The sequence below is a fragment of the Ricinus communis genome, chromosome 8, assembly GCF_019578655.1.
Source record: "Ricinus communis isolate WT05 ecotype wild-type chromosome 8, ASM1957865v1, whole genome shotgun sequence".
NCBI lineage: Eukaryota > Viridiplantae > Streptophyta > Magnoliopsida > Malpighiales > Euphorbiaceae > Ricinus > Ricinus communis.
The window spans coordinates 8,643,405-8,780,957 of record NC_063263.1 but is presented as its reverse complement, the minus strand read 5'-3'; the positions used below and the strand labels follow the sequence as shown (position 1 = coordinate 8,780,957).

At 31.1% G+C, this 137,553-nt stretch overlaps 12 protein-coding genes across 15 annotated transcripts; 8 read left to right on the top strand and 4 right to left on the bottom strand.

The window, feature by feature from the left end:
- The first annotated feature begins 1,464 nt into the window (after positions 1–1,464).
- Positions 1,465–2,910, top strand: LOC8273793. Its single transcript, XM_015717355.3, has one exon. It carries the CDS (start codon positions 1,617–1,619, stop codon positions 2,178–2,180), a length of 564 nt encoding a protein of 187 aa, XP_015572841.1. The 5' UTR covers positions 1,465–1,616; the 3' UTR covers positions 2,181–2,910.
- A 2,509-nt stretch (positions 2,911–5,419) lies between these two features.
- LOC8273792 (homeobox-leucine zipper protein ATHB-15) lies at positions 5,420–13,026 on the bottom strand. The gene is made up of 18 exons (XM_002515931.4): positions 11,611–13,026; positions 11,125–11,284; positions 10,768–10,868; positions 10,571–10,661; positions 10,072–10,167; positions 9,873–9,986; positions 9,710–9,793; positions 9,460–9,615; positions 9,278–9,352; positions 9,009–9,115; positions 8,727–8,919; positions 8,361–8,546; positions 8,150–8,230; positions 7,528–7,662; positions 7,123–7,448; positions 6,617–6,722; positions 5,996–6,145; positions 5,420–5,824 (listed from the first exon to the last, which is right to left on the bottom strand). Exons 1-18 carry the CDS (start codon positions 11,820–11,822, stop codon positions 5,678–5,680), a joined length of 2,520 nt encoding a protein of 839 aa, XP_002515977.1. The 5' UTR covers positions 11,823–13,026; the 3' UTR covers positions 5,420–5,677.
- Positions 13,027–26,431: 13,405 nt separating this feature from the next.
- Positions 26,432–27,449, top strand: LOC8273791. The gene has a single exon (XM_002515930.4). It carries the CDS (start codon positions 26,492–26,494, stop codon positions 27,194–27,196), a length of 705 nt encoding a protein of 234 aa, XP_002515976.1. The 5' UTR covers positions 26,432–26,491; the 3' UTR covers positions 27,197–27,449.
- Positions 27,450–40,812: 13,363 nt separating this feature from the next.
- LOC8273790 (casein kinase 1-like protein HD16) lies at positions 40,813–46,247 on the top strand. The gene is made up of 16 exons (XM_048377772.1): positions 40,813–41,508; positions 42,556–42,687; positions 42,788–42,861; positions 42,951–43,020; positions 43,132–43,187; positions 43,286–43,357; positions 43,551–43,645; positions 43,757–43,823; positions 43,943–44,072; positions 44,169–44,387; positions 44,476–44,621; positions 44,904–45,078; positions 45,224–45,314; positions 45,397–45,554; positions 45,637–45,825; positions 45,924–46,247. Exons 1-16 carry the CDS (start codon positions 41,083–41,085, stop codon positions 45,981–45,983), a joined length of 2,160 nt encoding a protein of 719 aa, XP_048233729.1. The 5' UTR covers positions 40,813–41,082; the 3' UTR covers positions 45,984–46,247.
- An 840-nt stretch (positions 46,248–47,087) lies between these two features.
- On the bottom strand, positions 47,088–51,729 carry LOC8273789 (protein SAWADEE HOMEODOMAIN HOMOLOG 1). 4 transcript variants are annotated; one of them, XM_002515928.4, is made up of 9 exons: positions 51,584–51,729; positions 51,082–51,167; positions 50,944–50,989; positions 50,715–50,853; positions 49,317–49,377; positions 48,579–48,630; positions 48,242–48,385; positions 47,585–47,704; positions 47,088–47,442 (listed from the first exon to the last, which is right to left on the bottom strand). In XM_002515928.4, exons 1-9 carry the CDS (start codon positions 51,614–51,616, stop codon positions 47,398–47,400), a joined length of 726 nt encoding a protein of 241 aa, XP_002515974.2. In that variant the 5' UTR covers positions 51,617–51,729; the 3' UTR covers positions 47,088–47,397. The 4 variants fall into 4 exon arrangements, with proteins under 4 accessions (XP_002515974.2, XP_025012571.1, XP_048233732.1 ...); XM_025156803.2 differs by having other exon boundaries at positions 47,585–47,685; XM_048377775.1 differs by lacking the exon at positions 51,584–51,729 and adding an exon at positions 51,370–51,566.
- A 319-nt stretch (positions 51,730–52,048) lies between these two features.
- LOC107261001 (uncharacterized mitochondrial protein AtMg00810-like) lies at positions 52,049–53,093 on the bottom strand. Its single transcript, XM_015717316.2, has 3 exons — positions 53,012–53,093; positions 52,714–52,848; positions 52,049–52,524 (listed from the first exon to the last, which is right to left on the bottom strand). Exons 1-3 carry the CDS (start codon positions 53,091–53,093, stop codon positions 52,049–52,051), a joined length of 693 nt encoding a protein of 230 aa, XP_015572802.2.
- Positions 53,094–58,173: 5,080 nt separating this feature from the next.
- Positions 58,174–62,788, bottom strand: LOC8273788 (1-aminocyclopropane-1-carboxylate oxidase 5). Its single transcript, XM_015717342.3, has 3 exons — positions 62,173–62,788; positions 61,501–61,867; positions 58,174–58,514 (listed from the first exon to the last, which is right to left on the bottom strand). Exons 1-3 carry the CDS (start codon positions 62,709–62,711, stop codon positions 58,284–58,286), a joined length of 1,137 nt encoding a protein of 378 aa, XP_015572828.1. The 5' UTR covers positions 62,712–62,788; the 3' UTR covers positions 58,174–58,283.
- Positions 62,789–70,118: 7,330 nt separating this feature from the next.
- Positions 70,119–73,435, top strand: LOC8273787 (pentatricopeptide repeat-containing protein At5g08305). Its single transcript, XM_025156796.2, has one exon. The coding sequence runs from the start codon at positions 70,258–70,260 to the stop codon at positions 71,887–71,889; it is 1,632 nt and encodes a 543-aa protein (XP_025012564.2). The 5' UTR covers positions 70,119–70,257; the 3' UTR covers positions 71,890–73,435.
- An 11,833-nt stretch (positions 73,436–85,268) lies between these two features.
- LOC8273786 (ABC transporter G family member 29-like) lies at positions 85,269–94,254 on the top strand. The gene is made up of 21 exons (XM_048378049.1): positions 85,269–85,485; positions 85,733–86,132; positions 86,763–86,972; positions 87,143–87,227; positions 87,333–87,492; positions 87,588–87,664; positions 87,782–87,835; positions 88,317–88,407; positions 89,292–89,593; positions 89,856–90,454; positions 90,543–90,813; positions 90,906–91,059; positions 91,157–91,309; positions 91,396–91,571; positions 91,655–91,987; positions 92,095–92,469; positions 92,559–92,692; positions 92,779–93,006; positions 93,106–93,277; positions 93,367–93,621; positions 93,727–94,254. The coding sequence occupies exons 2-21, from the start codon at positions 85,744–85,746 to the stop codon at positions 93,997–93,999; spliced, it is 4,491 nt and encodes a 1,496-aa protein (XP_048234006.1). The 5' UTR covers positions 85,269–85,485; positions 85,733–85,743; the 3' UTR covers positions 94,000–94,254.
- Positions 94,255–99,521: 5,267 nt separating this feature from the next.
- On the top strand, positions 99,522–107,871 carry LOC8273785 (ABC transporter G family member 36). Its single transcript, XM_002515924.4, has 22 exons — positions 99,522–99,681; positions 99,852–100,258; positions 100,492–100,701; positions 100,913–100,997; positions 101,131–101,290; positions 101,392–101,468; positions 101,575–101,628; positions 101,834–101,924; positions 102,754–103,055; positions 103,331–103,929; positions 104,026–104,186; positions 104,290–104,399; positions 104,511–104,664; positions 104,776–104,928; positions 105,019–105,194; positions 105,325–105,657; positions 105,748–106,122; positions 106,212–106,345; positions 106,449–106,676; positions 106,763–106,934; positions 107,147–107,401; positions 107,502–107,871. The coding sequence occupies exons 2-22, from the start codon at positions 99,867–99,869 to the stop codon at positions 107,772–107,774; spliced, it is 4,494 nt and encodes a 1,497-aa protein (XP_002515970.1). The 5' UTR covers positions 99,522–99,681; positions 99,852–99,866; the 3' UTR covers positions 107,775–107,871.
- Positions 107,872–110,071: 2,200 nt separating this feature from the next.
- On the top strand, positions 110,072–120,240 carry LOC8273784 (ABC transporter G family member 29). The gene is made up of 21 exons (XM_002515923.4): positions 110,072–110,744; positions 110,821–111,030; positions 111,232–111,316; positions 111,400–111,559; positions 112,117–112,193; positions 112,300–112,353; positions 112,463–112,553; positions 114,094–114,395; positions 115,649–116,247; positions 116,381–116,541; positions 116,715–116,824; positions 116,951–117,104; positions 117,193–117,348; positions 117,435–117,598; positions 117,689–118,021; positions 118,110–118,484; positions 118,570–118,703; positions 118,802–119,029; positions 119,130–119,301; positions 119,399–119,653; positions 119,752–120,240. Exons 1-21 carry the CDS (start codon positions 110,422–110,424, stop codon positions 120,022–120,024), a joined length of 4,416 nt encoding a protein of 1,471 aa, XP_002515969.2. The 5' UTR covers positions 110,072–110,421; the 3' UTR covers positions 120,025–120,240.
- An 8,797-nt stretch (positions 120,241–129,037) lies between these two features.
- On the top strand, positions 129,038–136,197 carry LOC8273783 (ABC transporter G family member 29). The gene is made up of 21 exons (XM_015717372.2): positions 129,038–129,523; positions 129,605–129,814; positions 129,888–129,972; positions 130,057–130,216; positions 130,308–130,384; positions 130,475–130,528; positions 130,651–130,741; positions 130,836–131,137; positions 131,268–131,863; positions 131,968–132,128; positions 132,340–132,449; positions 132,656–132,809; positions 132,916–133,041; positions 133,161–133,300; positions 133,393–133,725; positions 133,821–134,195; positions 134,289–134,422; positions 134,506–134,733; positions 134,930–135,101; positions 135,208–135,462; positions 135,540–136,197. Exons 1-21 carry the CDS (start codon positions 129,255–129,257, stop codon positions 135,810–135,812), a joined length of 4,305 nt encoding a protein of 1,434 aa, XP_015572858.1. The 5' UTR covers positions 129,038–129,254; the 3' UTR covers positions 135,813–136,197.
- The last annotated feature ends 1,356 nt before the right edge of the window (positions 136,198–137,553 follow it).

The window sequence follows — 137,553 nt, the reverse complement described above, 5'->3', positions numbered from 1 at the left end:
TTCTCTTTTCTTTTTCTTTTTTATTTTGGGTTCTAAGATTAATTACTGTGAATTTACAAAGTGTTTCTGTAATAAATGGTTTAAATCTTTCCGTGATACCTAACTTCAACTACCTGTTTCCCTCTCTCAGAGTTAGTGGCATGATTTAGATCCTCGTGAAGATAGCTAGCTATGTTATGGTTGTGCACAATTTGTAAAAGTCATTTTCCCTCATGTCATTATCATCTTAATCAGAAAAAGTGTGTATGGTTAGCATAGCTTTACATGTGAATACTTCTCAATTTGTATAATTACTTTCCAAGGAGCTAATAATTGCTGAAAGGGAAATCAAAAGAAGATTCTGAGATACCTAACTTTGTTAACTAGCTTCTAATATATATATTGACAACTAAAAGTACTTATTTTACGCTTATTTAGAACATATGCACACGTCCAAGAAGATCAATGGAGAAATCTAATTATTCAGTTCAACCTATGATCAAAATTAAACACTTATTTCTAAAAACAAATTTGTAACACTATCAAGTGCCATGATTTGACTCTAACGTATAAGAAATTTATACTTTGTTAAAGAATTTTTAAGGTGTCATCTAATAATTTAGTGTATTGATTTGAATTTAACATTATTGATGTGCTAGATGTGAATTTTAGTTTTTCTCTTTTTTTTACAGTTAGAAATATAGAATTATTTTTCGGGTCTCATTTAATAATTTAAATTTATAAGTGAAATAATTCTTTAATATAGTGTGAGAATATATTTGATTAAAAGTTTTAGCATTTTTTATCATTAATCACTAGTAAAATAAGAAAGCCTGACTATTAAATTGTAGAAAATATGTGTTACAGATTTAAAATTATAATAAATGCTAATACTTCAAAGCAAAAAAAATGAAGTCAACTGAAAAGTGTGTAGATGAAATAATAAGATTTCTTTTAACTTAATTAAAGTTTTGAATTTGAGCATTGGATATACAGTTATCTTAAAATTATTGAGGTTGAGTTTTGTCACCTATGTATATCAAAAAATAAATGAAATTAGAAAAAAGAAATTTAAGTATATTAGAGCTTCAATATTAACCCATTAAATACCAGAGCCATCTCCAATACCTGAAATAGAAGTTATATTCTTAGACCAACTACGGAAAGGAATGGTGGAGGAAAATCCACACTGATATATGTATCCAAAAGGGGAAAAGAAACAGTTGCATGAAAAATATCCTCAATTTTAACACGAGATGAAAATGATCGATGTTTCTCAGATATGTGGTTCACGGTTAACACGAACTTGAAAAAAGAATCAGTTTTCTTTTTTTCCAAATCTTTACTGAAAAATCTGGCAAGTTCACGATTGTTCACGCTTGCATTAATTATTAACAGGTGAGTGTCCGAGATCCATACATGCTTTACTATTAAGTATCTCAAGAAAGAGAAGTGAACTATTATATATATGGTACTTCTTCTTACTCTCTAGCTACCAATAGTTTAGATCTTCCCAAGTTATCTCTTGAAACCCTAATTGATCGAGTATCCCTGTATTCAGTTTCTTTCTTTCTTTCTTTCTTTCCTTCCTTCTTGTTTAGAGGACTTCTTGCAGGAAATCAACTCCTTTTGTGTGTATGATAATGGCACCACCACATGGAGAGGCAATTGTTAGCCCTTACACTAAGAGTACTAACAACTGCTCCAAGCCACCAAGAATGTCGAACGAGAATCTTCAACGAACAATATCTGATATCTCATTTGAAATGAGCAAAGAAGCAATAGTTGACATAAAACTCCCACCCATATCGGAGGTTGAAGATGCAAAATGCGAGTGTTGTGGCATGTGTGAAGAGTGCACGCCTGAATACATTGATCGAATCCGGAACAAGTTTTTAGGGAAGTGGATCTGTGGGTTGTGTGCTGAGGCAGTGAAAGAAGAGATGGAGAAAGATGGAGGCAAGAAAATAGAGGACGCACTGAATGCGCATATGAGCGCTTGTGCTAGGTTTAACAAGTTTGGAAGGGCTTATCCAGTGTTGTTCCAAGCTGAAGCAATGAGGGAGATGTTGAAGAAAAACACAAGGAGGACTAAGTCTTTCAGTCCTAAAGGTGCTCAAAAGAACGGAGGGATTGCCAGGAGTTCAAGTTGTATTGCTGCTATTACAAGGGATATGTTTAATTTCACAATGCCAAATTGATGGGTACCTGCCAAAAATTAACCTATGCCCTTATCTATTATTTTCTTTTGAATGTTTTCAAAATCCTGCTACACCTAGGATTTTGTTTAGCAATGAACAAATCTAGCTAGTACCCGATTCAGGCCACATTGCCTATCTTTTTCCTAGGACCCATTTTTATGGAATCTACCTCTATAATTACCTTAAAAAGTACTCTTTTGGGGGTTGAGATACAATCATCCTTTATCCCCTCTTCAACTAATCCTCCTTTTTTATCCCAACTTCAACTAAGGGACATTTTAATTTCTTCCCCTGGTTGATTCTTCTTTTCACTCTTTAGACCATTTTATTACATGATCAAAGTGAATTATTTCTAGGCTATAAGTTTTGAGTAAGACCCTAAAAATCAAAAAACCGAAATATTAACAACGTTGATATTGTTTTTCTTCCCCTCCTCCCTCTTTTGGTGGTGGGATTGGTTCAAAATTTTCTACTCTCTTGTTATTCCTTCCAGTTTGTTAACTATCAAAGTTATGTGCCTAGCAGTTATTTTCTTTGCCAAAATGTAGCAAACGTCGAACTGATGATCATCAGTCTATGTAATGTAATAATTATCAAGGCTTTCAGCAGTTGGATGTTGCAGAGAGCTGCAAAAGTTCTCACCTTTGCTCTTTCCATTTTCTATGTACTCAATTTATGTAACTAGATGTATGAATTATGAACTAAATAAATTAATATGTTGCTTGGGATATATATATATATTAGCCTGTCGTTTATTTGTCTTTGTTCTTTATACTTGTGAAATAACAAAGAGACCATCGAAGCTTTGGATGCCCGTCTGACCTTTATCTTTTCACAAAAATTATCAAAAATGAACTCAAGCTTAGGCTTAGTAGAGATTGCATGCATATCCATGCAATAATTTCATGTTGTACCCTTTTTTGGTTCCTTCATTGACATCATTGTGCCAAGGATTCCAGTCCAGAAGCAGCAGGGGGCAAAGGCTAAAAGCAAGCAAAAGAAATTGGGGTTAGAAATCCATCCAAGTCTCCTCTTGAATATTGAACACCAATTCAACTAGTAAGTAATAGGGTGAATGATAATGATGTTCCTCTTGTACTTTCTTATTTGCTATATGAAATATTATTCTGAAGGAGAAATACCAAGGTCATAATTTTTTTTTTTATCTACTGAATTAAATAAACTCAAAAGACTTGTAAAGGAGACTTAAATACAATAAAAGGCTACCTTCCTACTACTATCACTAGGGCCAAAAAGCCCAAATACAAATAAAAGGGTTGGGCTTCCACCCCAAAAATTCGCTCCATAGACTATATTAACTGAAAAATCCTAATCAGTTCCTGAACAGTTCACATACCGTCAAAACCATCCATCTCTTACCAGAGAATCAAAACCGACATGGAGGATCAGTAATTGCAATCGATGACCTTCTGTTGTATATAATCTCCATTGGACATCCATGATTTAGATCTAAATAGCAAAAAAAGCAAGATTAAGACATGAACGTACAATCACCAGAAGCGTAAAAGACCAGCAAAGGAACACCGATGCGTCATCGCTAGTCGAACCACCATCCTGCTTCTGAATAAGGAGTAATAGAGAGCATAAGACTATCGATCTGATAAGAATTGACTTCCTTCAAAGCTCCATTGCACCTCCAGCAGCTTCCATTCATTCCGACCCATAACCGTTTGACGACAAACTCCCATAGAAAACCAGCAAGCTCGAGAGGAAGAAAGCAAATTCTTATGCATTTACTTTGATGGATAATTCTTTTTAATGCATTTATTATCAATGTATGACATTTTATTGAAAGGAAGAAAGTATATTTTCATTTTTTTAATATCTTGCTCTATATTTTTTTAAAAGAATATATATTCTTAAAGTGCAACGCTGTTCGTATTTTTTATAAATATTTTCCATAAGTAATGTAGCTCCATGTGAAGCTCCAATGGTTTATTGCTAGAGAGCAGAAATTGTAATGGTTCTGATAGGTTAGGCCTGATACTAACTGAGTGCACACATCGAAACAAATTTTGTATTTACCTTTTTTTTTCCTTCTTCTCTCTATACGGATGTGCTTGGAATTTTAAATTTTATTGGATTATGTTGGTTATTTGAACTCAAATCTCATATCCACTTGAAACACAAAAAAAAAAAAAAAGATTATTGCTTGTATGTATTTGGAAGATAATAATAGACATGTAATGGTTATTGAAATTATTATTATTATTATTATTATTATTATCATATTAATGATATTATAAGAAAGAGGTTAAATGAAAATGATATTTTCTATTAAAAGCAATTATAGTTATTATATAGTTACTTTAAAGCACAAATATTTTTATGTCGATCGCTTGTTGGATTGAAAATTAAATATTTGGTTTGTATTGTTATAGTTTTTTTTTTTTTATGTTACATAGTAGTTTATTAATTTTTAATTTTATAATTTTCATGAAATTAATAGACTAATACTTCTACTATTTAATAATTTTCTAATCCACTAGTTGAACTAATTTGCGTAACAAATATATGTGGCCAAGTAAACAAGGAATTTCTTGAATACTTAATGTTATTATTCTGGCGACGACCTACATTTTAAGATCCTTGTTGTCCTCGTTTGTCAATCAACCAAGAAATGGCGATCTTGTTGGTTTTAAGCAGAGAAGAGTGCCCTTAGCATATTCATAATATTGAATAGGTACGACAATTATCAGCGACAGGGGCGCAACAGACCACGACTAGAACATGAATAAAACGCTACAGAATTAACTTATAACCTTAGCCACAAAATGATTGACCTTCAGCAATAATAACACTTTTGTACCCTTATTCAAGAACAGCCCATTCTTACCAGGTGATACAGGAATTCTCGTATCGCATGATTTCTTTCAACTGATATTGTTGAAACAGTAGAACCTTACTGCTATAGATTTTAATAAGCTAATAAATGTCAATGGTTTGGTGATAATTATCACCTCCAGCACAGGATTTGATGGTTAAACCACCAACCATCAAATCTTTCAACACTTGATAGTGAAAATGAATGCATCGGCTTAAATTTATTGAGGAGATTGATCACTACCTTTCCCACCCTAAAACATGTTCCTCCATAAATTCTACAGTCCAGAACCCAAATTAACTTAAGTTTTAAGAAAAACAGGCAATAGTTCTGCAAATTGCAAACCACCGCCCTGTCAGCTCATTCTCGCTATGGACACATTTCTACAGTCGAATAACAAAATCAGCTAAAAGCAAAGTGAATTTGCAGTCCTAGAAATTATAGTGTCAAATACAATGATCCCAAGTAATTTCTAGGAGAATAATTCCCACACTCAAAACGAAGTTCAGGGCACATGACAAACGAACACCTTATAGGTTCTACCAAGTATTCGAAGTTCGTCATAGATAATAGATAAACAAGCCAACAAAATAGCATACTTCTAGAGTTACGTTTCTCTTTTAACCTTCCACTTGCATTCTGGCCTAATATCTCACACAAAAGACCAGTTTATAAACATAAAGCAGATGCAGTGTGCATTTTCTTCTTCATTTAACACCTTCCATGCCACTGCTCTTTCGTAAGACACTGGTCTGCCCATGCTTGACAAACAGATACCACCCTGAAGACAAGCAAAACCCTAACAGGAAAACAAAAAGAAATACACATTAGACAGAAGCATATAAAACCTGTTATATTTAGCAGTTATTTATTCCAGTATTTTGTCATCACATTAAGAAGGAGATACTGCTTCTATTCCTGAGCATAAATACTTTGTCTATAGGAATTTTTTTTCTTTATTTGTGCAAACCTGTTGCATTATTTGTGGGAACTCAGAGCAGAGAGTCTTCCGTCCATGATCATCAAATATCTTTTCCAGAGTAATGTCTTGCAATGCAACCAAAGTTGTCTCTAACATGTCAAGCCCTGCTTGGTTTGCAAAAGTGAAGACTGGCAATGCCTGCAGAAGTATATTTTTAGATCAGAGAATTTCGATTTGGGAAATAATTTAGAAGAACTACATGAATTTACAATTCACTTCTAACTACATAAATGTAAAAACAACTAAATAAAGAAAAGCTAATAATATTTATACAACTTGCACTAATCAACAAGAAAATTATAAATTATAGGTTTTAGAGCTGATGATGACAAATAATAATCTTCCACTGGTTTCAATACACTCATCATATACGAAGGCAGGGAGTTATATCACAAATTAACCGCAAAGGTCTGTGGCACAGAGAACAATGCTACTAGAAGATGCAGACAAAAAATTTCCTCAATGTTATCTTAAGAGCTATATATCTCCATTCTGACAGATATTAAGAAATATTCAAAACAGGGTAATATCAAACAGTAAAGATTCCCAATTCAGGGAGTCATGTTGTCAGAGGAAAAAAAGTACAACATTTAATAGTCATATGCACACCTTCAGAGAGCAGCACATGATAGCATCAGAGTGATGCCAGAGGGTTTTCAGGATAGATTCACCTCCTTCACTGCTAGATTTGAGTAGTTCAACACCCAAGTAGCACCTGCAAAGTAATGACCATGCCATCAATTAAAACAAGCAATCTTCATTCAATGCAACACTTAGGCCAATACTCCGAACTACTAATTAGCGGGGACCTCATATTAATGTCTCACAATAGATATCAGAGGGGCAATAAGGTCAAAGTCTCATTTTCTTCTGTACCACAATTGCATTAATAAATTGCATCTGAGATACAATCACAATTGTTTTATTACTTAATTTCACTTCATCTTACATGTCCATTTTTTTCTATTTGACATGTAACCGCCCGAATAGACTGAAGGAAAATTAATTGAATTCTTAAACAGAATTATCCCATCATCTTAGATTCTTAAGAGAAAATTGTATAATAATATTATTTATGGTACACATAACTTTACGGGAAGTGCAACCAAACACACCTATAGCTCTGGCAGATCCAACGAGCAAGGGTCTGTGCTTCAGGAGTACCAAGAGGTGTCCGAAGTCCAGCATGTGACCCCGAATGAGAAGGAGAGAGTGCTAATGCAACTCTCTGAACAGATGATATAATACTCCGAACATATTGCCGAGCCATTGATGCTACATGTTCTTGCATATGGCTCTCAAATGCAAATTCAAATGCAATGGTCATCACAGATCTCATACATCCAGAATTGGAAGAGTAATCGGTGGATGACTTGTTTCCAGCAGGTCCAATTTCAAGAGCAGATGCAAGATCTAGCGTGCGATTTGGACTGGATGCTTCCTGCAACAGTTTATAATGCATCAGCAAAGAATAAAGAGAAATTTACAGAAAAGAACATGATTTAACAAATTTATCTAACCTTTGCAGAATCAAGGGGAATAATGCGAAAACCAGAAGGTAGAAGTGGTGCATCATCAGCAAAGGATGCATCAATGGGAGCAAATATAAGCTCGGCACAGGTCCCAACAGCATTCTCATCCATCCCACTACAGAGCTGTCAAAACAGTAGCAACAGGAAAACTGAGCTATAGAAGCAAGAACAAAAATGATATATAAAAAGCAACAGATGACATGCTAGGCAAAATATAATGATAAGCAAGGAGTAATTACCCAGCCAAAACAACTTAATTTCACATTCATAATGCATGATATTCACCAGAAAAATTAGCTAATCTAAATTAATCAAGGATACACAGTAATGTACCATTTTCCAAAGCATCTAAAAGTTTACCCATAGCGTCCCATCTACCATCTTGACCTCTTATTTATCTTGCAAGAGAGATCAAAAATGCTGCTCATGCCATTCTACAACCTAGCCTGCTAAAGCCAAAATTGCCAACCTAACTTCACCCCCACCCCCAACCCCATGAGGAAAAAAAAAAAGGCTACAAGGGTATGGTTGCCGACAACATGTCAAGCCCAGAAAGGATTTCAAGCTGCAAGCAGCACTACTAAAGGAAACAGTGTATAACAATACTTACTTGCAAGAGAAACATGTCTCTAGGCATTATTGGATCCTCGGGAGAATGGCCAGCACCTTCCAATTTAATGACCTCCAAGAACTAATAAACACAGAATTTTATCAAACAAACAGAAAAAGAAAAAGAAAGAAAGAAAAGAAAAAGAATAAAGGAAACAGCATGCTTAATTACATGACACAATAAAGCTACAGAATATTATTAACACACTTACCTCTTCATGTTCAATAGTATGAGCCAGTGGAAGTATGACTTGGCCTCCAAAACTACCAATTCGAGTCCCAGGTAAGGTACAAGGGCCAACTTTAATAGCAGCAGCTGAGTACGCATCAATATTGTTGTCTGCCCATTCCGACCTATGCTCCCGCAAAAATCTAAGAAGTATTGCAGGAGGAACATTCTGAAGTAGGAAAAGCCCAAGGCACAAGAGAGAAAAATTATAAAATGTTGTCTACTGTGAGGTAAACAGCAACAATATTTGCAAGTATGATTCCATCAGGCATAGTTTCAAATTAAGACACCAAGTCTTCCACCGTATTTAATGCTAAATAGCCTTGTAATGAAATTTTGGCATCCTAACCTGTAAAAGCATTGATGCCTTGGCACATAATACTGCATTGCTGACAGCTGGAAATCCATTACTAAAGGAGAGATTTAAACCCATTAACTTCTCCGGAGATGAATTTACAAGGATAGTCACATCATCCATGCCATCGTTTCCCATCATTGACCACCCCTCATCAGTAAACCCATTAAGAGCCTCATTAAAACCCCTGCCATAAGCACGTAATAAGATATTCTTTTCAATGAAAGGTAACAATTATCAGACTGAATTAGAGACTAAAATAGCAGGAGATACAACCTGCTTAACCTCTGGCTCAATGCTCGCAAGGCTGCAGGTCGTCTGCCCCAGTTTGTTACGTTAGACTGAGAAGCCTCTTGTGCTATCTGCCTTAGCTGGCGCAGAGCCTATATGAAGATGCAAAAGACATCATTACAAATTAGATTATGTAATGCTTGATAATTTACAGCAGCTATAAAGCATATAGGCCCCTCCGATTGTTTCAGATCTCAGGATACAATGAATTTGCGTTGTCAAAATGATGAAAACAAATGGACTGGTAATCTTACCGCCATCGTTGTTTTTTGAGCAAGTACTGTTGATGATTCATACAGTGGCCGCAAAACCTCAGGCACACTCCATGGCTAGTTTACAAAATGAATACTCAAATTAATATTTATTCTGGTCAATTACAAACTTCAAATTTCACAGCAAACAAAGTGAAATAAGAAGGATGCAAATGACAGCCAACCTCTAAATCCATATGATCAACTATGTGTATAATTGAACCGCCCCCTTCACAAGGTCTTATCAGGTACCCGCTTGGTAGCATTTCCGCTCTGACAAAATGCTGTACTGGTGGCATGCTCGGGCCATTTTGAGTATTTTTAAGTGATCTTTCACAGATCTAAATTATGCATCAGAGCAAAAAATGGACAAAACATTATTTATATAAATGGTAAAAGTGAATAATTACATATTCAAACAATTGGGGAACATACCACAAGGCTGCCATCTTCTAAAACAGAAGTGTAGCGCAGCAACCAAAAGTCACGAGCAGGTGCCAATGTGGTTGGAGCATAGAGCTACAATATAAAAAAAAATAGTATTAAACAATTCCATCACAGAATCTCAAACAGACAGCAGTATAAAATGTGCACTTACCTGCATGTATAGCAGCTCAATGGTTCCACCGTTGGCAGTAGGCAGCACATTCAGCACATCCACAGCTCGGCAATCACGGAACCATGATGGCCGATCCTTGAGAATTTCTGCGACCTGAAAAGATCATATTATAAGGTTATTAGCTCAAAGCCTGAAACTAGGAGAATGATAGAGAAGGAAACAAACAAATTGCACTTACTCTTGTAGGTTCTAGACCCACTAGGCCGCAGGCTCGTGCTGCCACGCCAGTGCAACCATGAGAAATAGCAATGATTCCAATGGAATCCGGACCAGGCTGCACGAAACAAAATATGCTTCGTAATGAGAAAATAAATTAGTAAAAAAGATGCTTTCAATTAAACTACGGTAGTGTATTCAAAATTTACAAAGTTAAGAACAAGGACAAATTATTTAATTGTGCCAGCATATTCAAAACTTCATATTAAAAGGACAATAACTCAAAATAAACGTTGTGGTGTTCAGGAGTCTAAAAGCATCAATTCCTATACTATTAGCATTCAAGATAATAAGTTCAGTTCAGCCTTTTGTATTTCATTAGTTTCTCCCTTGGATAAAGTTATGTTAACATTAATTTAAAAGAAGAAATGGGAGTACAAAAGTTTGAAACTTTTTTTGAAGGACAAGATTTGTTTATTAATAAAATATTTCTAAAAGAAAAAGAAAAGTATAAAAGGTACCTTCATTCCAGGCATTTGGACCCACTCCACAGCAGTTCCAGTGGCCTTTGAAAGAAACTCTGTTAAAGTCTCTTCTGCAATGGACAAAAGTCTGGAAAAAAATACAAAGCATGAAATTCAATATTCCTTACACACACACCAAAGTGGTCACAAAGCTCGATAACAGAAAAGGACCCAACAACCGTATCCCCACTAACCCTGCAGGACTCGCATCCCTTGGTTGATGCTGAGGTGTCAAGTGGTGTTGACCGCTTGTTACTACTGAATCACAACTTGTATCTTTGGTTGCAAGCGTTGTCTATAAGAGAAAACAACCACTCTATCTCAATTCATATACTTTAACAATAATTTAATATATTAAAAAAAAGAATGCATGTACAACCTCTTGATTCCTGACAAAATTAAGAAAGAAGAGAAATTAAGTACTTGAGTCTCAGTAGGAATGAGGAGAAATAAGCAATCTTTGCAAAGTTGCTTTATGTTTTATTTTTCTTTAAACAACAAAATTTCCCACAACCAGTTAGCAGATGTAAAAATAAAGACTTAATTCTTACATTCTGTGTATGTTGGCGAAAGTAGCCATTTTCATACACCAGCTGTGACACTTGCTTCTGCAACCTATCATTTTCCTCCATGAGAAGCTTATTCATTGCAGTCAGCTTCCTGTTCACCGCTTGGAGGCGTGATGCCTCTTTCCTCTGCTTCTCTCTACATCTGAAAAATCATATGAAACAAAACACATTATATTAACTAATTTGCAAGAGATTGTAATGAGAAAATGATTGGAAAGATCACACTGCTCAAGAAAGACCAAGTATTGAAAGAATCTTATCTTTCTAATTTATATTCCTCTAGGAATTAAGTTTTCACACAAACCAAAAACAAATGTAAGTAGTAATTAACAAAGTGTCAAATCCAAAGTCTTGAGTTATATGATTTCTCTGAAACAGTTTTTAAACTATTTAATTGAAGGAACAGCCTAAGCCTAATAAACAAAACGAAAATGATATTCCATTTTTTGAGAAACTAAAAGTATTTACCTTCTATTTTGGAACCAAACTTTAATTTGTTTTGGTTCAATGTTAGAGAGAATTGGGCACTCCCTGATGAACTGTTGACGGCGAATAGAGCTGGGTTTAGGGCACTCATGATAGAGCCTCTCAAGGGCTTCGACCTGCTCAGGTGTGTAACGGACATATTTTCCATTGTCCAAGTTTGCGGGTTGCTTACCATCCTTGCAGGACATTGCCATCTTTTCAAATTCAATATCACCAAGAAAACAGAATCTTCACAAACACCCAGCAACAAATGCAACCCAAAAAAACCCAAAATGCGGCTCTTTAGTTCTTTTCCTTCCTCAAATCTAACTTGAGACCTAACACATATTCTTGGCCACAAAGAACCAAACAAGAACCAAGTAGCTTCCTTTCCTTAATCGCACTTGAACACTTTAAAAAGCTTTAGAACCCAGATAGAAAAGAGACTTTAATTTGCTAAACTGAACCCCAAATCTACAAATATTACAAGATGCTAGAAACCTAAAACAAAACCAAAGTGGCTTCCTTCAATCACACAGATTAGAACACTTTCCTGGAACTTAAGTTAAAATTGCCCATAATGGACATCTAAAGCAAACCCATGTAATTTACCCGCTTTAAAAATCACAACCTCAAGAAATACAAACCTTGTAGCACTTGAAAGGACTTTAAAAATGGACACAACTTGTTAATTGAATTTCTCTCTTAACTTTTATATTTCTTTAATGTAAAGAGCCAAGATAGAGATAAAGGCAAAAGAGACAGCGATATCCAGATTGGAGACATCGTTATCCTCGTTTTGTCTATTATTAGACAACTCCCCCAAACACAAGAAAAGCATAAAAATTAAACCTTTCGAGATCAGAGCTCAGCACCCACCAAACTATATCTAATTTCACCCAATACTAAGAAGATAAAATAAAACAATATCCAGAAAGACGTTTCACTTGATTTAGCAAAATTGAATCTTTAAGCAATCAAGAGATCCAGAGAACAAGCCAGAAAAACGGTACCGTATTGCTGATCCAAGCCCCAAAAACAATCGTTCCCAGCCGCTGAAACATTTTACTAAAGACTATTCATATCAACAAGAACAAGAAAAGAGAACAAGGGAAATCAAAATAGAAAGGAAAGCGTTTCTGTTTTTGAGTAAAGTTTGAGGCTTTAGTTGGCTACATGTGAAGGATTAGAAACCCAAAAAAGACCCCCTTCCCCCCACAAAAGAAGAACCAAAAAAAAAAAAGAAAAAAGAAAAAGAAAAAGGCAAAGTGGGTTTTTTGAAAATTTTGAGAGAAGAGCAAACAGCAATAAAAAGAAGAAGAAGCAGAATTAGAAATTTTTAAGTGGTTGAAGATTAGAGAAGGAAAAAAAGTAAAGGTAAAAAATTAAGAATAGTTGAAGTAAAGTAGTTTTGGTTTAGCTTTAGTTGGTTACTTCTTTTTGGTTTTGGTTGTTTTTGAGGTTTTTGCTGTGTTGTGTGTTTTTGTGTGTAGTTTTTTCATTGGCTCGTCGCTTTCGGCTACAGACATAGAGAGAGAATGTGTTTCTCTCTCTCTCTCTCTCTCTCCCCACTGTGTAGGGAAATGGAAGCAGTTGTTTTTTTCTTTTTCTTTAAACTTTTCAATGGTTTTTCGAATTGTAATGACAGAAATGCCATTTTTGTGGATAAAATGTCATGTTAGAGTGGTTAAGCCTTTTTACCATGACTGTGACTTCTACTGGTTACTTGCTATTCAACAGTGTCAAATGTTTTTATTGCTCGTCCTTGCCACCTTTTAATCCCCCTCCAATTGTTTGAATTTGGTTTTAATTAGTTTTACCCTAATGTTATTTTCACAGAGAAAAATAAAATAAGAAGGAAAATAAGTTGTAAACATTTGAATTCTTTCGTCACTAAATAGATATTTTTATGAGAAATTTATTTAATATTTAGACTTTTATTAGTTATTATTTTAAAAATGAAAACCTTAATATCATTTTTATTTAAAAAGTATTTTATATTGATTTTAATTTAGAGATTAATAAAAAATCAATGTCAAATTCAAAAAATAATATGAATAAAATGATAATAATTTTATGTATTTTAAAATAATAAAGAAAAAGATGAATGGAGAAATCATGAAAATTTAATTTCTCTTTAAAATATTTTAAAAGAGGCAAATGAGATAATAAGGAGAGATTAAAACGTGTAGTATTTATTTAATTACATAGTTATTTTATCAAATTGTGTATTAATTAGTATTAGAAATGAAAAAAATCATAAATTCATAATATGATAGTCTGATAAAATATTTATTTATTTATTTATTTATTAACTATTTTATCAATCTAACTGTCAAGTCCGTTGAAATGTTATCTATCTGGAATCGGCCAGACCGTTAATTTTTTATTTTTCTTGAAAACACGGGTAAGAAACACAGGGCAAACTTTTTTGTTAAGAGTAAATAAGATTTTGAGTGAGGGACAAGATGGTAAATGAGGAGCGAGTAAGAATAGGGCGTGTAGAAGAAAGAGAAGAAAAAGCGGGAACAGGGAACTTATAAAAATACCAAAGGCATGGAGAGAGAGAGAGGATTGCGTGGGACACAGAGGACACCATGATGAGTTTTATTGCATGCGTCTCGATTTTAAAGCTGAATCCAAAAATATAAATTATTAATTAAAAAACCAATCCATATCCTTTTTTATTATAACGACCCAATAAATAAATTGCAACGTCATTATCATGGGCAGACAGACAGAGGTTCCTGCCAGAAAATACGTATAATTGTAAAGATCTCTACTGTACATTACAACATCCCCATTCACATACTCACCAAACTTTACATCGCAAATCTGCATGCTAGGATGTTTTTTATTTCATCATAAATTTATTTTTAACTCTTTGAATTTTCTTTTTCTATTTTTATTTAAATAAAAATCCTAATTAAAATAAAAATTTATAATATATATATATATATATATATATATTTCTTAATAAAATTAAGAATGTAAAAATAAAATAAATTAAAACTCTAAAGATAATATATATAAATGAAATGAAATGACATGACTTTGACATGTGGAAATAATTGCAATATATTATATAGTTTATAGTGGTATACTATATATTATTCTTCTGAGAATTGGTTATTTTAATATAGTAGGAAAAAAGGCTGAGATGTTAGCTGAACCTTGTTGTTTGATGCGTGTTTCTCTCTCACTCGTTTTCATTTTTATTTTAGAGAAGAAGATAATAAAGTTATTGATTTCGTTCTCTTCTCTTCTCTCTTCAGTCAATAACGGCTGATATGTTTTATTTTATTAATAAAAATAAAATAATATATTTTTTATTTTATATTGGTTAAAATTTTAATCATTTCAAATTCAATTGAAATTGTCATTTCAACTGAGATTAATAAAATAAATTAAAATAAAATAATTTTATAAAAAAAATATATCATTAAATTGAATTAAATAGTTGAATAACACTTAATCCTAACACAATAAAATCTATTTTATCTCTACTAATAAAAATAAATTGAAATCTAAATCTTCAAATAAACATCTCTCTCGTTATCTTTATCTATCAATTTATATTGCACTCTACAATTTAACTTTTTTTTTATTAATATATTTTTTTGTTATCTAATTTATATTATTTAATAATAACAACTTAAACCTTATTTAATTTGATTTTTATAATTTTGTCCCATAAAATAATAATTTATTATTTAGTCGGTGATGTTATAAAAATATATTTTATTTTTATAATTTTACAATAATAAAAACTTATATATATTTATACTTTGTGCTTTTCAATATATTATTTAATTAAATTATAAATAATAATTTTATAATGTTGTATTTTAATAATTTAAATTAAAATATATATATAATCCAAATTTAAAATAGAACGCCAAAATATTTCGGTATCGAAATATTTCGTTATAAGGACAAATATTGAATGGCGACTGTAATGAAATTCATAATTTTAATAGAGGATATGTCCAACATAAATAATAATAATAATTTACTATTTCTCTTCTTCTTTTTCTATTTTATTTTCTTATATTTGGAATTTCGTATTAGATGAAGAGGCATTGAAGCCTGCTGGCACCCGTACGGACAAACAAATTGTGCTGCAATTGTATTCAGGTTGAGTGAATAAATACATATAGCATATTTATTTCAAAACTATATACATACTCTAATAAGTTGCCCGTATTAGTAATAGTTAGTATGAACAATATTTTCCAGTCGAATCGAATAGAAATATTGTTAGAATATATAGTAGTGTAATTCAACTCAACTTTATTACTTATTAAGTAAGCTTTTTACAGTTTGAAACTCATTCAACTCAAATTATTTATAAATATAATACTATATAAAGACTGCAATAAAAAATAAATTAGACTTTGTAAGTTCTATCCTTATAGAGTCTATTGAGTCGCTTTGAGTATTTTAATAAAACGAAAATAAATATAAAAGATTAATTGAAAAAAAGGTTAAAATATTGTTAGATACTATTTTTATCAAATAATGATTGTTATTATTATTCTGATTATTTTATTTATTTAATGTAATATTTGATTAAATTTTTTATATCAATTTTTAAGAATAGAAAATTCAATTCAAATTTTGTGAATTTAAAGTATTTATAATTAAACAACAACAATCTCATGACACATGAGCAACCACTAATTTCTCTAAAAATGAACAACTTTCTCTGTGCAATATTTTATGTGGGTCTGCAGTAGGCTATAATCCTACAAAGCTCTACCTATACAGAGAATTATGTATTAACATTTTGAGAGATTTGATGCATTAGATTGTTTAGTTCAATCTTTCCTTTCATCATATTAAATTTACTTTCAGTTTTAGCGTAGTGAAAAACTATATTCATAAAAAAGATACAAATTTAATTGTTAAATTTATTATTAAAAATTAACACCTTTATGCGATAATTTAAAATAGTTTTTACTATAAATATCTATTTTAAATAAAAGCTTAAATATTTTAGAAAAACCCCAATTTATATTAATAATTAATATTTTTTGAAAATACTTTTTTATATGAAAATATATATTGTATAGATCTATTTATAAACAAAGCTATTTACAGTAGCTATGTTAATTTCTAATTTTCAAAGTATATTATCTTAATAATGTAAAATGAACAATTATAGCAAATTGATATTCATATTATATTGCTCTTAAAATATTTGAGGTTTGTTAGGATTATATAGTGATAAAAAAAAATTTAAAAAGTAGAACAAGTAAAATATAATTCATTACTTTTATTGGATATTTAAGGTGTGCTAAAAATTTATTAATAAATTGTACTCGACAATACTGATATTTGATAATATTTTGAAAGATCATATAGTTATTATATTTATTAATTTAATTTTTTTTTAATTTTATTGATATTAAATGGGATATTTGTTAGTAAAACTAAAATTAAGGAGAAATTTATTGTCATAAGAGAAAAAATTACATGTTTCTACTCCCGTAATAGCTGACCTAGTATAATTGTTAAATAGAAGAAATTAGTGAGGTAAAGAATAATTGATCCTTATAAAACTAATAATTAAACTTTCAATAATATTTTTGAATAAAAAGATCCAAAATTTAAATGTCAAATAAAATAAAATAAAATGTTGTAAATAATTTTCCATCTAATATGTCATATGATATCCATCCCAAAACAAATGCTAATTAAAGTTTGACATTTCATCCTCCAATCCTCCCCATTGCATCAACTAAAGGCAAGGTAGGCATTCATATCAGTACCCATCCCAACTAAAATGTTGTCAAAGACACACTTCTGCCCATTTCCTCTTTAAAATAAAATAAATATATCAAATTTTAGTATATATATATATATATCACAATAAATAAAAAAGCGTTTCTATTTTGATATCAAACGAGTGTTGCAGACTCTATTATTTAAAAATAATAAATATATATTAATTATTTAGTATATAAATATATACATAGACCAAATTTTGACAAAAATTTCCCACCAAACAGGCTTATAAAATTAAAACCTTTTAATTTGCAGCATTTAGTGGGAGCAAATGCTATTTTGGTATGACTGACTGATGAATAATAATTATCTTTTTTTATTGACTTTGGAGCTTCTCACTTCTCTGTGGATCACTGAGAGGATAGGATACTGCTATTATGGGATTGTTAGCAAGTAGGGTATCTTTTCCATCTCTGTCTTTACCTTCAGTTTCTATTTTGGGGTTTTTTGCTGATTTTTTATTTTATTTTTACCCACCTTCCATCTCAATTATTTATTATTCCAAAAGAAGCTCTTATTTTCTTTATTATTATCATTTTCTTTTTAAGTTTTCATTTCTGTCTTAATTCTAAGTGTGGTTTTCATTTATAGATTCTAAAATTCAATTCTATAATAAAGGAGTTTTATATTTTAGTTTTAGTGACATGGTTTTTTTTCTTCTTTCTTTTAACATTAAATTAAGAAAAATTTACAATATCATATTAACAAATCAAAACACATAAAGACTTGTGTAAATTAATGTATTTATTTTCCTCATTGCCCATCTTCAAGTTTGTGAAATTATATTCATTTTCAGGGAGAAAGAATTTTTGAAGTATAAAATTGAAAAAAGAAAAATTGTTAGGGTGGATGACATGTTGAGTATAAAACTGTGTTTGGGGAAATGATTATTAGAGTCGTCTGATCATCATTACTTGTGAAGAAGACTGTCATCCAATGTACTCAAATCTTTTTTTATTTTTATTTTTTTTTCAAATCTAGGCCTACAAATCTCCTCACTGTTAGGGGAGACGCAATCATATCCACCGTTCATTATCACTATCAATCTATAGATCATGCTCTCACCACCCATTGCAAGCTACTGCCATTAAATATAAAACACTGTATGTATGTCAGTACATAATATCTTATTTCTTTAATAGAAATAAAATATTACCATAAACCTGCTCTGGCATATTTTGTGCAATATAGATTATTCATGTTAAGTTTAGAGGAGATCGATTAAATTATTAAATATTATATGATTGGCTTGAGAATTGAAATTGAACAAACTTGTTAGATAGAGACATTAGAGGAACAAATTCTGCTGTATGCTGAGATTTACTATTGGGTTAAAAGTAAAAAAGCTTCAATTCAGTTTCATATATAAGAGAGTGCATGATGTGTTTGATTATGAGGGTTTTTTGTTTTTTTGTTTTTTTCCAATACCAAAGTAGCCAAGTAGGAGATATTCAAAGAAAAGACACAAGTTTTGCAGGCATAGACTGAATATATTGGCCAATAAGCTATAATTTTAGCATATTACTCAATAATGTTGAGCAAAACTGTTGGGGCTCTTATTTGGTGTTAATTATATGACATTGGTTCTCGGGGCACTTTGAATCATCAAATTGAGTAAGTTCAATGTAACCCATTTGATGAGAAACCTACCAATTGAATAATAATAAGTTATCATCTTGGTCGGTTACAAATGTAATGGATTGGATATTCTTTTTCCTACTTTATTTTATTTTTTTCAGTAATTTACAATACTACGATTTAGCCTGTTATAAATAGAGATAAATAGATATTCTAGCGGGTATCATAGTAGTCATTAATAATGATTTTCGACTTTAGAAAATTAAATGATAGAAATCGTCATTTATCGAGTATTTAAACATTAATTATCACATTATATTTTTTTATTGTAATGAGGGTACTTTCACTAGTAAATCCAATATATTTTATTCACATGCATCATATATTCAGTAATTGAGTTACTAATAGATTAATACAATTTCATCAATGCATCTCCTATAGCTAGTTATCTCATCAAAATTGATTACCAATAAATATTCATTTATTTGTTTTAGTTATGCAATTGTTTATGTGTTTTCAGGTGAATGTGCAAATGGAATTTTCTTAGAAGATTAGGGAATTTGCAGTGATCGTATGTAAAAGACTAATGTTGACAGGGCATTTTTAGACTTATAGAAGAAATTTATGCTGGGATTTCTAACAAGTCATTGGAGTGCAGTGAGAATAAGTAAGAACGGGTGCATAACCATTTATGTTGAAAGGGTCTAAGATTAATATTATTTGAGCTCTAATTTACAAATTAATGAGAGAATAAATTTGTTCGCTTGCTTTTATTGATTACCTATTTATGTTTAATTGTGGTCTATGAGCTTATCTTTGCATTTATAAGTCAGTTTTTGGTATATATATGGCTCATAAAATAAAGCTTTAAATTTAAAGATCAATAAAGAAACTCCTTTAGACTTGAAACTCAGTCTAAGTTAGAGAAATATCTTAGGTTTTCCTCTTTATGGTCCTATTTATTTGTAAAAGTCGTTTCGTTAACCCATCAAATAACATGAGTTTTATATGTAAATATTGTGATCAAGTATCCACATAGGATGATCAAACACAATACACAATAATTAAAACAAATTATATAGTCCCATGTACTTTTTAAAATAATTATGACATGGCACTAAATATATCTTTGGTCAAATTTATAATTTATTAAAATTATTACTTCAACTTTTAAATTTGTGAAAAGTTAGACTTATTAACTCCTGATTAATTTTTATAAATGACTAACTATGTTGAATTATTATTTTTTAAATTATTTTATCCATATATATTATTAAAAATAAGATAAATTTAATATATGTGAATGATATTAATTCTTTTATTTATTTAATAACTTATGTATATATATATATATATATATATATAATATTTATGCATTTTAATTAAAGTGTCGCAAAATATACATATCATTCAGAAAAAATAAAATAAAAGAAAAGTTGTCATGCTATACCTTGAATTTTTGTAAATAGGTGCATCAGCATGTCATAATAAAGATGTCCGTCTTCCTGGTAGAAGAAAATGGGATAGAACAAGCATGATCTGACAAAGGCCTTGGTGGGGTCCATAATGGGCTCTCGCTGACCTGGATGCTGACATGGCAAATGATATGATGATGGGATGCCACCATTTTAGTCGGCGGCAGCAAAACAATAGCAGTAGCTCCTCTATTCGATACTCTGTACTCTAAATAAATGGCTCTTCAAGCTAGACTAGCCGTAGGCTTCGGCTAAACTGTCAATTTCCTTCAAATAATTAGAGATCACAATTTACCCGCACTCTTTTTAATTTCACAACCCAATCTAAACCAGCTGCGTAGTACCGACCTACCACTAGTGGCTGCTGGGGACGATATTAAGCCATTTCGTTTTTTCCCACGTCGTAATTCATTTCAATATAAATTTTTATAAAATAGTATATCAAATATTATTTAAATTTAGATTTTATCCTTTCAATTATATTTAATAATAGTTAAGATATTAAATAAATAATAAATAAAAGTATATTTTTAGTATAAAAATATATAAAATAAATATAGTAGGCAATTCGATCTAATTTTAATTTTTTTTTTTTTCACTCTATACCTACCTCGGCCCTTAACACGGCAAGAATGAAGAAGTTTAAATCCGCCTCATTGTCACTCCTACAAGTTAGCCCCTCTACATTTAGATTTAATCAATTCAACTTAATTTTAATTTTTTGGTTGTTATGCCTCGCTACTTACTAGAATGATCATTCAGAAATTTAATCTATAAAAAATTGTATTTAATTTTTAAATTTCACATTAAATGTCAAATTATAAAAATAAACTTTTAGATGAAATTATTTAGTTTTAATATTATATAATACTAATATTTAATATAAATTATTAAATAATATTACTAAGATTGTATTATACTACTTTTATAAAATTAAATTAAAATATTATATTTTAATATTATTTAATCTAAACTTGATTCAAATCTTTAAAACTTGATTTGGTGAGAACATTGTACGATAACTTAATATTTCTAAAATTAACTAATTTGGTATGAATAAGCTTATTTCAAATATCTTTATTATAATTAATTATAAATTTTTTACAAATCCATTTGATTGTTATAGATATAATAAATTATCACAATTTACAATTATTAATTATCTTAATTGGTAACTAACTCAGTTAAATAATATCTTTTAGAGTTTGATACTTATTATAGTTGAAGGACTAAATTGAATTCTTATTATATATAAATGAAAAACTTGAATTGGTGTAAATTAGATAAGTTTGACAAGTTACTAGATAAATTAGTGATATTTTATTGTTCTTTGCTTCCAAGTTTAGGGGCCAAGTTAGATCCTTTATCCAGTAGACTTATATAGCAAAATTTCTGTCAGCTCGTTGGACCTAGAGCTCATTTATCGAAAGCCCACACTTACTCAAGAGCCTAATGGTAGAAAGGGGCCCAAAACCCAACTTACATTAGGCTAAATCAGAATATAGCTAGAAGCCCATCATAGAATTTTAGGCCCATATACAACCAACCTATCAAAGAAAGAAGAGACCTCAAGTTCTGACAAGTGATACCGTATTTACGGACAGATCTCTGTTTACTTTTGGAATTCAGACTAGAAAAACTAGAAAGTGCAGTATAAGTTGGCTCCCAAAGGGTGTTAATAAAATCTTGAAACCTCCAACCCTTGTTTGTGAAGGCGGTAAAATCTTTAGAGATATTTAAATTTTTTTCAAAATCTTTCAAATTTAATTCATCAAATTAGCGAGTTGAGGGGATTTTAGTTTTAAAAACTGCATTTTAATTCCTAAAACCTTCATTTATTATGTATTATTTCCAAATAAAATAAAATTCAAAATATTATTTTACCTTCTAAAATTATCACTCAATTCATTTTATAAAATCTTACCTTACACTAGGCTCATTTTGACCGAATATAGCGTGAGAAGTTGCGGCAGTGCATAATGAGCAAACAATAAAAGAATACTCTAGCAAATCTACGGAAGGCAATCTTAGGTTCCTGATGTGTACGGTCAATGGCTGCTCAGAAAATGGCCTGCAAGACAAGAAATTGAACGAAAGGATGTTAAAGTTAGAATAATGCCTGTGGTATGTGTTATGAAGTTGTGGGAAATGGACAACTTCTCTTGAGATTGTTCCTTCATTCTATTACATATAGTGCCAAAATGAGGGACACTTCTATTATGCTAAGGTAACTGCCCTCACATCATTATATGCTACCCTTTAGTATAAAAAGTTGCCATTATTGCCAAGTAACCGCTAATCTGTTTTTTCTTAATTTATTATTTAAAATTACTTTAATAATTTTAATACATATATCTGAATTTTAAATTTGAAATATTATTTGAATGAAAAAGGACTCATGTCATATTATGAATACATTCTTAAATGGTAACCATTAATCATTGATTCGTAAAAATTTTATCTTTTTACATTTAAATCCAACTTTGCTCCAGATTCAAATTTGATCACCCGATTCAATAGCTCGGAAGCAAATTTAAATTATTCTTATCTCTAGGTTTTTTCTTAATATATGAAGTTCCTCCATAAAATTCAGTCCTTTTTCTTTACAGCATCAACGGCTATCTTACTTAATTTTTCTTTGTCCCATTTTATTATTTCCAATAGCAATTTAGGTAAGTTTGATTGATCTGTTAAAGTAAAATCAAAACTGCAGAATTATTTAAATCCCTTCAGAAATTGCAAAATAATCTAATTAAGAAGTGTAATAGTGTATTGACATTGAAGTTTTACGTGCTGCCGCAATGTTTTTATTCTTCTTCTTTTGCAGAAGGGCCAGCAGCAAATCTATAAAGCAAAAACATAGTTATTCAGAGAATTTTCCATTTCTAATATTTTTCTGCAATAAGTTGTGGTTTTACTGGTTGGAGTCTGGAGCACAATTATGCAACAAGTGTAGAGAGAAACATCAATCATGAGTAAAAGCTCCATCAGCAGTTGGAGAGCACGTGACTTCTCCCTATTTATGTACTTGGGGCAATGCAGCCAGTTAGTTGTATCTTAGCGGATGTCAATGTCTCCAAGTCCTTACTACTTAGTATTGTGTTTGTGACCACTTTCATTGAATCTTTTTATGTCTACTAATTTGTACATGACACTATTTTCTTTGTCCTTTTTAATCTTTACAGTTAATTAGTATAACTTTATAACATCCTTAATTAGATATGTTGATGGATTTAAATATCCTTTTACATGAGCTTGAATTTGGAAATATTCTATTATTTTCTAAATGAATTTAACGAAATTATCTTTTAAAGTCTATCTAATATATAAATTTTTTTAGTTAGAGTCGGATTTATATGAATTTTTAATTTCAATAATCGAATTAGCCAAACTCGAATCAAAATTTTGAAAAATCCAAACCCGGCTAAAAAACTCTGCATGGGTTTTTAACAAATCTAGCCTATCTTGTGTATGAAGACCATTTCTAGCCAATAAGCACCTCTGGAGATTGAGCCAGCTTGCTTCCATAATTGTTGTATATAAGTTTTGCTGGTATTATGATTTTTTTTTTTTTTTTTTGGGGGGGGGGGGGGTGTGTTGGTTACTAGCACCAACGCAGCATGGGACAAAAGGGTAAATTTACAGCTTGAACTTATATCTTATATTCTATTTTAAACTTTTTTAGTAAATAGTTTTATAAACTTATATCTAAGTACAATCTAAATTTTTTCAAAACAGTGAAAGACCATTAAATTTTTAGATTTAATTGAATTATAAAAATTAAAAATAACATTCATTTTGTTAATAACTTTTAAATTTTAAATTTTATTAAAAATGCTCTTATATAATGCATTGTTAGATATTGTATTAGTAAATTAATAAAATAATTTTTTTAGAAATTTTTATAATTCAGTTAAAATCTAAAAGTTTAATATTATTTTACTTTTAGAAAGTTTAAATTGTGTATATTTGACATTTGGACACAAGATTAGAGAGTTATTTGTTAAAAAATTTAAGTTGAATGTATTTGACCTTAGACATAAATTTAAGGAGCTATTTGCTGAAAAGTTTAAATTAAATATATTTGACTTTTGGAGAAAAATTAAGGGGATAATTAACTCTTTATCCTACTCTATGTTAGGCTTTTATGTTTAAGGTTGATTAAAGATTTTTTAATATATTATATAAGATTTATTTATAAATTTCTAATTATATTTATTACACCTTACATAGTAAAATATAATATAATATTAGTTAATTTGTATGTAAATTATAATAATTTCTAACAGTAAAATAATTAATAGAAGTGTATATATTAAATATTTTCTATTAGTATTATTTATATCTCAAACATAAATATCATAATTAGTCTAATATATCTAAAATTGACACTTGGTAATATAAATTTTTTAAGGCAACATAATATGTTCATAAATGAATTTTATATTAAAATTATAAGAATATCGTAAAATACTTAAAGTTGAAATTAAATATTTTTTGCAAAATATACTACCGAAAGATTGCATTAGGAGACAAAAAGAAGAAGAAGAAGAAGGTTAATGAAAACCTACTAATCTATTTACTAACTTATAAATTCCTATGAAATTGAAATAAATAATATGAAAATTTATAAAATATAAAAAAATAAAAATCATACTTAAACTCTTTGAAAATATAAAATATACATCAGCACTACAAATAATTACTCACAAGTAATTAATCTAGCATGAAAAGATAAAACAGAAACCAAAAATAAAAGTGAATGCATATAATCATATAGTAAATTAGAGAAACATTAATGCAGTTGAATTAAAATTTAGATGACTGTAGTACCTTCTTGTTTAAATGGAGTTTCACCTTTTTTTTTTCTTTAAGGATGTTCACAAGTGGAGATATATATATATATATGATAATAATAATAAATAATAAGAATAATAATAATATAAAAATGTATATATTATCCATTTGGATATTTTGTTACAATTAATAAACGAGAAAAGGGAGAGTAAATTACTGAAAAATAAAAAATAAAAGCTATCATTAATGAAGTTTTTAGATTAAAATGAGTAAAAACAAGAATGAATAATTAATTAATTTATAAAGGAAATCAGAAAAAAAAACATAAAACTTATAGATGAATAAAAACTAGTAAATGAAGAAAAATGAAAAAAAAAGGATAATTAACTTATAAAGCAGAGTTTTTTTTTACCATGATATATATATATATATATATATATATATATAATGGAAAACAAAATACAAAAGCAAAGGAAATAAAAATAATAACATAAAAATTGCTTCCATAACTTAAAATTTTAAAATTTATTATTATTACAATTGTGGATTAAAGAAAAAAATATTTATTTTATAATTTAATACTTTTAAAATAAATTTAATAAATATTAATATTTAGTAATTCGACATGGTAATTTTAATTAAAGCATTGCTTTTACTTCAGCGTTCTAATATATAATATATTTTGGATTGTTATTTAGTGCTTTACAAGTTACCAAGTATAATACTTAGGTGTAATTATTTAAGTTGATTGACTTTGGTAATTAATTTGTAACTTTTTTATATAATGTTTTCTATTAAAAACTAAAATGATTAATAAAAATATCATATTATTTCCTTTCTTTTAAGAAAAAAAAAGCGTCCAGCATAGTGTCTGTGTGGGTAAGAATTTTCCACGAATGGCTGTCAAGATTTAATTGAGGTGAGTCGATTGTATTGATTCAAGCAATTGTTCACCCTCACCTCTCTCAAGCTTACAATATCTAAATACACTAGATCATACCCACTTATAATGATTGCGCCAATTATTTATTTAATAAATAAATAAATAAATATTTAAACAACCCTAACTATCCATGAGCCCATGGGTTGCTATAGTACACACACTTTGTGCTCTCCTCTTTTTTATTTTATTTTATTTTAATGTTTCCACCTCCACACACTCCCCTTTATAAACCCTCCCACCTCTCTTCTCTTCTTCTCATCCCCAAACAAGTCTCCTCTTCTCTCTTTCGCTCTCAATAGAAATGCAAAAACATCACAAAGAAATATTATCTCTCTTCGTGTATATGAAATCACAGAAAATGGAGCAAAGTAATCTACCAGTCATGGCAAAAAGATTATGGGAAACTGTACGTGTTATTTTCTTCATGCTAAGGAAAGGCATATCCACAAAGAGAAAACTTCTTGTTGATCTTAACATGATGCTTAAACGTGGCAACAAGATTGCATCTAAAGCTATTGGCAACCTCATGTTCCACCACCACGACAACCACTGCCACCACCACTCCCATGACCTCTCATTCTCCGCTCCACCACATGAGTACGAGTTCAGCTGCAGTAACACCCCGATGTACACACTTCCTTTCCATGCCAACAAGCGCCGACACCATCACAACAACCACCACCAGTATAACAACTTCTTTTCTTGTGCATTTAACGCTCCGCCTACCCTTGACGATGATGTTACAACCATGAATGCGGTGAAGCTTGCTCTGGAGATGTTAAATAATAACAACAATGAGACTGCGGTGGAGGCACCGTCCCCTATGTTGCCAGGGTTCGGTCGGAGTCCAATGGTAAGGCAGTTGAGGATAACAGACTCGCCGTTTCCATTGAGAGATGACGACTATGATAATGGAATTGTGGACAAGAAAGCTGAAGAGTTTATAGAGAAGTTTTATAAGGAACTAAGGCAGCAGCAAAAGGAAACGATATATGATCGTCGCTAAATTAGAGTGTCATTATATATAATTAAGGTTTGTTTGGGTACGTACTACTAATTGTTTGTTGTTTGTCGCTGTTGTGGACAAAACAATTTGCATAAAGAGTCCATTATATAAGGATTTTCAGTTTTTGTTATGTTACTTATTGAAGAAGAAGGATAGAATTAAGCCAAAAAAAATATATAAATGAGGTGTATATTACGGAGAATTATAAGTTGAGCCTTCTGTTATATATATATATTTTCTCTTTATTTTACAATTAAGAGGTCCAAACCAAGCATAATATATATAGGTTTAATTTCATCTTCTTCTAATTAATTGATTTTGATGAATCGGGTTTCAACTTGAGAGTTCTCAATTTTAAGAAGGATTTCAATCTTAATTAAATTTTATTTAATTAGTATTCTAGTTTCAATCTATAGGTTCAAAGAAAAAACATTAGATTCTTAAGATATTCATTTGGAACAAATATGGACTGATTAGTTCAACTTTTTAAGATATTTAACTTTACTTTCTTTCTTTTTTTAAATTGTTGCTTATATAGCTTATGTTTTTGAGTACTAATTTGATTAGAAATGAGGCTTTCTTTTGCAAGACATTGAGTGTGTCATGGAAATCAGAGAAAGGCAAGGAGAGCTATTGCTATGCATAAATTACATTGATTAATTTTCTTTATGGAATTAAGCAGCTTTTTTTACAGCCTTTGCTTTGGGCCATCGACTCCACTTATTTGTCCTCATGCGATCCACTAAGTTAAAAGTAACACTATTAGCTGGCCCCTCTACTAAATACAATCAACTTTTTTCAATCTTTTCCTTCTTTTTCTTTGCATTGGTTTCCCTACTTTGAATTTTACAAGAAACTTCCCTTTGTGTTAGGTCTTCAATTGTTTTCTTTTTCTTGGTCACATCTTCAATGGGTTCTTTGGATATTTAATGTAGTACTCTCTGGCTGTTGCGTTGAACAACCATATTCCAGTTCAGAGCACTATTAATTATACCAATGTTAGAATTACATTTACTTAATTTTCAAATACCAATATACTTAAGATATCTGTATTACTCATCCAACAATTGAAATCAATATAGGAAGTATCCAAGACATTCTCTTCGTCATAAAGGGTATAATCATTTTAAATAGTATATCAGTTGAGCCATTTTCGATAATTTATGAGATAAAGAGCTTAGTTGAGTCCTTTTCGATAATACACGAGAAAAAGAGCTCAATCTTTTATGCTGTCATTTTGAAAATAATAATATAAATACTTACTTAATTTTATTTTGATTACAAAATTTTAATTTATTTATTTTAATTATTTAATTTTATTTCTTATGAAAATTTAGTGATTTTGTCGATTAAAATTTGTCATATCACTTTTTTCTTTTAATTATTCTTTTCTGATTGATTATTTTTGACACATGTCAATCTTTCACTAAACTTAAATGCAATTAAAATTAGATAAGTAAAATAAATTAAAATAAAATTTAATCAGCAACACAAAATCCAATTCAAAATTGTGTGAGCATTTGTTTTATTATCCCTTTCATTTTTCTTTGGATGTATAGCATTGAATTATTAGTCGATATCTGTCTTTGACAAATTATTCTTCCGGGCAAAAAGGTATGTTTGAAGTTCTCATAGAAACAACTCAGTCCATTTTCACCAAGTTATTGCATGATTGTGTCTGTTAAGATCATTAACTATAAATTCTTCAATAATCACACTAGTGGAAGAAATATTTTCTTTTCAAATATAGACGACTTAAAATTGTCAATGATGTATATATATATAACTGTAATCTGTTGATTAGTTCCATATGCATATATAGTGAAAAAGCACTGGAATTATCAGATGTTTTTCTTGTACGTAAGAAAATGTTTAGGAATTAGTATGGTCCAACCATATTCGAGCAACAAAATAAAGCAACACCAAGTACATCGTGGTCTTTAGTTAATGTATTTTCTATTCAAAGTAAATTGTTTGCAATGGATTAATTAGTAGAGCTTGATTAAGCTAGCTAGATTGATTAGATATGTAAAGGCTTGCCCTAAGGAATGTCTTGTCTGCTTAATTAATTACTATTCAATTAATTAATCTGGCTGACTAGCAACAGCAAAATATATAAAAGCAACAATAATTCTAGCACTGGACAAGGAAGCGAACATGGATTTCAATCAGCAGAATCCGCCATTGTTTCAGCAGAGAAGATTAAAAATCCAACAAGGGTTCTTGTCGAAAGCGAAAGCAGCTGATTAATTTATTAATATCAGAAAGGAAAGAAAAACTGAAAACACAAAAACGACTTCAATAGGCTTTGACAATAACAAGTTCCATCAAACAGTAATAATAATTGGAAGAATAATTATAAAATAATTATAGTGAAAATGAGCTGGATGGTTATTACTTGCGGGCAAGATCTTAGAGTTTGATAAGAAAGATGGGGAAAATCTAACAAAAACATGCATAGAAATGGTTCCTTTTTTTTTTTAAAGAAAGAAAAAATGCAGTGTGTGGATGGAGAGTGGACACTTAAACGATCCATAAAGCCAAAAGTTTAGGTAATATGTTAGGTGAAAGTGTGAAATTAAGGCAAAATGCGAGACAGATGTCACCTTTTGAACTTACCGTTGCTTTCTTTTGCACCTGAATATTCATCAATTATGCGTAGTTTGATAATAATTAATGGTGTTTTCCTTGCTATATGAAAGTAACCCTTTTATATATAATATATACACTGTTGTATATTGCATAATTATCGTCTTCTTTGGCTGTTAACAAGAGGTTAGCACAAGTTATTAGCTCCGTCTTTGCGGGATGACAAAATTAGTTATTTATTTCGAAACTACAACTGAGTCATTAATTACTTTATTGTCAAGGAATAATTTCATTTATAATAATAATAATTGATGATTAAGCTCTTCTCTGAGGATGAGTTCTAGTGGGATTCGGGTCCTCTAAATGAAATTTCACTTCTAATGTGATACGGTTCAATTTATTATTTTCCAATAGAATTAGGTTCAATTCAAACTATTATCAAATACAAGATGTAAGTTTATTAACACTATATAAAGAGAGAGAGGTGAGTAGGTCATTCAAGACGCACTCGAGTAAACAACTAACCTTTCATTTCTCTTTAACTTTCAATTAACTTGATCGTTGAACTGAGTATTGAATATGAAATCCGATATTCTCTTTAACTTTGTTTATTGTCTACATAAAGAATAAGTGATTCAACTCAATCAGATCGACTTCTTTAGGTAGAGAATAGTAACATATTTATTGAACTTTCATTTCTCATAAATTTGTAATTTAAATTCTTATTTCTTCAAGTTAAGTATAACGTAATTAATATTGAAATTGCCAAAACTGTGAAGCATGGAATTCGAAATCAATTGTCTTTCTTTGTTTGATAATTCTTGTCGTTTATTTTGGAAGTAGTTGACAAGTTAAAAGCACCTTAACACATGAGTCTAAAGAAGCAAAAGCTCTACTAAAAGTTATTAGTATACCTCATGGGAATTACTTTTGAAGTTTGAAAGTTTGAAGGTTTTAACATATAATATATATATATAAAATCATGTTTTCATTTAAGATTATTGGTTCTCCAATTATTTTCCAGAGGTGGTAGATCCAAAATGATAGTTTTTTACCAACTTGGTGGTGCTCTACCTCATGGTCCCATTTTTGTGCTCTCTGTTCAACAATGTCAACTAAGTTTTAGACTCTTTTTTGTACTTTATTAATAAAAAAAAAAGCCTTAAGATATTTAACCCCATTAAGGAACTGAAGTCTAAAGATCTTGGCATGTGCTAATGCAATTATTGATTGCAAGTTTATTGGAGATTTGACAGCTTGCATCTATAATTTCAAGCTCATGTTATTTATACAATTAATTTGAAAAACCTAAAAGAAAACAAAGTCAGACCTAATTTGTAGAGGAAACCTCTAAACTTACAATCTATTTTCAACTCATTAAAATGTTGTTAGAATTAATCAGTATTTCATTTAATTCTGATATCGTTCTATTATAATTAGAATATATAATTAATTTAATTTAATACCCTTCTAATTCTATAAGTACTCGATGAATTATGACATTACACACACATATATATATATATATATATATATATATATATATATATATATATATATATTTATTTATTTATGAAGAAATCCATATAACTTAATACAAAATTTTGTGCAAGAGTTAAAGATAAAAAGTTAAATAAATATTTTTAATTTTATTTTATTAATATATTAAATAATGTGTTTCTAATTCATAATCTTTCATCATAATGGCTCATTACTAGGATTATCATAAGTAAATTATTTTAAGAGATAAATATTATTTTATATATTAAATTATTATTGCATCAGTATATAAATATATATATATATATATATATATATATATATAATTGATTTGTATTATTATATTTGAATATAAATTAGTTTTTATTTTATTTAGATAAGAATTTCGGAGATATTTTTAAGGAACTCACTTTTATTTTGTTTTTAGTGAATCCGCAGCACTATATCAAGCGACACGGAAGAATATTTCATTTACTTTTTTTCAATTTATTTACTATTTACTATTTATATTAAATTTCTTGTTCATTTTACTATAAATTTTAAGATTCATCTCTTTTCATATTTTTATTTATTTATGGCATTTTCTTTCTTAAAAAATGAGATTTATTTTAATCAATTGTAATAGTTTGTATTAAATGTTGCAAATAAATTTTAAATTTTATTTTGAAACTAGAGCATTGATTTTTTTTAATATTTCCTTATTTATCAGCATTTGAATTTTATTTCAATATTTTTAATTAAATAATCATTAAACCTTTATAGTATAATTAAATTATTCTAGGGAAAATAGAACAATTAGTCAATGATACAAGAAAATTAATAAAATTTAGTGTTGCCATGCAAAGAATTTAAATACTTAATAATTTTATAAGATATAAATCTTAAATGCATTTGATATCAAATTATCCATATTAAACTTGTTACATATATAACAATAGATGAGCTTTTACTATCCAGTAAAGAAATTGCACATAAAATAGTTAAATTTATTTAATAATAATAATTTATGCACATAGCGCTCAAGTAAGTTAATTACATACTAAAAAATACTTCGTATTGATATTATAATTCTTTCAAGATTATAAGGTCTTAAATTTAAATCTCAACATTAAGTCATTGAAAGTTTATTACCTTTTTATTACTTTTGATGCAATAGTAAAATATATACTTTTACGTGTCTGTTTGATTCTACCTCTTTAATTACATGAATTGATCGGGCAGTGCAAATGTGAAAATCATAGAAAATCATTTTCTTGAGATGGAAACTATATATATATACTGCAAATAAGTGAATTACACATAACCCGCAAACTCAATTAAATATATTTCTTGTACAATTTCATAAATAAAAAAATTGTCATTTTCCACACATGTTTAATTGTGTGGCTAAATTGGGTCTTGAATCTTTTTAAAAATTTTGGACAAGTGTCTAAACTAGAAAAAGAGAGATTTCCAATTTAATGTCCTTTGTACTCGGGGGAAAGAAAACACAAGGTGCTTTTGGCTTTTCCTTTGCTTTGCTTTGTTAGATTGTTCACCCAAACCATGCGCTTGGAATTGGTTTGCTTTTTAAACGTGTGGGAAACATAGCAAAAGTAGGCTTTAAGAAAAGTTCAATTTCTTTCAGGCCAAGCTTTCTCCATTTTAATTTCTTCCATTAAACATCTTTTAATTAAGGAAAAGATTATTAAAGCATCCCTTTCACCTTCAAACTATAATATATTACTCACACAAAACCATATTGATTATATGTATACCAAAAGTGCGGGCCTGGGTGTTGCCGCACTAATATATATATATATTTGGATATTAACATTAAATAGAGCTATTTTAAAAAACTTTATGTCATTAAAAATAGAAGATAAGATGTTAAATATGTTCCAAAAATAGTTTTATATATAATATCTTTCTGTAAGAAAATGTTCATTGGACATAAAACATAAACAAGTATATATTTAATATATGTTATGGTCAAATAACATTAAAGTTTCTTATAAATGCATGCATAAGTGAAATATGTTAGTATATATGGTTTCAACATTTGTTTTGCAATTAAGTAATTGGTAGACTGATCTAACTTTGTTGTACGTATTTGATTGGATATTAAAAAATTAGTCTGTGAAAACGATTTCAAGGGAGCAGTGGGTGAAAGGCTGCCATAAATAATGCTCAATAATTGAATACTTCGCTTGTACTAATAATCTCTCTCTCTCTCTCTCTTAAAATATGCCCAAGAACACATATACTTTCTGTGATCTTTTGCCTTTGGGGTCCTTTGAAATATTCTAGAGCTATTTGTTGAATCATGCAACCATTTGATTTGAGACGTGTGGAATTTCGGATGTTACTTTTTATTTTTTTCTTTATGTCAGTGTCAATTTTGGGTGTTTTATTTTTATGCTAACGTAAGATCAATCAAGGTGTTAAAAAGGGATTTTATAAATATTTACAGACATCAAATGCCTAAATGTATTTAATAGCTTCAAAACGATATCGTTTAGTATTTCAGTGAAAATATTTTTAGCGAATTATCAGATAATAATAATCTAAGCTCTCTAATCAGATACCGCATCCAATATTATAATCAAATCATTTAATTTATTGTCGAAACATATTTAGCTTCAATCCAAAAATAAATTAGTATTCAATTATCGTCTAACTATATATTTATATATATATATGAAAATAACTGTATTGTATTCATATATCTAAGTGTCATTTATAATTGCCATTGTAAAAATTTATAAAGATAATCAATTCTATTCATTGATTTTTCACGATGAAGACACTTGGCTGAGGGAATGTGTCTGCCAAATTATTGGAAGGCAAATAGAGAACAGAATTCGAAAGTAGAAAAGGGTGTATTGACTTTATAAGGTTTGATTTGATTATTTGGTTAATACCAAATTGCAAGTTAAAGTGGGAACTAAAGTTTGATGCTTTTAAGGCCAAAATGTAATGGGGGGTTTTGGTGTTTAATTACCTGTCTAAAGCTAAAAGCTTTAACACATGGAAGTCTCAAATCCGGTGCTCATCCGAACAATCGAACTAATTAATTAATTAATTAAGAGTGAACTTTTGTTGGGGACAGAGCTGACCATTCTCTCAAATCAGCTTCTCATTTATAATTGCTTTTGTTTCCTTTTTCCTTTTTTGTTTCTTCATTAGATTAATCTTAGCTCAACCTTATAAGACCAATTAAGCAAATTTGATCTAGGGCATAGAAAGATATTTTTGGGTTTATAATTTTCTTTTCTCAAAATCTACTTGTGTTTCATCGACTTGGTTTAAAAGTTATAATTATTAGTCTATTTTTCAGTTTATTTTATAGAAAATTGTCTTTATAATTCAGACTTATTATGCTACGTTGTTTTATAGATAAACCTGACCAACATTTTAGTCCATAAAATAATATTATTTGTATAACTAATTTTGTAATTTTTCTTATATATATATATATATTAAGAATCTAAGAAAAAATTATTATAAAACGAGCTATTTATCATTATAATAAGTATTAAATAGAAGCACAGTGGTATATGCAGCTAAAGCATTCTAATAGATTGGTAAATTTGAATTTTATTTTTAGATGACCTGATCAATTTGATTAGGTATTCACTATCTATTTCTATTATCAAGCTAAAATTGTGACTGCAATGCTAAAATGAATGACATTTAGCAGTTCATTTTCTTGATACATTTCTTCTTGAGATGAACAAATGAAGTATGAAATAGATTTGACTCCTTTAGTTTCTTTATTCTAAACCGGATGAGATTTAAAAAAAAAAAAAAAGAATTTTAAATATATATAACAACTATTACTTTTTTTATCCTAAAATTGAGAGCACCACCAAACATTCTCATCCGGGATATCCTTGACCATATTCCTCCAGAAATACATGAAGAATTATTTGTTAGTGAACAAAGTATATTTATGAATTGGATAATTCCCTCTTTTCATTTGGATGAGAAAGTGCAATTCTTTTTTTTTTTTTTTTTCTGTTTTTGTTAGAATTCTTTGTCCTCCTTTTTCTGTGTGGATAATTTCATGTGCCACAACTTATAATGCTTATAATTATTGGACAAAGATTCCCAAAAACATAGGAAGTACAATAATTAAGACTTTTAGAATGGATAATATTGCTCCAAACATGTCACTTTAGCCTATGCTTAGGATGGTTGATTAGCAAGTGGGAAACACAATACTTTTAACAAAAATTAATCAATTCTAGTATATTAAATTTTATTAATTCAAGGTTTAATAATTAAAATTAGAACCCCAACTATAGGAGAAGATCATATTGCAAATATATATAATTTTTGAAACCATTATATATCTTTATGCATGCTGCCATATCAAGAAAAGAATGCACCATTAATGAAATTTTCTAAAATATTTTTTTTTCTCAATCTCATCCCCTGCATTTGAAGAATAATATGTAAACTTTGTGAAATTGGATGAATTTCCTTTCCTTTTGCCTAATAAATCATCAACAAATTCATGCCACAATATATGTATATAAGTTGTTTGCTAAAAGCAATAACAATAAAGTTGGTGTATTATTTTTGGCCACTCAAGAGTACAGTTGTTTACTTGTAATAATTAAAGCTTGAACAAATACAACTCTCTTAGATATTGTGCTTATCCAAATGCACTATATTAGCAATAAAAGAATTTTAGGTCACCAAAGAATTCTGTCTTAGTTAGAGGTGGCTTTATATCTCTAACTTATTAGCTTGAGAATCTAACCTAAATCCAACATAAATAAAGTAAATTTGAGAAACAAAAATTATTGTTTAGTTGTCTTTCTTTCTTCAGTATTTTGTTACTTCTTTACAGAATATATTTAATTAAAACATATTGCATTGCTACACAATAATATATGTTGATTGTTTATAGATAATTGGTCCTCCACTATGTACTTAATGCTTAATTAAAAAAGGTGGGCTCCATAAAATTAAATAATCTTGGTATCCAATTTTCTTTTTGGGTCAGTAGCATTTTGATCTTATCCATTTTGGACAGGACATTTTCTCAGACATTTGGGTTACCTGCATGTTAAGGATGTTTAGCAAATAGGAAGCAAGATTGTCAAGCCAACACTCTGAAACTTTCAAGTTTATGCACTAAAAAAGAATAACATTATATTACTAATCACTGAAACATTCGAGTCTTGTAGAAGTTGTTCAGGAGTTGTACGCCTGCATGCATCTATTGTTATTATTTATTAGTCTCTTTTATATCCTTTTTTTTTTTCTCTGAAAATGTGTGAGGGTGTCTTTTCTTATTCAGAAATATGTGTGTTTTAATTCATACAAATGAGTAAAGATTATTTTTTTTTATAAAAATTTTAATTTTTATTGTTATAGCTATATAAATCTTTTCACATGCTTTAGCATCTCCATCTTACCTTATGTTTAGAAATCTCTTAGGGAGAAAAGAAAATAAAGACTTTATTTTCCTTTTCTAAAAAACAAAATATGAAATGAAAAAAATCACTATCTTATAAATTTACTATTTTACTCATTATTTAATAAGATAATATAATATATCAATTAAAGAGATAGAATAAGATAGTAATTTAATATAAATTGTAAAAGATTTTTTTTAATTTTTCTTTAGTTGTTTTTTAATTGTTTTACTAAAAAAATATTTTAAAAAAAACTAAAAAAAATCAAAACCGTTATTTTGAAAAAAATAAAAAATCGCATCTTTAATATTTTCAAATAATAAAAGAAAAATTACAGAGTATGTTTGATGAAAAATAGAAAAGATGAGTATTTTTATTATTTTTCCTTAAAAACTTTTAACAGAGTTAGGGTTTCATGAGGCTGAGTCAAAGGAGAGACCCATAGCAATCAAGGACTAGGAAATAGCCCATTACTGAAGCTCCTAGGCTGCGTGGGCAAACCCAACCCAAGAGAGTCTTGTAAGGAATAGAAAACCAAGACTTAGGCTTAGAGCTGAATGCGATAAATCAGCTCTGAGAAGTGCAGACTTAAACCTGGAGCTACCAATTCGGATGTTTAACAAACGGTTAGATGGAACAATATTTTAGTATCTATCTATCATATAGAAACTGAAACATTAGGTTAAGAGCCCTGCGCTCTACCATCTCAGCTAGACCACCTCTTGCTTTAGTATCCTGAACTACATTTATAACCATTAAAAACGACTTAATAACCTTCTTTCTTCCTTAGAAATATCACTTAAATCTAATATTTTTGGAAGAAAAAGTGATATTTACTCCTGAGCAAAAGTCACTTAGCTTTAAAGGTTAGTTTAAGAGATTGATCTTCGGTAAAATTGGAAATTACAATAACAACTATGAAAATATAACTAAACTATTGATGTAAGCACATTTATAGAGTTTGGCCCAAACCAAATGTTATGTACTATCGTTATTATTATTTTAATTATAAAATTAAATTGATAGATATAATTTAATAAATTTTTTAATATTTAATATTAATTTATCAATTTTTTAAAACTAATAGTAAACTAATAAATGTCTCTAATTTCTTTAAAATTCTAAAACTTTATAAATGCAATAATATAAAAATTATCTATTAATTAATTTTAATATTATATAAATTAATATATTAATATAATTGATATTACTGTTTTTATAATTAAAAATTAATTCATTATTAAATATAATATTAAAAATATAATTTAAAAATTAGAATTATTATTTAATTATAAAACTAATTTATTAGTTAATATAATATTAAAATATAATTGATGTGCTATTTCTTAAAATATAATTACTATCATTATCTTAGTAGAAAACTATTTACTAGTTAATGTAATACTATAATGTAATCAATATATTATTTTTTAGAATTAGAGTCGGTGTTTAATTAGGAATACAGCTTATGAATCAATAAATTAATAAAAAAATTATAAAATTACACATAACTTTGAATTCCATATGTTAAAATAAAATTTTTATGTGTCAAAAATTAAGATACATGTGAAAAAAATTTAAATCTCAAAAATTATTATATATTAATTGTTTACCCGTGAATATAATATTTTTTATAATTAAAATTATTATCTATTTAAAAACTAATTTATTAATTAATATAATATTAAAATAAAATTAATATATTATTTTTTAGAATAATTATTATCTAATTAGAAAACTAATCATTATCTAAAAAGAAAATAATTCACTATTAATATGTTATCTCTTAAAATTAGGATGAGTGTTTAATTAAAAGTGTAATTTATTAAGTATTGAATTAATAAAAAATTATAAAATTATACATAAGCTTGAAGTTCACGTGTCAAAAATAAATACACATATAAAGACAATAATTCTATGTGTCAAAAATTAAACATATATAACAAAAGATTTTAAGTTTTATAAATTAATATATATATATATATATATATATATATAAAAGGTATATTTCTTTTTCTATTTTCTAACTTTGGTTAAATAAATAACATTTCTATCAGTTAGTTCAGCGGAGCATTCTTTCTCAAATCCTCTCCGAATTTACTGCATCCATGAAAAAGGGATGACAAACGGAAATCAATTATATCTTGCATTATTTTCGGGAGTAATGTTAGATGGGTCATTGTTTTTTGTCTCATTTCCGGTTCACCTGAAGTGATATCTATTATTTTTATAAAACTGTCACTTAATATTTTAAAATCAATAATAATTTTATAAAATTAATGAATATCACATCACTTGGGCAAAAAGTGAGATAAAAAATAATAAAATGTTTAGCATTTTTCTATTTTTAAAGCCATTTTTAATTATCTAGATGGAACCTATGTGCTTTATGAAAATAAAATTGACGTGATTTTATTTTTTATTTTTAGTACTATCTATTCCGTCTCTTGAAAATATAAACTAATTTATCTTGACTTTCATACTAATGGAATAAATGATTTTGTTAAATCAAATGTTTTACTTATTAAAATTTAATAGAATATGAGCTTATATAAAAAAAGAATAATAATTTAACTAGGTTTGAATTGGTAAGAACTCTTATTTTTTGAAGTAAAGTTCTCAAATTCGGATTTTTTTAAACTTCCTATGAGATTATTTCCCATAACCTAAAAATTAGGCATAAAAATTGAAATTCATAATACTAATCATACATGTGGTAAAAATAAAACTTAAACTTATACATTTCAAAAGCAAAAGCGTTGTAAGACTTGAGTTATCTCTCAGCTCTTGAGATTTGGTCTAATATATGACCCAGACTCTGTATCTTTTTATTATATTAAATTCATTTTAGTTTTAATAAAACTAACTACTACTTCTTTCTATGTAAGTCTAAGAATTAAACTAGTAATTTAAAGTTACAATTTGATTTTAAACTTATTATCAAGTATCAAACTCGTCGAAAATTAATTTTATTTAAATAAAATAAAATTTAAATTTTACTAGACACTAAAATTAAATTATATTAAAAATAAAAATTTTACTCATATTAATCTCATTTAAACGGTTGATAAAAAGTTACAGCTTTTAACATTTAAGATTTTCATGATCTTCTTCATAGATAGCAAATTTATTAGTTTGGTGTCTAGATTAAGATATGATTATTTAATTAAATTTTTACTTCTTATATAGTTTCACTATAATATATAGTAGAATGATATTGTTTAACTAGAAATGTTTTTTTATATTAATAATAAAAACTAAATTATATCATAATTTAATAATATTATTATAAAGATAAATAGTTTTAAAATATTTATATGTTAATGGGTCGCTTATAGTTTTAAAAAATTAGAGTAAAAAAATATATTATATTTTAGTTAGACACTAAAACTAATTTATGCTAAAATAAAATTTTATTTTAATTAAATAATAAAATTAATTTTAAATAAGTTTGATACTTAAAGATAAGTTTAAGGATTAAATTATAATATTAAATTAATAGTTTAATTATTGAACTAATATAAAAAATAATAATTAATTTTATTAAAATTGAAAGAAATTCTAATATAATAAAAATACTATGATCGACTCATATATTAAATCAAAATAGAGACGGTAGATAGTATTTAACCTTAAATATAAAGATGCAAGTGGCTGGTGTTTGTAATTTTTGATATGTTAATGGGTCGCTTATTGTTTAGCCAGAAAAAAACATTTTAACGTTAGTCTTTTCGAGTATGGCTCCACAGCTTAGGCCCTTTATAGAGATTTAAAAGAAAAGCACCAGAAGCAACGGATTGGATCAATGAATATCAAGACAACAATCATGGACTCGCACACACATGAACACTCCAAGACAATTGATATACGTGGGCTGGGTTTGTCAGAGCAAGCAAACCCCACCACTGAAAACCCCCAACACCCGCCCCCCCCCCCCCAACCACTCAAAGCCCCTTTTGTCATTTCCACTACTGTCCTTCTTTTCCTTTTCTAACATAATAATTTCCAGAATCAAAACCTCAATCCTCCCCGTAAATTTCCTTCCATCAGCGGTCCATATTCGCCCACGTAATCGTCTCCAGATTTAGGAAAGAAATTTATCTTTCCCTGTAACAAAAAGTACTTCACAGTCTCTTCTTCTCTCTCTCTAATATCCCAAAAAAATATAAACCTAATTTATTTAAAATTATTGTTACATTTCTCTTTTCCTTCTCTATTCACAGTAGATGCACTTACGGTGTCGTTTTAGTTCTCTTTCCTTGAATCGTCCTGTTTCTTGAGGTTTTTTGTTGCGATTCAATTGGTTTTAGAGTTTTTGATTATCGAGTTAATCGATTTAGTGTGATGAGAAAAATAGTAGTAATAATAAGAAAAAGAGGATGAAAGATGCCGGTACTGCGTAGCGGAGCACGCAGGGGCCGGGGAGCAGCAGCCTCAGCAGGAAGAAGAGCAAAGCAACAAGAAGAAGACCAGGGTATCGCTACAAGAACACGAAGAAGACGTGCAGCAGCAGCAGCAGCAGCCACTGGTGCTGCACTGCCTAATACTAAAAATAAGGATAAAGATAAAGAGGAGGACCAGCAATTGCAGCAACAGCAACAGGTAGTACAAGAAAATATAATTGTTGCTGCTGAAGCAGCGGCGGAGATTAATCAGAACAACAACAATAATAAGGAGGAGGAAAAAGAAGAGGAAGTTGGAGAGAAGGAGATGGATGGGTATGAAGATAATGATAGCGGCGGTGCCGAGAGTAAAGATAATGAAGCCAATGCTGCTGATGATGAGGGGCTTCCTGCTCCTTTACCGGACAAGGTCTGATTTTCTTTTAAACTGCTTATACATTATTCTTTAAGGTTATGAGTTTAGGTTTTATATTTAATTGGGTTATGTTTGTAGATGTGATCACTCATACAGTCTACATGCATTTCTCTTTTTCTTGTTTCTTGTGCTCGAATTCAAGAAAAAGATTGAAGCTTGTGTTCTTCATGTTCACCCCCATTGACATTCTTGTTAATTTATTTCAAGTTTGGTCCTAAATCTCATGAATTATAGGTCTGATCAAGAAATGTAAAGACTAGAAAAAGATTGAAGCTCGTGTTCATCATGTTCACCCCCATTGACATTCTTGTTAATTTGTTTCAAGTTTGGTCCTAAATCTCCTGAATTATAGGTCTGATCAAGAAATGTAAAGACTAGAAATCGGAATTTGCTTAATCTCTTACTATTGACTAATAGTGGGTCTTACTGCTATTCATTGTTTTAGCCTTTAAATTATAATATTTTATTTTTCTTCTTTGAAATATAAAGCAACAGATTAGTTCTGAGAGCTTGCATGACACTAACTGGTTCAACTGCTGTAATCATTGGGAACTTGAATGATTCTCAACTTTACTAGTTTCCTTGTCCATATACTGAAAATTCCTTGTAGGAGTTCATATAGTTAATACTCAGCAGGTATTATATCACATTCGTAAGAAGATATGGGCAAAGAAGCAGCGATCAAGTATTAATGAAAAGGTTTTTATGAAAGAAAAGAAATGGATAATTTTTTTTAATTAGAAGTTAGATTCAACTGCCTTGATGTTTTATGTTCCAGTTATAGGTTAATAAATTGAATTTTTCTTGCATGAAAACACTGTATATCCCAATTCTATACATTTCTTGCATGCAGCTTATGTTTGCACACCTAGCCTTACATGAAGTTCCCCCCTCTTCTCCCCTGCTACTGATAGTGATTGTTTTGTTCCCCTTGGTAGATTATCCCCCGCATTTATCTCATATTTTTTTCTTCAGCATAAGCTGGCTGTCTGTGTTGTTCCTTAAGAACTAAATTTCGATTCCTTGGCTATGATGTTACAGGTTCAGGTTGGTGGTTCCCCACTGTACAAAGTAGAGAAAAAGTTAGGCAAGGGTGGCTTTGGTCAAGTGTATGTTGGTCGACGTGTTTCTCCTACTAATACAAATGATAGAACTGGCCCTGGAGCTGTAGAGGTATTGCAATTATTGTTAGCTGCTTGGATTATTCAATTTGATGTTTGTTCATTAATTTCTACCATGTTTTATTCACTGGCTACAATCTTTGCATTGTCAGGTGGCCTTAAAATTTGAGCACAGAAGCAGTAAAGGATGTAATTATGGACCGCCACATGAGTGGCAAGTTTACAGGTAAGTTTGAATACATTTGTCTTGCTTTGTCATCACTGTTACATGCTAGCAATTATTCTAAATCAGTTTTACTATTCATAATTATGCAGCTTTCTTGGGGGCAGCCATGGTATACCACGAGTACACTACAAGGGTAGGCAAGGTGACTATTATGTCATGGTATGCTATCCTTGTACTCTTTTGTTGTTCACGATCATTGGAACCCTATTTTGGATGATCTATCATTTCCAGATTTCATAATAGTTTTAATGGAAAACTTTTATGCCTTAGGTTATGGACATACTGGGTCCGAGCTTGTGGGATGTCTGGAATAGTAAATCTCAGTCGTGAGTTCAATTCCTTTTGTTTCTTTTTCCTGCTATCTATTTTCCTATTATTTTGTGCAACCACGGTGCTTATATTGAGGCATTGTTATAAATTGCAGAATGTCAGTTGAAATGGTTGTCTGTATTGCTATTGAAGCAATATCCATATTGGAGAAGATGCACTCTAGAGGGTAAGTTTTTCTTTTCCCTATAATTATACCTCCAATGCCTGGTTGTGCTTTTGTTAAGCTGGATTGGATTGTCTGCTGTGGCTAATGGATTGATGAGATAAACATTTTTTTAGCTGTTTGTTATGTGAAAATCGGTTAGTTTATGCTGTCTTGTTCTTAAATAACTATGTCTCAAACTACAAAACTTTTGCAGTTATGTCCATGGAGATGTAAAGCCGGAGAATTTTCTGCTTGGATCTCCAGGAACTCCTGATGAGAAAAAGTTGTTTCTTGTTGATCTTGGATTAGGTAATTGGTATTTCAGCTTGCGTTTCAGTTCCTCTTGGTTGTTAGATGTACAGATGTGCGCTCAACTGTCTTTACCGCTGACCCACTACTTGAAATCCTTTTGGCAATCAGCTACCAGATGGCGAGATACTTCAACTGGTCTGCATGTTGAGTATGACCAAAGGCCTGATGTCTTCAGGTACTGCTTTTGATTATATTGTCTCTGATTTTGAAATATTCTATATACTATTGCAGTGCCATCATTCTATTATTTATTTAGATTCATTGCTTCTTTGCTGATGATTATTGTTGTAACAGAGGAACAGTCCGTTATGCTAGTGTGCATGCCCATTTAGGGAGAACAGCCAGTAGGAGAGATGATCTGGAATCTCTTGCCTACACCCTGATTTTCCTTCTAAAAGGTCGTTTACCTTGGCAGGGGTACCAGGTTAGCGCTCCTTAATTTATTTCTTATGCACGTTGGTATGTGCATAGTTTTTTAATTTTTTTAATTTTTTTTATTTTAACATGATGGTGTTCTCAGGGAGAGAATAAAGGGTTTCTTGTTTGTAAGAAAAAGATGGCAACATCCCCGGAGGCCCTGTGTTGCTTCTGTCCACAGCCTTTCCGACGGTTTGTTGAATATGTGGTAAACTTAAAGTTCAATGAAGTGCCTAATTATGCAAAGTGCATCTCCCTTATTGATGGGATCCTTTGTCTAAGTCCAGATATCAGGCCAATTAACACAGAGGGTGCTGAAAAGGTACATGAGATTGCTTCTTTCTTTTGTAGCTATGATTTGCTTACAAGTTGGAGTTGAGTTAGCTTAATTAAGTTTATGTCTTTTGAAGCTTATTGGTCATAAGAGAGGCCGATTGTTTATGGAAGATGATGAAGAGGAAGAGGAAGATGAACAACCAAAGAAGAAGGTTCGTATGGGCATGGCAGCAACGCAATGGATTAGTGTGTACAATGCTCGTAAACCTATGAAGCAAAGGTATAAATTATATGCATTAAGTCATGAGTACTGGTATTTTAGTGCTATTTTGTTGATACAACAGGCTTTCTTTTTCTTTTTCCTTGCTTTATGAATCTCTCTCTTTGTTTATGAAAATAGTAACTGTATATTATGAATCAGGAGTCTCTTGTAGCTGCTGCCTTTTATTTATTTATTTATTTTTTTAAATCTTGTTTTGTTCTTTGTCCTCTCAATTTGATCTCCTTTGTTTTGTGGTCATAACATTTGAGAATTCAAAGCTTGTGTCATGTGCCTTTGCAGGTATCACTATAACGTGACTGATGCAAGGCTTGCCCAGCACATTGAAAAGGGAAATGAGGATGGCCTGTTTATTAGCAGTGTAGCTTCATCTCAAAATCTCTGGGCGCTGATTATGGATGCCGGTACTAGTTACACTGCTCAAATCTATGAACTATCCCCACATTTTCTTCACAAGGTACATGCTTGAATCTTTGATCTGCTTGAAGCGGTTGTTGACTGTGGTCAGACTGATATTGCTATTTACTGGCTGTTACTGTTTTGTGTAACTTCTGAAAGTGCATTGTAACCATCTAACTGAATCTTGTTTGGCTTGTCTAAAGGAATGGATTATGGAGCACTGGGAGAAGAATTATTATATCAGTGCAATAGCTGGAGCTGCTAATGGAAGTTCCTTAGTTGTAATGTCTAAGGGTTAGTCTAAGTTCTTCAAATCTTGGTTTGTTTGAGAAAGGACTTAGTTTTGTTTGATCAACTTATTTCCATTTGAGTTCAGGTACTCTGTATTTGCAACAGTCTTATAAAGTTAGCGAATCATTTCCTTTCAAATGGATTAACAAAAAGTGGAAAGAGGGCTTCTGTGTTACTGCAATGGCTACCTCAGGGAGTAGATGGGGAGTTGTCATGTCTCGTGGATCAGGGTTTGCACGCCAGGTCATTTTTTTCTGATGCCTTCCTTGTGTTTCTCTCAGGTGCAGAGGGCATGGACAACTGACTGGTTTTTGGCATATTTCAGGTTGTTGAACTTGATTTCCTTTATCCAAGTGAAGGCATACATCGTCGGTGGGATCATGGCTATCGTATTACGGCGACTGCAGCAACTTCGGACCAGGCTGCTTTTGTTCTTAGCGTTCCAAGAAGGAAACCTCAAGATGAAACGCAGGAGACGCTTCGAACTTCTGCTTTTCCTAGCACCCATGTCAAGGTGGGATATCTAATACCCATTATAGCGTTTTTTTTTCTTAAACAAGTTATGTTGATATTCCTGTATTTGGTTCTTAAGATTTTAGATGGTTCTTGCAGGAGAAATGGGCAAAGAATCTATATATTGCGTCGATTTGTTATGGTCGAACAGTCTCTTGAGCTACCTCTCTCTTTGTCTGTGTAATCATCTGGTTGAGAAGAGAAAAGCTTCGGTTTTCTGAAGTGGCATTACCTAGATTAGAGAAATTTTGACGAGTATATAGGTTTCACTCAATTGTAATCACAATATGGAAGCTTTCACTTGTGCCTGTCATTTTTGAACTGTCTTCTGGAAGTGTATGATTAGCCAAAGCTCAAAGGATGATAGGCATCTTTGCTAAACTTTTTTGTACAGTCTTTGGATAATAACTCTTTTAAGTAGGACATCGCGGGTTGCTGATTTTGCTTTAGGCTATGTTTGGCGTCATGTTTCTTAAACCAGCTTTTTCAATCAAGAAAAAAAACATTTATTTTTGTTTTTTGAGTTCTGAGAACTACTTTTTTCCAATGTAGGAAAATTGATAAATTTTTATTTTTCCAAAAATACTTGACAACAATATAAAATAATTAAATATTGCAGAATTTTAAACTAATTTTTTAACATCTAATTATAATTGTACATGGGCTCTTAGTATGGCAACTCGACTATTCTTTTATGTATATGTATGTTCAGATTGTGGCTTAATTATCGTCCGATTTACCATTTCAACTAATCAGAATTAATGCTCAGTTATTTAAAGAAAAGTAATTTTTGATCCATGACATGGTTTATGATACAAATCCAATTTATCTTACTTGAATGTCTTGTTGTTGTGGAGGATGAATGGCAGCAAATCCATTCCCATTGGCAGCAAAGACAAGCATATAGCATGAAAAGACGAGTTTTTATTGACAAAGCAAAAATTTACCTTCTAACTTAAAAGAGGTCAGTACTCTACTTCCCTATTCGACAAAGCAAAATTACCTCCTCCTACTTGCAGAAACAGCACCGGGGAAAAGGATAATATTATGATAAATTCGAGGACTAAGGTGGAGGAATTGGATTAACGACTTGCAATTGCATTAGCATTTTAAACATCAAAATCTTTTATTTCTAACGTTCCAGTTTCATTGTGTGCCATCTTATGCCATGCTTGTATAAAATAACTTGTTTTTATCTCAAGAATTCTAATATCCAAGTTTGTTTCTGAAAAAGCTAAATCAAATTTAGGACAATCCGAAGACTTGGACTTTAAAATAGATGTCATTTCAACACAAAATATTCAAGACATTGAATTGTAAGAACATACCAAAAAATTAAGGATTACTCTGTAGAGATAGAAGCTTGTGCCAAGATTGCATTCCTTTTGCAATTTCATTGCAAACGACTCGGTGCCTTTTGTTTTTCTCTTTTCCTTTCTGTTTTCTGGCACTTCGGATTTTAAAAGAGCTCCACGGTAAAGGAGCAAGTTTTTTTAACTCAAGACACCATCTCAAGTCTTTACTGGATTGCCCTTGGAGACATCTCTCTTCTTGGACGTTCAGCAGGCCAAATCTATTGCGTCGGTCTGCAGCACAACCTCTCTAATTGAGCAGCTTCCTGTTGTCCACACATTTTCAATTTTTAAGTAGGCAAGATATTTGCTTGTAACTTTAAGATAGTTGAGACTAAAAAGAAATGGTGATCTAAAGCATAGAGTGATGCATATAGTGAGTGAGAGTCTGCATATGCTAAATTTTACCTCGGTGTTGTCATGGTCATAACGAACAACAAAGATGCATCTGCAGCTTGCAGCCTCATGTGGTCGCCTTTGGATTCCCACCACATGTGCATCACAGTAGACTGCTTGATCAAAGCGCTCCTGTTAACAAGACATGAGCACCAAAAGCTAACAGAGAAAAAAAAAAAACAAGGAGAACTCCTCAGGATGAGGGGTGGGCAGGATTACAGTGCTGTTCTCATCTCTCGTACTTACTAGTACAATTACCTCAATCTGCTTGCAGGTGTAACTCACTGTTAAGGATTCACCGGCATTAAATAGGCGATTGACTCGAGAGTAACAAAAGGACCTAAGTACAAAAGTCGGCCTAACTAACAACACAACAATACATCTATAGGAGCACCAGAGATGAGTATATAAAGGTGCTTGTAAGCTTCTACTAGAAGCGGTTTGATTCTATTATTTTTTATTATACTCAAGGTTAGTAATGAATTAAGGGATATGATTTCTAAGTAATCATGGGAACTGAACTGTATATTGGTGGATACTGTCAAGTATAAATTGTACGTTAAGTTCCAAAATTATTGTTTCTGTTCAACTCCTAGATCAGTGATTGCTTCCCTGTTACTAGCTTTTAAGAATTTTATATTGAAAGAAATGATGAGAATAGAAATGTACCCTAAAGCACAGTACAAGATCTCCAACTTTCACCCTGTGACATTCTGAAGGTTCTAAGGGAATAGATCGTTCTCGTACTGCTCTTTTCACATTGACCCACTCATCATCTGTATTACGAAACCCAGAAAATCTTACGCGCGCTTCCTGCATTGCAGAAACAGATCCAAAACCTCTGTCAGGTTAAACACATGATGATGTCTATACCAGGAAAAATAAAATTTAAAAACCAAAATCTAATGCACAAAACCCTTGTGAGCTAAATTACATGAAATTCACCTAGTATTTAGAAAACGTGGTATGACTGAAGAAATATGTCAGTATTATAGAATACTCTTACAAGTTCACCAGTACTAAGAACTCTGTAGTTGAGGAAAGCAGCAACATCATACCTGGAAGACAGATATGGTTATAAGTGGTGGTTCAATACAGATATAGAAGCATGAATTTGCAAAATTGCTACAACATACCAGTAATCAATCTCTGCTGACTACAATTTTTGAGATCTCACACCTTGTGAACAATTAAACGCGTATATTTGCTATACTTTAGGTTATACATTTATTTACTATCATGGGAAAAGATGCAATATAAGAGACTAAACTTCTGCATGTCAGAATAGCAGTCAAAGGTTCAAGACAAAGTCTGAAGAAAGGAGAAATTACCAAAATTGACTATGCTTGTAGTGAGGGAAAAAAGTGAATCTGTATATATCTGAAAAGGTTTTTAGCTTGAAAGGAAGATAGGAATTACCCTTTTTGTTACCTTCCTCTTTTCGCCACCCATGGTAGAAAAGTAAATAAAGAAGTGGGAGGCAAAAATTGGGTTTTGTTGGTCCAGTTTTGCCACCTAAATCCAATTATTAACCACTGTAGTAATTTGGATGTTCATGCTTCATACTGAAGCCATCATAAAGTTTAAGTGTCCAGGAAGAATGAGACAGCCATTGTCATATATCATATATTCCATAATGTGCCCGATAAGAAATGCATCACTCCAAAAGGAAGGATTTGAAAACATAAGCAGATTAGCAATCAAGCTAAAAGTTTTGCATGTTTACTAGCAGATATGTTCTCACCAAGCATTGTCTCTTGATGATCTAGCTTCAAATATTAACTCAGAGAGATCGGTGACCTTACCTGTGAAGTGTTGACATTTGCTAAGTTATAAATGCATCTTGAAAAAATAGAAAATTGAGAGGTAATAATGGTATTTATAAACAGACAGAAATTTCCAAATTCACAACTACCCTAAAATACTTCTATAGATAATGCAGGCAAAATCATAGTGGGTCCAGGATTATAACTGAAAATTTTGTTGCAGGAGATTTGCATAGAAGTCTGGAAGTGATACAACCTCATTGATGTTTGAAACATGTTGCAACATAGATTTAATGAATAACCATTTAGAAGCCCAGATGGACAGGACAGAGCAATATTGATCCACGTTTCAGGCACAAATAAGAATAAACCTACCAGTTCACCAAAAGCAAAAGGGACAAAAGTGGATATCCAGAAGAAGAACTTGGAAACAAATTGTTGAAAATCAGAGGCACAATTTTTGAACTTATCTAATAGAAGACAAAGCATAGTACATAATAGATCGAGGCAAGTGCAAAAAATGGATAGTAACTTACACAGCTACAAAAACGAGTTGGTGAACAAAATAACTTAAATTACAGATGATTCGTCTAGTAACTGCATTATATGTGATTTAGCAATACATCATAGGGTTTTGTGACTACTCAGTTTCCCTTCTGTTTTATAGACTTTGGCTGCATTTCATAAATTCATCCTTCTTTTAGCTTCCATATCGGAAAAGACTCTTTAGTCTTTACTACAAAGTCTTTAGTCAATATTCTAAATTTACTTCTTCAAATGGGAATTGTTTTCAGAAATTCATAGTAGCAATGAGCTAGTTACCACTTCATACCGACATGGCCCAATTCAGTTTGACATCAGGCCACTACTTTTGGGAGCTCTCACCTACCAGTAAGCCTATATGAATTATATTCATGAAAATTCACTCTAGATCACTTGAAAGGCACACAAGTAAATAATTTCATCCATGTGTTCGCATATAACAGATTGATAAGGCTGTATTCAATGCCAATATCTTGAACTCAATGCCAACTAGCTTCAAGAGGTTATGGTCATTGATAAGAACCTAAACCGTAAATCACTTGCCCAACCCAATTGGCTGTTGCGTACTACTGTCTAAGCAAATCTTGATGTATATTACAACATGGTTATATTTTTTCTGTCACATTACAAAGAAAGCGACATTCACATTCATGACATGTTTTAAGCGTACAAGTTTATCGAGTTTAGCACTGAAGGGTAAGATAACGGTGTTAGTTCTACTCAACGTTTTTACATAAGTACTATGAAGATTCCATGCCAAGAAGTTGAATTACAGGGGAAAAACATTAAACATAATCTTAATTATAAATCTCTAATGCCAGGTAAAGAATGACCTTTAGAATTTCGAGAACTTTCAGGTGCATCACTTGAAATCTTAGCATTAGAAAGATCAACGAATAATTTCAGGGACAAAGGTGAAGGAGAGACTCTAGGTCTTGATTCCTTTTGTCTATCCTCAAACCAACTTTGTACCTAGAACACAAGACGAGCAGGTTATTATTATATATGAGCTCAACTATTGAAAAAGAGACTTGCTTTTTAGGGAAAACAAAAATGAGAAACCTGTTCCCATGTTATTGCTGGCTTTCCTGCGCGATTTGCCGTGAAACTGAAACATATAAAGTACTGTCTTATTTAAGAAATATATTTTTATAGGCTTTAAATTTGCAAAAATAGTAAGTTTAACTAAAATAACCTCACCTAAAACTAGTTGCAAGCCTCTCGCAAAACTCTGAATCTAGTGATTCTTCTCCTAACTCCTTGTAAATATTTTCCATTTCCACCATCTTCCAACAAAACGCAAAGTAAACAAGCAAGTTAGCTAACACTAAAAAAAAGAAAAAAAAAAAAGAAACTAAAAGGGGTAACTAATGACATTCAATTCAATTCTCTATCTATTTGGTAGAACTGTCTATTTTATCCTCAAGTTACATTTAACATAAAATACCAGCGCCTATGAATTAGTTTCTGTGAGAAACCATTAATCACCTAATTAGCATAACATCAAAGAGAAACCAATTAAAGAAAAATAATGATGGATAACGATGATACACAAAAGCACCGAAAATAAGCAAGAAATTTTGAGCTTTTGAAGTATACAAATTTGAAGAATATGAAGGTGAAAATGATAGACCCAGATAAAATAAATTAACACCCCATAAAATTAAAATACAAAAAAGAACAGGACTGAGTTTTATTGTACCTCAGCAAGTGTGAACTCAGAAGGAGAACCCATAACTAACCAAAAGAGAGACTGTGCTTTTTGTTTTGCGATGTTGACAGGGTTTTGTGTTGTTGTAAGAGAGGTTTCTAATGTTTCTCTTGTGTGGGGTCTCCTGTGGCCACCTAATTCATGACTCGCTGTCATTAGAGAAATAGAATATATATAATATATATATTTTTTAAATTTAAAATTTTTAATATATATTTAATTTTTGATACATAAATTTTTTATTTTTATATGTATATTTATTTTTGATATATAAAATTTAAATTTATATGTAATTTTTATATATTTTACTAATTTTTTGATTAAATAAATTGCATTCCTATTTAAACATTAACTATAATGCTGAACCATAACATATTAGTTATTTTTTATTTACTATCTTAATTAATAAATAATCATTGCACGATATTCAACTTCTGAACTTCTTGCACCTGTACTCTACTTTTTAGATTTCCAGCTCACTAAAGAATTACCAATAAATATGCAAAAGCTAGATAAAGATTTTCTTATCTCAATGTAGCCTGCCCAATTACTATAAGTGTAACTCCTTAGTTTTAATTCTGAGTTTGTAGACATAAAGATACCTTGACCAGAAGCTGTTTTTAGATATCTCAATACCTTAAAAGCAGCCTGTAAATGGACTTCTGTTGGTTTATCCATGTATTTAGTCAAAACATGCACAACATAACTTATGTCAGGTCTAGTCAGAGTTAAGTGTAACAATTTACCCACCAATTTCCTGTACTCAGTAGGATTCTTCAATAAATTCTCATCAGTATGTGCCAATTTGTGATTAACTTCTATAGGAATAGAAGAAGGCTTAGTTCCTAAGTGACCAAATTCCTCCAAAAGTTCAAGGACGTACTTCCTTTGACAGATGGATATCCCAAATCTTGATCTGGCTATTTCAAGCCCTAAAAAGTATTCCAAAATACCAAGATCCTTTAACTTGAATTTAGAATTCAGAAACCTTTTGAGATCATCAACTAGGCAGTGGTATCACTATCTATGATGATATCATTCAGTGAACTTAGTGTTTCATTACCTTGATTCAAGTTAAAGGCCATACAATGATTTATGTAGTTTGCAAACTAACTGGATACCAGATTCATGTCCCTTGGCTAGCTCCCCTTGAAGTTGATATCCAAGAGGTAACTCCATCAAAGCATCCTCATATAGATCTCCATTCAGAAAGGCATTATTAATGTCAAGTTGAGAGAGACTCCAACCATGAATAGCTACTAAGCCAAGAATAATATGACAGTGGCATGTTTTTCCACTGGACTAAAAGTCTCTTGATAATCGAATCCCTCCCTTTGAGTGTAGCCTTTAGCTACCAATCTTGCCTTATATCTCTCCAAGGATCCATCTAAATTAAATTTAGCCTTGTAACCCACTTACAACCAACTACCTTTTGTGTGACGGGTAAAGGGACAATGGTGTAGGTGTTATTTAATTCTAATGCATCCAATTCATCTTTCATGGAATTTCTCCAGTAATCATAATGAATGGCTTGATTATAAGTGGAAGGTTCAAAGACATATGCAATAGAACAAATGAATTTGTGATGTGTAGTAGAAACATGATCATATATGATATAGTTTTCCAAAGGATGAGATGTAGAACATAAAAATGAAAATGGAGAAGAAGTTAATAATGTTGTGTGATGATCCTTGAGATAAGATGGTGGTTGCCTAGGTCGAGTACTATGTCTAGTTGGAATGGGAGGCGATGAAGGGGGTGAAAAAGGATATGGTGATGATGGAGTGTCAATAGTAGGAGCTAGAAAGATTGGAAGAGGTGATGATGAATGTGTTGTGGATGATGTATTGGGTTCAAGTAACTCATTAGGATTAGGTGAATGAATAGGAGTTTAGGGTCTGGAATGAGGGACAAAAGAATTATTGTTGAGTGAGGTGGTAAAGTTAAAGATAGACCTGAGGAAAATTAGGAATTGGTAAAGCATAAATTATTCGTGACTTGCAGATTGAAAAGGAAAAATACTTTCATGGAAAACAACATCCCTATAAATCAAAAACTTGATGACTTTCCAAATCATATAGAGTATAACCTTTAATTCCTATTAGGTATCCAATAAAAACACACATTTTAGATTCAGGATCAAATTTTCTTCTGTGAGAGGCAATATTTACTACAAAAGCTAAACAATCAAAAGATTTAAGATGTTTGTAATTAGGTGACTATTTAAAAAGAATCTCAAAGGGAGTCTTGTTATGAAGAAGAGAAGTAAGTGTTCTGTTAATTAGGTGAATAGTAATGAGAATTGCTTGTCCTTAGAATTTTAAAGGCATTGAAGAATGAAATAAAAAGGCTCTAGCAACGTTCAAGATGTATTGGTGCTTATGTTCAACTATCCCATTTTGTTGAGGCATATAGACACAAGTTTTCTGATGGATTATGTCATTGGTGGAAAAGAGACTTGGTTTGAAAAAATTCTATGCCATTGTTTGTTCGAACAACTTTAATCTGTTTTTGAAATTGAGAGAGAACATGTTTATGGAAGTGAGGTAAGAGGTGAGAAACTTCAGATTGGTGCTACATTAAAAATACCCAAATTGCTCTAGAACAATCATCCACAATGAATAAAAAATAATGGTTTCCATTAAGATCAGCTTGAGAATATGGTCCCCAAACATCAATGTGAACAAGATAAAAAAGGTTCTTACTAATATCAGTATGCTTAGGAAATGACAATCCTTTTTTTTATAGCTTTGGGACAAGTAAGACATGGATCACAATTTGTATCTAATTTTTCTGTAACTAAAGATGATAAGGTAGGAAAAGACTTAAATCTATATGACCCATTCTATGATGCCAAACTTTGCATTGACAATATAATAAACATTAACTTTTTCAGTTTTGCTAACATAAGGATGTTTTGGTGTAGCTGGAACAAAGACAAAAGAAAAACTGGATTTGTCAAAAACTTGAGGATCAAAATCTTGCCGGAGGTAGTATAAACCATTTCTCGTTTCAGCCAGTCCAATCGTCATCCATGAGGAAAGGACCTGGATGAAACAGAGATGAGAAAGAAATATAGGACAAAAAGAATTAGTTGAAGTCAATTTGCTTACAAAGATAAGATTGAAGGCAAAACAAGAAATGAGTAAAACATTAGTTAAGGACAACTGACTAATGGAAACATTTCCAATATGAGTTACTTGAACCTCTACATCATTTGGCAATTTAACATAACAATTATGCACTTGCTGATATGAGGTGAATGAACTGAATGAACATGCAATATGGTCGGTGGCACCAGTGTCCACAATCCAGGGTGATTGAATGAATTTGGTTTGAACTAAGGAATTAAAAGTATTGAAACAAGTAGTGGTAAGAACAGATGAAACAATACCTACCATGTTAACTATAGAGTTGGGGTTCAGTAAAATACATATAACCAATTTCATTTATTTTCTTTACATTTTTTCTTACTATATTGTTATTTTGTCTCATCAATTTTATTTATATAATATGACAAGATATTAATATATCTTATCTTTAACTGCTATTATATTACCGAAAATAATTAAATATCAAGTCGGAAAAGATTTTAGTAATCAAAGCTCTATTAAATTATAATCTCTTTATAATCATAAATTTTATTTAGTCTTAAGTGTGTAGGTATAAAGATATTTTACAGTATTTTGTTCTTTCATGTTTAGCCTAATTCTCGATCATATTTGTAACTCACAACTTATAAACAGGACAAGTAAACACTTTCTTGGAAAATGCTTGCCACGACCCCATCTGTGGGCCCGTGACCGGCACTAGGAAATGGGTAGGCGTAAGGCCACCGAATCCCGTAGTAAGCCTGACACTCACTGACTTAAACAAATCTCATCTCAATTAATACTATTGATTCCACAATTTCGTAACCATTAAATTTACAATTAATTCGGTCTGCCAGAAAAATTAGGCGAGACCCGAAACTCATAAAATTTACAACTGATACATCTACTATTACTACTGCGGAGAATCTCAGATTTTACAAATTAACATACCAAATCAAATACACCACCCGATGATGAAGAAGTCGGGTTACTGAGTAAGAGTCGCGAGAAGACTAACAGTCACGAATCTGAAAAAAAGTAAATTGAGACTGTCAGTCTCGAGAGTGAGTTAAAATCAAATAATCTAGAGACTATTGCAGTCTTCACATAAATATTAGTTATTCGAATCAATATATCAAACCCTGAACATAAACACAAATCATAATATCATCATACCATAATAGAAAAATAAATAAATAAATAAAAATATATTTTTACTTTTACGGGACGAGTGGCTCAGTAGAACCCTAACCCCAAATTCTAGTAGCCTTTTTGGCTCTCTTAATCCAACAGGTCTGGCGCCCAGAGAGCAAGCTCGATCAGGGTCCTTACCTCCAACCTGAACACTTGAATTCCAAATAAGCCAACGCCCAGAGAGCTTTGCTCGATCAGGGACCTTAACTGCGGCAATCAACTGAACTCAGCCTAGAGAGCAATGCTCGATCAGGGCAAATAAATCCATAATAATCTTATCTCCATGATCATTACCGGTGCGCACGCGGTTCTGATGTAACCCATTCAGGTGGCATGTTCTACGAAAGCCACATTTTCCAAAACGCAATCATCACATTTAATAAATATCATTGTCTAATGAAATCATTCAACACATATCGAAATAAAGATTAAAAAATTTAGGGTAAGGCAACGTACAATTCGTGTCGAAAAATAATAATATCTGTATTATTATAACGTTACTAATAATAATATTTATATTATTTTCAATAATTAATAATCAAGTGTAATTATTTATATTGTGATGCTAATCATCATATTACCCATAAATTTCTAAAATAGCATATTAAATTCAGATTTAGCAATAGTGCAACGATTAAGTGACTTTAACTCACAGATTTGGCGACCTCCTAGCTCTGCTCTGGTGCCTTGGTTGGAGCGAGCAGAACAGACAAATCATCTAGTCACGTAAAACAATTTATCAAAACGCTGAAACAATCGATCATTAGTTCTAGGTCTAGACTCCTAGGACTCACTATCTAAGAATCCCGATTCGGGAGAATTCTAACGAAAATCCGGCAGAACCTCCCCTACAACACGGACATTTACCCCCCGTAAAAACGGATCCAAGACCTGCCAGAAAAACACTTCAAATATCCAACAATTCAAACAACGGGAGTTGGGTCCCTAGACTTCATTATTTTTCCTGACTCCGCTAAACAGCACAAAACACGAGGCAGGCAAACTGATAGACAATTATTTTTGACTCACAAATATCATCTAATACATAACACAAAACAATAAACATAAATTAAATCAAATAATTCTTAAATTAGTGGGCCAGAGAAAATTACCAAAACGCTCCATCGCTCGGTCGACTCGCCTTCGGCCGCCGGAGCCCGATCAACGATCCGAACACACCATCAGACTCGAAACAACGCGCTGATGACGATCCCCGCTTTTGATTTTCCGATCCGACATCCGATCATCCAGAGAGATTTTCAGACGTCAATTCGCAATCGGTGCCCCGTTGCGAAGCTTGAGCTGAGGAGAGTCGGGATACATCCTCCGATCGTCCATCCTCCGCCAGAGCTCGCCGGAAAAGCCGGAAAACGCGGCTGCCACCTACTTCGTCGGAACTCTCTCCTCCGGCCACCAAAACCAAAGCCACTGCCGCCAAAAGGAAGCTCTCTTCGAAGGGAGCCAATCGCCACCAAGATCTGCCGGAACGACCTTCAAAGCCGGCCGCTTCTTGCTTCCGCCCCGACACGGAGCCAGCTGGCCGACACCAGCCGCCATCGATCTCCTCATCCCCGCTGATTCTCTCTCTCCCCGACACCTTTCTCTCTCCCCTTTTCCTTCTTCCCCAATTCCTTTCATTTCAATATCGACATTTGACCCCTGAACTTTTCCTTATTAAAATTTGGTCCCTCAACTTTCTTAATTACTTACAATTTCGTCCTACAGAATTTCCAATTTACCCTTAAACTTTCCTTTAGTCTTTCAATTAAGCCCCTAACTAATTAATTTGGGCCAAATTAGAATTATTGAAAATATATAATTACATATATACCCCTAACCGACATATTTATTTACAAAAATACCAAACATACAAATTTCTATTAAACCCCATAATAATAAATTTTTACTTTTAATCCTCATCCCAAAATAAATTTTCAATTTAATCCTAACACACAATTAAATTTAAATAACCAATTTGCTAAATATTTTTCAACTTAAAATTTAATACCACTAGCTAATTAAAATACCAATTTTCCCAAAAATTCTTTTATAAAAACATCATTTACAAACTCTTCCATCATTTTCCCAATATATAATTTTATTTATATATACTATATATACATTTGGGGAAAATTTGAATAACAAAAAATATAATTATTTCTCAAATAATTTACTTAATTAATTTTTTAAAAATTCAAACTAATAGGATATAGAAAATAACTTTTTATTTATCTAGCATTAAAATTTCATTTAATTCATTCCAATTAAACCGAATAAAAATAAAACTAAAATTAATTTAAATAAAAACTAATTATTAATTATTATTAAAGAAAATTTCCGGGGTATTACAATGCTGAATCCCAGTATGTATATATTATTTTCTTGGTAAACTAATCTCGATAACATCAAATTTTCTTATAGATACAAACCAAAAAATGGTATAGTAGAGTCAAAACTATTGCCACTATAACTTGTTGGCCAAGGGAAATAGTCTTTCCCTTTTCTGATTTGGCAGGGGCAGTGACAGCTTTCCTGCTTGGAGGAGAGTAGAGAAAACCCATTGAAATATAATCCTCTTGCTCACTTTTGAATATTGGCCTTCCTAGCACATGTTTGTATTGGCCACCACTTAAAGTCTGAGAAAAAAAAAATATTATAGATAGAATCATCATACGAGAAAAATCAATTAGTGTAAATCTTGATAATAAAAAAGAAAATGATCATTTTAACATGATTAGACCACATATCCCAATAGCTGTTATTGGGTACATAAAGAAAACATTATGATAACTCAAGGTACTGAAAATGTCCTGAATAGTCAATTTTATTCACTATGTCGAGGCTTTTAACACCATTAAATCACTAAATATTATTGCTAAGAGTAAGAATCTATAAGGCTCCGTTCTTTAAATAGAAAATTAAGTTAGATTTTACAAGTCATGAGAATTATACAGGTTAAATGCATGTTTCTTTTAGAAAAGCAGTTAAAATGCATATTTATGTTGCTGAGTTTTGGCTTTTCAATTAGTTTAACATTCTAAATTTTGGTATCACTTAACAAAACACTTTTATTTATTTTTTGTGATAATTTCAATACTTTTTGATACGTGCCTTCATTTAATATGTCTAACTGCGTGTCATAAATATATTTAAATATTACTAATAAATAAAATTAAAATTTATATTAAATTAAATTGAAAGTTAGAGGTATTTAGATATTAAAAAAATAAAAAATTAAATATCTATTAAGTTAAATAAAATGATATTGTATTAAATTTTAATTAATCGATATAAATTTATAGACATAAATATTTGACCAATTTTATAATACTTAATTGTTCTTCAAATAATCTAGAAACTTAAATTCTTAAGAAACCAATTATAAGGAAAATCTAATTCTAAGAAAAATTCTCTTTTTAAAGTTAAATTTTTAAATTTAAATTATTTATAAATATAATAAGAATTATTTAATATTAAGTAAAATAATAAACTATTTTTATAGATTCAGAACCTGTATTCATATTAAATGATTGAAATTTTATTGTTGAATAACTTTAATTACCTCCGACTACCAATGAAGGTTGGTGGCCAGTGCTAGTCTCTGGACAGCCATAAAAAAAAATTCTTAACTTTATTATTTTAGATTTAATTTAACTAATAATTTATTCAAATATTTATAGTTATAATTATTTTAATTATAAATAATAATATTAATTAAATTTATAAATAAAACTTAATAAAGTTTTTAGCATTAAATATATTTATTTATATGGTTTGGCCTAATATGTGAGTCAATCTCTATATTTTTTCTATTACATTAAAATTTTCTTAAGTGTCAGTCAAGGAACTAAAATATTAATTTAATATTATAATTTGATACTTAAACTTATTATCAAATATCAAATTCATTTAAAATTTATTTCATTATCAAATTAGAATAAAATCTTATTTCTAGCACAAGTTAGTTTTAGTGTCTAATTAAAATAATAAATTTAATATTTTTTCTTGCTCCAATTTTTTATTTTTAATACAATTTTAATTTAAACAATTTAAATATTTTAAAATACTTATATTTATTATAATATTATTGACTTACTATATAATTTAATTTTAATTATTAATATAAAATAAACATTTCTACCTACTGTTATGCCTTTTGGGCTCAAGACGGCCCCATCTCAATTCCAGAAGACAATGATTGAGATTTTTGGGCTTATCCTTTACTCTTCTTTGATCTATATCGACGACATCCTTCTATTTTCAGAAACAGCAGAGGACCATCACCAATGATGTCCTGAGTCATCATCCATTGGCTGAGAGTCTTGCATGAGGGCTTCTTGCTGTGCCCTGGTTAAGGTAGGGTCGTCCAGAGGAGTTGGAAACAAGTTTCTCCAAGAAAACTCTCTCTCATCTACACTCTCTTATGGCTTTCTAACTTTCTCATTTCTCTTCTCTTGATCCAATGGCAATGTTCTAATCTTGTATGTTAAAAATAAAATTTTTTATCAACTATTTAAATGAAATTAACACGAGTAAAATTTGTATTTTAATATAATTTAATTTTAGTGTCTAGTAAAGATAATAACTTGTAACTATTTATTTTTATTTAAGAATTTAAAATTAAACTACATAGTAATTTAATAATATTAAATAAAGAATAAATATTTTTAATACATCTAAACTTTTTTAGAATTAGATTATACTAAAATAAATAAAAGATATAAACAAATAAAATTTATTATTTTAATTAGACACTAAAATTAACTTGTGCTAAATAAGATTTTACTCTAATTTAATAATAAAATTAATTTTAGATGAATTTGTTACTTAATAATAACTTCAAAAATTAAATTATAATTTTAAATTACCAGTTTAGTCTTTCAACTATCAGAAAAGGAAGTAACAGTTAATTTTATTAGAATCCAAAAGAATTTTAAAATATAATAGTAAAATACAGGACTGAGTCATATATTAGGCCAAATCACATGGATAAATAGTAGTAACTGAATTTTTAATATTTTATAATGATTTATAATATGTTAAAAATAATAATAAATTTAGATTTTTTTAAATTTTTGTATATTTTAAAATTTTATTGATTTCAAAAAAAATTATTAGAGTAATAATATAAAAATATTAATTTATTAGTTTTTAGTATTATATAAACTAATACTATAAATACAATTAATATTACTATTGTAGACTGAGTCTGTATTGATATCCTTTTGTATTCAAATTGAATATCATAGTTTATATTTGTAACTTATACATTTGATTTAAAATTGAACTGTTGAAATTTTATTAATAATTTAAAATTAAAAGTTAGAAAATGAATAGTTTTTTATTGGATAATAAATCTTAATTGTTTTTATTTAAATCAATAGTCAAAATTATACAAATATAATTTCTCATTATCAATTTGAATATAAGAAAATCTTAATATGACTGAATCTATATATGAATCTCTCATATTATAAGCTATCATCTTATTATCATTCTTATTCCACACAGATGAATCTAAAATTGAGAGATACAAAATCTAACCCTATCATAGTATACACTATAAGCTATTTTTTCAGGTTAGTGCATGCACCCAATTTTCCAGAAGGGTTGACAAATTACCTGTGTTTGATCTCCAACTGTGACAATGATTGCATCTTTATCGGGGCAGAAAGACACCCAACCTTTCTTGGAGTAAACATGAAATTCTGTAGACTCATCACATGTATGCAAATGCAAGCACAACGCATGGGAGTAATCGGTTCCTCTTATCAGCATTCTTATCACATCATATCCCCAGGACTTAGCCCATCCATCCCCTGCAACTTTACGCTTATGCTTGTAAAGATAACATACTGACCCAACACCATCCTGCCCCTCCATTGCTTCACTTCCATACATCGCCTTTAGATGAGAATTCTCTTGGAGAACTTGCAGTAATTTCTCTGCTACATTTTCCATTTCTGATACAAGAGCTTCCATTTTATTACTGCAAATTGATTACAACAGCTTTGGATTTAGATACTAATTACCTATATTTGTTCTTTTCTTTTTGTTTAAAAAAAAAAACAAAACAAAAATGACCAACTTCTACTAACAGAGAAAATGCATCTAATCAACAATTTCCCACTTTAGTACTACAAAATTATATAGGCAAAAAAGACATTAAAGAATGCTACTTTAAATGTCAAAATATTGGCTGCAATATCAGATATGCTAACCCAGTAACACCATTCAAGAAAGAAATCACCATATGTTTAAATTACAAATATCCAAGAGAAAGGTAGTTATTACCTGAAATTTGAATATCCTGATGGCCATATTCCCTCCATATCCAACCTCAAGTTCTTATCTCTACACCACAAAAACTCTTCACTCACTTCACTCTCCTCCTCACCATGTACTTCCTCAAACCCGTAAAGCTTTTCCGGGGACCTTGTCACAGCCGCCCTTTTCTCCGGCGGCACGCTAAATATTCCAGCAGCCATTGCCAGCACCATTCTTGCAAAGTCACTTGGAACTCCATAATTTACGAGTTGAAAGCACCCAATTCTTGACAGGGAATCCAGAATCTTGGGAATTGAATCACTGTCAGTAGCAGAATTCAAAGATTGGAAATCAATTCTTGGAGGTGTTTCAAGAATCTTTTGTCTAGGGAATATCTTGTCAGGCAACACTAAATCAGGGACACGGAGTGAGTGCTCAAGAAATTCAGTGAGCACATCATCATTAGCAACAGAAGATCTCCGGCCAGAGGCAATCGGAGATGGCGGCGGGGCACGGAAATCAATGGGATTATTTTCTGGCATGGTTGGTTCAGGAGAAAATGCCATCAATGTTACGATAGATACTATTTAAAAGTGAACAAAGGCACTGCTATAAAAAAGAAAAAAGAAAAATTCTTGTTTTCTCGATAGAAATGAATATTTAAGTCATAGTATCTAAATTATCACCTTCCCTTTTCTTTTTCTTTTTTTATAAGTTACATAATTAAAGAAAAGAAAAGAAAAGAAAAGTGTTAAGCAGCAGCAATGATGGCCTGTCAAGGACATTGTGGACACATGAAGAATCATCACTATGCAAGATTTCACTTTCTTTTCTTTTTTGGTTTTTGTTTTCTCATTTCTACAACTTTACAACTTTATTCTCTTTCTTTGCTGTCTGGAGAGAGCTTCCTGTTTATGGGGTTACCACAAAGCACTGGCAGAATGGTAATGGCTACTCAAGCTTCAATCTTTTACCTATCCTTGTACGAATTAACCTTATGCCACATGAGATGTGATGTCGTCCACCACTCTATCTTCAAAATCGACAAAATTATATGCTCTCACCCTATCTAATAATTCAAATCACTATTTTAATAATACTCTAAAATATAAGATTTTATATTACATTCATTTAAAACTAAATTTTAGTTAAAATTTAAATTACATTCATTTAAAATTAACTTACGTATGAATCAGAGAGTGACATGATTTATATATATATATATATATATATATATATATATATATATATATATAAGATATTAAAGCAATTTAAATGACTTAAAAGTAAGTATACTGGCTCTTGCATTTTTGTACAAGTGTGATCTCATCATTGACACTGTTACTTGAAAGATAGAAGTTGAATGGAGGGGCTAAAATAATAGCATGGGTGCACCACAGGATAAAGAAGCTAATGATGACGTTTGTGTTCAGGGTTTTTATTATTATTTATTTTTCTAATTATTATTATTTTTATAGTGAATACATCTCAGAACAAGGTGCTAATATATTAGGTGGGCCTTGATCCAAAATTCAGTTCCAGGCACATCTCAAATCTAGGATTAAAGTTCAGGAATGGGCTGGCTAATGATTATTCTGGCTTGATCCCATTCTTTTTTATTTTGCTTGAATTAATAAATAATTCAATACATGGCAGATCATTCATTTATTAAACTTTTTTAGTTTTAAAATCTAGTTCAAAAAATTCTTCATTATTTTCTTTTTTCTTTTAGAATTATAAATTAGAGAAAGAAAATTAAAATCTAGAACTAAAAAGAAGCATCTAACATCGGAATAAGACTGACATGGGTAAAACGAAGATGTGTTCCATTAACAATGCTATTTTATTTTTATTGGTAGTTTGATATTTAAAAATTATATTTATTTTTTATTATTTTATAAATTTATAACTTTTGTTAAATAATCTTTAAATAGATTAGATTAAAAATTACTTATTTTTTAATATATAACTTGCTTTCTATATTTTATTTAAATAATAAATCTAATTATAAAATTTATTATTGAATATCAGACTTATTTTTACTAAATTAAAATAAAATTTTATTTTTAGTCAAAAACTATTCTTATTAACAATAATTAACTAATACTTTTTAATTATTATCTTATCTTAGTAAAATTTAAATATTTATACTCAGCAATATATTTAGAATTTACATAATTTAATTTTAAATTATTAAAATAAAATAGAAATAATTTTTATTATTAATTAAATTCTGAATTAGTGAATGCTGCCAAAGAGAGTGGTGATGCCATACGCAAAAAGAAAGAGACTCGTAGAATGGTAGAGGCAAATAGAGTTTTTTTTACACATTTTCGTTAACCCATGAATATGGGCTTTTTTAAGTTGAAAGGCATAACACGGTAGAAAAATCTTTCCAATTTTTATATATTAAATATTAAAATTATAATTTAATAAAAAATCTAAGAATTACATTATAATTTTTATTAATTTAATATTTTAATTGTATTCACTTTTAAAATGAAATAGAAGTTTAAAATAATAAATAAAGATTTAAAAAAATTATATATTATTCTAAAAATTAAGAGATAAATAGTATTTAACTGAATTTAGTTAACGAGTGTAACAAAATAATTTATAGTATAAAATTATAAAATAAAATAAAAAAATTAAAATTATAAAATATTAAATAAAAAGTATAAATTCTAAACATTAAAGTGCAAGAAGTATATTATAAGAAATTATAAAATGCATGTAGAAAATAGATGACTGTAAAAAGAAAAAGAAAAGAAAAGGCCCCATTTTTGAAATTGGGCCTGTCGTTCTAAACTTTTTGCACAGTAACTTTCAGTCCAAAAAAGAAAATTCAAAATGGATAACAATTCTTGCCGTTAAATATGAGGAGATGTTGAAGTTAACGTACGAAAGAGCATTCATATACTAACAAGAAAAGGATGCTACGTAGCATCAATCATTAACTGCTGAATTTTCAATATATACGGTGAAGTGAACATAATAGAATAGATTCGACATGGCTATCACCCAATGCATTCCGTTGAGTTGAAACGGTAAGACACTAACACCGTTTTCAACGGCAATAAAACACTAATTAAATAAATCAAACACAATCTTGTCATTTGAAAAGAATTATTTATCAAATAAATTTTGAACTTTAAATTATTATTTTTTAAATGTTTAGTATTTAGCTTTTAGTAACCAGTTCTGATATCGATTTTAATTTTAACATTTAATAAAATTATTCGTTAAAATTTATCAATGTCACTGTAACTTTAGTAATATTGATAAAATAATAAAATTCTATTACCATTAAAATTGTTTACTATATTTTATAGTACTTTAATTTACTATAATTGAAAAACGAGATCATTTAAATAAATAGACAAATGGTTTAGTAATAAAAAAAAATTATATATATATATATATATAACTTATTTTTATTAGTTTTTTTTTCATTTTTCATGTCTATCTTTAGTCGCAATTGTTGAAAGCATTTCAAAATTTAGATTTATAAAATTTGAAACAAAAATAATCTCTTAAATATTTATGAATGAATTAATAACTCTAATACTCTTTTTAATTTTTTTGGTCTAAATTGTAGTCATATGAATAAATTTTATTAGATAATATTAAAAAAGTATAAAATTACTTGATAGGTTTAAAAATAAATACAGAATATAGAATTTATATAATAATTAAACTATTAAAAAAATAAAATAAAATAAAAAAGTGTGAAATGACATGACACTTTAATTCTCTCAGTCTTTTAACTTTAGATCCTTTTGTACTAAATCAAAGTGCGAGTAAATTATGTAGCAGGCCAGATGGCATATCCAATTGATAATTAAATAAAAAGACTAGAATCTGTAAGTCATATAAAATGAAAATATTTTTCCATTATTTTATTCAAAGTGGTAGGTTTAGTGTTAAATTTTATAGATAATTCCATGTCCTGGCTTTTCGCTAATAGACAAAACTAGGGAAGAAAGAAGAGTTTGATTATGATTGGTAGGTGGAAAAGGGACCCACAATGCAGCGTCTGTATGTGATCAGAATCTCCTTCCGTTGACGGCCTACTCTACCATCTACTCCGCTTCGTCATTTCCCTGCGCCGTCGATGGCTCAGGCTAAACCCCTTACCAACCCCCAAGCTAAGGCGGCTGCAGCCACACGTGGCTACTATCATTAGATATTAACTAATCAATTCTTTTTTATTTTCAAAAAAATAGCATATATTATTACGATTGCAAACTTTAACATAATTTTTATATTTTTTACTTTAATAAAATCAAAAAATATATCTAAAAATATTATATATCACTATTTTAAAATATAATATCTAACTGTAAAATATTAGAAATTTTATTAATTTTTTTATAAATTTATTCTATATTATAATCAAAATATAATAATAGTTTTAAATAGTAAACACTTAATTTTATAAATTTAGTCAAATTTTACTCTTTTCTTTTCACGATTTACTCATTTGTTATAATTAATATTCAATTTAAATAAAAACAATGGAACTTTTCTACAGTGATATTTTATATAGTTACAAGAAATTTAGTCATAATTTGAGTAAATTATAAATAAAAATAAATTTTATATTATTAATTAATTATAAATGTTTTAATTCAATCTTAAAAAATATTTTTTTATAAAATAATATTTTATATATATTATATAATTTTTTAAAAATATATATTTTACTATGTTTTGTTTGATATACTATATTATTATTTTATTTTTTTAATCTTATTTGTATAATATGACAAAATAACAACGTATTTTATCTTTAATTATTATTATTTTATTAAAAAGGTTAAATATAAAATAAAAAATTTGGTACTTAAATTTCTATTAAATTATAATCATAAATTTTATTTAATTTCAAATACAAAAATATATTATTTCCATCAAAATGTAATTATATATTATTCGATTAAAAGTTATGCATGGGTGTACATCATAAGTCATATGCTAAACAAAATATTCGAATAATTAAATTATCGCAATCTACATGGTCAAGGTAACCTATTAAAATATATAATTAAACTAATCAAGATTATATACTAATTATATAACTTTAATCTCACTAATTATACTAATAATTTAAGGAAAGTTATCACTGTGAGTATTTTGAAAACAAAAGAGACAAATCGCGTGCAGGAAATCCATAGTGGTTTCTGGTAATTGATGTGTACTCGATTTAGTTGTGTTTTTATTTATTTTGGTGGGGGAATTGGGTCAATAAGTCTGATGGATTTGAACGACCTCTTCGTCTGAAAAATAATTATAGGGTGAGCTTGCGTTTGACCATTTTGTATCAATTGTTTTTGTCCCCTATTGAAAATAATGTTACTGTCCCTCCGAAGCTTTTCATCTTTGACTTATTTTTGTATACCAGTGGCTACAATGATCCGAGTTTTTTTTTTTTCCTCTTTTCCATTTCTTTCAGGATTGGCCTCTTACGGAAATGTTCATGTCTTTTAGTATGCAGAAGAGACGAGCATTATAATTTACAATTTGTTGTTCTTGTATTAGATGAGTCTATAAATAATTGAATTGATTCTTGTGTTTCAGTTTTCTTCTATATTGATATTCGCTTTGTACTTCAGAAATATGTATTGCATAAAACTGAAGAAATATTACCAGTATTTTGTGTAAGAAATGAGTAGATTTATAAGAAAGCTTGACAAAAAAAGAAAAAAGAAAAACATCGATTTAAACAGCACGGGCTATTCGATCGGCCACTTTATTAGCACTTGTGTAAGAAGAAAAAAAAGAACAAAATCTCAAAACAATGAGAGACGTTCTAATATCTCGAATAGTTGGATAAAGAGTCCAATGTTCATCTAATTATTTTTCTGTGTTAAACATTTGTAGAACCCATCAATTGACATATAATTAAAAGTCTGCATCAATATATAAAAACATATAGGAGTAGATTAGCATATACGGGTCGTCCTTCCATTGACAAACAAGCAGAAAGGTTGAAAATATTGTCACATTATAGACAATCCAATTCGTTAAACGTCCAAGGTTTGATTAAATTAAAGCCATAATTTACTTCTTTTTGTCTAGAAGACATTGGACATGAATGAAGAAGCAGTTGCAACAGCAATACCGATTAATATTCCATCTTAGTCATAGTGATCACCATCACAGCTTCAAGTGATGAATGAGCATAGTCATGCCACATAATTAGATGAAATAGCATCTTTATGCTCACATTAATGGTATAGTACAGATTACTATTTAAGCCTAGGTAGAATATGTAGTATTCTTTAATTATTTGCCAATGCAACATAATTATTTTTGTTGAATGATAAGCACTAGCTAGCCTTGCACAATTAGAATGATAATGTTTGGAAACTGAAGTCTATAATCACTGTGTTCCTTCTGCATGGCGTGATTAGGATATGCATGTTATTATTATTTGGGGAAAGGATTTAGGGTGTCTGTTCCATAAAGGGATGCGCAAAATAAACCAAAATCATTATTCGTTTGAAGAAACGAAGCAAAAGGATACAAGAAAGAAAACCTCAAAAATCATTAAGTTCCAAATGCCCTTAATCCAATTCGCTTAGAAACACATTTGGGAATCTTAATTATGAGCATAATCATATGATTAGTACAAAATCGGATATGCTTTTTGTGCAACATCAATGTCCTTTCAGAATGCAAATAGTAGAATTATTCATGTAGAGTAGCTGTTAGTCAAGTCCAATTACGTGCCTTCTTCTTCTTCTCTTTGCAGTAAAAGAGAATACATTCACGGGCAATTGAATTTTATTTAAAATAATAGAAAAAGGTCTTCAAACCTAAACCACTTTTATTATGACATGATGGTCAGCCATTAACAAAATATGATAGAAAAATAGAAGCACATAAACATGTGAACAGAAAGAAAAGAAAAATGACTCTAATTGCATAAAGAACAAACATAGCTGAAAGAGCTTAAACAGGAGATTTTTGAAATATTCTTTTGAGATAAGTAACAGAATAATGAAATTAAAGCTAGCGTTCACATCCATATTCTGGTACATTCATACACAGCAGATGGGTAACCTACCAAATAAACCCCATTAAAAACATTTTCTTTTTTGCCACATTTCAACAGAAGAAGACTCAAATGGTTAACAATAGAATTGGTTGAAACAAGTGTAGCAAAAGAAATTAAATCTGAGTGTCCATAAAAATAAATTAATTTAGATGCTACACTAGTGATAAGTTACCAAATGAGTGATTAAATAATCTAAGTATTTTTTTTTTTTAAAATAAGTATCATGCAGTTTTATTATTTTACCATTTTTAATATTATATAATTCTTTTCAAACAAAAAAAAAAAGAAAAAATATGTAATTATCAACCGTAATAAAATAAATAAATTTAGATCAAATATCCATAAAAATAAATTAATTCAGATGCTACACTAGTGATATATTACAAAATGAGTCATCAATCGGATAAAATAATCTAAAGTATTTCTTAACAAAAAGAAAGAATAAGTATAAAAATATGGTGGTTTCACTGTTTTATAATTTCTAATAATATATTATTTTTTAAATAAAAAATATACGTGATTATAAATTGTGATAAAAAATATATTTATTGTTAAAAAGTATTAATTTGTAAGGATTCAACTATCTTTATTGTAATTAACCATTATTATTATATTATCTATGTATAATAAAATGAGTTTAAAATTTAACAATTTTAATTTTATTATGCAACTGTCAAATAATAGTTTAAGAAATTATTGATCCAATTAGATTGATTTATCAGTTAAATAATAATATTTTAAATTGTTAAATTTTAAATATATAGTATCAAATCTATAAATATAATTACAATGGATAAAAATAATTAAATTTTACGAATAGCATTTTACGAGTGATATATTCTTTTTAATCGTACTTTATAACTATATTCGTCTTTTTTTTTTTACAACGCCGTACTAAATATTGTAAAAAATTGGCTCGCCTTAGTGTATTAGAAAAATAAGAAGTGGTTCAAGTTAGTGTTAAGGTGACAGGAGCCTTGCTGTTTCCCTCCATTCTTTGTTGCTTCTGAAAGTGTATTAGTAGTTAACTGCCCTGACTCTTCCTGTAAATGTTGAATGCACCATTACTGCGTCGAAATGCCATTCTGAACTCCTGTTTAATCAACATCCTAGACAAATGCAATTCAATGTTAGAGCTAAAAAAAATTCATGCTCTTGTAATCACTTTAGGTCTCTCTCAAGATGAGCCTTTTGTATCAAAAATCCTTTCTTTCTCTGCACTTTCTGATTCAGGAAACATCAATTATTCCTGCTGGGTATTATTCTCTCTATTGAACCCAACAATCTTTAATTGGAATACAGTCATTAGAGGCTACTCAAAGAGCAAAAATCCAAATGGATCAATATCAGTTTTTATTCAAATGTTGAAAGTTGGAGTCTTTCCTGATTATTTAACATATCCATTTCTTGTTAAGGCTTCGGCTCGCCTTTTGAAGCGAGAATTAGGGTTTTCTATTCATGCACATATTATAAAACATGGCTTTGAATCTGATAGGTTCATTTCGAATTCTTTGGTTCATATGTATGCTTCATTTGGCGATATTTCTTGTGCACGATACGTGTTTGATGGAATGCCAGTTAAGAATTTGGTCTCCTGGAACTCTATGGTGGATGGTTCTGCAAAGTGTGGAAATATGGTTTTGGCACGTCAGCTCTTTGATTTAATGCCTGATCGGGATGTCTTGTCATGGAGTTCTTTGATTGATGGGTATGTTAAAAATGGGGATTATGGAGATGCTATGGTGGTTTTTGATAAAATGCGTGTCTCAGGTCCTAAGCCGAATGAGGTAACAATGGTGAGTGTATTATGTGCTTGTGCTCACTTGGGGGCACTTGATAAAGGAAGAATGATGCATCATTATGTGATCGATAATAAGTTGCCATTGACACTGGTGCTATGCACCTCTCTTGTGGACATGTATGCCAAATGCGGAGCTATCAACGAGGCGTTTGATGTATTTCGTGGCATTCCAGCAGAACTGAGTGATGTCCTACTATGGAATGCTATGATTGGAGGACTTGCAACTCATGGTTTAGTCAAAGAATCACTTGATTTGTTTAAAGAAATGAATTTTGTTGGGGTTAAGCCGGATGAGATCACATACTTGAGCTTGTTGCATGCTTGCGCGCATGGTGGGTTAGTAAAGGAAGCGTGGTATTTCTTTGATTGTCTTGGCAAACATGGCATGACTCTCAAGATTGAGCACTATGCTTGTATCGTGGATGTTATGGCTCGTGCTGGTCAAATAGCAAAGGCATACCAGTTTCTATGTCAAATGCCTATTGAACCTACTGCTTCAATGTTGGGTGCTCTGCTTAATGGATGTATGAACTATGGAATGTTTGATCTTGCAGAAATCGTAGGAAGGAAACTTATCGAGCTAGAGCCGCATCATGATGGCAGATACATTGGCTTGTCAAATGTTTATGCTTCTGTGAAACGCTGGGATGAAGCCAGAAACATGAGAAAAGCCATGGAGAGGATGGGTGTAAGAAAATCTCCTGGTTATAGTTTTGTGGCGATTAACGAAAGTCTTCACAGATTCATTGCACATGATAAAACACATCCGAGTTCAGAGCTAATATATATGATGTTAAGTTTTATTGTAAGCCAAATGAAGTGCAGTATTGACCATCAAAATCAAGAATTTTTCTGTTTATATGATAATTTTTGGGATTGAGTATAATGCCTTTTATCCTGAATTTTTCTATCTTACTAGTTCTGTTGTTAAGGTTTGGTGAGGCTGTGACGAAGTGGGTCATTAAAGTGGTTGGTTCCTGGCAGCAGGTGTACGCAGATTTGTTGGGTTGGCTCTGATCAAGGGCGAAATTTAACTTATGCGCTACCTTCCCCTTGGAGGATACAAGGGAACCCTAACCACAGGAGGGTTGGGCAGCACAGGATAGCTTTCTCACAAGACAGACTCCCAAGCCAACCTGGAAGAGTATGTGTGTCTGTCCAAATTGATATATCATATTCACGAAGGGCTTTTTCTGAAATAACTTGTGGGGCAATTAAATTATAAATTCAATTGACTTAAGTTCAACTCTCTAGCTAAGCAAGTGATACCTAGAAGATGAAAGATGACTTTTTGATTTAGCTGGTGGCATATAAAAGATTTTCTTCCTTGACAGTTGAAATATATAGTAGATCACGGAAGATGATATAATTAGTAGTTAATAAGATATCCTCTGCAACATTTGAAAAATCTCATGTGATATTGGAACCCCAACAATGGCTTTTGTCGCAATCACATGAATATCGATAGTTGAAACATATAATAGATCATGGGAAAGGAGTAGAAATAGAATTAGTAGTTAATAGGACAATTTTTACAAAATTTGAATATTACATAGCTCATAGCATTAAAACAAGGGAGAAGGTGCATTTTTGCCCTTGACATTTAGTGTGAGGAGCACATTAGCACTCAAACTATTTTTAGGCGCAATTAGATATTTAAACTATCAAAAAGTTATCATTTAAGCCCCCTTCTTAGCAGTAAACTAAACGACGTTAAAAGGAGGTGATGTGGCAAATAATCGACCTACTAACGCAAAGAATCCAAGTTGCAATGAAATGAGCAATGTGTTGAGGCTCTCTAGGATCAGGAGGAGGGTTTATGTTGGTTTAACGACACCAAGATCTGCAACCACGAGTACATGATCTTGAGGTTGAAGCAAGAAAGAGAGTGTTTGATCTCCATCGTAATAGCGAGAAGATGAATGCAAGGATTTGGGATAAAGATTATTGAAGGATTTGAGATGAATGATTATCAAATCAAACTCTTGATTAAAAATGAAGGGAACCACATATTGCTTTGTGGTTAGTGAGTGATGATCAAATTAAATTCTGGAAACTGAGTAGGACACCAGTTCAGAGATGGGTTTGTGAATGCAACTGAGCTGGAACAATGAGTTAACGAACTCAGTTGGAACAACTGAGTTGTATATACTGCGGATCAACTGGGATGTATATCTTTTTGTTGGTTACTGATTTTTTGATTTTTGAAAAGAGATTCTTAAAATAGTGGCTAGGTTGAGTTACTGTTACTATTGCTATATAAGGTGATGGCATTAAGACTAGTGGATTTGCTGGTATTTCTAAAAAAAATCCCACTTTTTTTCCTTTCATCTTTCTCTGTATTATTTGAGGGTGATGGAGAACTAAATCATTTGGTTAATTCCTCTTTCTCCAATCTATAAAAATCTCAAATTAAAGCTTGAGCGAATTTCAATTTTATGCTTGAGTGATTGGGACTAAACTCGCCAGGTGTATGAGTTTCGTTCAATTTCTGCTCCCAATATCCAGACTATAAGGTGGAGACGAAATCCTATAGATTTTAGTTTTCTGGAGAGCTTCATGTCATCGAAAAAATATTGTTATTCATATTGAACCATCTTATTAGCAAAAAAGCAGGGAATTAGCTTGCCATGTAAGATTTTTAAGAGTTCCATTTACTCTGTTTCTATACCCCTTCCAAGTGTAAAACATGCCAAATTCCTGAGAATCAATATCTGGCTTTTATGTGTAGTAAAGCAAAATTGCTTTAAAAGCATGCAAACCAAAAACATGTTAATAATATTTAACTTTAATTCTTATTCTAGATTGAAGTTTGTATAGGCAACAACTATTTGTTTTATTTTTCTTTCTTATGCTAATTCTTTGTTCCTCTTTTTACTGTACACACTTTATAATTTTGTGTGATTAACAACGGGTATTATGTTATTATCGGTAGTGGTGAGAAGAAAGAGATGGGTAGATCGTCTCTTTTTAGCTATATTTTTTCACTATATGAAAGAAAAAGGATTGAGAATGGAAGATAGAATTGTTATTTATTATGCATGGGATTCTTTTTGTGACACATCATCGATCAGAGACGGTGGTTTACACCGTTAAATTTTCATTACAAAAAGAGGCTTCAGTTACAGTTTTTTAATTGTTTAAGTGCTTAATTGCGCTTGAAAATAGTTTCGCGCTTCCCTTAAAACAGACATATACCATTTATTCGCCATTCGACAAATGCCGATGTCTGGATGTTACAACTCAAAATTAAATGGCTTTTGTCAAAATGACATGAGATTTGCAAGTTTGCAAACTGGCACCGATAAATTGGATAAACTAATGCAATATTTAGCTGGAATTTATTATAATTCATGTGATTTGAGAAAAAAAATATAAAAAAATATATTAATAAAAATAATAAATTTTAAAAATATTTTAATATTATAAAATATGTTAACTTACTAATGTAAAATATATTTTATAAATTTACCTATTTTTTAGAATTTAATTTAATTATAATCAATTTTATATAAATTTGATTATGTAAAATCTTAAATTAATTTTTGATTTATTTAAAGTATATAAATCTTAAATTTGTAAATAAATTATATGATATTTTATAATTTTCTATCAAACACAATGCAAAGCTATTTTTAGTTAATGAGTATCCAAAAAATAGAATAAGAGTAATGTTATAATCCACCAATATTTGTTTCAACTTATACCTACCTGATGTGGCAAATAATATATTTACTAAATCATTTTTTAATATTCTAAAATTAAGAGGTAGTTTTGTACAAGGATTATATATCACATAAAATGAGCAAGAATTGAGACAAAAATTGATGAAATGTTCAACATTTTCTATATAATAGTTATTCAATGTGAAATAGCAATATTAAAATTTAGTTCAAATTTGAATAAAAAAGTAAGGAAAAAGGCTCAAATATGCCCCTAACGTATAACCACTGGTGCAGATTGGCCCTTCAAATTTTTTTTTTAGCCAGTTGCACAATATCTCGTCAAATGGAGTTTTTAAGCCCCTTTTTAGAACGGAGCTGAAGATCGTTAAAACTTCCGTTAAATGGAAGTGAGGTGGCAAATGGTAGGACCTATAATCCAACGGTAATCCATCACCATCTCCCCTTCTCTTTCATCACTTTCCTTTTCATGGAAATTAAGGAACCCTAAATTAACCAATTGATTCCAATTAATGTCGACATCGACATCATCAACAACCACAGGAAGCAATGATACTAAGGTTCTGTGAATGTCGAAGGTTTTGTGAATGCCGAAAGTCCTGGACGTCGAAGGTTCTGTGAAGGTTAAAATTCTGGACGTCGAAAATTGTGTGAATGTCGAAAAGTAGTGTAAAAATCAAAAGTGTGGAGATAGAGAAAAAGACGAAAGGGAAGAAATGAAAGAGATTGAAGATTTGCAGAGTTGATTTGCAAACTGAAATGGAAAAGATGTGAACTAAGCTGAGAAATTTGAAATCTAGAAACAGAAATTGAAGATTTACAGAGTTGTCTTGTTAATTGCATTATTAGCTTGGATTGTTTATAGGGATTTGGTGGCACAGTCTTCCTTTTTTTGTGTAATTTTGTTAATGGTTTGATGAAATAAAATTATGACACTTGATTGGTAAAAGTGCTGCAAATATCTTTCATTTCTTCCCTTTCATATTTTTCTTTTTCTTTTTCTTTATCTTCACACTAGCTATACACTGAAATGAATTGTTATAAATGGAAAAGATTTGCTAAACGACATTGATAATCATAACCAATGACTAAAAAGCAATGACATTGACATACTACAATTAATATTGAGCTAAAGTATCAACACTACTTGCTCACAAGCAAATAACAACAAAGTAGCAATAATATACAAAAGTTACTGGCATCCCCTGTTACTGCAGCTAAATGTTGCTCTAAGGCATAAAATACCAAAGTAGTAACAAAATTTTAAAAAATGCAAGCTCTAAAGCACAAAACACCAAAGTAGCAACAAAATACTCAAAAGAGATTGCTTGCTCTAAGATACAAAACACCAAAGTAGTAAAAAATATAGAAAATGTGCTCCAGTCAACTATTGGTAAACTATTGGTCTATTGTAGTAGCATCACTAACTATCTTGTCTTTCTTCTTCTGTCTGCCTATTAGTTGCTCTTTTTGAGCTTGCAACTGTGAAGAGGTAATTGCAACTCCTCATCTCCATTGCAGTCCTAGAGGTTCAAATGGCAGGTTAGTAGCAAATTTAACTTCTGAGCCATCTCCAGTGAATTTAATTGTCCTTGTAATGGATGATTCATCCCTTTTCTCTTTGTTTCTTCTGAAGTCTCTTTCATATGGTACTGGGAACCTAGTTTGAGGATCAGTTTCCATTTCCTCTGCTTGTAGATCTTCACTAATTACTCTTTCAATAGTTTTTCCAGGCTGTGAGTGTCAAAATGTTCGATTAAACATGCCACAAACTAATATTTATAAGAAAAGAATAAGTATGAAAAGTTCACTGACATTATAAGTTGTTCTTCCTGTATTCAAATCCACATGACATCTAAAACCAGTTGTCCTCCTTGAATTTGTTACACACTGTCCTTCTAAGCTTCTTACAGTTTCAGTTGGTGGTGTGCTTCTTTGGGCGATTCTTCTTTGTGTTTCTTTGAAGCGATTCTTTGGTGTGCTTCTTTGAAGTAGTTCTTTGGTGTGCTTACTTTGAAGTAGTTGTTGCTATTCTTCTTGAGCGTTACTCTGTTCTTTGAAGCGATTCTGCTTTATTCTTGCTAGACCACTTGTCGGTGTGCTTGCTGGACCACTTCTTTGGTGTGCTACTGGACCACTTCTTTGTGCTTCAAGCGATTCTTTGGTGTGCTAAATTTGGACCACTTGATGCTATGCTTGCTGGAGCACTTGTTGTTCTTCCCTATGAAGTTGAAGGCAAACAATTGCAGTCATTAGAATTTCAAAAATTAGATAATATAAATACTCAATGTGATGTAGGACTATGTATTTTACCTTCTTGTTCTTATTTGGATACTTAGTTCTATTATGTCCTTTTTCTGTACACAACCCACAACTCTGCTTCTTGCCCTTCTTACTGCTTGTATTATGCTTATTTGATCCTCGAATTCTCTTCTTTTTAGGCCTGCCTGGCATCTTAGTCAATGGAGGAGGTTCTATTCCCTGGTATTCCTCACATCTCATAAACCTTTTACGAGGGACTGGCAATATTGGCAACTCAATCTCTGCTTTTGTACCAGGATTGCTTCTTTTAAGTACAGCTATATATGCTTCCAAATAACCAAACTCCACTTTGAAACTCCCATCCATTTCTTGGATTATCATCCTCTTAGCCATTTTACACTTAGCCAAACTAACATTACTTTTTAACAAGCTCTCTGCATCATCTTTCATTTGTTTTATCTTAATGGAAGGGTTTTTGTAAACCCTACCCTTGAAATAATTGGCTAAAAACCTAGCAGTAGCACTAGAGAGTGAGAAATCCCTAAAGCACCTATGCTCAGGTATTAGTGTCTTTACTACTAATCCAGGGTTTTTGCCATCTTTTGAAATGAAAAGCACAAAAGGGCAGCTTTCCTCATTTATATATATTTAACCCTAAGTCTAAATGGTTCATTTGGATTGATTTTTAGCTTAACACCTAGAGCTACTCCATAGTTTGCTATTGCTTGTCTAGCCTTATTAGCATTAGCAAAGGTCATTCCAAGCATGAAATGGCTTTACCCATCACCTTCATCATATCTGACCCTCTCTCTAGGTGCAGAGTGTTTAGGATCAGTTTCCTCATCACTAGATTCTTGACTTCCATCATTTTCATTTATGTTTGCACTATCATCTTCACCACCCTCTTCCTCATTGCTAATATAGCTTGTAGGTCCGAAACTATTAATAGGTTCTTCAGTAATAATAGACTCAGATTGACTAACATCAGCTCTATTATTTGGATTGAAATAGCTACTCTGTAAGCATTCAATTGTTAATGTCTGCAGCAGATGCATCCATATCAACATTCCATTCAATTTCCAGAATATTTAGTTCAAAATGGTGGGAGTTATCAGTATAGAAATCTATTTCTCCTATCCAATTGTATTTGCTAATGTAATTCAAAACACTCCTAATTCCCTCATCATCTTCAACTAAATACAATCCATCTTCCATGTCTTTTCCTGGTTCAAGTACAAAAATGCGTTCCACATTTGCATTACCCAAGCAAATTCCTATATCTATCCTTAATATATTTATAATAGAGGAAGTCAAAATCAAAATCATAAAGTATATCAATATCACCATCTAGATAATCAATTTTTGGATGTAATTGCCATCTACCACTATAGTTAAATCTCAGATTCACAACACCACACATTCTACATAAAATAAAATAAAAAAACTTTAAAATCATTTTCCAGGATTGGCTCAAGTAATAAACAATGCTAAAGCAATCGTTGACTCACTTTACACTACATGAGGGCCACTATTTCGAAAGGGACAACTCAACATATAATATTAAAAAGTAATTACATTTCAAAACAAAATAAAATAGAATAAAACAATGAGACCCACATGTTTCGCTTTAACATACCTGTTAACTCCAACTTGCAAACACAGCCGTAACTCACTTCGTTGCTATATGGTTGAGTGGTAATTTCTGTATGTCAGGGTTAGAAAAAACGAGCTTCAATCGATCGATTTGGTTGTTGGAATTATTTACAGCAAGTTACAATCTTTCGTTCTTTACAACAATAACTTCCATCCACCATTAAATATTTTTTATATGAGAAGGAAAAGATGGCTAGCAAACGTGACCCGCTTCTTTATGAAGTTGTTTCCTTACAAGTCGGTCCTACCAACGGATATATATTTTGAACTTAATGATCTTCAGCTCCGTTTTAAAGAGGGGCTTAAAAACTCCGTTTGACAAAATATTGTGTGCAATTGGCTAAAAAAAAACTTGAAGGGCTAATCTGCACCAGTAGTTATATGTTAGGGGGGCATATTTGAGCCTTTTCCCAAAAAGTAATTATTATTCTATATGTTGAATTGTAACATGATTATTCTGCACCTTATAAAATAACATATTTCTTTAATTTTTTATTTTAAATTCACTTAATATCATTTTTTATTATCATTCACCACCATCAATTCTCGATCACCATCAATACCCGCTTATCTATTACCACCAATCATTACAGTAACCACCATCATCTATCACCATCATCCATCACCAACAACCACCATATCGAATCTACCATCATTATATATGTATTAATATATACGATATGTAATTGTAATTTTATTTGTAAATAATTAATTTGATCTTATAAATTAAATAGTAGAATATAAATTATTTAGAGATAGTTATTTTATAAGAATATTATTTTATTTAAGGAAAAATGCTCAAATTTGCCCCTTCGACATTCACAGAATCTTAGTGTCATTGCTTCCTGTGGTTGTTGATGATGGTGATATAGTTGAAGAAGAAGCCATCATCAACGTTAATTGGAATCAATTGGTTAATTTAGGATTTCTTATTTTGTATGAAAAGGAAAGTGATGAAAGAGAAGGGGAGATGATGGTGGAGAGTAGTTATTCTTTTGTTACCGTTGGGTTGTAGGTCCCACACTCAAACTAATGATGCAACTAAAGTTTCTTATATCTATATAGATTGAAGTAAAATTGGTGTTTCTAATACATTCAACCTAAATATGTTCATAATAATTACTATAATTAAATTAATATAATGATTAGCTAACAGTAATAACTGCAACTAATAACGATATGTAGGTAAAGAAATCATTCATTAAATAAATAAATAACAAGGTTAATACAAAAGTACAAAGACTAAACTAAACACTTATGAAGACTAGCCTAACATATTTAATTCAATGATTAGAGAGAGTAATAGTGGATAGATGCAGAGAGCAGATATGAAAAAAATCTCCTCCTTCTTTTATAATTAGACTTGGAGACATATCTATAGAGAAGAGTTCTCATCTAAATAAGTCTCCCTAGAGATGTATATACTCGATATAAGTCTATCTAATAGATAGTCTTATGTATCCTTATCTCCACCAAATATTATCCCATAAATTTTTTTTTAATAATTATACAAAATGATTAAAATGTCCATTTGGACCTTGTGATTTTTGGCTAGCAGAGCAAATAGCAGGTCATGTGTCTTAATCTTAGGTCTTGACACGAACATGTATTAAACTCTTTTTTAGATATTTTTTTCCATAACTTTCTCTTTTGGCTAATATTACCTGAAAATAGACAATTAAGCTTAAATGAGGTATAATTATTTATTTTCATTATATTATATATAGTATATCATTAAAATTCTATAATATCTGAAATATTTATATATAATTTCAACCTATCACAAATTAATTAATTAGTAATACCCTATATGATTATTCTTGAAAAGAAAAACCTGTGCGCTAAGTGCATGCAAACTCAAGTGTAATTCGCCCACATGCCAACGACGTGTTAGCATATACAAGAATTAATTTATTCTCAATAATAAGATGATATGTAATCTATAATAATTACATATTTGTTCTCTAATTGATATTATATTCTTAAATTGAGATGAATTAGAAATATTAATCAATTTCGAAAAGAAAAAAGAAGAAATATTAATCAACACATAAGATCGAAAACTGGACTATAGAATTACACACAGATCATATTACGTAAATTAATGACTTTAGAACATATAACATATTCAGAATCGTTCCAATTCTGAGGTATACATGTCAAATATTTGACGTCAGGATGAAATAATCTGGTTTTGTTACTAAAGGAAGCTCGTACATTATTGAGAAGGATTGACAAAAACTTGTAACAAACATCTAGAAGGAAATTAAAGATTTAGCCATTGGAAGTGGAAACCCAAAGAGACAGGATCCACATATTACAAGTCAAGAGTATTAAATATGTTTGTCTTCTGAGAAATTGACTAATGTACATGCTCAATTGCCAACACTAGAAATCAAAGTTATAATTCCTAAATCATGTAAAGTATAATATATAATAGCCTCTTATTGGAATTTGTAGTCTTCCAACTTCTTAATCATTCAACTCTGGAACTTCCTATTAATGCCAGTCATCTCTTACATATTGAAAAGAATCTTCTCCTTCTTCTATTTATAGCTGAGATTTTATTAGAAGAAATGTTAAAGAAATTGTGGCAAATGGAATTTAGGTATTAATTTTCTTCTGTTGGTCCACTTTTTTCTTCATTGAACTTGAGGTTTGGTGGAAGATTAATTAACCCAATTGAGAAGGGTGTTCAGCTGGTTGTCTTTCTGTCAAAACAATCATTTCTCTTGGACATTAGATTGCTCAAAAGGGTTGTTAAAGGTAAATATCAATAATTAATGTGTCAAAGTTATTATATATACTCTGACGATATACGTTCAAATGACATATACATTGTGATGGTATCCGTCAAATTTGAATATGCATTGCCCAAATCCTGGAACTTATTTGACATTAACCGCGATCGAACTGCAACACCGTAAACTACATTGCTTTCTAATGATAAACATATATACAAAATTAATGACTCGGTAATGATGCATGATGACAATCAGAAGTTGCAGAAAGAGAAGGCAAATGATATGATATGATTTATTTTAAGGAAGAAATGAAGATGCAGACTAATGTAATGAAGAAAATCATCCTTCAAAAGGTTCAAAAAAAGAGAAAAAAAGAAAGTGTAATGTTGTATTGACTTGAGCAAGATCATGAGAGGAGAATGTATGTGTGAATGCCATTTGTCTAATTCATTAACTACCCACTAAGCATTACTTTCTTTATCAATCTACAAAAGATGAGAACATAGACCTAAAGAAAAACAACCCCTTTTGCATTATTTCAAAAATCTTGAAACAAGTGTTCCATTTCCTTGCCTCCACTTTGCATTCCCTTATTTGTTTGTTTGTTTTTTTTATGGGTTGATGGCCTGTGGTTGATGATATGGGTAATAATTACAATTACACCTGTCACATTTAGTACTTTTCCTGTGTACTTTATACATTTTTAATTTATAAATATCAATTTCTTTTTGTAGTATGAAATTTGTCCTTTTTTTTATGTAACGAGAAATTTTAAATCTGAGTTATTTTTTCTCTACATTAAACGTATTTTCATTTTTATGAAAATTGTTATTTCTGTTGTATAATCTATAGCCGTTGGCCTTCCTGTAAACTGAATTTATTGGCCAACCTTTACCTTCTTCTTGACCATATATAATCATACATCACAAAGCAGCGTACTGTAATTTGGTTTATAAATGTATCCCATCGATCAACGTGCTTGTGCTTACTAAGTACGTATACAGCGGTATGAATCCAAATATTCAAAATAATAAACAAAAGTTAGCTTTGTTGTCCATTTGCACAACAGTACTTGTAACTAAAGTATTCGAAATGATCACTGGCATTGTTTGTTAGTTAGAGAATGGGTCCACGGCCATATCAGTAACAATTTTCTTCCCCAATGCTGAAAAAAGAAAACCCATCATTAAAAAAATAAAATAAAAAATGTGTTCCTTGTCTTTCTATGTATTTATATTTTGGTTGGACGTTAATTTTGACTTTAGATAGAAAGGTACTTCTTTTATTATTATTATTTACATTACTCTTCTAACCCTAATTCCATGTAATGTTAGGAAAGAAGACAAAAAGAGAAGGGAAAATGAAATGACAGAGGTAACAGAGGTAGACTACATATCCTTCCTAATTATTCTGTATGCTACTTCGTACTTATATAACAATCCTTCCAATGTGGAAGCAATAGCAAGAAACTTTTGTGCTAATTGCTTAGATTTTCTTTATGACCTTTTGAAAATATGTGACTAGACCTTGTTGTCAATGCAGAAAAACAAAGACAATTTTAATTCATCAACGTTCAAATACGACCCAGGAAAAATATAATATCCTTCTTTGTCAATACTTCCCTTTCTTTAGTATAATTTTCTTCCACTTCAACCAAACAAAATTTAATTACATGAAAATGAAATTATTATTATTTATAATATAAATATATATTTTAATGAATATTGTAATGGCACCTATCCTATCCATACCAACAAGCTTATCCCGATACACTCGAAAAGAGAATGTAAGCATCACAATATCATATGAAATACTGTAAAGATATGTACATTTAGAATAGGGAATGTGCATAGAACAAAGTAATTTGCCTCCTAGAAACATTGGAAAATAACTTTATTTTGAGTTAGAAAGAGAAACAACCTCCTAAAACTTTAAATTTTGATCTAACCACAAATTTTAAAAATCTATTTTGACAGATTCTAGAAAAGAAAAGTTTAATTTGTTTTTAAGCTTCCTGTAAATGCTTCAAAATCAAATCGAGTGACATTATTGTTATTTTCTGGGGCGAAAATGCTCCCCTTAATTCATTTTGGGTACTCTATTTTTCAAAATCTGAAGTTCTTTTCTATAAATTACAGATTTTTTTTTTCCATTTTGACCCTCATAAATTTTGAACTTCTTGCTTTAGTCCACCCTATAGAAACATCTGCTCTGCCTCGGTTATTTTATTTTTAAGGATAAATAAAGGAACATCATAAATCTATTTAATTCCTTTAACATTAAATTCAGTTCAATCACATTAATCTTTTGTTCTAATTGATAAAAGAAATTTCACTATAGTTATAAAACTAGACACATATGTGCTACTACTAATGATGGTCATGCATGCACCTTTTTATTTTCTTTCTTATTCTACACTAAACCAAACGAAAAAGAAAATAAAAAATTTTCCTAATCCTTTAGGCCAAAAGAAAACGTGAAGATTGAAATATTCAAATCCGTAATATAAGTGGGTTCATGCTGCCAAACCAGGAATTTTCGTCGATACAAGTATATAGTATTGACATCACAAGAACAAAATGGCCACCCAAAGGCAAGAAAAGGTTAAGAAAATCTAACCTTACATCAGCAACTCAGTGGTCCTGAATGGTATCTGAATGTCAAAAAACCAAGAAACATTTAGACCCAGCTCACCACTTGGTGGCTTAGCCACTGTGTGAAAAAAAAAATGCTTTAAAAAAAAAGGGTTAGGGCCACTTTACCAACCCAAATTGAGAATTTTATATATAATATGTCACTCTAAACTCGTATCATATGTTGATGACAATCCATAGCCTACCAAACCTCCTCTTGTCTTCTTAATTAGAACAATTTTAATTCATAAATCATCAGTAGGTAATAATCAAATATTTTATTGTAAGTTGGTTTTTGGATTAATTCTAGTTGAACTGTGTACCCAACTCATTTGGATATGTTAGCTCTCACAGGTATCTAACTACCAAATTTCTGTCGACACTGCCATAAAATGGAAACAGAAAGAAAAGGTCTAAAAAGGATGAAAATTTCTTCTATCCAATTTTAAATTTATTTCCACTCATTTCTACTATCAAATCAATTTTATTACTAAATTAATTTCTAATCAGTAGTTTAGTAGTTAAACATTTGTTTTATTACTATAAGCAATATCTTTTATCCTAATTCCTTATATTAAAAATATACATCATAAGTTTTTTGAATATTTCAAATGAATTTTTTTAATATCATTTAGTGTATAGACCAAGTTAAAAATTATTATTATTTAAAAGAAAAAAGAAAAAACATATATGTACAAGCAAAATAAAAACTAATAAGGGAAATTATGTATATATAAAAATCAAATATGTAAATTCTCTTTTCAACAGAAATCTTATGGGTTTTACCAAAAATGATATAGCTCTTTTGCCTTCTTTTTTTTTTTTTTCAAAAGGAACCCCACATCCTGTTGGGTTATATATTAGGCCAAAAAAATATATCAAATTGTATTCATGTTGTATAACATAATGGGACAGCTTTGGAGCCACACATGCAGAAACTGAAGATTGATCCGCAATATTTTTTCCTCCAATGAGAAGCTTGATTAATCAACTTGAACATAAATATACCTACGAAAAAAAAAAGCCTTAACTATATGTCTAATTGAAAGATAATATGTATATATAACAACTTGCACTATAATGTAAGAAAGAAGAGTGCATGAAGGAGAGAAGAAGGTGTGTGGGCTCAGCCAATCATGTTTGAATACATTTTACCAATCTAAGACTTTCTTGTTGCTCTATTCTTCTAATTTATATATTCAATGTTATAATATTAAATAATATTCTCACTTGGCAACCATTTCTCCTCTCTCTGAAGTGTATATATATATCATCTCCACTTGTCTACACAATTTCCATCGCTCTCTCTACAAGCAAAAGCAAAAGAGAGGGTTTTGTAGGGAGAGAGAGAATCCAAGATTTGTTGGAGAGGAAGTTCATAGCAAATATATATACAACTTTCAAAGCTCCAACAACCCACCAGGACCCTCTCTAGCTCCCCTGCTTCCTATCTTTAACAAAAACTCTTCTGCTTCATTTCCATTGAAGAAAATCTGACTGAGTAAGTATCTTTCGTGCAGTTTCTTCTTACCTTTAATTTGTTTGGTAGCTAAGAACTGAACCTCATATATTTTTTTTGGTTTTAATCGAACAAGCAAAGAGTTTCAACTTATAACCTCATGAGATGAATCCCGAGCTTGTCTTAAACTACAAACTTCTACTTCTTTCTTTTCATGTAACATTCTATTGTTCTTTCTTTTAGCTTGAACCCTGTCATTTTAACTATTGAAGTATATTCCATGTTATAGCAACGCAAAAGATGAACGGTATGGAGAAAGCAAGAGCTCCAAGTAGGAGAGTGAGCAACAACATGAGCAGAAGCATAAGCAGGAGCTTCAGCAGAAGCATGGAAGATGTATTTTCAGGTGGAAGACAATCTAGAAGGAGCAGTCGCCATGCTGAGGAAGATGAAGAAGCTCTAAAATGGGCTGCTATAGAGAAGTTACCAACTTATGATAGGTTGAGAACAACTGTCATGAAATCTTTTGTGGAGAATGAACTCCAAGGAGGATCAATTATGGTGCATAAAGAAGTTGATGTTACTAAGCTTGATATGAACGATAGACAAATGTTTATCGACAAGATGTTTAAGGTTGCAGAAGAAGATAACGAGAGGTTCTTGAGAAGATTTAGGAAGAGAATTGATAAGTAAGTATTTTCTTTACCCATTCTTCTTTTCTTTCTCTGCTTTATTTGTCATAATAGGCTTTTACCAAATTAAAAATAAATAAATAAATCTATGGCAATATAAATGATTGGATTTGATTTTCTTGATTTGTTCCATTCGTACGACTAAGTTATTGTTTTGTAATGCTTAATTAGTCATTTGCTTGTCTCATTCACTTTCCATGAAATTGAAGTTTCATACTTACTTTCCTTGGGTCTTACTTATTTGAATTAAATAAAAAAATTTTAGAAACCCCATTTTATATATTATCATATTTAGTATCAGACTAAGCCCATGAATACGATATTTGGTATCAAAAGGCAGAAGAACAATTTTTTCTTTTTTTTTTTGTTCTTTGGTCTTTCCTTACTCAAAATAGTATTAAATAATGCAATATTAAGCTAATTATTCATGTTTAGCCACAACATATTATAATCTACTTTATTTTTATCTTTCTAATTATCAATAAATCCAAGATTAGAAATTAATCGCCCACAATATCCTAACAAACTATTTCATTATCCGAATCATCTAATTCGACCCGAGAAAATTATTTTATTTAATCTAAACTAAATTTTTATTAATCTTTGATAATTTCTTTGTAATTGCAGGGTCGGAATCAGGCTTCCAACTGTGGAAGTTAGATATGATCATTTAACTGTCGAAGCTGAATGCCAAATAGGCAGCAGAGCTCTACCTACTCTTCCAAATGCTGCCAGAAACATTGCAGAGTCAGCGATTGGTTTGTTTGGAATTAATTTGGCCAAGAGAACAAAGCTCACTATCCTTAAAGATGCATCTGGCATTTTAAAACCATCAAGGTAATTTTACACAATTAAACATACTTGAAAATAAATTACTACCAATCAATTAATACTACTATAGTCTGAGAGTATTTAGAACTAAAGTGACTAATTGTTTTTGCGAATATTTATGTATTCTTTTTAATCTTTTCTAGTATTTAACCATTTCTTGTATTTGATTGTTATAGGATGACTCTGTTATTGGGTCCTCCATCCTCTGGAAAAACAACCCTTTTGCTAGCATTGGCTGGAAAGTTGGACCCAAGTTTAAGGGTCAGTAAAAATGATATAAAATCTTGTTTTGTATGCATTGACCAAAATAAAACTGTAAAGAAGTGACATAACAAGTGATTTCTTTTTCTCTTTTGTGTTAAACAGGTAAGTGGAGAGATAACATATAATGGGTACAAGCTGAATGAATTTGTGCCAAGAAAGACATCTGCGTACATTAGCCAAAATGATGTTCATGTTGGAGTAATGACAGTGAAAGAAACACTAGATTTCTCAGCAAGATGTCAAGGAGTTGGGACTCGACATGGTAATTAAACTTATATCTAAACAGTGCAATTAAATAATTTTGTCAACATCAAAAGCTAATCAAACTAAGTTAATTATATATTTTGTGTCTTGTAGATCTCCTAAGCGAGCTTGCAAGAAGAGAAAAAGATGCAGGAATTTTTCCTGAGGCAGAAGTAGACCTTTTCATGAAGGTATTTAAATACCAAACAAAAATCAACCATATTTATTGTATAAGAAAATTACATATAATGATCATATAATTCTTTTAATTGATTAAATTTCCTTAATTTCTTCCTTGTAAATTTCAGGCAACTGCAATGAAAGGAGCTGAAAGCAATCTCTTCACTGACTATACTCTCAAAGTAAGTTTAAAGATTTATCATACACCAAAAATAAATAAAAAAATCAAATTTTCTTGAGTGGAAGAGAAAGTGCATGTCACTTGCAAAGGGGTCAACATAACAACATTGAAGTCTTAATTATGACTTTTTGGGAAATTGGAAGCTAACGAACCCACAAAATATTTTCAATATTATACTTTGTCAAATTTTTCTCCTCACCTACTATATGACTGGGGTCAGTCGCACACTTTTAATGGATTATGTTGAGGGCCCTAATCGACCTCAAATTTTTTTCGAATACCCTTTTGGCTGGTGAACTAATTCTGCTAATTTAAAGATTAATTTACTAAACTACCTACCTACCTACTAAGTACATTTGTCTTTTCCCCTTGAAGGATGAGGAAAAGGGTATGGTTGATAAACATTTATAATTAATAATATTGACCAAGTTGCTTAATTAACTTACAAGCAAATTTTCCTTTTCTACTGTTGAATTGGACAGCTTTTAGGGCTTGATATATGTAAGGACACCATTGTTGGAGATGAGATGCTTCGAGGAATTTCTGGTGGTCAGAAAAAGAGAGTAACAACAGGTTAATTTGATATAGTCTTTCTTTCCCCTTTTAAGTTTGCTGATTTGTTATTATTATCTTGTTATTGACTAGTAAAATAGATTGCTTATCAATCATACACAAGGGAACAAGTTGTCACCCACTTGAAGCAGCAAAGAAGAAAAGCAAACACATAGTCAATAAATTCTTATTTACACTGTATTTAATTAAAATCATAAAATTTATGAAATTTATTTACAAATTTAAAGATTATATGCTTTAAATGAAATAAAAGTAAATTTAGGATTCTACATATTTAGAATTAGCTATAATTAAATTATTTTTTTTACTAAAATAGATAAAATTTGTAAATGAATTCCAAATTAGTTTATTAATATTTTAGCATAAAAAAATCTCCATCAACTATATCATTTCTATTTTACATTCTCTTTTATATATATATTCTTTTGTTAATGGATTCTAACCAAACATAATATTAATATAGATTTATTTAAGTTTATGTGGGAACAAGACTCAAAGAGTGAGCAAATGTATCTTTTTGACCATGTCTTTCAGCTGAATCTCCATCCTTACCAACCCTTTAGTCTGCTAATCAAAATGGACAAAAAAAATAAATTTTCTTAGACGAAAAAAGTAGTTTACGTCTTGTATAAGCTTAACACATTTTTAATTAGCCTCTTTCATTAGTCTAAATGTTCCCATGCACAAAAGAATTAAGAATATTAAAATTAGAACATAAGCTAGTATGATTATGATAGGCAAAGGCAGTAAGTACAGACAGTTTACTTGTGTAACATTTCTTAAGGTTAAGAATAGATAGTCAACAACATTTTAGCAGGTCTTGTTTAGGTAACATTGATTGGGTCATTTTGTGTTCTAATTCTGTCGAATTTTGACTAATACAGGGGAAATGATTGTTGGGCCTACAAAAACACTATTCATGGATGAAATATCAACCGGTCTAGACAGCTCCACGACATATCAAATCGTCATGTGCATGCAGCAAATTGTGCACCTTACTGAGGCCACAGTGCTGATGTCCTTACTCCAGCCTGCTCCTGAGACATTTGATCTTTTTGACGATGTCATCCTGTTATCAGAAGGCCGAATCGTCTATCAGGGTCCAAGAGAGCACATTCTTGAATTCTTTGAGACCTGTGGGTTCCGCTGTCCTGAGAGAAAGGGAACTGCGGATTTCTTGCAAGAGGTAAAGCAACTTCACCATCATTTCCGATATTATGAGCCCAATAGTGAGGAATTCTACTTTTGGGAAGCACATTCTCCTTTCCGAAGTTGTGGGGCATAAAAAAATGAAAAATGAAAAAAATAAAAAAAATAAAATGGGCCTTATTTTAGCCCACTACTGAGTTAGAACTTAACAGGTGTAGAACTTCATACCTTTTGCCGTGACAGGACAAATCGGAGAAATGTTGGATATAATATAATTAAATCCTATGCAACTCTTGCAGGTTACTTCAAAGAAAGACCAGGAGCAATACTGGGCCCATAAACACAGACCATACAGATACGTATCAGTTCCTGAATTTGCAGAAAGATTCAAGAAGTTCCATGTAGGCATGCAGCTAGACAATGAGCTCTCGGTGCCATTTGACAAGTCCCAAGGCCACAAAGCAGCTCTAGCATTCTCAAAATATTCAGTTCCGAAGAAGGAATTATTCAAGGCTTGTTGGGATAAAGAATGGCTATTGATTCAAAGAAACTCTGTGGTTTTTGTCTCGAAGATAATCCAACTTATTATTGTTGCTATTATTGCTTCAACAGTCTTTATAAAGCCAAGAATGCACACAAGGAATGAAGCAGATGGAGCATTATATGTTGGTGCAGTCTTGTTCAGTATGATAATTAACATGTTTAATGGTATTGCTGAGCTTTCTCTGATGATCACAAGACTTCCAGTATTTTACAAGCAAAGAGACCTTCTTTTCCATCCACCTTGGACTTTCACTCTTCCAACTTTCCTGCTACAATTGCCTATGTCCATTATAGAATCTGTGGTTTGGGTGTGTATTACTTATTATTCCATTGGATTCGCACCTGAAGCAAGCAGGTAACTAAATCATACCTATATTTTGTTACATTGTTAGCTTTAGCACTAAACGAAGTGTTATTTCTAACTATTAAATGCTACATTGCAGGTTTTTCAAGCATCTGCTGCTGATATTTCTGATTCAACAAATGGCCGCTGGGCTATTCAAGCTCATTGCTGCAGTCTGCAGGACTATGATCATTGCTAACACCGGTGGGGTTCTTGTTCTCCTCCTTGTTTTCTTGCTTGGGGGCTTCATTCTGCCAAAAAGTCAAATTCCAAACTGGTGGGAGTGGGCTTACTGGATTTCGCCTTTGAGTTATGGTTACAATGCCTTTGCTATCAATGAAATGTATGCTCCAAGATGGATGAACAAACGGGTACGTTTCATATTATCGATAGTAGCATTTTCAGATTTGTGTTTGACAGATGAAACATGACTTACATTAAGACCTATTTAATTTCGTTACAGGCTGCAGACAATTCAACAAGTTTAGGCATAGCAGTGCTAAAAAACTTTGATGTTTTCCAAAACAAGAACTGGTATTGGATTGGTGCTGGTGCTCTTCTGGGATTTGCTATTCTCTTCAATGTCCTGTTTACGTTGGCTCTCATGTACTTGAGTCGTAAGTTTCTGTCATTCCCTTCAAGTTTTAGTGTTGAATTTTCCTCCTTTGAGGTAGCTAACTTTTCTTGTATCATGTTGTTGATTTGATATAATAGCTCCTGGAAAGAAACAAGCAGTAATCTCTGAGGAAACAGCAATGGAAATGGAAGGTGAGGAAGACTCAAAGGGTCAACCGAGACTAAGAATGACAAGATCGCAGAAAAATTCAATCCCTCAGTCACTATCTTCTGCAGATGGAAACGATACAAGTAAGGAACAGAAAATCATATAGTTTCACATATTCTGTTTTAGTTATCTGAATTCCTTACAGAGACTTGAATTTGAAATATCGCAGAGGAAATGGCAATGCAAAGGATGAGCAGCCGATCCAGTCCGAATGGACTAAGTAGAAATGCGGATTCATCTCTTGAGGCAGCTAATGGTGTTGCACCAAAGAGAGGAATGGTTCTCCCTTTCACTCCACTAGCCATGTCCTTTGACAGTGTCAATTATTACGTTGACATGCCAGCTGTAAGAATCAATCCCTTTTGCTCTCAATTTTTCTTTTCCTGTAATAACAAATGTACTAAAGATAGCTTGACTGATGGTAACAGGAAATGAAGCAACAGGGAGTTGCAGATGACAGGCTTCAACTCCTTAGGGAAGTAACAAGCGCATTTAGGCCTGGAGTCCTAACAGCACTAATGGGAGTCAGTGGAGCAGGAAAGACAACACTAATGGATGTTTTGGCAGGAAGGAAAACAGGTGGATATATTGAAGGTGATATTAGAATTTCTGGATTCACCAAGAAGCAAGAAACCTTTGCCAGAATTTCTGGATACTGTGAACAAAATGATATTCACTCACCTCAAGTTACAGTTAGAGAATCCTTGATCTACTCCGCATTCCTTCGTCTTCCTAAGGAAGTCAGCAAGGAGGAAAAAATGGTAAATTTATCACTTAATTACTTTTTTTAGATACAAATTTATAAGGTGAAGAACGAGGTGCTAAAAGAAATTTCGGGTCTTCTTTGTTCTTGGCCGTATCTGTACAGATTTTCGTAGATCAAGTGATGGAGTTGGTAGAGCTAGACAATCTCAAGAATGCAATAGTTGGGCTTGCGGGAGTTACAGGATTGTCAACAGAACAACGAAAAAGATTGACAATTGCAGTGGAGCTTGTTGCTAATCCTTCGATCATTTTCATGGACGAGCCAACTTCTGGCCTTGATGCAAGGGCAGCAGCCATTGTTATGAGGACTGTGAGAAACACTGTGGATACTGGAAGAACTGTTGTCTGCACAATCCATCAGCCTAGCATCGATATCTTTGAATCTTTTGATGAGTTGCTACTGATGAAGAGAGGAGGACAAGTTATATACTCAGGACCTTTAGGCCAAAATTCCCATAAGATCGTTGAATACTTCGAGGTATTTCTTGACCTGAAACCTTTCTTGATCCTGTGGGTCAAAATGAAGAATTATGTTATCTGATTTTATGCTCATTTACAACATTACAGTCAATTCCTGGAATCCCAAAAATCAAAGACAAGTACAATCCTGCAACATGGATGCTAGAAGTTAGCTCGATAGCTGCGGAAGTCCGGCTTGGAATTGACTTTGCAGAACACTACAAATCATCATCCTTATATCAGTATGTCATGTAGCAGTTCTTTTTGCTAATGTCATATGCCCAATTCTTCGAGTTATGATACTCAACATGTGTTTCTTTATGAGCAGGAGAAACAAGGCTTTAGTGAAGGAGTTAAGCGCACCACCACCAGGAGCAAAGGACCTATATTTTGACACTCAGTATTCTCAATCTTTCTGGGGGCAATTCAAGTCTTGCCTTTGGAAGCAATGGTGGACTTACTGGAGAAGTCCTGATTATAACCTTGTTAGATACTGCTTCACCTTGGTTGCTGCTCTTATGGTTGGGACCATATTCTGGAGAGTTGGAACCAAAAGGTACGTACACTCAAAATTAAATTTCCTGCATAAAGAATTTAATATAGTCATCACCTCTAGTGACTAAAGAAGTTGCTTTCTCTACATTTAATATTTCAGGGATAGCACGAGTGACCTGAGTACTATAATTGGGGCAATGTATGCTGCTGTCCTGTTTATTGGTATCAATAATTGTTCAACAATACAGCCAATAATAGCAATTGAAAGAACTGTGTTTTATCGTGAAAGAGCAGCTGGAATGTATTCTTCATTACCTTATGCCCTTGGACAGGTAAGCCAAAGAGCCAACAGTCTTTATCAACAAAGTTTACTATATCAATCCAACTGACTCGATCATAAAACCTTTTTCAACTCTTGCAGTTTGTTTGTGAAATACCTTATGTGCTATTTCAAACTACATATTATACACTTATAGTGTATGCTATGGTAGCCTTCGAATGGACAGCAGTCAAATTCTTCTGGTTCTACTTTATCTCTTTCTTCTCATTCCTCTACTTCACATACTACGGGATGATGACTGTTTCCGTCACGCCAAATCTTCAAGTAGCAGCCATCTTCGCAGCAACATTCTATGCACTCTTCAATCTCTTCTCAGGATTTTTCATCCCACGACCGGTATGGCTCATTTCTTTCACTACCCTTTCCCATATTTCTCTTGAATACCGACCTTGGCAATATGAATTTCAACACTAACTTCGTCAATTCTTGGTGAAATTTCAGAAAATTCCCAAGTGGTGGGTGTGGTACTATTGGATTTGCCCAGTGGCGTGGACAGTGTATGGACTAATTCTGTCACAATATCGTGATGTTGAAGACCCCATTACAGTTCCAGGGTTGCTAAATAGACCTGCAATTAAAGATTATATACAAGATGTTTATGGGTATGATCCAGATTTCATGGGACCAGTAGCTGGAGTATTAGTTGGCTTCACTGTCTTCTTTGGATGTGTATATGTCTATGCCATAAGAACACTAAACTTCCAAACAAGATAGTCACATAATACCAAAGTCTTTTTGAGATTAAATTTGTAGATATATATATATATATATGTATGTAGTATTATAGAGGACAATAAGCCTTTACAAGTTCAAAAGACTTTTGGCTGCTGTATAATGTTTGTTTTGATCTTATAGGAATATTATATGTATGGATAATGATGAGAGCAGTGAGTGACAAGCTCTGAAAGCTGTATTTGTAAATGTAAATGGTATTTCAATCTTATAAATTTCAAACATCAAATTTCTATATGATCTTTGTTGGAAATCTTATTTTTTTCTATATGATGGGTGACATGCTAAATTACCTTGAAGTCCTTATTCATTTCTCAGTATATTGTTCACCTAAACTTTTTGTTTTTAGTTTGCATCCAATATTAATAATCTATAATCTATTTCTAATTTTTTAATTGTTTGATTACTTATCATATCATACTCTAGTTCTATTTCTTTTCCCATGAGAGCTAAAATAGTACATAATGTATATTCTTGCAAAAGCTGAAACTAGGAAAGTAAACGGAAGAAAGTAAAATTATTTTGATTTTCTTATATTGGTACATTGATGCATGTTTCTGTAAGACAAAATATTTTATTATAATTCTTCACTTTTTTTTTTTTAAATCTCAAAAAGACTCATTTCTTCTTTCTTCTTCTCATCACTAACTAATATATTAAGTAATATGAAAGAAAATAATAAAAAATTGAAAATATTTTCATAGTTATACTTTAAATATCTAAAAGTAATTGAGAATAATATTAATAATTTTAAAGACATTATAGGCCTCAATATATATATAAATTAGCAATTAAATAAATTTACTAAAATTAATATATATAATAAGTCATTAAATAGTTTTTTCATCACTTAGGCGTGATAAGCTACAATAACATTAAGGATATATGTTATAATTATGTGTATAAGAAAATGATATTATATATAACCCAATCTTTATCACATCAACATATATAGGTAAAACTACAAATTCTCAACTCTAAATACTTTTGATAGTCAATTTATAATTATATTATCGCCATAATAGTTAATTGATAATAGGTGAAAAAAGATTATGACAATAATCTGTTACCATTAACTATGAAGAATCAATATATTTCAATTTATATTATAAAGAATTAAAGAAATTATTAGATAGAACTGCCCACATGTTCTTAAAATAATTTTTATTCCAGTGATTAGAAAAACAGAAAAGAGTTATTAATTTAGGTTGCCTCCTCACATTAGTGTCTTGCAGTGTGCTTGAGAAAAGAAAAAAAAAAAAAAGGGTTATTTGCAGTGTTTAAGCCATTAATAAATTGCTAGAAACTATTGCACATTTATAAGAATATTTATCACAAGTTTGTTCTTATTATCTCCACCAATCATGAATATTTATCACAAGTTTTTTATGCAAGGTTTCTTTTCACGAGTATTTAATATATTAATATTTAAATCAAACAATTCTAAACTCTACCTATATATTATATCATCATGTTCCAAAAATTTTAATTATTTTGAATTTTTAATCCATCATCCTCACTTTAATCCATGCTGAAAACGTGACAAAAATTCAATCATGTACAAATATCTGTCCGTTTCAATAATTGTAAGATCAGAACCAAAGACTAGACCCGTTTGTCTTTTTAATAAATAATAAATAAATAAGAATACGTAAAGCCTGCTCCTGATGACAGGATGCATTCATGGGCATTTCGTTTTCTCTTTTTTTTTTTTTTCCTTTTATATTTAGTTTATAGAAGACTTAAATAGACGTTAGACTATACATACCACATTGAATAATCATTCTTTTATATACATAATAAAAACAAAAGTTTATGTAATTTAAATATAAGAATTTAAGCTTAAAATTTAGATTTTCTAAAAAATATGCGATCTTATTTTTGTAAAATTTATATTTTACAACTTGAGATAAGTTTTAAATATATTATGTTTTCTTTTTTTATTTAATTATTTGTTATTATTATTTCGATTATAAAATAAATTTAATAAATATAATTTAATAAAAATTTTAATATTTAATATTAATTAATAATATTATAAAATAATAGCAAATTAACTATTTTTAAATATTTTTTAATTTTTATAAAATTTTAAAATTTTATTAATGCAATAATATAAAAATATTTTAAAAATAATTATTACTAATTTTAGTATTATATGAAATAAATCAATATAAATGATATTACTATTTTGGACTAAAAATTTATATAAAATTAATTTATTATTAAATATAATATTAAAAATATTATTTTAGATATTATTTTTAGAATTATAATTATTATGAAATTAGAAAATTAATTTATTAGTGAATATAATATTAAAATATAATTAATGTACTATTTCTTAATATAAAATTAGTATTATTATCTGATTAGAAAATTACTTATTAGTTAATATAATATTAAAATATAATTAATATTTTATTTTTTAGGATTAGAGTCGGTATTTAATTAGGAATGTAATTTATTAATTAATAAATTAATCGAGAAAGCTATAAAATCACATATCATCATGAATTTTATGTGTCAAAAATAAATATACATGTCAAAATAAAAATTTTATATGTCAAAAATCAAATACACATATAAAAAAAATTAAGTCTTAGATATATATATATATGTATGATTAATCTAGTAATATAGTTTAATAATAAGATAGAATTATTTTAAACGTGAATATCAAGATTATAATGCAGTTGACCCTTTTCTATTTCATATTTTAAGAATTTATTGATTATGTTTAAGAGAAAAATATCAAATGTTTATATATTATGTATTCTTAGTAATTATTATTAATGCTTATAGTTGATGGTAAATACAAGATTTCAGAAGCTATCAAATATAAAAAGTTTAAACATTATTAATACTACCAATAATTATTTTCTTACACGTATACCACCAAAAGAAAAAAAATTAAATGAAAATTGTATTTCAGGTTAAAAAAGTGTAAATATCGTGAAACTCAGAACATAATTTCTTTCCTAACAACCACTAGTTGGATTGAAATTAAATATGATAAATACTAAAAGAATTAAATTGTGTCTGATGTATCAAGTTTCTATTTCACCAAAAGAATGTATTAATAAAAGTTCATCCAACAGCTAAATTAAAATAAATATTATTACAAATACTCGTATTATTTCATCAATAATAATAATAAGTTAGAGAAAAAAACAAAAAATAATAAAAGAAAAATAAAAAAGCAATAATTATAAGTTATGTAACATTGCATTGTTCCAAAAAGAAAAAATAAAAACCTGACATCAGTCGCCCCACATGGTCTTCAATGATGTACTGAACCAAGACGAATTAAGAAATACTTAGACCATATGCACCGGCAATAATGTATGCCTCGTATGAAAATTGGATAAAAGACAAGTGATAAGAAAATTAAGGGAGGGGTGGGTCACTTTTAAAACCCTGATTGGTAGCTTCAAACAGATAATTATTATAAAGAAGGCGTCAATATTGATGACAAGGTAGTCTAACAAAACCTTTGCTTTTGTCATTATAAAATAAATTCATGAAGATCAGCAGGTAAATTATGCATTACTTAAAATTTGATTTAGATTCTTGTTGAAGTGTTTTATCTTATTAATATATTCAAATGTTTGATTCAGTTATCTACAAAAAGATTTGTGGGGTTGCTTTTCCTTTATTTTATATTTTTAGACAGATCACAGAGCTTAATTATATATATATATAAACACATAGATAATTTCAAGACAGGTAATTAGAACGAAATAATATATATATCTGCCAGCAAATTCTTGGAAAACAGCAGTATTAAAATATAGCAAAACTGCACATGGAATGGAAGGACATCTCCCCGAAAACAACAGAAGAAGCAGGAGAAACCTTGCAAGCTTGTCGATGATGATCATCATGACTACAGAACATCAAGCCCACATCATAAACTAAACCAAATGTGTGTTTGTATTCACAAAACCAGTATTGTCTTACCGTTGGGTATGTGTATAAATCAAAACAACTATATAAATACCAATTCACCATTGCCATCGGAGTAGCAGTCTATGGTGGACTTATTAGTGTTTGTCTCGTAATATAAAAGAAAGTCAGGATTAAATCTGATTCTATTTTCTTTAAAAATCACCCAGAAAATATTCCAAAAAATCTAAAATATACAATAAGATTTACCGCATAATTATTAATTAAAAAGATGGGATTAGCTATAAAATGCATGGTGTATGTATATATATGATGGCTTTTACCGTCTTCACAACACTGTAAGCATGCCGTAGCCTATTGAGAATAGAAGAAATTCATGTTGAAGCTATTAAACTTAAATCCACCAACCAATATCAATGAAAGAAATAAGCTACTGAGCTCTACAATTGAAAAACTCATTCTCAGGTAAGCATAAAATAGATGTGTAAATATATTCCAAGAAACCTTAATAGCCATCGGTTTAGCAATAATAATACAAATAACTTTTTTCTTTATTTCTGCAACCTGTTGATTTTTAATTTCAAATATAATTAATTGAAACATAATGAAAATTTAAATGTTTGAAAAAAAAATTAAAATTTTATAATTAAAATAAAATCAAACATAAAATTTAATTTATTATTATCCCAAATATTATTCTCAAAAGTTAATAAAAATAATAATTTTTTAAATTAAGTGTCGGTTTAGTTGAAATGTTTAGGTGATCAAGCTTAAAGAAAGAACAAGTTTTCTATATATATATTATCAAATAAACAGAATGATTGAATTATCTCATTTTGTAGCTGGAAAAAAGTTATTAATTAGAAGTGTGCTCTCAAATGATTTATTCAGCAATAATTGTGCATCTCATATACATAGCTATAGAACTAGTTCAAGAAAAAAAATAAAAAGATAAGACGAAGAATAGATTACAAATATATTTCATAATACATCAATTTAATCGACAGAGTAAGCTTAATTAATTCTCGCAAATGTCACACTTTCTTTTTTTGTCTATTTCTATAAAAGGTTCTGAAAATTTCATTCTAACAATAATGAAATTTAGATCTCAATTTTGTCTCCTGTTATTGCTCATCCAATTCCTAGATTCTGAAAATTCCATTGTAACAATAATGCAATTTTACATTTAAACTTTGTCTCCTGTAATTTCTGCATATACGGACAACAGCTACATCATATTTTCTGAGACCCATAAAACTTGGCATATGTATTAGTGATATTAGTAAAAATCTTACCAAATTTGGGATTATGGTGTATGGGTGTTACATGAGTGGATTAGTAGTGAAGGGGTATAGAGCTGAAGATTGAACCACAAAACATGTTCCATAAACTTGTACGTATATAATCCAAATGGAAGATCAAATGTGAAAGAAACTGGCACGTTGTAACAAGAAAGCAAGAAGCTGAGACGAAAGCCATGAGCTTCCACATCTTTGACCATTCGAGACTTTCTACGTTTGGACTCAATTAATAATTCCTTTATTATTTTATTCATGAAATTTCTCACGTGGTAATTAACCCCTTATATATATATATATATATCCTCAATCTTCTACCGCTGCACTCACTCTTAACAAGCAAAAGCCAAAGGGTTTGTGTTTGTAGAGAGAAAGAAAGAAAAAACCATCTCAAAATTTATTAAAAACAAAAATTGCATACAACAAGTTCAACTTTCAAACTCCAATTACATACTGAGTAAGTGCTTTATCTTTTTCGTCCTTTTTTTTCACTATTTGCGTTGTAATTTGCCTCTAACTGTAGTTCAAACTCATAACCTTGTAGTTCTGAGAATTTTATACAGTACTGTTGAGTTAAAACACGTATATGTTCTTTAACCTCATTGGGTATGTTCCATTTTCCTTTAGATTCAATCTAGAGCAATGGAGAAGACGAATAGTATGGAGAAGAAAACTCCTAGCAGGCATCCTAGTAAGCGAGCGAACATGAGCAGAAACATAAGCAGGAGCTTGAGCAAAGTGGAAGATGTGTTTTTAGGTGGCAGCAGATACTCGAGAAGGAGCAGTCGAAGAGCTGAAGAAGATGAAGAAGCTCTAAAATGGGCTGCCATAGAGAAGTTGCCAACCTATAGTAGGTTGAGAACAGCACTCATGGAATCTTACGTGGACAATGATGGATCCGTGGCTGTGCATAAAGAAGTTGATGTGAGCAAGCTTGATATGAATGATAGACAGATGTTTATTAATAAGATTTTTAAGGTTGCAGAAGAAGATAATGAGAAGTTCCTGAAAAAATTTAGAAAGAGAATTGACAAGTAAGTCTTTTCTTTATTCATTTTTGTTGAAAATATATTATGTTCATATTCCTTTTAAACAGCAGACTGTTTCCATATTTGGCTAAAAAAAGTTAATTTATATTATCGGACAGTATCCATCTTATATTACAGGATATCAAAATTTCAACTTCTTGTAGTGTTGATTGAAAAAATTAATCGAGATATATCTAATTATTTATAATCTTTTAAATTAATCTATGTTGTAATTGCAGGGTTGGGATTCAGCTTCCGACTGTGGAAGTTAGGTACGAGCATTTAACTGTTGAAACCGATTGCCAGATTGGCAGCAGAGCTCTACCTACTCTTCCAAATGCGGCTAGGAACATTGCAGAATCAGCCATTGGTATGCTTGGAATCAATTTAACTAAGACAACAAAGCTCACTATCCTTAAAGATGCCTCCGGCATTTTAAAACCATCAAGGTATAAACATAAACTAAAAAAATTTCCCCTGCTACATTATAATATTTATTTCCAAGAATATATTAAACTTAATTGTTACAATTAAGCAATAATATCTAAATTATTATGTGAATGAATAATCTTGCCCAGTATTTTTCTTATCTGATTGATTACAACAAAATTCCCATATGTTTTTGAAATGTTCACTCAACTTCTTCTCTTTCTATTTTAGGATGACTCTCTTACTAGGTCCCCCATCTTCCGGGAAAACGACACTTTTGCTAGCACTGGCAGGAAAGCTGGATCCAAGCCTGAAGGTTATTATTCAACAATCTAAATGAAATTACAAATAATATTCTGATAAATAAATTACAAATAATATATAATATTTCCCAATAATGATGTAGAAAAGTTTTATGGTGACGTATGTTTTGTTCTTCTCTTAAACAGGTTAGTGGAAATATAACATATAATGGGTATAAGCTGAATGAATTTGTGCCTCGAAAGACATCTGCATATATTAGCCAAAATGATGTTCATGTTGGAGTAATGACAGTAAAAGAAACACTAGATTTCTCAGCAAGATGCCAAGGGATCGGGTATCGATATGGTAATTAATTAATTAATTATTTCGATGATAATCTTATTATATGAATTACTTCATCAAGAAAACAAAAACTGAATTAATTATTATTTAAACTATATATGTAGATCTTTTAAGTGAGCTTGCAAGAAGAGAGAAGGATGCAGGAATATTTCCTGAGAAAGAAGTAGATCTTTTCATGAAGGTATGAAGTGGCATAGAATTGTATATTCAATTATTATTTTTTTATATAAAAATCTTAAAAATTACTTAAATTTTTGTTTTCTTACTTAATCATTTGTCTGATTTAGGCAACTGCTATGGAAGGAGCTGAAAGCAATCTCTTTACAGATTACACTCTCAAAGTAAGTCTTGAAGTGATAATTTAATATATTATTACTTTATTTTATTTATTTATACATGTGAAATAGCATGTGAGAGGATAATGACAATATATCTAACTAACATCTGACTCAATTATTGGAACATATTCATTATTATAATTGATTAAGCAAGCATTGGCAGATTAATTAAATAGTGAACTGATTTTAATAATGTTGAATTCAACAGCTTTTAGGACTTGATATATGCAAGGACACCATTGTTGGAGATGAAATGCTTCGAGGGATATCTGGTGGTCAGAAGAAGAGGGTGACAACAGGTTAATTTATTTTCTTAATTTAATTTAATCAAGGAGTTTAGCTCCCGAAAGAATAATTAATAATTTAAAAGACTGAAACACAAGTATATATTCTTTTTTCTTGAAGATAACACCGAGTATATATTTGGAGAATGTAATTTTTGACCAGATCTTTGAATTCTTATTCAACCACCGGTCCAACCCCTCAATATTTTAATCTAAATCAACAAAATAATTTGGGTTCCCTATGCATCTTGGCCCGGGCAATATGCATGTGGAGATTAAAACCTGTACTATTGGTACATATTGTAACGTTTGGGTTGAAATTCTTTTACATGTAAATAAAAAAAAATAAAATGATGTGGGACCTCAGATTTACTTGAGAATTACTATAGAATTGTAATTAAAAATATATATATAAAACTTGAGAAGCTAAAGTATCTTATAGTTGTGTAAATAAGGCAAGATAATTTATTTTTTATTCTAAGAAAATAATATGAGTTGTGTACACATATAAATATTATTAATTCCTCCATTTCTTAAGACCAATAAGTAATACTCAACAAATAATGAGTTAGGACATTTACATGAAGTTATGACTTTATATCAGTCAAAAAAATATTTGTTTCTATTTTTTTTGGGGAAAAATTAATTTATTATTGCATAAAAAAAATTAAAATTTAATGTTTTAGAATTTTTATAATCATAGAATTCCAAATTGATTTAATAATAATAATTTGATTACATTTGAGATATTATTGTTTCATCAATAATAATAAATATGATCATAGGGTAACTGAGCAGTGAAAGTTATTATATGCTAACTCTAGATTTGATTAAATACAAACAGGAGAAATGATTGTTGGGCCTACAAAAACACTATTTATGGATGAGATATCAACGGGTTTAGATAGCTCTACAACATATCAAATAGTGAAGTGCCTGCATCAGATTGTGCACTTAACTGAGGCAACAGTGTTGATGTCCTTACTCCAGCCTCCTCCTGAGACATTTGATCTGTTTGACGATGTCATTCTTGTATCAGAAGGTCGAATTGTCTATCAGGGCCCAAGAGAATGCATTCTTGAATTTTTTGAGAGCTGTGGCTTCCATTGCCCTGAAAGAAAGGGAACCGCTGATTTCTTGCAAGAGGTAAAACATTTACCATGTTTCCAAATAGTGGACCTTTTAGCTACTGGATTGCCAGTCCATTAGTTGAATGCCTGCTTTGCATTGTAATTTATCAGGAATTTAACTCCTGACAGCCCTATAGCCTTATTTTCAGAATTATTTTTTCAAAAAAATAAGCCCGCACTACTCAGTTACAACATAACAATAGAATTGGAGGTTTGACACCTTTTGTCCTGACAGGACCAATTGGGTTAATGTTGGACATAATACAATTGATGCCTACGTAATTCCTGCAGGTTACTTCAAAGAAAGACCAAGAGCAGTACTGGGCAGATAGAAATAAACCATACAGATACATATCAGTCCCTGAATTTGCAGAAAAGTTCAAGAGCTTCCATGTTGGTGTGCAGCTACACAATGAGCTATTAGTGCCATTTGACAAGTCTCGAGGCCATCCAGCAGCTCTAGCATTCTCAAAATTCTCAGTGCCAACAATGGATCTGCTCAAGGCTTGTTGGGATAAGGAATGGCTTCTGATTAAGAAAAATTCTGTAGTTTTTGTCTCGAAGACTATCAAGATTGTTGTTGTTGCAGCTATAACGTCTACAGTATTCATTAAGCCAAGAATGCATACTAGGAATGAAGAAGATGGAACATTATTTGTAGGTGCACTTTTATTTGCTATGGTCACGAACATGTTTAATGGTTTTGCTGAGCTTGCTCTGATGATCACAAGACTTCCAGTATTTTACAAGCAAAGAGACCTTCTTTTTCATCCACCTTGGACTTTCACTCTTCCAACTTTCCTGCTAACATTGCCAATGTCCATTATAGAGTCTATTGTTTGGGTGTGTATCTCTTATTACTCCATTGGATTTGCTCCTGAAGCTAGCAGGTAAATATGATCATAACCAAGTTTCTTAAATTTATGACAATGTCAGGATATAGCAATAGAAAAGTTATATTCTGAATAATGGATGGTACTCTGCAGGTTCTTCAAGCATATGCTCTTGGTATTTCTGACCCAACAAATGGCTTCAGGAATCTTTAGACTCATTGCTGGAGTTTGCAGGACTATGATCATTGCCAACACTGGCGGTGCACTTGTTCTCCTCCTTATTTTCTTGCTTGGAGGCTTCATTCTACCTAAAGGTGAGAATAAAACCTCAAAATGTTTTATCTTAGCTAGTTGCTTTAGCCCTATCTGAAAAATATTGTTTAGTTACTGACTAAAAGTTTACTTCATTACTGACAGAACAAATTCCAAACGGTTGGGAGTGGGCTTATTGGATTTCGCCGATGAGTTATGGTTACAATGCCTTAACTGTTAATGAAATGTATGCTCCAAGGTGGATGAACAGACTGGTATGTTTTCGCATTATCGATCAAACATAATATATACAAGCATACATATATATATTTCTGTTTAATAGATGAAAAAAGAGTTGTAAAGAAGACATTTTGAATGCATTGCAGGCTTCAGACAATACTACCAAATTAGGCATAGCAGTGCTTGAAGACTTGGGTGTTTTCCAGAACGAGAATTGGTATTGGATTGGTGCAGGTGCTCTCCTAGGATTTGCAATTCTTTTCAATGTCCTATTCACCTTTGCTCTGATGTACTTGAGCCGTAAGTTCTGCAATTCTTTCAAAGTTCAATGCAGAATTTTCCTTATTTCAATTTGATACTCTGCTTTGAGGTAGCAATTAATCTTCCGTATATTGTTGCTTCATGTAATAGCTCCTGAAAAGAAGCAAGCAATAATCTCTGAGGAAACAGCTGTGGAAATGGAGGGTGAGGAAGACTCAAAAGGTGAACCGAGACTAAGAGTAAGCAAGTCACAAAAAGAATCATTGCCCCAGTCATTAACTTCTGCTGATGGAAACAATACAAGTAAGAAACACAGAATTAATTAGTATGTACTCTGTAGTCTGGTTCAATAGATTGAATTCCTGAAGAAGACTTGAAATTGCAATATCTCAGGAGAATTGGAAATTCAAAGAATGAGCAGTCCACAAAATCCTAGTGGACTAACTATAAATGCTGATTCATCTATTGAGGCAGCTAATGGTGCTCCTCCCAAGAAAGGCATGGCTCTTCCTTTCACTCCATTAGCAATGTCCTTCGAAAATGTCAAGTATTTCGTGGATATGCCTGATGTAAGATTCAATTTCTTCTGCTCTCTAAATTTCTCTGTTTTTTTTCCTGAAACAAAAAATGCATTAGAAAAGCTTTTCTTTTTCCTTTTTCATGCTTTAATTTGACTGCTACACCCATGGATGGTAACAGGAAATGAAGCAGCAAGGAGTTGGAGATGACAGGCTCCAACTACTTAGGGATGTCACAGGTGCATTCAGGCCCGGAGTCCTAACGGCACTAATGGGAGTTAGTGGAGCTGGAAAGACAACATTGATGGATGTTCTAGCAGGAAGAAAAACAGGTGGATATATCGAAGGTGATATTAGAATTTCAGGATATCCCAAGAATCAAGATACCTTTGCCAGAATTTCCGGATACTGTGAACAAGGTGATCTCCACTCACCTCAAGTTACAGTTAGAGAATCCTTGATCTATTCTGCATTCCTCCGCCTTCCTGCAGAAGTTAGCAAAGAGGAAAAGATGGTAAAATTCACTACCTTTATAATATTTTAAAAACGGAACGTCCGAGGTAAGGAATGAAGTACTGAACGAACTTTCTCGTAATCTTGTCAGAGTTTTGTCGATCAAGTGTTGGAATTGGTAGAGCTAGATAATCTCAAAGATGCTATAGTTGGCCTTCCTGGAGTCACAGGATTGTCAACAGAGCAAAGAAAAAGGTTGACAATTGCAGTGGAGCTTGTTGCTAATCCTTCAATTATTTTCATGGACGAACCAACTTCTGGTCTTGACGCAAGAGCAGCTGCCATTGTTATGAGGGCTGTGAGAAACACTGTGGATACGGGAAGAACCGTTGTCTGCACAATCCACCAGCCTAGCATTGACATATTTGAAGCCTTCGACGAGTTGCTACTAATGAAAAGAGGAGGACAAGTGATATACTTAGGACCATTAGGTCGAAATTCCCAAAAGATTGTTCAATACTTTGAGGTATTTTGTGACCTGAGATTTCTTGAATACTTTAAGCTGGAAAAATAAAGTATGGTTAATCTAATCCTGTGTTCTACTGCACATTGCAGGCAATTCCCGGAGTTCCCAAAATCACAGAGAAGGACAATCCATCAACATGGATGCTAGAAGTGAGCTCTGTGGCCGCAGAAGTCCGGCTTGGAATGGACTTTGCAGAATACTACAAGTCATCATCCTTGTGCCAGTATGTCAAGACTCAAGAGATACATTAATTTAACATTTTGTTTATGTCATATGCTAATTGCTTAAACTCTGGCGTTTTCTATTCTATGTTTTCTTATGAGTAGGAGAAACAAGGATTTAGTGGAAGAGTTAGCCTTGCCGCCACCAGGAGCAAAAGACCTTTATTTTGCCACGCAGTATTCTCAATCTTCATGGGGGCAGTTCAAGAATTGCCTCTGGAAGCAATGGTGGAGTTACTGGAGAAGTCCCGACTATAATCTTGTCAGAAACTTCTTCACTTTGGTTGCTGCACTTATGGTTGGAACTGTATTCTGGAAAGTCGGTACTAAAAAGTAAGTAGAATCAAAATCTAAGCTCTATTATTTTTATAGTCATCGACTTTAATTGCTAAAACAATTGTCTTATGTTGTACAATTAGGGATAGCGCGAGTGCTCTGAATACGATCATTGGAGCCATGTATTCAGCTGTCATATTCATTGGCATCAACAATTGCTCAACGGTACAACCCATAATAGCAATTGAAAGGACTGTGTTTTATAGGGAAAGAGCAGCTGGAATGTACTCTGAATTACCTTATGCTCTTGCCCAGGTAAGCTAAGCTAAGCTAAGCTAAATATCTTTAGCCATCGGGCTAATCCATTGATTGAATGTCTTGCTTGTAATGCAAGATTTCAGGGTTCAACTCCTGACAATCCGATCTTCCCTTAAGAATTTCAAGAAAAAAGAAGTTCGTTTCTTCTATTTACTAAGTTACAACAAACTATCAGTCTTGACTCAAATCTGAAGTTATATTTCTTGCAGGTTGTTTGTGAAATACCTTATGTCTTGTTTCAGACTGTGTATTATACGCTTATAGTGTATGCTATGGTAGCCTTTGAATGGACAGCAGCCAAATTTTTCTGGTTCTTCTTTATCTCCTTCTTCTCCTTCCTCTACTTCACATACTACGGAATGATGACTGTTTCCGTCACGCCAGACCTCCAAGTCGCCTCCATCTTTGCAGCAACATTTTATGGACTTTTCAATCTCTTCTCAGGATTTTTCATCCCTCGACCGGTATGTAACTCATTTCTTCACTACCTTTTACATAAATATCAACAGCTAACAATAACTAATATTCATTGCTTTTAACACAAATCTCCTCTCCTGATTTCAGAGAATTCCCAAATGGTGGGTTTGGTATTATTGGATTTGCCCAGTGGCATGGACAGTTTATGGACTGATTGTGTCACAGTACCATGATGATGAAGCCCGCATTAAAGTTCCTGGTGTCTCAACTGATATAAGGATTAGGGACTATATTCAGGAGCATTATGGGTATGAGCCAAACTTCATGGGACCAGTTGCTGCTGTATTGGTTGCCTTCACTGTCTTCTTTGCTTTTATTTATGCCTATGCCATAAAGACACTGAACTTCCAAACCAGATAGAGTGATGTTACCAAAACAATTTTCATGCGGCATGCTTTGAGAAATGTACTTGTATATATGAAAGATGCTACAATCTAATAAAGATCAAGAAGTTCAATTCTGTGTGCAACAACTGTGATAATATATTTTTCACAGAAAAAGTATAACACCTAGAGAAATCTCCATAATGGGAATTAATTGTTGTTCTTTTAATTCTGCAATTCGGTGCACGACTTGAACTAAACAGAATTGGAATTTATGACACACTACAAACAGATGTTAAATTATTAGGCTATCAATCTAATGAACAGCCAATAGATTTTATGAAAGATAAGTGGTAACATTCTCAACGCAAAGAAGTAAATTGCATATGTTTACTACTAAGTAGTGATAAAAACAAAAATAAAATATGAGTTCTGATTCGATTTTGGAATCGTTTTTTAACCTATGAAATTTTGAATTGGACCTTAATTAGAGCTTGTACCTATATAAAAACTAATTTAAGAAGTAAAAATATTATTTTCCCTTTTTGGGTAGGGAAGACATTTGAAAGCTGGGAATTAACCTCATTTTAACATACAGTATAAACAGCTTGAAGTGACGTATTTAATAAACTAATTAGCAGAAGGTTCTATTGACTTTCAAGTCAGCTAGAGAACTTCTATGTTGATATTAACCAGTTTACACCTTAATTATTTTCTTGACATGATCCCAAAAATGTTAATTTCATATATATACATTCACTTGTTAGTAGTATTTTGGATTTGATTGAAATACGTGTACGAGTTTTAGAACCTCTTTAATTGGAAATAGCACCAAACCCGCATGTCAATTTCTCATAATTTGCTGGCACTCCACGAAAAACTCTATTTCAAGGACATGAAAATGATTTTCTAACATTTTGTTTTACTCAATCACTCCTACTTCCAGAAAAGCATTGCTCCCTTGTAAGATTTGTATTTTGGCATATTGACAAATATTATTTAATCACCAAATCTAACACGGACTTCCACAAATATGGAATGCAGAAATTATATAGTAATATTTCACAAATTTTCATCTAATTGAGCCAATGAATTGGCAAGCGAAATAATATAATATTGTTTCATTTTATCAAAGTCATATTACATTTTCTTTTACTTTCTTTTGAATGGGGTTTGAACTTTTGACTCACATTCTTCAAAGCAAACTCCAAATCATACAATCAAAGAAGAATTTCCCTCTGATTTGGAGATAATTTTCTTATATTCTATACATTTTTAAGCGTTAAGTTGGCTGAGAGAGAAGTAAATGGATAACATGATCGTTAAGATGGAGGCTCAACAGATTTACAATTTGTTGCATAATTTTTACTATAGGCTGGTTATGGTGTTATTACTGATGATTGTAAGCATATAGTAAGGATTCTTGGGAATGTGCGGTTCAGTTCCCTTAGAAGATCTGTGAATCCTGTGGCACATATTTTGGCTAAAGTTGCAGATTCTTCAATGACAGATTCTACGGAATGGAATAAAAAAAATTAACTTTTAAAAATTACTACTTAATAAAATTATTAATTTACCATGACTATAAAATTAAATTATAAAATTTATAGTTAACTAGCCGGCCATAACTATTCTATTATCTAAAATACTGCATAAAATAGAAAAAAAAAAAAAGATAAAAGAAAATTAGATACAATTAAGAAAGCAATTAAACAAAGAAAAAGCGATGTGTAAAAAATATTCATCCATTTATATACACATATTGGTCTTAAATTTAAAAAAATATTATAAAATCCAGCTATTTAGCCGCACGTGTTAAAAAAATTGTGTATCTGATTCATAATATAATTCGTCAGCCATATAAGGATTAACTCTTATAACTTTTAATAAATTTTAATTTCACTATAGCCTTAAAATTATTTCATTTTGATCCTCAAACTCTTAATTATATAACTTTCAAGATTTTCATAATTTGTTCTATGTGACTTTCAAAATTTAAAGTTTTTTCCAATATATTTTAGGTTTACTTTTAACTTTTTGCCCTCTTACTTTTAATTTTTTTTATGTATTAAGATTTTTTCTTTAAATTCATTTTAATTTAAAAAGAAAATAAAAGTCCTTGATACGATGAATTATTTTAAAAATAGAAGTGAATATAACTATCCATGGTTTCAAGGATATGATACGAGTTTTCTGTATTGGTAGAAAAATGTCATAGTATTATTAATAACTGAAATAGACAAACGAGTTAGGGATACCATAAAAAGCAGAAAATGCTTTATAAGCAAAGTCCCATTGATAAGATAAGTTCTTACATGCAACAATCAATTAACAAATATTCTAAACCTTACCTCAACGAAGCCAAAATGGTTGGACTAAGCAGACCTTGCGAAACTCTATTGATTTAATGCTACTAAACTTGTCTCCAGAATTACTTATAAAAACGAAAATGAACTGCATCAGAACCTAATTAGAAGGAAAAGAAAAAGTCCAAACTTTAATCTTCTTTTCTTTATATACCTTTTCTCAGGAATCAGACAATAACTCCACCTCTTCTTTCTTTTTATTTTTTCCACTGATTCCCATAGAATTCTAGCTCTAATCCTGTCCATTTTATGAACTGGGTGTATTCCGTTTTGTCTTAATACAAGAATTTCCACTAGGCAACACCCAGCCAAAGAAACATGAGCCGAAACAGTAGTTGCCGGAGTAGTTGGAGCATGGAAGGTGTATTTTCAGGTCTCGGGCAATCAAGGAGACACAGCCGCGGTGTTGATGAAGATGAAGAAGCTCTAAAATGGGCTGCTATAGAGAAGTTGCCAACATATGACAGGTTAAGAACAAGTATCATGCAATCTTTTGAAGAGAACGAGACAGTGTTACATAAAGAAGTTGATGTGAGAAAGCTTGATGTTAATGATAGACAAAGGTTCATCAGTACTGTTTTTAAGGTTGCTGAAGAAGATAATGAGAAGTTCTTGAAAAAATTTAGACAAAGAATTGACAGGTACGTACTGATATTCTCCTAACCAATCTCTCTTGATCACGTTAACAAGCACTGATTCAACAATTTGTAACTGCAGGGTTGGAATTAAACTTCCAACTGTGGAAGTTAGATTTGAGCATCTGACTGTTGCAGCCAATTGCTATATTGGCAGCAGAGCGCTTCCTACCCTTTTAAACTCTGCTAAAAATACTGCAGAATCATGTCTTGGTATGCTTGGAATTAGTTTTGCGAAGAAAACAAAGCTCACAATCCTTAAAGATGCATCTGGAATTATTAAGCCATCAAGGTAATTTTTTTAGTTACAATGTCGAAAGATGTGATCAGAAATTACTCTTGTTCATCACATCATGTCACATTATACACAACAGATTTATATTTTTCTTTTGTAAATAGGCTCCGACTCCAATACTTTCAAACAAAAGCAGATTAATCAGAGATTGGTTTTACGAATTCATTAATTTACATATACCTCGTATTTTTGTTACAGGATGGCACTATTATTAGGACCACCGTCATCAGGGAAATCTACGTTGTTACTAGCGCTGGCCGGAAAACTGGACCCAAGCCTAAAAGTTTGTGTAAATCACATGTTGAATATTAACTTGTTTCATACATGATAGGCTAAAGCTTTTTCATGATATTTATTTTTCAACAGGTTCAGGGAGAGATATCATATAATGGACATAGACTCGATGAATTTGTGCCACGGAAGACATCAGCATATATTAGTCAAAATGATGTTCATCTTGGAGTAATGACAGTGAAAGAAACCCTAGATTTTTCAGCAAAATGTCAAGGAGTTGGAACTCGATACGGTATTTATATTTCAAAATTTTAAAAATATTTTGAGCGACATGATAGGTAGATTCAGAAAAAAAAAAAGAGTTAAATTAATGATGTCACGTTGTAAGACTTAACAGTTTAAAATATCTTAATCTTTAACGTAGTTTGCTATTTTGGCCAATTTTGTTAAAATTGCTAATTTAGTTATAATTTGACTAATTGAGGATAAATTTTAGTTAAATTGAGTTGCTGATTAAAATTAAGTAACGACGTGAACGCAGTTTAAAAAATGAGAATTTAAAATTAAGTAGCGTGTATAAATAATATAGTATTAGGATCCATTAATTTGGATTTCTCATTTCTTAATTGGAGTACATATTAATGTTCGTGATGCTTCATTTTGACAAACAATTCAATTAGACTAAAATTGTACTCAATTTGCTAAATCATGACTAAATTGGTAATATTTAAAGAAATTGTCAAAATAGTAAAATTTTGTAAAAGTTTAAATTGTTTAGGGTATTAGGCTTATTTTCAATTTATTACAACATTAAATGGCTTGATTAAATAGAAATTGTCTGTTACATAGATCTTCTTAGTGAGCTTGCAAGAAGAGAAAAAAATGCAGGGATACATCCAGAAGCAGAAGTAGACCTTTTTATGAAGGTATCATATAATTATATATGCCACAAACACACAGATTTTAATATATATATATATATATATATATCTGTATGTATAATATTTAAGTAGTAATTCCTTGTATTTTTAGGCAACTGCAATGAGAGGAGTTGATAGCAATCTCTTTACAGACTATACTCTCAAGGTAGATTGAAGATTTCTCCATAGTTATAAATAATTACTCTCATTTCTTCTTCTTTTTTTCTTTTATGAAAAAGAAAGCATCATATTTTGTTGTTGTTAAAACGAAACAGATATTAGGGCTTGATATATGCAAGGACACCATTGTTGGGGATGAGATGCTTCGAGGAATATCCGGCGGTCAGAAAAAAAGAGTAACTACAGGTTAACATTCTCAATTTTATTGTAGTTATAATTCTAAATTTTATATGTAATAATTAATATCAATTTTTTTTTTCAAAAAGAATGATGGAAAGCTTGATTTCAAATTATAAGACTAAAAGCAAAAGTACATATTCAACAAGTTATGTAGTCAATTAAATAAATAATTGTCAAAAGATTATGTGAATGCATTGTGGAGTCAAAGTTGTTCCTGAAACAAACACTGACAAATCTGTTGTATTGAGAAAATGTTTACACTTGAAATTGCTACCAACCCCTTATCTTGCATCAATCGAGAAATAAGGATTTGATTAATTCAGCTTCTAATCAAAGAAAGGAAAATTATGCTTTTCAAGAAGATTACGCACTTCTTTTGTGATTTTTCTGAAACTTAACATGGAAACGTGTTAGGTGTTGCAAATGGATTAAACCAATTTAGTTACTTTGATCCTTATAGGAGCCAAAATTAAAATGAGGTTATTTCCTTTTTTTATTTATTTTTCCTTTTGAAAGTTTATGAATTATTAATTTTATCAATATTTCGATGCTACATATTAGTCGATTTTTTTGAAAAATAAATTGACATAAAAAGTTACTATATTTTTAATTTCATATATAAATTTATAAAAAATATAGCGTATATGTAATAATTTTTTAAATAAAATAACTGAAATAAGTAAACATAGTCTTTTTTTCTTTTCCTGAAGTCATGAGTTTGAGTCTTTGTGATCACAATCTACTAAAATTAATAGGATTTTATTATGTTTATGGTAAAATATAAATATAATAACCCATGTCTAATAAATATCTAGAAAAAAATACAACTGAGATCAACAAAATGAGAAGACTTATTCCCAAATTTATTCTTATGTGCGTCGTGTGTAGGTCTATTTAAAATTGTTTTTAGGTATTAAAAATAGCAAGTTTGGATTCTTTTTAATTTAATTAATTGCTTTTCTCATGAATCCTACTTCTAAAAAGTATACAAATTTACATTTTTTTTTTTCCCGGATTGAAAACGAAATCGATGATTTTGATTCCGGCTTTGAACTTGTGGCCAATTCGTCAGGATTGACACTAGTTATGGCCACAGGCCTTTGAGCCCAAATTTAGGTTTAATTAATACTGATTTGGTTTTGACTGTTCTATTCTGATGCTGATCTCGAATAGAGTTGTATTTTTAATCTATATCCTTTTTTGTATTTGAAAAATTATGATATATCTAAATTATTACTGATATTTAATTATTATATTTATTTTAATTATATTTTTATTATTAGTTTATAAATTAATTAGTATACTAATTAACAGTATTGAGAAGAAGAAAAAAATTTACGATATTAATATTCTATTGAATAAATCTTATAATATTGAATTTGATCTAATATTATCAATTCCGTCATTTATTACGTTATATTTTATGTTTTTAGATTTATTATTAATCAAATTATATATATATAATTCTTTTTAAGTAAGAAAGTACAATTTAATTTTTAATTGAAAAGAATTATAATCAACGGGTTTTCGGTTTGACTTTGTGCAGGAGAGATGATTGTTGGGCCCACAAAAACACTATTCATGGATGAGATATCAACTGGCCTAGATAGCTCCACAACATATCAAATAGTGAAGTGCCTACAGCAGATTGTGCACTTAACAGAGGGCACAATATTGATGTCCCTGCTGCAGCCTGCTCCTGAGACGTTTGATTTGTTTGATGATATCATTCTCTTATCAGAAGGTCAAATTGTGTATCAAGGCCCACGAGATTATGTTCTTGAATTCTTCGAAAGTTGTGGCTTTCGCTGCCCAGAGAGAAAGGGCACTGCTGATTTCTTGCAAGAGGTAGTAATATCAATAATTTCAGAACCATGCTAAGAATATCAGAAATCCACTTTTATTTATATATATATAATAAATTATTTTTTAAATTAATGATTCAGTTTTGTGCTAAGTATTTTTCTTTTTTATGTCAAAATGCAGAAATGAAATATAACGAGTACGCATCTTTTTTATTTTTGGTTTGATTATTGAGATTTTTAAATATTTTTATGATTATCTTAAGTTAATTATTTTAAAATTTTATTATATTACACCAGTATGCCTTTCTACTTTTAATAATTAATTATAACATTTAGTCTTTAAACTCTTTTAACTATAACTAAATCCTTATGTAAAAAAATAAAAACTACATATTGACTGTGAACAAAATATCTAAATCACTCTTAATATATTAAATATTATAACATCTCATTTTTATTATATTAAATTATTGCATCCTTCAATTAAAAATAAATATTTAAAGAAATTAAAATCTAAATCATGCTTAATTCTTCTAAAATATACTTATATACCTAAGAAATTTAATATATTATTAATTTATAATATTTGTTGATTTGACTTAATAATTAATAACTTGATTATGTAAAAATATTTATTTAATTAAAACATCTTAATACAAATTTTAATTTTGTAATATTCTTTAGCAATTTATAACCTTTAACTTTTAAAAATAAAAATAATTCATATTTTTTTAAGAAATAAATTTTTATTTTAAAAATTTTTCTATGTTTGTTCAAGATTTGAGTTAATTATCTTAGTATTTTGGAGAGGATGTTAAAATTTATTATTGAAAATAGAAAGATCTATTAGTGCAATTTGATAAAATTTATGATGTTAAATAAGAGTATAATTAATATTTTAAATAAAATTAACGGTTGACTGATGGAAAAATCTGACGGAATGAGATAATAGTTAGTTTTATATTAATTATTAAAAATAGAGACTTAGGATATGACGAAACTTAATAACATCACAATATTTAACCCATTATCTTATGTATCTCAAAGTATAGAAGATCACTAACCTTTTCAATAGAATGTTTTATAATGTGCCTTAAAGATTAACTCCACACATGAGAGCCTAAAAACAATAGCAAACATGAAACAATTTATCAAGCCTAATCTCGTAAAGCGTTTTAGTAATTTACCCTTTTAAGAGTTGTGTATAAATTTGCGATAACTCACTTTTATACTACTATAAAATGCCATTTTCAGAAGTCTGAATTTGTAGCTTATTTAGTACTTAAATTGTCACAGGTTACTTCAAGGAAAGACCAAGAGCAATACTGGGCAGACAGAAACATACCATACAGATACATATCAGTTCCTGAATTCGTACAAAAATTCAAGAGATTCCATGTGGGCATAGACCTCAAACATGAACTCTCAATTCCATCTGACAAGTCTCAAAGCCACAGAGCAGCCTTAGTATTCACAAGATATTCAGTCTCAAATCTAGAACTACTCAGAGCTTGTTGGGATAAAGAATGGCTACTGATCAAGAGAAATGCTTTTGTTTATATTTCTAAAGGTGCACAACTTATTATAGTTGCAGTTATAGCATCAACTGTGTTTTTGAGGACAAAAATGCACTCAAGAAATGAAGAAGATGGAGAGCTATATATTGGTGCACTTACTTTTAGTGTCATTCATAATATGTTTAATGGTTATGCTGAGCTTTCATTAATGATTTCAAGGCTTCCTGTTTTCTACAAGCAAAGGGATCTTCTATTCCATCCTGCTTGGACTTTTACTCTCCCAACTTTGCTGCTAAGAGTTCCTATATCTATACTGGAGTCCATTGTTTGGGTTGTTATAGCATATTTCACCATTGGATTTGGGCCTGAAGCTGGCAGGTAATAACAGTAAATGTCTTTTTTTAGATTTTCATTATTCTGCTGCATGGTATAAAACCACAGTAAATGAATAAAAGAGAACTTTTCAGACCCAATGTTCTGATGACTGACCTTATAAGAAACACATTTTCAGGTTTTTCAAGCAGTTGGTATTGGTATTCCTGATTCAGCAAATGGCAGCTGCTATCTTTAGACTCATTGCTTCACTGTGCAGGACTATGATCATTGCCAACACAGGCGGGGCGCTAATTCTCCTCCTTATTTTCATGCTTGGAGGTTTTATCTTACATAAAGGTTAGTGTATTAATCCAATAAAAGCAGAAAAATGAAAGGCAAGTAGTAACAGCACCCGGAAATTGTATAGAAGGAAATTAGCATACATTAAACAAGAGCAATTGTATCTCCATGTCAGCTTGTTAGATAAATTGTGATGCATTAGTAAAAGGGGCTGCTTACACTTATGACAGGTGAAATTCCAAGAGGGTGGGCATGGGCTTACTGGCTTTCACCTATAACATATGGTCATAATGCTATTGCTGTTAATGAGATGTTCTCTTCAAGGTGGATGAACAAACTGGTATGCTACCGAAAATGATCTCGCATTTGAATCAGAGAAATGGAATTATTAATCACCTAAAGTACTATTAGTATTCGGATATTTGTTACAGTAGTTTACAGAAAGAATATCTTGATTGCATTTCAGGCATCAGACAATGTTACCAAGCTCGGAATAGCAGTGCTTAATAACTTTGATATCCCCGCTGATGAGGACTGGTATTGGATTGGCGCAGTCGCGCTATTGGGGTTTACAATTGTCTTCAATGTCCTCTTCACCTTTGCTCTTATGTACTTAAACCGTAAGTTACAAATATAGTCAACGTTAAGCACAAAATTTATTTATAGAGGTAGCTGATCTTCTATATCCTGTTTTGTTTGATATAATAGCTCCTGGAAAGAAACAAGCAATAATCTCTGAGGAAACAGCAAAGGGATTGGGGAGTGATGAGGAGGGATTAAAGGATGAATCAAGAGTAAGAAGAACCAAATCGAAGAAAGACTCATTCTCTCGATCAGTATCTTTTTCTGGCGGTAACATTTTAAGTAAGAGACATTAAAATATATTGTCTATTTAGTTGTTTTTAAGGATTGAATCCCTTAAACAGATTGTTGCAACTGAAATATGTCAGGGGACGTGGTAATCCGGACAATAACCAGCCAATCCGATTCCAATGAAGTGGATAGAAATAGTAGAGGAGCTAATAGTGTTGCTGTAAAAAGAGGAATGGTTCTGCCTTTCACTCCTCTAGCCATGTCCTTTGACAGTGTGGATTATTATGTGGACATGCCCTCTGTAAAAATCAATGCCTTTCCCTAATTTTCTTCAACTAGTACAGAGAATAGAAGAATTTATGCTCATTTTAACTCTGATTAACGATAACAGGAAATGAAAAATCAAGGAGTTGCAGAGAACAGGCTTCAACTACTTAGGAGCGTAACAGGCACATTTAGGCCAGGAATCCTGACGGCACTAATGGGAGTAAGTGGGGCTGGAAAGACCACATTGATGGATGTTTTGGCAGGAAGAAAGACAGGTGGGTACATCGAAGGCGATGTCAGAATTTCAGGATTTCCCAAGAAGCAAGAAACATTTGCAAGAATTTCAGGATACTGTGAACAAAATGATATCCACTCACCTCAAGTCACAGTTAAAGAGTCCTTAATTTACTCAGCATTTCTTCGGCTCCCCATTGAAGTCAGCAAAGAGGAAAAGATGGTAATTAACCATGTGATCACTTCTCATAAAAAGAATACGAGCTCAAGAACTAAAGTGCTAAAACGATTGTTGGATTTTTTATGTACAGAGATTTGTAGATGAAGTAATGCATTTGGTAGAAATAGAAAACCTCAAAGATGCAATAGTTGGGCTTCCAGGAGTTACAGGGTTGTCAACAGAACAAAGGAAAAGGTTGACAATTGCAGTGGAGCTTGTTGCTAATCCTTCAATCATTTTTATGGATGAACCAACTTCAGGACTTGACGCGAGAGCAGCAGCAATTGTTATGAGGACCGTGAGAAACACTGTAGATACTGGAAGGACAGTTGTCTGCACAATCCACCAGCCTAGTATTGACATCTTTGAAGCCTTTGATGAGTTGCTACTAATGAAGAGAGGAGGACAAGTTATTTACTTAGGACCTCTAGGCCGAAATTCGCACAAGATCATTGAATACTTTGAAGTAATCTATGTGCCAAATTTTCCTCGTTCCATCAGTTTAAAAGAAATATGCATTATCTGGTTTGATGCAATTTCCCATATTTCAGGCAATTCCTGGAGTTCCTAAAATCAAAGAGAAATACAATCCAGCAACATGGATGCTGGAAGTGAGCTCCATAGCAGCAGAAATCCAGCTTGGAATTGACTTTGCTGAATACTACAAATCATCATCCTTATTTGAGTATGTCAAAAAGCACCTTATATCGACACCATTATTTTATATCGTACAATAAATTTGTTTGGATTTTGATTTTAATACTCAAGTTCATATGAGAGCAGGAGAAACAAGGCTTTAGTGAAGGAGTTGAGCACACCACCTCCAGGAGCAAGTGACCTGTATTTTGCTTCAGAGTATTCTCAGTCTACATGGGGACAATTCAAATCTTGCCTTTGGAAGCAATGGTGGACTTACTGGAGAAGTCCTGATTATAACCTTGTTAGATTTTTCTTTACCTTGATTGCTGCCCTTATTGTTGGGACTATATTTTGGAGGGTTGGAACTGAAAGGTCGCTGTCTATCACTCTTATCTACTGTTTACAAAATTCAGCATCAAATTACTTGAATGGATATAAAAAAACTAAACTGGATCTACATTCTGCAACTCAGGGAAAGTGCAAATGACCTGACAGTGATTATTGGAGCTATGTATTCTTCTGTCTTCTTTATTGGTGTTAATAATTGCTCAACAGTACAACCAATAGTAACAATAGAAAGAAGTGTCTTTTATAGAGAAAGAGCAGCTGGGATGTATTCTGCTTTACCTTATGCCCTTGCTCAGGTGTGTTCAGGAGAAATTCTTTGATAGTCATTGCCAAAATAAAGAGTTTCATCCAAAATTTAACTGAATGAATCATAAACTATTTGAGATTTTGCAGGTTATTTCTGAATTACCATACGTGCTAGTTCAGACTACATATTATACACTCATTGTGTATGCAATGGTGGCCTTTGAATGGACGGCAGCCAAATTCTTCTGGTTCTATTTTATCTCTTTCTTCTCCTTCCTCTACTTTACATACTACGGAATGATGACTGCTTCCCTCTCTCCAAACCTGCAAGTAGCAGCTATCTTTGCAGCAGCATTCTATGCACTGTTTAATCTTTTCTCTGGCTTCTTCATCCCAAGACCAGTATGTTTTCTTTGTTACTGTTCTTGGTAGCATTTCTTCATGTTTTTAATAAATTGGTAATTAGATAAACATAATTTTCTTTTCTTTTGAAATTTCAGAAAATTCCAAAGTGGTGGGTGTGGTACTATTGGATTTGCCCAGTGGCATGGACAGTGTATGGACTAATTGTTTCCCAATATCGAGATATTGAAGACACCATTAGAGCTCCTGGAATCGAGCCTGATCCTACAATTAAGTGGTATATTGAACACCATTTTGGTTATAATCCAGATTTCATGGGACCAGTAGCTGGAGTATTAATTGCTTTCACCATCTTCTTTGCTTGTATGTTTGCCTTCTGTATAAGGTTTCTCAACTTCCAGACCAGGTAGAAAGATCATTGAGACTTTGTAGATGTTAAATTTAAACTTGTATGTCTATAAAGAAGCCATCAGGAATACATCATTTGGATTTGTGGCTATAGTATAAAGCTTAGCTTTGAGAAGCTTTGTGTATTTTCACACGATAAAAAATCATATGAACCTGAAAAATGTATAATTCCGTTCAAATATATGTGCCAATACGTATCAATCAAGATTTTTGTGCAATTTTTTTCCCTGATAGGACATATACTATGAAAGTCCCAGAAATTAAATGGTATGTGCAAAACCATTTTGGTGCGATCTTGATTTTATGGATCCAACTTTGATATTCAGGTCATTATTGTTATTGGTTACTTTGTTTTGAACTATACTAATTGTTATTTAATATTAATGCATGCTAGTGATATGATATCCAAGATTCCTTCATTAATCATAATATATTTTTATTATATGCATTATGTAATATCCCACTATATTTACTCCATTAATAAATATGCACACATATTCACAGGTTTAATTTAATTGTAAGTATATATTTCAACTTGATTCAGGTTTTAAATTCCAATCATTCTCTTCTCAATTTGTAATAAAAAAAAATTATATGATACCAATATATAATGATTCTAACTTTAAAAAATAGATTATTAACTAATAAATTATTTTTCTAATTAAATAATAATTTTTAGTTATATATTAATAAATTTTTTATATATTATCAATTATACTTTTTGCTAAATTCATTATTATATCTATTTCATTTAGTATTAGTAAAATTTCATATGTGTAAATATTTTCCAAATAAAATAAATTTTAATTTAATAAATTAAAAAAAATTATAATTAAATTAATAGCAATAATTAAGCAGCGTGCAGGCAACTGCTAGAACTAATTGTATTGTAAATGCTAAAAAATAAAGCAATATCATTATTATAATAAAATTGCTCCTATTAAAAATCGGAAATATATAAAAAATTAATAATGAGAATTTTCTTTTTTTTTTGAAAAGTAATCAATGCCGAAGAATGTAAACCTTTATTGAATAATTATAATATAGGAAACTTGCAATTGCAATGATAATGAGATCCCAAAATAAGGAAATGTAATAATGCAAAATATATATTCCAATAGTGGGCAAGTGCAAAAATCTCAGCCATAATGAAAATGTAAAATATAATCAAAACAGGAAGCAAATTAATTGCGTAAAACTTTGATGAACCCTAGACTTTTGCTAATTAGAAATCGTATTTAAGAACCAGCAAAAGAACACAGAGAGACTGCCTAGCAAAGTAGCAACAATGGTATATAGAAAAACACCTTTACAATATTAAATAATTCGGTAATTATTTGAAAAGTTTGACCGGTGATGTTTTGTAATAGAAAAATCAAAATTAAACCAAAAATTAAACAATTAAAACCAAAATCAACTGGTTTAATTAACTTTTCTTTAGATTCAACTTTAAATGATTTTTTTTTTTCAGTCGATTTAGTTTTTATTTTATTTTTTTGTTCTGGTCACTTTTATATATTGTAAAGGCATTATCTATAGACCTAATTCTTGCAACTCGTAATTCTGTTTTAAACTTTATATATTTTTATACTTTTTAATTTTCTTTTCATTGTGATAATTAATAGTTATAAAATATGATAGAACTCTACAAGTTTAACAAAACACTCGATATAAATTAAAAAATTTCTAAATTACTTGTTTAATAACATAAGTACTAAAATAATAATTTGAGTAACTTCAGCTTAAATAAAGCAAAAGACAAAATAAATCCATTGTAGCCATTGTAAAAAAGAAAGAGAAAGAGAAACCCAAAAAGAAATTTGACTTAGCCATTATAAAAATACAAAAAGAAAAATGGATGAGAAGTAACTGTTAACTCTAATATTAGAAGGATGAGTTGTTTTATTAATCCAAAGTGTAGCAATTTATATAAATGATGTATAATAGATTTAGCTAAACTAACTGAGTTTTTATAACTAAACTAGCTAAAATAATGGAACTAATATAGCAAGAATATTAACAAACATTGAAATAACTTTGAATATAGTCTTCCAAGTATCAAGAAGTAATATTTGCTAACATGCCCCCTCAAGATGGATGGCGAGTAGACAGTCTAATCTTGTTTTTCAGCTGGTAAAAGCGAGACCGAGGCAGTACCTTTGTGAGAGTGTCAGCCAATTGATCTGAAGAAGAGATATGTGCAACTCTCAGCTTACCACTCTGCACTTTTTCATGAATGAAATGGAAGTCAAGTGCCATATGCTTCATGCGAGAGTGAAAGATAGGATTCGAGCACAGTTGAGTGGCACCAACATTATCACAATAAATCATTGGACAATGCGGAATAGGAATATGCAGCTCAGTTAAAAGAGAACAAATCCAACTAAGTTCAGGAGCGGTGTTAGCAGCAGATTGATATTCAGCTTTTGTTGATAATCGAGCAACTGTCTGTTACTTTTTAGAACTCCAGGAGATGGGATTCTTACCGAGATAAACTATATACCCACCAATGGATGAGTAATCATCTTGGTTACCCCCCCGATCTACATATGCAAAAGCATGGAGGTCAAGTGAAAATGACTTATGTAGCTGCAAGCCATCATTGATAGTGCCAAGAAGATAACGTAATAGCCTTTTAACACAGTTCCAATGATCCGATGTCGCCCGATGCATGTATTAAGATAAGCGATTGATAACAAAAGTAATATCGAGTCGACTAAGCGGTGAATCTTTGAAGGCTACCAACCACGACTTGATACTCGGTGAGAGTCGGTAATGGTGAGCAAAAGGAGGTGAGTGGTAGGAGAGAGAAGGGTCTGGATAGCTTTTGCCTCAAGCATCTTTATTTTCATGAGCAATTCAATGATGTACCTTCTTTGAGACAGGATAAGGCTGTTGCTATTTAATATAGCTTCTACACCCAGGAAGTAAGATAACTCTCCAAGATCCTTCAGCAAAAATTTCCTAGCTTAAACATCAACAAAGTCATTTATAAGTGGAGTATGATCCCCTGTAAGAATTATGTCATCAACATAAACAATCAAGTACAAAACATGATGACCATCAAAGTATATAAAGAGGGAGGTATCTGAAACAGAATTCTTGAACCCAGACTTAAGTAAAAAATTGTGTAATTCCTGATACCAAGCCCTTGGGGCTTGTTTAAGTCCGTAAATGGCTTTTCAAAGTTTGTATACATGATCAGGCTTGTCTCTGTCAATAAAACCTTAGGGTTGCTTCATGTATACATCATCGTGTAAAGAGCCTTGTAGAAAGGCATTATTAACATCAAGTTGCTGTAACGTCCACCCTTTGCTTACGACCAAGCTGAGTAGAATTCGAACAGTTGTTGGTTTCACAACGGGGCTAAATGTATCATGAAATTCAAGTCTTGAGCATTGGTGGAACCCTTTGGCCACTAAGCAAGCTTTGTACCTATCGACAGAACCATTAGACTTTCTCTTAATACGAAAAATCCACTTACAGCCCACCAAATTATGTACAAAATTGGGTGGAACAAGCTCCCATGCCATTTTTAACAAGTGCATCAAATTCAGTCGACGTTGATGTGCGCTAGTCAGGATCTTTCAAAGCTTGGGTGATAATGTTTGGTTCAATATATTTAGATTCAAATAACTGAGCAAGCAAGTTCATTTTGCGCAGGGTTTATGTATATTATTGCAAGCTCAAGTTACTATAGTGTGAGTAGTAGTAGCAGGTTGCATGGAAGCTTGGGATGATGGTGGAGCAGGAGATTACTATGGAGTTTGGACTCTAGATGATGTTTCGAGCAATAAAGGTGGGGAAAGAATTGATATTTGTATTGGTGGTGGTATCCAAGTTGTGAGTGAATTTGAGTGCGGTATCCAGGTTGTGAGTAAATTTGAGTGAGGTCATGACTCCTCGGATTGAAGGTGTTTAAATGAGAATACTGACTCAACGAACCTAATATGTCTAGAAGTATAAATTTTGGAATTTTGAGTATCTAGACAGAGATATGCACTTTGTGAAGTGGAGTAACCAATAAAAACACAAGATTTTATGTTGGAGTCCAGTTTATATGTTGTATATAGTTTAAGCCACAGGTAGCATAGACATCCAAAAATTTTAAGTTTAGAAAAATTAGGACTATGATTAAATATCCTTTCATTTGGCGATTGATTTTGCAAAGTGAGAGTGCTCATACGATTTATTAAATACACAGCAATGGAGAAGGCATACGACCAGTATTGTAACAGAATAGAGGCATGAGTTAACAAAGATAAACTAGTTTGCACAATGTGTAGATGTTTTTCTTTCGGATAAATCATTGTGTTCAGGTGTGTGTGGTGAAGTTGTGAGATGTTCAATACCATTTTGAGATAGAAAACTTTTTAACGCAATGAACTCTCCTCCATTGTCAGAGTAAAATATTTTGATGGTTTGGCTAAAGTATTTTTTCACAATAATTTTATATCTTTGAAAAATTTTCTTTTACCTCAGGTTTCTGTTTTAAAAGGTAATACCAAGCATATTTGGTGAAGTGGTTTACAAAAATCACATAATATTTATATCATAAATATAGTAAATTGGTGAAGTCCAAACATCAGAATATATAACCTGCAAAGGATGAGTGGAAGTGATAGTAGAGGTTGCAAAAGGATATTTTCAACTTTTATTTGAAAGACATGAATGACAATAAGTACTAGTTTCGAAAGAAGAAGACACACTTAAATTATTGACAGATATCACATGCTTCAAATTTGACATTGATGGATGACCTAACCGAAGATGCCATATGGAAGGTGTGGTTTTGACACTAGAGAAGGCAATTAGAGGCTTAGTGTTTGGCCACTCATAGACACCATCTTTAGTTGGTCCTTTCATCAGCAATTTTCTTGTTTTGAGATCCTTCACAATAAAAACATTAGGTAATAACTCAATGGAAGTGTTGTTTGAATCTTAAAACTGATATATAGAGATCAAATCATATTTCATGGAAGGTACACACAACAAATTTTCGAAATGAAAAGAATTATAGGGAGAGTTAAGAGTAATAAAACTAGTGTGTGTGATTTATAATTCTGATCCATCACCAATCATCATGTCTTCATTTCCATTATACGGTGTGTGAAGAGAAAGATTTTCAAGGTCAGTCGTGACATGATGAGAAGCACCACTGTCTAAAAGCTAATTCTGATTTGGTGAGGAAGTGGTTGTATATTGAGCTTTTAGTTGCCATGGTAGTCTTGTATTTGATGAAATAGGTTGGAGCTTGTAAGATGGGTATCTATTTGCAGTGTGTCCTTGAATTCGATACAATTGATAGTAACCAAGGTAAGGGTTTTGAGTGCGGTTGGTGGTGTTATTTGGTAACAACCCAATATTGCGAGAAGGCATGGAGTTGTTGTTTGGGTGGGTAGTAGAACGCCAATTTCCTATACCATTTGATTGAGTTACAACATGGGCAATGATGGGGAAAGCTGTCTCCGGCTTTGATTTTTTCAATGTGGCTTCATAATTGGGCAACTTTTCGTGTAGTTCTTCAAATGAGATGTAAGTGTCATTTGCTTGCACTGCTCTGGATAACTCTTTATAATCATTCCTAAGTCCTTCTAAAATTAAATATGTGAGATCTTCTTCATCGCAGGGTGATTCCAATAGAACAAGTTGATTAGTTTTTGCTTTGGCTTTTTGAAGAAATTCAATCACAGTGTCAGATCATTTAGTCATTTGTTTGAGCTGGTGTTTGATTTTTTTAATCCGTCCTCGAGACGGTTTTACGTAGGTGTTGGCTAAGATGGTCCAGGCTTGCTGTGATATTTTACTATTGGCAACAAATGGAATAATTGTAGGGGAGAGGGAGCCTACAATTTCATTCAAGATCAGTTGATCCTGACGAACCTAAAGAGTATAGGTTGGATTTGATGTTGGTTGATCATTAATTTGAATTGTTATAGGAGGACATGGTTTGGACCTATCAATATAACCAAGAAGATCATATCCAACGAACAAGGTCTGGAATTGTAATTTTCATGCTAGATAATTTGTTGAAGTGAGTTTTAATGGGGCTTGAGAAGTGACATTGATAGATATGTTCATTTGTATTTCGTATGGTGGTATTTGGATTATGATTGTTTGGCATGAGTTGGTTATGGGTAGAAAAGAAGGAAAAGAAAAAGAATAAAAGAAGGGAAAGAAAAACTTTAATGCTCTAATACCATATTAACTCTAATATTAGAAGGATGAGTTGCTGTTTTATTGATCCAAAATGTATGTGTAACAGATTTAGCTAAACTAACTGAGTTGTTGTAACCAAACTAGCTAAATAATAGAACTAACATAGCAAGAATATTAACAAACATAAAAATAACTTTAAATATAGTCTTTCAAATATCAAGGAGTAATATCTGCTAACAGTCACAGCTCTGAAAAAAAAACCTATCAGGCTAAACATCTCTTCATTAACCCCACATATCTCTAACTAAAACACCACAGAAAGCCCATCTAGCCATTCACTAAAAGCCACTAATCAATCTATTTTTTATGTTCTTCATAATCATAATCAAGCAGAGAAGTATTGATTCTATCAAAATAAACCCTGATTTTGTATCATAATATCAAGAGATTATGTATTGTTCTGACAGGCTATCCCATGCTCCTTTAGCCATTGTTTGGGAAGGGGAGAAAGGGGAAAATAAAGGAAGGTGTGGAAAAGGGTAGGAAAGCATGCATTCCATTGTTCGGAATAGTGAAAAAATAAAACATGGACAAAAGAACTTAAATAGGAAAGTTTTTCTTTGGCCCCACCAATTTTTATTCACCTTAGTTTTAGAGGAAAGCTTGATTTTTTCTAGTGAATTTACCAAATGTGTTCATCTAATTTTAACTTTTTAATGTAAAAAAATTGCATTAATTATTAATAGAATAAATTTATAATACTTTTATGAATATTTCATTAGTCAATTTTAATAGTGAATTAATTTTATAATTGAAATTTTTATAATGACATAGCATAAAAAAAACATAAAGAATAAAGCAGTAATTTGAATTTTAAAACAAATTTCCTTCCTTTAGTTTATAATTTATTGAATAAGAAAAAAGAGATTTTCTCCATGGAAAATAACTTACGCCTTTCTTTTCTATTCCTCCTTTCCTTATTTTTCTTTTCCCATCCTTTCTTTCCCTACTCTAGTTTTTTCCAAACAAAGGGTTTATGTTGCAACTGCTGTGAAAATGTTGTTGGACAATCCTGAAAAATATGACAATAGACATGATTGTTTGAGACTTCATCTAATGTTTCTAGAGTTGCTTTTGATCATTGAATTCGTTAGACATATTGTTGATATTGAATTCATCAATCCAATCCCACTTGAAGTAAGTAAAAAAGGTAGTGGTACTATAAAAGAGTTAATCCGTAAACTCAAAAGGGTAAAACAATTCTAGTAGTATATCTCATAAGGAACATCATTATTGTTTAATTATAATATGGGAAATTCCACAATTCTAATTACTATGAAATTCCAAAATAAGAATATATAAATTGCATTGCTTAATCGTATTTCTTTTTCTTTTTTACTTATTACTTGATTTAGCGACAAATTATTTTTTATCAATAAATCTAATATTTTACACATCCTAACTTTTTTTGGTTCCTTTATTTTTATCTTTTATTTTTCTCTTTCTTTCAATCTTTTTCATTATTTCTTTTTTCTCTCTTCAATTATTTTATTATTATTTTTCTTATTTCTCCGACTTTATAATTTTTTTCTTTTCTTTTTTCATTTATTTTTTATTTCCTATTTTTCTTACTTCACAATTATTTTTTATTCTCTTCTTTTTTCTTTTCTATTTTCTTCTCTCTTTTTATTTTCTCAATTATTATGTCTTTCTTTATTTTTCTTTATTTTCTTTATCCTCCTTCCATTTTTCTTGTATTATTTATTATTACTTATATTATTATTATTATTATTATTATTATTATTGAATATTAACATACATAAAAAGACAAAGAAAATTAATTTGCTAAATAATAATTGATATTAAAATAAATTAAACAATCAATTTTTTTTATTAAATATTTAAAACTTAGTATGGATTAGCAACAGACTCTTTATATTTTGAAGAAAATAAATAACTTTTGGCTATGAATTTTCTGTTATTACTAAAGTTACAATGTGTTTAATTGAAATAAATTTTATAAAATTTCATAGAATTTATTTGTAAGTATCAATTTTATATCTTTAGTTGAAATAAAAATTCATTTAAAATTTCATATAATTAAATTTGTAAAATTGATTATAACTAAATTAAATTATAATAAAATGGATAAATTTTTTAAAAAAATTATATATAATTCCACATGCGAAAAATATTAATTTCAACTTTATTTTTTCATTTTACTTTCTCTTTCATATATTCTCTCTATAAAATATTTTTATTGTACTTCTTTTATTTAAAATAAATTCCATACTTATTATTTAGCACATTAAACATAAAAATTCATTTGCAAATAAATTCTAGCAAATAAAATAAATTCCTTAATAACCAAACACATTATACTCCAATAAAGTGGCATTACGTATCCCATCAACATTTTCTCTGTTTCACTTCGTCTCATTACAGACTAAATCAAGAAATGGAATTGGGATTTCAGATCATGTTCATGCCTCTTGAATTCTGAACATGAATGCAAGAAGTTGCTGCTAATCTGACTAACTTTCAGGAACAAATATGTTTTTTCAGCCATCTGACAAGTTTCTTATGTAGGTAAAAGAAAAATATTATAAGTATCTTTATTTGCATGCTCTTGACGTTCTAGGATACTACCAACCAAGAAAGAATTGAAATTCTCACCCCTATCTTTCAGCATCAAGTCATCTATTTGACCCAGCTTTGACATGCACGTTCTTTTAGACCATGCTTTTTGACATGATTATTATAGTTTCCCTTAATCAGCATTCAAATCAGGATCAACTATTTATATAATTCTGATCGAGTTATTTTTTAATTAATTGATAATAATTACTTTGAGTTAGGGCTACTTATCTTATCGAGTTAGGTCCCCGCAGGCGTTTTCTGTTTATTGTGGCAAATTTGGCTATGCTTACGTATTTCCTGAAGTGTGTAATGTTTGTTCTAAACCCTATAGTATAGAAATATCAAATATATCTATATTAAGGACTGAATCTACTAGTTATAAGTTAGTCTCTCTTTCCTTAAGTACTCAAAGGAGTATTAACCTAAGGAAGCAATGGAAAATGTGTCTACAAGTAGTTTTCGATCAGGAAAAGATGATGAAGAAGCTTTAAAATGGGCTGCTATACAAAGATTGCCTACCTATACTCGGTTGAGAACTTGTTTATTCAAGAATCTTGTAGAAAATCGAAACCAACATTGCAAAATTACTGATGTTAGCAAGTTAGACGTCAATGACAAGAAACTGTTTCTTGAGAAAAAATTTAGAGTTCCTGAAGAAGATAATGACAAGTTCTTGAGAAAATTGAGAGATCGTATAGATGAGTAAGTCTGAATTAATACGACGCTTTTTTTCTTTTTCCAGAATGAAAAATGTCCTTACCGTTGATTCTAAGTCTACTGCAGGGTTGGGATCCAATTACCTACAGTTGAAGTTAGATTTGAGCAACTACGAGTAGAAGCTGAATGCTATGTTGGCACTAGAGCTCTTCCAACTCTATCGAACACTGCTAGAAACATTTTGGAATCGGGCCTTAGCTTGTGTGGAATCAGATTGGCCAAAAGGATAAACCACACCATCCTTAAGGATGTGTCAGGAATTATAAAACCATCAAGGTACCTGCTTGATAATAAATCTAGTCTCTTGTACTCCCCTGTCCGTAGAGTAAAATTACCAATCTTTTTGCAGGATGACCTTACTGTTAGGTCCCCCTTCATCTGGAAAGACGACCCTTTTGCTTGCACTAGCTGGAAAGTTAGATTCAACTTTAAGGGTTAGTTAAGGTAAATTTGTGCATTGGATTTATGCAACTTAACGAGCTAAAAGTTTTCAATATGTTTTCTACTTGGAAATTTAGGTGCAAGGACAAGTCAGCTATAATGGTTACAGGCTTGATGAATTTGAGCCAAGGAAGACATCTGCCTATGTTAGCCAAAATGATCTGCACTTGGGAGATCTAACAGTTAAAGAAACCTTTGATTATTCAGTAAGGTTTCAAGGAATCGGTCATCGACAAGGTAATAAAATCATATGAAATCAAAAATTGTGATGAGCATCTCTCAATTGTTTCATCTTTTAATTTCAAGAATGATGTTCTTTAAATTTCAGACCTGCTTATTGAGCTTGATAGGAGGGAGAAAGAGGCTGGCATTATCCCTGATGCCGATGTTGATCTTTTCATGAAGGTATATTCAAAATAGAAAACATTTCGACCAGTAAAGAATAAGAATTTACTGAAAATAGCATACACCTAATTTGGTAATTCTTTTGTCCAGGCAACTGCAATAGAAGAAGCTAAGACCAGTCTAATTACTGATTATATACTCAAAGTAAGTTCATTCATGCTACTGCTAATGTGTTGTTTCTCATCAGTAGCACAAACAGAATGATACGCATTGATGAATGATTAGTAGCATTGGCTGATTAGAATTATATTTGTTGGATCCAACAGCTCTTGGGGCTGGATATATGCAAGGATACTTTAGTTGGAGATGAAATGCAAAGAGGAATTTCTGGTGGACAAAAGAAGAGAGTGACAACAGGTTAATGACCTATTACAAAGTTTTTCAGCTTTTTCCTTTTGAAATGTTTTCTGGATGATTGATGAACATCTGATAGTCACTATATATAATGCAGGGGAAATGATTGTTGGACCTACAAAAACTCTGTTTATGGATGAGATATCAACTGGTCTGGACAGCTCCACAACATATCAAATCATTAAGTGTATGCAACAAATTGTGCACCTCAATCAGGCAACTGTCTTAATGTCCCTCCTCCAGCCTGATCCTGAGACGTTTGAACTGTTCGATGATGTCATTCTGTTATCGGGGGGTCAGATTGTGTATCAGGGTCCTCGAGAGCATGCGCTCGCATTCTTTGAACGCTGTGGATTCAAGTGCCCTGAGAGGAAGGGCATTGCTGATTTTCTGCAAGAGGTGATAGGGCCTAATAAAGCAGATAGCAGAGAACTTTATCCTGAAAGCTGTTCTTGGATTGCATTAGGATCATTATTGGGTCCAAAGTCTAATTCTTTACTTTAAATTTTTAATATGTATAATCTTCCAGGTTACATCAAAGAAAGATCAAGAACAATACTGGGCAGATGACAGCAAGCCCTACCGATACAAATCTGTAACTGAGTTTGCAACACAGTTTAAGGCTTTCCATGCTGGCCGCCATCTTAAGAATGAGCTTGCAATTCCATACGACAAGGAAAGAAGTCATAAAGAAGCTCTATCATTCCACAAATGCACAATCCCGAAACTGCAACTGCTAATAGCCTCCACTGAGAGGGAACTGCTCTTAAAGTGGAGAACTTTACCTGTCTACATTTTTAAGACTGTTCAAGTTTTAATCCTTGCAATCATTACATCGACTGTGTTTTTGAGGACAACACTTGACATCAACTACGACGATGGATCTCTGTATGTTGGTGCAACTATATTTGCCTTGATCGTGAACATGTTCAATGGCTTTGCAGAACTCTCCATAACAGTAACGAGGCTTCCAGTGTTTTACAAGCAAAGAGATCTCCTATTTTGTCCAGCTTGGGCATTCACAGTTCCGAATTTCTTGCTCGGGTTACCGATTTCCATTGTGGAGTCTATCGTTTGGACTGGCGTAACATACTTTTCTATTGGATTTGCACCAGAAGCAAGCAGGTAAGCGTTCCATGTCAGAATTAATTTTTAGATTTAACAAAAACCTGCACTACTATGCATAGTTTTATGGTTTAGATGCATAATTTGTGTTATTTCCTTCTCAGATTTTCCAAGCAGCTGCTGGTAGTCTTTTTAATTCAACAAATGGCTGCTGGACTATTTAGGCTCATGGCTGGAGTTTGCAGGACTATGATCATTGCACACACCGGAGGAGCGCTTTCTCTGCTCATTTTATTCCTGCTAGGGGGCTTTATCCTTCCAAAAGGTTAGTGGTTTCTGAAAAGAATCCGAAGTTTAATTATGGGTTATATTAGACGAAATCTTAAATCTTCAACTCTCATGAAGTGATTGGATTAGTCGATGTCTCGTACTCTTGTCAATATAAGGCTAAGCACAGTGCTTGCTTTATCCTGTTAACTATTACAATAAAGAATTATGGTATAATGAACTCACCACATTGATACTGACTGTAACAGGAAGAATTCCTGTTTGGTGGACATGGGCTCACTGGGTTTCACCTCTATCTTACGGCTTCAACGCCTTGATAGTCAATGAACTGCTTTCTCCAAGGTGGATGAATCGGCTAGTATGTCACCAATTCAAGTATCAAAATTTCTTCTGCAATAAGTATGCATATGTTTTGTGTGGCACAGAGATACATAACATATTGAATTAGATGAGTAGAAGAAATGTCAACATTACAGGAATAAACACAGGGATAATACTAATACTATCTAAAACAGGATTGAATAAGAAGACAACTCATGGGACGAACTTAAAATCGCATTGCAGGCACCGAATAATAGTACAAAGTTGGGTGCAGCAGTGCTGGAGAACTTCGATATAGATCAGAACAGGAACTGGTACTGGATTGGAGCTGCAGCACTTCTAGGGTTTAATATTCTCTTCAATGTTCTATTTACTTTCTCACTAGTGTATCTAAACCGTAAGTTGCTTTTGAGAAATGCTTGTCGATTTAGTCCAGGATAAAGCACAATGTTTCTTTGATCATTTGACAAATCAGAACCGCTAACTGTAGTTCTTGATAACAGCTCTCGGAAAGCCACGAGCAATTATATCTGAAGAAGCAGCTACTGAGTCTGAGCAATCTGAGGAGAAAGGAGTAGAGGAAAAAGAAAAACTCGAAACAAGGACAACAACCAACGGAAAGAATGCAAGTGAGAAATATTAATAATATGATGCCTATATCTGATTCTGCCAAGAATTAGTTTCAGGTCTAGTTTGTATTTAAGCACGGTAACAGTAGAGTTGCTCAAACGAACATTCATTGTTGCAGGAGAAGTTCAAATGCTACAAGTAAGCAACAAATCTAGTGCAGGAGGAAGCAGGGTTGCTCCTAAAAGGGGGATGATTCTTCCGTTTACACCACTGTCAATGTCCTTTGATAGTGTAAACTATTATGTTGATATGCCGATAGTAAGAATATATGTTTATAATTTGCCTTCAAGTTAGTTTTATTTCTGTAGTCTGTATAGCTAACGTAACTACCTAATTGGAGAAATTTTCAGGAAATGAAGGGCCATGGAGTGAGAGAGGATAGGCTGCAATTGCTTCGAGAAGTGACTGGAGTATTTAGGCCAGGTGTCCTGACTGCTTTGATGGGAGTTAGTGGAGCAGGAAAGACAACGCTGATGGATGTTCTAGCAGGCAGAAAAACTGGAGGCTATATTGAGGGCAATATTAGAATTTCCGGATTCCCTAAGAATCAGGAAACATTTGCAAGAATTTCTGGTTACTGTGAGCAGAATGACATTCACTCTCCGCAAGTCACTGTCAAAGAGTCCTTGATCTTTTCAGCTTTTCTTAGACTCCCTAAAGAAGTCAGCGACAAAGATAAGATGGTTAGGACATGGATTTAGAGCCAAATGTTCATCTTGAATGTTTGATCTCTAGTTTTAGTTTATAAGAAGTATTTTTCTTGGAATGTTACTTTCAGGTTTTTGTAGATGAAGTGATGGAGCTAATTGAGCTCACCAATCTGAAAAATGCAATAGTTGGGCTACCAGGAGTAACGGGGTTGTCAACCGAACAAAGAAAGAGATTGACAATAGCAGTGGAACTAGTGGCAAACCCCTCAATTATATTCATGGACGAACCAACTTCAGGTTTAGATGCAAGGGCAGCAGCCATTGTTATGAGGACTGTCAGAAACACGGTAGATACTGGAAGAACAGTTGTCTGCACAATTCATCAGCCTAGCTTCGACATCTTTGAATCCTTTGATGAGCTGCTGTTAATGAAGACAGGAGGGCAACTGATCTACTCAGGACCACTAGGCCAGAATTCTTACAAGATCATTGAATATTTTCAGGTGCATAATAACTTTCTTGGAAACTATTTATGACATGATATTTAGCTTAATTAATCACAAATAACTGACATATTATCTTATGACTGATTTCAGGAAATTCCAGGAGTACCTAGAATTAGATACGAGCAAAATCCAGCAGCATGGATGCTTGAAGCAAGCTCAGCTGCGACTGAAGTAAGACTTGGAATTGACTTTGCTGAGCACTATATATTATCATCCATGTACCAGTAAGTGTAGAATTGCAAAACTACTAACAACTTAAGATAATTTTCAGGGTTTCTTAAGCTAACATACGTGGCTGTATTTATAGACAAACCAAGGCTTTAGTAGCAGAATTGAGTAAGCCAGCAGTAGGAACAACAGATCTCTATTTCCCTGATCAGTACTTACAATCTTCGTGGGGACAATTTAAGTTCTGTCTATGGAAGCAATGGTGGACTTATTGGAGAAGTCCTGATTATAATCTTGTTAGATACTTTTTCACCTTAGTAGCAGCTCTTGTGCTAGGCACAATCTTCTGGCAGGTTGGAAACAAAAGGTCAGATATGGAAGCTTATAATTCTCATTCCTGTTCTTTTCTTTCTTTTCTGTTCGGATAATTGGCCTGCAACTAGTAGCCAAACTTAGTAACCTCACAGCCCCGAGAGGCGACTCAGTAACCCTGAGCCAAAGCTCATAGGTAATCTTTTCTTTTCTCCATTAACCAAAGCTATTTCTTCATGTTTTGTATTCAGAGAGGACACAACTGATCTAACCATGATCATCGGGGCAATGTACGTAGCAGTTTTATTTGTCGGAATCAACAATTGCTCGACTGTTCAGCCCATTGTAGCAGTTGAAAGAACTGTATTTTACAGGGAAAGAGCTGCAGGGATGTACTCAGCTTTACCGTATGCTTTGGCACAAGTAAGCAGGGAAAGAAAAAAATAAGGATCACAAAATCCTTCACATAAAACAAAGCAGTTCAAATGCAGAAAAAGATGAGAAATCATATCATGTTTCATTTATGCAGGTCATTGTGGAAATACCATATATATTCATCCAAACTACATACTATTCTCTGATAGTATATTCAATGTTTAGCTTTGAGAGGACCGTGGCTAAGTTCTGTTGGTTCTTCTTCATCACCTTCTTCTCTTTCCTATACTTCACATACTACGGCATGATGACTGTTTCAGTCACACCAAATCACCAAGCGGCAGCCATCTTTGGTTCAGCATTTTTTGCACTCTTCAATCTCTTCTCTGGCTTTTTCATCCCCAAACCAGTAAGTACTAATCTCACACTGAAGCTGAAACTATTGTTACTAGTGACTAATGTGGGTACATTTTTGTTGCAATGCAGAGAATTCCAAAGTGGTGGGCATGGTACTATTATATCTGCCCGGTGGCATGGACAGTATACGGACTGATCGTGACACAATATGGCGACATTGAGGACACCATAAAAGTACCAGGAATTAATCCAGATCCGACCATCAAATGGTATGTGCATAACCATTTCGGGTACGATGCTGATTTCATGGGTCCAACTGCTGTAATCCTGGTCGGTTTTGGTGCCTTTTTCGCACTCATGTTTGCCTTCTGCATCAAAAATATCAACTTCCAACAAAGATAGGCCTGAGAATGCACTCGCTCACAGTCTTTGGGCTTTGGGCTTGGCGGTGAGTTGTCGATGAAAACAAGAAGAGGTCACATGTGAATGTGATGAAGAGACACACGTGTGGAAGTGAGGAATCTTAAGAAAAGATACATTGTATCATTCAGGACAAAGGGCCTCGTGCCTTGAAAGACGAATTACAAGAGGAATTGTTGACATCATGTCTGTCTTTTTCCCTTCATTCAACAGCGTGTCCTAGCGTCCCTTCAACGTGGATACACGTGTCCAAACCCATCTCATTACCACTCACTGATTATTTAACTCTTTCCTCGTTGTAATCTTTTTAGAAAAATTCTTTCTTCAAGGTCTGACTATTGAATAAGTGGCGGATCCATTATGGTTATTTCTGCATTTCTAAAATACTTGCATTTATAATTATATATTGGTATAATATATTTGATAACTTCTTGGTAGAATACATCTACTTACTCCTGAATTTCTGCAAACCACTCCTATAAAGAAAAAATCAATATATGGACAATATTAGTAGAAAGACGAAAATTAAATCGAGTGAAGAAATATAATAAAAAAATTAAATCGAGTTCTTAGATAATTAATCTTGAATTTTACTTTCTCTTTATTAAATTTTTAGAAATATAAATATTAATAATTAGATTCATTATTATATATGATAAATAATAATAAAAAAATTACTAATTAATATACTTAATAGAGATGGCAGTATTTCTTAAATTTGCAGTCGTCTTCAGGAAACCAGCTTGATCTACCGGTGAGTAATTATCAACCATCGCAATGAATAAATAATCGATGATGATGTTTTATACTTATACTTTAGTAATTGATTTAATGTCATATAACAGAGATGTTACATATATTTTAAATCATTAGATTTATTAAATTTAATTACAGTTATTGAATAAAAATATTTATTAATAGAGTACTGTATTATTTTTTTAATAATTATATGCCATATAAATATAAAATCTAATAATATTTATATTTTATTTCACTGATTAGTTAATAATAATTTTATTTTTGTTAAAAGTAAATTTTTTATAACACAATAATCCGTGTACTTTAGAACAAAAGGGAGGATAGAATAAAATTAAAATGCATATATTTATTATGCAAAATCTAAGCACATACCTCTATTATTAATTAGTTTCTTCATGATACTTTTGAGTGATGAAAGTATTATATAGAAAATTGGTAGTATCAGATTTCTAGTCGGTGGAATTTCATGGCATCTTCTTAGCCACATTTTCATTTCACGCAAGTTTATATTGCTATAGATCTCGCTGTATTCAGAAACATAATAATATGATACCTTAACTAGTTCTTGATGGTGATAATATAACTAGTAAATATATATGAATTAAATAAATTTTAATTTCAATGAAAATCAAAATATTTAAGGTAATTTTTATTGATTTCATTTCATTTCATCCGAAATGGCTGGAATATTTCATTTTATTAAAAATAAGGGATAAAATACTTTATTTTTTATATCAATTAAAATATCGGTCATTCATACCAAAGCGGATGAAATTAGACGAAATAGTGATTCCATCCGAGATAGGACGAGATGAGATAATTTTATAAAAAGAATATTATTATCATTGAATTGACTTAAATAGTTCAGTAATAGTTAATTCTAACTTAATAAAATTCATTTTTTTCTCTATCAATAAAAACGAGTTAAAATTCAATGCTTTCAAAAAAAATTTAAAAATCCGGT

Bases quoted from the DNA above. Each gene is read 5' to 3' on its own strand.
- LOC8273791 (XM_002515930.4), top strand. From the start codon at position 26,492: ATGCAAAAACATCACAAAGAAATATTATCTCTCTTCGTGTATATGAAA.
- LOC8273788 (XM_015717342.3), bottom strand. From the start codon at position 62,711: ATGGCATTTTCTCCTGAACCAACCATGCCAGAAAATAATCCCATTGAT. The intron at 61,868-62,172 runs GTAATAACTACC...ATCAATTTGCAG, and splicing joins TCAGGATATTCAAATTTCAG to TAATAAAATGGAAGCTCTTG. The intron at 58,515-61,500 runs GTAATTTGTCAA...TTTTTTTCTCAG, and splicing joins CAGTTGGAGATCAAACACAG to ACTTTAAGTGGTGGCCAATA.
- LOC8273792 (XM_002515931.4), bottom strand. From the start codon at position 11,822: ATGGCAATGTCCTGCAAGGATGGTAAGCAACCCGCAAACTTGGACAAT. The intron at 9,353-9,459 runs GTTGGCTGTCAT...TTTGTAAACTAG, and splicing joins TTGATCATATGGATTTAGAG to CCATGGAGTGTGCCTGAGGT. The intron at 5,825-5,995 runs GTTTGCACAAAT...TTTTCCTGTTAG, and splicing joins TCCCACAAATAATGCAACAG to GGTTTTGCTTGTCTTCAGGG.
- LOC8273786 (XM_048378049.1), top strand. From the start codon at position 85,744: ATGAACGGTATGGAGAAAGCAAGAGCTCCAAGTAGGAGAGTGAGCAAC. The intron at 91,310-91,395 runs GTAAGGAACAGA...GAAATATCGCAG, and splicing joins TGCAGATGGAAACGATACAA to AGGAAATGGCAATGCAAAGG. The intron at 93,278-93,366 runs GTAAGCCAAAGA...CAACTCTTGCAG, and splicing joins TACCTTATGCCCTTGGACAG to TTTGTTTGTGAAATACCTTA.
- LOC8273787 (XM_025156796.2), top strand. From the start codon at position 70,258: ATGTTGAATGCACCATTACTGCGTCGAAATGCCATTCTGAACTCCTGT.
- LOC8273793 (XM_015717355.3), top strand. From the start codon at position 1,617: ATGATAATGGCACCACCACATGGAGAGGCAATTGTTAGCCCTTACACT.
- LOC107261001 (XM_015717316.2), bottom strand. From the start codon at position 53,093: ATGAAAGATGAATTGGATGCATTAGAATTAAATAACACCTACACCATT. The intron at 52,849-53,011 runs GTAAGTGGGTTA...TTGGCTTAGTAG, and splicing joins CACACAAAAGGTAGTTGGTT to CTATTCATGGTTGGAGTCTC. The intron at 52,525-52,713 runs GTATCCAGTTAG...AATACTTTTTAG, and splicing joins AGCCAAGGGACATGAATCTG to GGCTTGAAATAGCCAGATCA.
- LOC8273783 (XM_015717372.2), top strand. From the start codon at position 129,255: ATGGAAAATGTGTCTACAAGTAGTTTTCGATCAGGAAAAGATGATGAA. The intron at 129,815-129,887 runs GTACCTGCTTGA...ATCTTTTTGCAG, and splicing joins GGAATTATAAAACCATCAAG to GATGACCTTACTGTTAGGTC. The intron at 134,196-134,288 runs GTGCATAATAAC...GACTGATTTCAG, and splicing joins AGATCATTGAATATTTTCAG to GAAATTCCAGGAGTACCTAG.
- LOC8273790 (XM_048377772.1), top strand. From the start codon at position 41,083: ATGCCGGTACTGCGTAGCGGAGCACGCAGGGGCCGGGGAGCAGCAGCC. The intron at 43,021-43,131 runs GTATGCTATCCT...TTTATGCCTTAG, and splicing joins AAGGTGACTATTATGTCATG to GTTATGGACATACTGGGTCC. The intron at 45,555-45,636 runs GTCATTTTTTTC...GGCATATTTCAG, and splicing joins GATCAGGGTTTGCACGCCAG to GTTGTTGAACTTGATTTCCT.
- LOC8273789 (XM_002515928.4), bottom strand. From the start codon at position 51,616: ATGGGTTCTCCTTCTGAGTTCACACTTGCTGAG. The intron at 48,386-48,578 runs GTAAGAGTATTC...TCTGCAATGCAG, and splicing joins TTCTTAGTACTGGTGAACTT to GAAGCGCGCGTAAGATTTTC. The intron at 47,705-48,241 runs GTACATTTCTAT...TCTTGTTAACAG, and splicing joins ATCTTGTACTGTGCTTTAGG to GAGCGCTTTGATCAAGCAGT.
- LOC8273784 (XM_002515923.4), top strand. From the start codon at position 110,422: ATGAGCCGAAACAGTAGTTGCCGGAGTAGTTGGAGCATGGAAGGTGTA. The intron at 116,248-116,380 runs GTAATAACAGTA...ACACATTTTCAG, and splicing joins TTTGGGCCTGAAGCTGGCAG to GTTTTTCAAGCAGTTGGTAT. The intron at 116,825-116,950 runs GTATGCTACCGA...ATTGCATTTCAG, and splicing joins CAAGGTGGATGAACAAACTG to GCATCAGACAATGTTACCAA.
- LOC8273785 (XM_002515924.4), top strand. From the start codon at position 99,867: ATGGAGAAGACGAATAGTATGGAGAAGAAAACTCCTAGCAGGCATCCT. The intron at 103,056-103,330 runs GTAAAACATTTA...TAATTCCTGCAG, and splicing joins CCGCTGATTTCTTGCAAGAG to GTTACTTCAAAGAAAGACCA. The intron at 106,346-106,448 runs GTATGTCAAGAC...TCTTATGAGTAG, and splicing joins AAGTCATCATCCTTGTGCCA to GAGAAACAAGGATTTAGTGG.